This window comes from Miniopterus natalensis, chromosome 11, assembly GCF_054644295.1.
Source record: "Miniopterus natalensis isolate mMinNat1 chromosome 11, mMinNat1.hap1, whole genome shotgun sequence".
Lineage (NCBI taxonomy): Eukaryota > Metazoa > Chordata > Mammalia > Chiroptera > Miniopteridae > Miniopterus > Miniopterus natalensis.
In genome coordinates, this window is record NC_142091.1 from 52,915,119 (window position 1) to 53,059,297 (window position 144,179).

General features: G+C 37.9%; 3 protein-coding genes across 3 annotated transcripts; all 3 read left to right on the forward strand.

Moving 5' to 3' along the window:
- Nucleotides 1-7,548: 7,548 nt before the first annotated feature.
- LOC148092029 (protein HTATIP2-like) lies at nt 7,549-9,834 on the forward strand. Its single transcript, XM_087822336.1, has 2 exons — nt 7,549-7,740; nt 9,595-9,834. Exons 1-2 carry the CDS (start codon nt 7,555-7,557, stop codon nt 9,796-9,798), a joined length of 390 nt encoding a protein of 129 aa, XP_087678462.1. The 5' UTR covers nt 7,549-7,554; the 3' UTR covers nt 9,799-9,834.
- Nucleotides 9,835-16,750: 6,916 nt separating this feature from the next.
- Nucleotides 16,751-20,233, forward strand: LOC107528545 (protein HTATIP2). Its single transcript, XM_087822335.1, has 3 exons — nt 16,751-17,371; nt 19,018-19,079; nt 19,786-20,233. Exons 1-3 carry the CDS (start codon nt 17,351-17,353, stop codon nt 20,009-20,011), a joined length of 309 nt encoding a protein of 102 aa, XP_087678461.1. The 5' UTR covers nt 16,751-17,350; the 3' UTR covers nt 20,012-20,233.
- Nucleotides 20,234-25,554: 5,321 nt separating this feature from the next.
- Nucleotides 25,555-104,108, forward strand: PRMT3 (protein arginine methyltransferase 3). The gene is made up of 16 exons (XM_087821778.1): nt 25,555-25,632; nt 25,906-26,041; nt 27,621-27,703; nt 29,110-29,159; nt 29,715-29,817; nt 30,717-30,876; nt 32,201-32,345; nt 37,290-37,355; nt 42,944-43,065; nt 54,716-54,815; nt 63,384-63,462; nt 71,851-72,038; nt 73,999-74,085; nt 92,388-92,438; nt 92,636-92,723; nt 102,764-104,108. Exons 1-16 carry the CDS (start codon nt 25,605-25,607, stop codon nt 102,871-102,873), a joined length of 1,596 nt encoding a protein of 531 aa, XP_087677904.1. The 5' UTR covers nt 25,555-25,604; the 3' UTR covers nt 102,874-104,108.
- Nucleotides 104,109-144,179: the final 40,071 nt, after the last annotated feature.

The window sequence follows — 144,179 nt, forward strand, 5'->3', positions numbered from 1 at the left end:
TTCCCCCCTGCTTTCCTGTAGGACAGCGATTTTCAACCTTTTTCATCTCACGGCGCGCATAAATTACTTACTAAAATTCTGTGGCACACCAAAATATATCGTTTTTTGCCAATCTGACCCAAAAACAGGTATAATTTTGATTCACACTGGATGGCTACTGTTGTGTTGGCTGTTGCCACTTTTTTTATTTGACCATCTAAGGGAAAAGAGGCCAGTGCCCCTGGCTACATAGTCAGGTACCGCACGTTTTAAAACTCCTTGCGACACCCCAGTGTGCCACGGGCCACCGGTGGAACGTCGCTTTTCCAGGGTAGTTTTTTTCAGTATGGATAATTCTTTATCTGGTCTAGTTTTGTCCTTAACGTATGGAATGCTCATCTCATGAAAATCACAGACTGTGTCACCATTTTGAGCTCTTATTATGTGAAAGATACAGGAGTAAGATTAGACCCTAAGAGATTTTGATAATTCTTCCATTCGTCTTGGCCGCACTTCCGTCATATTTGTTCTAAAACGTTCCCGCTTTTCTCAGTTTTATGTTCACTTATCATAATGCAACAGATGAGTCAACATATATAGTGAGAGCTCAGAGCTATGTGAGGTGATGTCTGCTCTCATTCTCTGTTTTCCTAGCGGCCTCTCCCTGCTCTGGCCAAAAGGCACGTGCAGTGCAGCTAAAAGGCGATTTATGTTTGCACGTATAGCCCAGCCTGAGTCCTCCATACGTTGGTTCTCTTTCTCCTTTGTAACTTTTTTTTCTTGGTAGCTTTTCATTTCATCAAACTGATGAACAGTCAACACAGAGATAACCACTCCACCCTGCTGCTGCTATTTCATTCTCGAACTAAAATCCTCCTTTTACATGACTACTATCTACATGTGCTAATATCTCGTAATCGCTACCTTTCTCTCCTAACTCCTAATTCTTGCCTTAACCCCCCCTATCTTCCAAATTCCTTACACTCAACCAGCAGAAATATCAGGGATTCATAGGCCATAAAACTAATGGTTCCCAAGCCCACGTTTTCCTTGACTCCCTTGAAGCAGGTTGTTTCCTTCTCTTACTCATTAAACACCTGAGTCCTCTGTGTGTCGTTTCTCAGGTCTCACCTCTACTTCCTTCACTCATGAAAACATGCAGTGAGTCCAGTTTTCTCTGGCTACTTGCATATGGATGTCTTTTCTTACCGTAACACAATATATCTACATCTAAACTCATGATCACAAAATGAAGTCCTTATACTAGGTTTCCTATGCCAATCAATTATATAACTAAACCTGTTATATAACTAAACAACAGGATCGAATTCTTAATAATTTTTAATCATTCTCTTCTTTCCCTCCACGTCAGTTAAGACCTCTAAATAATAGTTTTTTTGCTTTTCCTTCTTCCCTCAAAAGGTAATGTAAATATTTACCAATTTTTAATTCACAGAACTGAAATATTCTTCACTTTATGGTGATAGGAATAAGCATAGTGGCAACATTTGGGGGGGGGATTTCATTTTGTTTTGTTTTTAAGATGTTTATTTATTTATGCTAACTAAGGACATTATTTCCAACAAAATTAGAAATAAGAAATTGAGAGCTGTTTCTCTGGGTGTGGGGAAGGGATCAGAGCATGGAATTCCTCATGGTTAGGCCAATACCCTCGTATGTCAGAGGAACTGAGATAATTCCTGTCCTAGCCCCTGTGAAGGGGAAGCTTAGCAAATGCAGGACCCTATGCCAGAGTCCACCTACCAAAGGTAACTCAGACGAGGGGCAGTCCCTGGAGAGTCAGCAGCTTGGGGCAAGGCCAATGACAGAATCAGGTCCTAAGTACCAAGAACCTATTCTCTGCTTCCTGGGACCCAGAACAGATTAAGACGAAGGCCTGTGGAAAGAATCTCTCAGTCCTGGTAAGGAGAAGAAAGGTCCTAGCTAGTGTCCCTCATATTCTCACCTCTGTTCTCTGCAGGGCAGGAAGTCCTGGAGTCTGTTAGGTGGTAGTACTCACACAGCCAGGGGTCAGGGAAGCCCCAGTGAAGCTGGACCCCCATGGCTGGTCCTGCCACCCCAGAAGCTTTACAGTAGATGTGGGTGACCTCCCTCAGGTCCTCCTTAGCCCTGGAAGTGCCCTTGTTGAAGGAGATGGTTCCTTACCATGCGGCCGCCCAAGGCCAGTCACATCTGCTCATCTGTGCCTTGGTAAAGAGGTGCTAGTCTCTTAGGAACCTTCGTAGAAAATCCCAATTCTGCTTTTGTCCCTGGAGTGTTGGAGACCTTCATCACACCCTTGGGATGCCCTAGCTACCAGCCAACAAAAGCACGCACGCTTGACTCAGGAAACACAGCCACCCTCTGCTCTTCCTCTGAGGGGATCTTGGTCTTTTGGGCAGTCTGGGCAATGACACGCTCCATGGCCACAGCAGACCACAAGCTCAGCGTGTGGATGGACATGCAGCCTTCCCACGCAGCCTGCAGCCTGACCATACTATAGACATTGGTGACGTCGCACCACTGAACCCTGGCATCAGAACCACCGCATGCTTTAGGCTTTTCTGGTGCTGCTAGAAGATCTCCCGTCTTTCCTGGAGTGTGGGAAGGTCAGTGGAGACATGTGGGTCCAGTCGGCCTGGTCTCTGCTGAGCATTATCCAAAATGTGGGGCTCGGTTGGTGGATACCAGGACAGCGTGGTGGGTAGTGCCCATTGCATTCATTTCCACCAGAAGCTGGTTGAGCGTCTGCTCCTCCTTGGTGTTGGGGGAGCCGGATGATGGTTGTGGAGAGCTTCTTGTCAGTGGCCTCTTATCTTTTTAATCATGTTTTATTCCAGGGGGTATTTGTGTCATTTCTGGGAATATCAGTTTTATAAGACTAGAAAAGGATTCAGATCTTGATTCTTCCATTTATTAGTTGTGTAATCTTAGATGAGTTACTTAATGGTTTTTACTCTTGGTTTCCTTGGCTGTAAAATGGGAATAATATTAGTCACCTATCTCATCTCCACCTCACAGAGTTATTGTGATGATTAAAATATAACAGTTAAAATACTGAAGGCACTTAGCACTGTAACTGACACAAATTCGGAAGTTAAGAAATATAGCTGCTGTGTCAGTCAGGATTCCTTCAGTTGCAAGTCATTGAAACAAACAACACTTTATTGGCCTGAAGAATTACATATATCAAACAATGGCTGAGGGCCCTCTCTCTCTCTCTCCCATGCCGCCCCTCTCCCCCGATCTCAGCTGGATCTCCAAGGATTAATAGTATCTGAATAACAATTAATAGACACTGAGCTTTTAAATATGACAGGGTTTCAAGCACTTTACATGGATTATCTCATTTACCCCTCACAACACCCAAGGATATAGGTATTATAATCACCCCAGTTTACAAATGAGGAAACTAGGGCACAGGGAGGTTAATAGCTAGAAAGTGGCTGAACTGGAAATTGAACCCAGCTGTCTTACTGTAAAGCCTTTGCGCTTAACTATTACACAGGCTTCCTCTGAAGATGTTAATGGGCAGAGAGATGAAGAGGATGAGAGTTTCAAATAAGGAAAAACAAAGTATTATGAAAAATTGTACCTCTGATATTACTAATGAGTTCAATGCAAAATTGTGGGTTCACTTATCTTTGCACCCACAGCATTTAACTTGTAGGCACACAGAAAGCAACTAATAAATGTGTGACAAATGAATGAACTCATCACTAGCAATCTCCTTTACTTATTTTATCTTTTTCATTTGTGAACTACTCATCTTGCCAGATAGTATTTAGCCAGTAAACTTATGCACATAGTCATTTCATTTTTAAAAAACCAAGAGGCCCAGCCGGGCATGGCTCAGTGGCTCAGCATCGACCTAGGATCCAGGAGACTGAGGTTCGATTCCCAGTCATGGCACAGGCCCGGGTTGCAGGCTCTGGCTCCATCCCCAGTAGGGGGACATGCAGGAGGCAGCAGATCAATGACTCTCTCATCATTCATGTTTCTGTCTATCTCCCTCTCTCTGAAATCAATAAATATATTTTTAAAAAGTTTAAAAAATCAAGAGAACTAATAGTAAGCATCCTTATATAAAAAGATCAGAGAATTTTCTGACACTAGTGGTTTGGGGGGGGACACAAATTTCCACCTCCTCTGGCGCCCTCTTGTGCTTCTTGGTGGAAAGTAATCAAGAGTGCTGACGTTTCCAGGAAACTGACCCTGGATTTATTTTCTACATATACACAGAAAGCACGTGCACACACGCACACACACAACCTTACAGATTAAACTAGTCAGTGCTTGTGTCAGGAATTTTAAAATGTTATGTCACCTGGGTTTCCGTGATACTGTACCACTAGGCTGCAATTAACCTCAGTTTGAATTTCTGTTAACTTCTATTCCTAGAGACTCACACAACTTACAACATGAGCTTATGTGTTTTGGGGAAGTATGTGTCATGTGTGTTATCTGGCAAGGCTGCTCTCATTGAGATCTCTCTCTCTGTCTCTCTCTCTCTCGTCAAGGCTCTGAATTCCTTGAGAAATTAAAGCTGCAGGTTCTCTTGGGAAGAAGAAAACATAAGCACTTACTTTTCTGTCACTTAAAGGGGCCCTTGAAGCAGAGCCACTTGTTCTTCAATGTCTTGCAGAGCTCTGTGCTTGCTCCCTGGGGAAATGGGCCTCTTAGTTTTCCAAGTCTCCCTGTGCACCACAGGGCTCTTTCATATGACCACTGGAAAGGAACAGAGGCTCAGAAGGTGTAATGCAAGTGACAGATCCCACGTTACCTTGAATCAGGTGTCCTACCCCAGCAAGTGGATAAACAGGCTGTTATTACAGATTCTTAGACTTAAGCTGGAAACTGCATTATATATCCATGCTAGATCTAAATGCTTTAATTTAGATCATCTCATTTAACCCTCCAACAAAAACTCCATGATTTAGGTAATTATTATCAGTCATACTTTACAGATGGGAAAACCAAGGAACAGAAAGTCTAAGGAACTTGCCCAAAGTCACTTAGCTAGCTGGTGGTAGAGTCAGGATTTTAAACCAGGCGGACTGATGCCACAGCCTGTATACTTAACTACCAACCTATCCTCCCTTTGCATGTGGTATCTAATTTGCACTGTGCCATAAATCTCTGCAGTATGCTGGTTTTGTCATTACAACCCTTTTATAGATGAGACTAAAACTAAGGTCTTGACCAAATGTACACAGCTAGTCAGTGCAGCAGCTGGGACTTATACCTGGGTCTTATCATTCGAAGTTCTATGCTCTTCCCATGTTGTTGCAGAGAACTTCAAGTAACCAAGTATGATAATTATTATAAGGTCTTTCATATGCATGACCTTCCCTGCTTTACTGCTTTGGCCAGTGGTTACTCTTGGCAAGAGCTTCAACCAAAAGCCCTCTTCTATCTTTATCCACTCTCTGCACATAACTTCTAGCTCCAGCTCCAGCCACCAAATGTAGAGTTCATCAAGCAACCCTTTTGTTTAGAATTTGACTAACATTTGTCCTGTTTGCCATCTGTAGTGGGTTGAATAGAGGCCCCCAAAATGATACATATATACACCTCCTAACCCCAAGAACTTGTGAATGTAACCTTGTTTGGAAAAGGATCTTTATAGATGTGTTTAAGGTAAATCCATGATCCAGATGAGATCATGCTGAATTATATAGGTGGGTCCTAAATTCAATGACAAGTATCCTTATATGAGATAGAAAAAAAGACACAGACACACAGAGGAGAAGACATTTGAAGGCAGAGGCAGAGATTGGAATTCTGCAGCCATGAGCCAAGGAACGCCTGGAGCCATCATAGCTGGAAGAAGTGAGAAAGAATTCTCTCCTAAAGCCTCTAGCTGGAGCCTAGCCCTGCCGACACCTTGATTTCAGACTTTTGGCCTCCAGAACTGTGAGAGAATGAGTTTCTGTTGTTGTAAGCCACCCAGTTTGTGGTGATTTGTTATGGAAGCCCTAGGACACTAACACACCATTTCTACACTTCTTGGTTTTCGAGGGTTCATGACATGTGTGGCTTCCCTGCTCATCCAGCCCTGTCTTAAATAAACCCTCTGCCCTATCCGGTGCTCCTTCACTGTCTTCTGCATGGGACCCTCAGGTCCTTTATGTGCCTTCCCTCCTGTTGGAAAGAAGACATGCTATCTTAACGGAGCTCCCCTCAGAAGGGAAATGTCTTTCGAGGTGGCATGATACAGGAAAGATGAGCTCTGAAGGACATGGGGTCAGCGTGGGCAGGGCACCTTTGCCCATGAGTTACTTGCCATGTTTTCTCCTTTGTTTTTTAACCCTTTGCTATATTGTCTCCATTAAAGAGCACGCCTGAGACTTAACAAGTCATGCCTCATCCTCAAGCACCGTTTGTGAAGTAAGAATGTTTGACAAGTTGACCTCTTACTCTCCTTCTAGGCCTCGTATGTAAGGTATAGAGAAATCTTTCCATACAAAAGTTTTCTTGAGCACCTACTAAGTGTTAAACACTGTCCCAAGAGCTGGGGTTACAGCAATGAGATAGATGTGGTGCCTTCCCTCCCAGATGTGGTGCCTTCCCTCTTCCTGGGTGGGTGGGTACTGTGCTCTGCATCACCAGGAGCCCCAGAGGGGAGGGGCGAGGAGGGTGCAAATGTATAGGGACAGTGACACCGAAGAGAGGCAGTAAGTTTGTTTTATTTCTCTTTGGGGCGGTTGGAGGGGAGAGGTTAAGTTTTTTACCTGGAGAATTTGAGATGAAAATGTCCAATAGACAATTGAAATTAGAGGTTTGACAAAGGGACTAGGGAAGGTCAAGTCTATTGGCTGAGACCTTGGACATGGGTGAGGTCAAGCCAGGCGGTGAGGAAGGCAGGGCAGAGGGTGCGGGGCGTCGGGGCACCACCCCTCGCCCTGCGCCGCGCCCACGCCGCTCTCGCCCCACGTGACCAGCACCCAGGCTGGGCGGGGCCTGTGCGGCCTCCCCAGGCCCCGCCCTCCCCAGGCCCCGCCCCCGTGGGCGGGGCGAGACAGCTCGGCGCAGTGGAGTCACCAGGAAAAAGGACCGGGTAGGCATGGGCGTGGCGCCCCCGACCCCCTGGCGGATCTGGGAGGGGCTTCCGCCTGCGGGAACCGGGAAGGAGGGATGCCCCATGCGCCCGCCCGGATGCCCAGCGCGGGGGCAGCGGTTGCGGTCGCGGTCGGGGCGCTGGTGACCGCCCTGCTCCTGCTGCGGGGGGAGGACGCTGGGCCGGGGGCTGGCGCCAGGTAACCCCCTCTCTGAGGAGACAGACTGCCCCCCCCCCGCACCCCCGCACCGTGTGCGGGGAGGAAGGAGGGATCGGAAGCTGGGATACAAGGCGGGCCGAGGCCTCTGGGTGCCAGCGGCTTGTGGCCCCTTCCGAGGTGAGGGTGGCACCGCGCCCTGCAGGTGACTCAGCGCTTTCCGCTGGGCCAGGCTGCGGAGAGTCGCAGTGTCTCCTCCAGAGCGAACGACCGTGCCGTGTTCCCCAGGGTAGGGCGGGCCGTCCCTAAACATCCCCAAGTCAGCCCCTGTTGACGCTGTTTCTGTAGCCCGGCTGAGATGGAGGCGCTGCCCAAGCTTCGGGAAGACTTCCAGATGCAGAATAAATCCGCCTTTATTTTGGGCGCCAGCGGGGAAACCGGCAGAGTGCTCTTAAAAAAAATGCTGGAACAGAGACTGTTTTCCAAAGTCACAGTCATTGGCCGGAGGAAGCTGACCTTTGATGACGAAGCTTATAAAAATGTGGTGGGTATTTGAAACTCAAAATGTACCGGCCGGCGGACAGAATTTCATGCTTAACAGGTTAACATTGCCCGCCAGGGTGGAAGGTGCGAGAGGTGACCAGAATGTGGCCCAGGTTGGCCTGTGAGAGCCCCTACTGGGGGCGGGAGCCCTGGACTCCCCCCACTATGCGGCCTTGGGCAAGGTCCTCTCAGTCTAGGCACCTGTAAGGCGGGCCTGGCTTGTGATGGGAGCCCCGGAGACAGAACAGCATTGTCCTCAGCATCACTCAAGCTGGGTTCTGGAGACAGTCCACTTCGCTCGTTCTTACTGTCCACTCCACACTAATGTTGTCAGTGAATCAGAAAATGCTTTGCAGAACAGAAAGTCTATGGCAGTGAAAGAGGATTCACATACAAGAATTTGTCCAGCCTGACTTCCCAGGGCTGGCTGCTGCCCTGTGTCTGTAAGGGGAATATTCCTTCCCTTGAGTATCACTCTTTCATGGTTAACCAAACAATACACCAGACTTCAGTCTGGTGCAAACTCCCTAAATATTTGAAGTCTGAGCTTCATGGAGAGTCCTGAGTTACTTGTGACCTTCAGTAAATTATAGTGTAATCCTGAGACCCCCTAATTATGGAACTTGGTCCCACAGTTTTCACAGGTGGAACATTCCACATAACAAATGGTGTCATAAATAAATATTCTTGACTCCTACAGGTCCGTGTTCAGGTCATTTTGCATATGTCTTTGGTCCATCAGGACTTTCCTGTTTGAAAACATCTTTGCTCAGACTTAGGCAGTAACATATAGTCTTCATAATCTGATTTCATGGGGTGTGTCAGATACTTATGGTAATTAGAAACTGAAATCAAACTCTGTGTGTTGATAGTGTAGTTTTGGTCCGGCACTTAATGTAAACACTTTTCTTTAGAGTTGTGTACAGTATCAGGAAAATTCTTTTGCAAGAGTTGATGGTAGGGAATGGAAAGCAACGTTTTATTAGAACCCCTGGATGAGAACTTCTCAAACTTTCTTTTCTAAGTTTCACAACAAACTTATCAGGTTAGGTGGAGGTTCTTAAATTTCAGTGAGTATGCCAATTTCCAAGGGTGCTTATTAAAAGTGCAGTTTCTGACTCAGAGACCTAAGAATATGCCCTTTTATCAAGCACCCACTGGCTGATTTTAAGATAAGTTTTTTTAAATTGATTATTAGAGAGAAAGGGAGGGAGAAAGAGAAACATTGATGAGAAAGAAACATCAACATCGATTGGCTGTCTCCTGCAAGGCCTCCCTGACTGGGAATCGAACCGGTGACCTCTAGGTGCATGGGTTGGCTTTCAACCACTGAGCCATACCAGCTGTGACCCACTGACTGATTTTAATGCAGATGGTACAGGGATTGTACTGAAGGGAAGATTATCATTTACATTTTACTGCTGAAAAATTGAGGCATATGATAAAAATAACTTGGCCAAAATTACTGTTTAGGAAGTATCAGGCCCAAGACTCCAACCTAGGTATTTGAGGTTCTAAACACCATTCCCTGACCCCACATTATACCTCATTGGTATCCCTTGTGGTAATGTGCAGACAGGTCTTTTATTTTTCCGGAGAGAGAAATTATAATTGAACCTGACTTTTTGAGATCTGGATCACCCCTAGTCCAATTAAATATACTGTGGCCACATTAGTACTTTGTTGATTTGGAATTCAGATTAATTGGGTTTTGGTGGGAGAAAATGAGCTTGCAAAATGTGATGTTAAGTGGGCAGACTCTTCAGTAATGTTCTGTAATTTATTCTTTAAATATAGAGGGCTACTTTTTAAAAAATAACATCAAGTTACATACAGCTGTGTCCTTGTCATCCAGATACAAGAAGTGGTGGACTTTGAAAAGCTGGATGATTACGCTTCTGCCTTCCAAGGTCATGATGTTGGATTCTGTTGCCTGGGTACCACCAGAAAAAAAGCTGGGGCGGTAAGGAAGAAATATACCCATATCCCTTTTCACTGGCCAATACTGTCAGAGATTCCTTTCTTGCTCACTTTTGTTCTTTACATTTGCAGTGCTTGAATGTAAATAAGCCCTTACCGTTGAAAATGGCATATGCTTCCCTAGCCTTTGCTTTATTTTGAATAGCAGTGATAAGTTCATCTATCCTTCAAAGTAATCCTTGAGTTCAGGCCTGTGTGCTGGGGACATCATACATATTTACATGGTCTTGCAAACATTGCTGTCACTACATCCCCCGGCTAAGGCAAACTGTCACATCACAGTAAAAGTAACATGCTGTTAGCAGTAAGCTTTTTTTTTCTTTTTCTTTATAAATGTTTTAAACTTAAAGCATTCTCTCTCACCTGAGTGATTTGCTTCAACCTATTTTCATGCCAGGCTTTAAACTTCTGGGACAGAACATCAGAACTGAGGCACGATTCAGCCAGCCTCCAGTGATGACTCAGCCGCCAGGGATAACTCAACCCCAGCGGTGATTCAGCCTTAACTGACTCAGAACTGTTCCAGCACACTTTTTACTTTCTTTTTAATGGTGCTCTAAATTGCATCGGCCCTTATCTAGAAGTCATCGTTTACTACACAGTTAGAAGTCAAAGCTTACTATGCAGATCTTGGGCAAGTGTTACTACATCTTATTTAACTTATACTTTGACTATACTTTGTCCCTCTAGCAGAATTGACTTGCTGGAGCTAAACGTGTCCATTAAACACACAGAACCACAGCGCTGCCATGGGGGCTTACCATAGGTTTATAAACAGGCCCAAGCATCAGAGTCATTAGAACACAAGCTTAAGAACTGTTGGTATATACCAACCAAGGAGTTAGGCTCACTTGTATTTCTCTGGGCCTCCTGGTGATCCAAAGAATAATTCTATTTATGCTTTCAGTAAGGATCTGTTTCCAAATCTTCTGCAGGTCTACCATGTCCACTTTGGAATACAGCTGAGTTCTGAGCTCTGTGCTGAGAAGTGTCCTAGGATTTGGCACCTTATCTCTCCTAGAAAGGGTCATGTTGCTGCTCAGTGGCTAGTGCAGTCTTCTTTGTCCCAGGGACAGTCACAAGCGGTGTGTCCTCTAAACGCATTGAAAGTTTTGTTCTGTCTGAAGTGCCAACTTGATTTTGGTGGTGACTCAGCAAAATTAAAAAAAACCACCGCATTAGGCATAGGGCAGTTGATTTCCATGACATAAGGCAAACTCGTAGGCGTTCTGGGGAAAGTATAAATTGCTTTGTCGCATCCACATTGTGTAATGCAATTTTAATCAGAGGCATTGGCTGTCTTCTGTTTAGAATGTTTTTGTAGCTGGATTTGCTTCCCCACCTCTCAGGGTTACTCAATACCTTTTCTTCTCCAAAATCAGTTTGAAAAGAAAAGATAAATGTAATTAATGAGCAAGCAGGAGAAAGACTGGTAAGCCAAAGATAGTCTCAGAAATGAGTTAGGATTTAAATGGTTTAAGACGATAGTGACAGAAAGTAAGCTGACATTTTCTAACGATATACTGTTCTAATCCAGAGGCTTGCAAACTACATACTGTGGGCCAAATACAGCCCACCTGTTTTTGTATAGCCTGTGAGCTGAGAATGTTTTTATATTTTTAAATGGTTAAAAACTTCAAAAGAAAAATAATATGTCATGACACATGAAAATATAAGAAATTCAAATTTTAGTATCCATAAAGTTTTATTGGAATGTAGCTATTCTCATTACTTTATTATGTCTGGCTGCTTTTGTACCATGATGTCAGAGCCCTGTAATTGCAACAGAAACCCGCAAATCTGAAAATATTTACCATCTCATCCTTTACAGGAAAAGGTTGCCAACCCCTGTTATAATTTCTGCTGTTTTATTTGATATCTAGGAGGGAACTTGTGAAGTGATAAGGTCCTAGATGGTTTGAGGGACCCAGATCATAGGCTCTGTTTGAATACCAGGTAGCTGTGGGACCTTGGGTGTGTGCTTAGCTCCTGTGGGGCACTGCCTCCTTGTCTGTACTGGGAGGCAGGTGACCATTGAAGTCCCTTTGGCCTGCAGAATTCTTTAACTTTTATAACACAGAGAAAAGAATGCCCCAGATGGAAAATTCCATGAGAGCATAGAGATTTACTCATGAATCCTCAGTACCTGTTTGATTTTAGTTTTCTATCCAGAGCTCTTCTTCTGAGCAAGCTCTTGGTTCCACCACTGTACATCAAATACAGAGATGCCCTCCAGGATACAAACAAATGGGGTGTCAGATTATAACATTCGTTGTGCGTCAGCATCTCTGTTTTCTAGTCTAATTTATAGGGTTGGAGTAAAGGGGAAGGAATCTGAGGCAGAAATATGGCTAAGTGGGACCCTTTACAGAATGATAGATCTGTCCTGTTTGGAGAAGAATCGCCATGCTTGCTGGTGATATCAGTCACTGCTGAAATACCTTGTTAGGATGAGTTGTTCTTAAGCCAGAATGTTCCCAGTTTTCAGGCGATGGTAAAGATGATTAGAAGAAATAAGTAGTAGTTTTGGATTTTAGGAAGATTTGAATAAAGAATAATTGGAAAGTGTGTCTCCCTAGGTGTTTGTGGAGCCTATGAAGATACCTCTGCTGAGTCGTATCACCTTGTGTTTATTCTTTCAAGTGGGTACTGGGAAAGGAAATTTATAGTGGGAACTTACTTAATTCCTTTCTCTAGAAGGAACTCTGATCCCTAGCTTAGAGTAGGATACACCAACTATGGAATCATAAAAACACAGTAACATAACAGACTTCATGTTCTCAGAAGAGACGTCTTTTTTCCTGCCATATGGTTAGGGAAACTAAATACAGTTTTTCCAGAAATTGTGTTTCTGGGATATGGAGTAGCTTGTTTTAGCTTTTCTTTCTTTCCTTTTCTTTCTTTCTTTCTTTCTTTCTTTCTTTCTTTCTTTCTTTCTTTCTTTCTTTCTTTCTTTCTTTCTTTCCTTCCTTCCTTCCTTCCTTCCTTCCTTCCTTCCTTCCTTCCTTCCTTCCTTCCTTCCTTCCTTCCTTCCTTCCTTCCTTCCTTCCTTCCTTCCTTCCTTCCTTCCTTCCTTCCTTCCTTCCTTCCTTCCTTCCTTCCTTCCTTCCTTCTCTCTCTCTCTCTCTCTCTCTCTCTCTCTCTCTCTCTCTCTCTCTCTCTCTCTCTTCTTTCTTTCTTTCTTTCTTTCTTTCTTTCTTTCTTTCTTTCTTTCTTTCTTTCTTTCTTTCTTTCTTTCTTTCTTTCTTTCTTTCTTTCGCTGTTAGAGAATAGGAAAAGGTGTTAATAATAAGATTTTAAAGATAGCTCCTTTCTATCTATAAATGGAATCTTCCTCACTGCAAAGAAGATGGATGCGTGTTGATCTCTCTGAGTCAGTCAGCAGGATCCACATTTACGTTTGGTTTCTAAGTCCTTGAAAGCCATTGACCCCTTTGCTTTTGAGTTTCATTCACAAGCTAAAAGGGCATGCATCAGGGTGGGGGAAGTGAAATTCAAAATTTGTGGGCTTGGAAAAATTTATAATCAGCTTGAGGGCTCAGAGGATTTGTGAAATCGGTTTGGATTAACAGCCATTGATTGCTAATAAAACAATATTTAGCTTTGTCTGGAGAACAGCGATGGAGAAAGGTATGGGCACCTTGTCAGCGGGGCCCATTGAGCAGGGCTGATGGGTTAAGCGTGGGGGTCTCCGCAGCAGCGTGGGCGCTCCTCCTCCAAGGAGCGGTTGTCAGTTGTTAGCGAGGCTGGTGAAAGGAAGGACGCCAGAGTCTGATGGCTGGGGTGGTATTGATGTGCCTTAGCTGAGTAATCAGATTGAAAAAGTCCCATGGTATTTATGTCACTTTAATTTTCATCAAACAATTGGAGCCGACAGCACTCTATTAAGGAGAAGTTGATCCAGAACTAAAGCCAAATAAATTAGGGTCTCAGTTTAATCAAATTATCCCTTTACTGGCCGTGGATTAAGTGAGAGAGACAGCGTCAGTCTAGAGGCTTGTGATTGGCTGAATCTTTCCCTTATTTTTAAGGAAGCTGATGAAAGAAAAGCATTTTAACAGAGACAACTCTAATGCGCCTTCCAAGAAATAGTGCTCACACCACAGCAGCGACAAAAAGGGATTTATTTCACTAGTCAACTATGTCATTTTATTATAAATAACAAGCCTGCTATTAAAATGAGAGTTCTGGTGAATTGGAATGAGGGGAAGAAATAGACATGGAAGAGAAATTGAGTGTTTTAGAATTTTTCTATGCAGTTTTGGGTTGTTTTTCTTGGCACACTTTCAGCATATGTAAAATCTCATTTTGGAGAATGGCTCTGAGGAGAATCACATCCCTCACATCCCTCTCTCAGGATGTGCTGAGAATTAAAATTGGTTTGCTTCACACTGATTTAAAAAAGCAACAACGTAAGTTTGCATCAGTGTGTAGGACAGGTCGGCGAGTCAGTCGGGATAGAGCCATTGTCAGAGTATTCAGCACGAAAGGAGATGGAGCCGGCTCATTCATTAAGAGTTAAGTTTATATTCCCTGCAGTGAGGCGGAAAATGCTGCTGCCCTGCAGGCCGTGGTTACGGCTGCACTGTGAGCGGCAAGGAAGGAGGACGGGAGAGGCTTTGGGGTAATAGTAACGTTCTCTTTCCCGATTTTCGGAGCTGGTTGCAGAGTAATGCTCAGTTTATGAAAATTCATCAAGTTGTATACTTACAATATGTTTACTTTTCTTTTATGATCTACTTCAATGCAAAGTTAAAAATGTTTGCCTGGGGCCATTGTTTTAAAATTGAATTCTGTATTAGTTTTCTATGGCTGCTGTGGCACATTGTTTCAAATGTAGTGGCTTAAAACAACATAAATGACTATCTTACAGTTCTGTAAGTTAGAAGTCTGACATGGCCTTTGCTGAGATAAAGTCAAGGTGTTGAGCCCTGGCCAGTGTGGTTCAGTGGTTGGAACGACGGCCTGTGGACCAAAGGGTCATGGGTTCAATTCCTGGGCAAAGACACGTGCCTGGGTTGCAGGTTCGATTCCCGGTTGGGGTGCTTTTGGGAGGCAACCAATCCATGTGTCTCTCTCACACTGATGTTTATTTAAGGCCAGAAGTGAGGGATTGAGTACTTCTCACATTGCATAACTCTAACCTCTTCTGCTCCCCTTTTCTACTTTTAAGGACCCTTGTTATTACATTGGGCCCAGTCGGATAATACAGAATAATCTTATTTTTAGGCCAGCTGATTTATTAGTAGCCTTTTAATTCCACCTATAATCTTAATTTCCCCTTTTGTCCTTTTAAAAGACTTTTTTTCAATTACAGTTGACATATAATATTATATTAGTTTGAGGTGTAAAACGTAGTGATTAGACATTACATAACTTACAAAGTGATCACCGTGGTAGTCTAGGACCCGACACCATACCTAGTTATAACAGTATTATTGACTGTATTCTCCATGCTGTACTTTACATCCCCATGGCTGTTTTTATACCTGGTAACTTGTACATGTTAATCCCTTCAACTTTATTAACCATCCCCCCACCCCACCCCTTCTCTCCATTTTCGCAACCATCTGTGGAACTTAACACATTCACAGGTGTGGGGACTAGGACTCGGACATCTCAGAGGGCCATTGTTCTGCCTACTGAAAGTATGAATTAGTCCTTTTTGTTAGCTAGAGATAATGTGAAATAAGGAACGTGGGAACAGTGGAGAGCACTGCTCAGAGTCCACAATTTGCACCCTGCTCTCGGTTGTCTCACTTCTTAGCCGGCAGTTTACTAGACCATGCGACCTTGTTTTCACATCTCCGTAATGAGGGGGTTGGATGCGATGTTTCCTCAGGTGATATTTCTAACATTTTATGAAGGGGACACATCTCCATAGGGAATAAAACATTTAGGATCAGTAACTACCATAGGGCAAAATTTTTATTATAAAAATCATTGGGGCAGCAGTCAACCTTCAGATTTAGAATCCTCATGATATAAAACCTCATTTACATAATCGTGGGTACCTATGAAGTTCAGCTTCCAGAGACTTCAGTTGTTTTGCGTTTGAGGATGCCAGATTTTTGGTGGTCCCAAGAAGTGTTACTACTTGGAGTTCCTTTGTCTGGAAACAGGCATGTGTCCTCCAGTGAGGCCCTGAAAATAAGCCTATATTCTGTTGTTTGCACCATCTCCCCTCCTCCTTTCATTGCCTCTTAGTTCTGTTCTTTTCTAATTGGATTTGCCTTTTCTCTGCTTTCAAAAAAGTATTTTTGGAGCACCTGCCATGTACTGGACATATACTGATGCTGAGATGTGAATTAAGAAGAAAGACCCAACCACTACCCTCACTGGACTGAGTCTAGACTGGAGTCTCCAACCATTCTTGATTATATACTTGTTAGTAAAAAAAATTTGAGGATGCACTTTTTATTAATATGTAAAGTATGTTGTAAAACATAGACAAAATTTGGAAATTAAACAGACTGTTCTCATAGTGCCTGGGTAGTGTTCTCTGCCCCCCTTTGAGAACAGAGGAAAAAGAGAAGGAGCTGTAACACTGTAAAATTAATAAAAGACAAAGAAATGTGTGACTTAAAGCAGTTTCGCAGCCATCTTATTGTGTCTTTTGTTCCTTGCCGATTTGTTTGGTTCTTTGTTTCAATGTCATTTGGTTTGTTTGTTAATTTTTTTAAACTAGAAAAAAAAGCAAAAAACAGTTCACCCACTGTCTTTGTTTTTTCATTGCGGTCTGGCCTTGTTGCTAAAGCTGGTAGTCGATCCTGAAGATCACACTTGGAGCCTTTCCCAGGGTCTAAGCCTGACATTCATGTGTAGTTTGGATGCATTTCATTTAGATCCCCCCACCCCCACCCAGGCTTCCTAGCCTGCCACCCAAGTTGAGTAGTAATCTCTAAGATGAACTCACAGCTTTTTGGAAATAACTCATCTTCTGTTCCCCCTTAGGAGGGATTTGTTCGTGTTGATCGAGATTATGTCCTGAAATCTGCAGAGCTGGCAAAAGCTGGAGGGTGCAAACATTTCAACTTGCTGTCCTCTAAAGGAGCTGATAAGTCGAGCAATTTTTTATATCTGCAAGTTAAGGTTTGTGCATGTTTCTCTCTCATATATACTTTGGAAGAACCCTGGATAATTGGCAGTACTAAATAATATAGAATGCTAAATAATACAAAAATGCCCTAAATGCATTATATTACACATTTTTATAGCTACAGGGACTATTTTTTTCAGGGATAATTTTCAGTGTCCTTCCCCCTGTTGATGATCTAGTAATCATGAAATGAGATATGGTAGCTCTGGTCTTAAATTCATCAGCATGGAATCTTAACAGTAGAAGAGGCTTCGAGGCAGTGATTCTTAAACTTTTCCAAAGTAGATGATATTTTATTATTGTGTATGGTTTCTGTCCTCAAGGAATTTATAATATGCTTGTTTTGGAGGATCCTTAGGTTTGATAATTCTCTAGAAGGTCTCACAGGATTCAGAACATGATCATACTCAGAGCTATGAGTTATTCCAATGAAAGGATACAAAGCAAAGTCAGTAAAGGGAAGAAGTACATGGAGTGAAGCCTGGAGGAGACTAGGTACAAGCTTCCAGGAGCTCTCTCCCAGTGGAGCTGCATGTGCTTGATTTCTCCATCAGTGAGTATTGTCTACCAGAGAAATTAGCCTGAGCTGGGGAGTCCAGGGTTTTTATGGGGGTTAGTCCCGTAGGCACCCTCAGCTTAGAAAAAAATTACAGACTTTCAGAAGGAAAGCAAGTGTTCTGCATAAGCCACATTTTTTGTACAAATAATAGGCACAGTAAACTACCCATATCAGTTAGGTAATGATGGGAACACTCCTGAAATCCAGGTTCCCAAGCCAAAGGCCAACCTTGCAAGCAAGCTTTTCTAAGATAGCAGTCTTGGCCTGTTGTGTTAACGCTTATCTTACTGCTAATAGAGACAAGACACATCTTTGTAAAAAGCTAACTGAGAAACCTGTCCACATAAAAACTTATATCTGAATGTTCATAGAAGCATTATTCATAAGAGCCAGAGTGGAAGCAACCTAAATATCCATCAGCTGATGAATGGATAGATAAAACATGCAACATACATACAAAATATATTATTCAACTATAAAAGGCAATGCTACATGCTACAACATGGGTGAATCTTGAAAAACACTATGCTAAATGAGAGAGGCCAGCCACAAAAGGCCACAACATGTATGAGTCCATTTATATGAAATGTCCAGAATAGGCAAACCTATAGAGACAGAAGGATTAGGGGTTGGGTAGGGCTCAGAGGGAAGGGATGGGAGTGCTTATTGGTACTGGGTTTCTTTTTGGGGTAATGAAGTATTCTAAGATTGTGGGAGAAGGTGGCACAACTTTGTGAATGTACTAAAAAACATTAATTAAAAAATTTTTTTAAAGCTACCTAAAATTATAGGATGTGACAGATTAAGTGCCAAATGAATGGTATAAACAGGTCAAGAAGGGGAGGAGAGCATGCTGCTTAATTCACCAGTCCTTTAGACGTACCTATACCCTGAGCTCCTCTGGCATTTCTATTCATGGAGTTGCCTGGCATGAAAATTCATGGTTTGTTTAACAAATTTAATCTAAGCATCATCTAGATGTAATCTCACGGTCTCTTAACATTTGGTGGGGTTTGTTAGGAAATGAATAATATAGAGGGAATTACCTGGAAATCAAAAAAGGTTAATGTCTGCCAGCCTATAACATGAATTCTGGACTGATGGGAGGTGGTTCTTTTATGGGTGAACTCCTAACAGGTCACTTATTCTCTCTGGATCGGCTTTAATATCGGTCCAATGAGAAGCTAGATGGCTATAGACATTTACTCATTCAGGTCATCTTTTTTAACTCTACTGCATATCAGGATTAAATGATCTCTTCCTTAGCTCCCCAGACTCTGGAATCTAAAAATCTAGATAAGGTTATTTACACATACAGTGGACGCTTGAACAACTTGGGGCTTAGGGGTGCTGACCTCCCACTCAGTCAGAAGTCCACATATAACTACAGTTGGCCCTCCATGCATGTGGATTTCTTTGAATCCTTGGAGTGACCCTTGAAAAATGTGAGTTTGACTGTATGAGTCTATTGAGAAAAACCACTTATAAGTGGACCCATGCAGTTTAAACCCATGTTCAAGGGTCAAGTCTATTGAGACTTGCAGAAACAGTTTATCTTCAAAACCCAAAGCTGTTCTCTCTCAAGCATTATAGTAAGTTGATCTTGATTAAGTACTAAAAATGCGGGTTTTTTTAAACAGGGAGAAGTGGAAGATAGGGTGGAAGAATTAAAATTTGATCGTTACTCCATATTTAGGCCTGGGTGAGTGTCCATCCTGCCTAAGGGCACACTGCTGTTGCTTATCCCCAGAAGGCAGTTTTTATTTGAAGAGACTGACAACTAAGACATCTAAGCTATGAAAGAAGTGGGCTGGAGGTGGATTATTCTCTGAAGAACCCACCTTTTGGCTTTGAAGGAAAGGAGATACTCTTGGTGGTGCCAGGTTCAGAATAGTTTTTGCTGCCGCCTTTTAAAAAATCCTCTTCATGTGCCAAATTAAACCTTTTACCCACTGTGTTAGTCTGTTCAGGCTGCCGTAACAGAATAACACCACAGACTGGGTGGCTTAGACAACAGAAATTCATTTTCTCTCAGTTCTGGAGACTAGAAGTCCAAGATCAAGGCTTCCATCAGGGTTAGTATCTGATGAGGCCTCTCTTCCTGGCTTGTGGATAGCTTCCTCTGTGGCTCACGTGATCTTTCCTCCGTGTGGGTATGGTGAGAGAGAGGAGAGATCTCTGATATCTCTTCCTCTTCTGTAAGGACTCCAGTCCTATCAGATTAGGGTCCCACCGTTATGACTGGAAGTAACCTTAATTATCTTCTGAAAGGCACTGTCTTCATATACAGTTACACTGGGAGTTGGGGCTTCAACACAGTTTTAGAGGAGACACAGCTTAGTTCAGCACACTCTCTGGTCTGAATGCAATTTACCATCTTTTCCTCTGCTTTTCTGTTTTCTCTTTAGAGTTCTGTTATGTGATAGACAAGAAGCTCGCCCAGGTGAATGGTTGATTAGGAAGTTCTTTGGCTCCTTACCAGAGTCTTGGGCCAGTGGGCATTCTGTACCAGTGGTGACCGTGGTTGCAGCGATGTTGAACAACGCAGTGAGACCCAGTGACAAGAAGAAGGAAGTGCTGGATAACAACGCCATCCATGAGCTGGGAAAAGCCAATGGCTCTCTTAAGCCATGATCACACCTGAGAAGTGCTTTTTTATAAAACTCGGCACCCACCACCTAATCGCTAATTTAAAGGTCTAAAAAAAGTGCGCTTTAATTATGGTTTCACTATTTTCAGCCAACCAGGTCCAATTAAAAATGACTGTGCTCGGCACCAGCAGTTTAGAACAACATGAGTTTGAACTTAGCAGTTTCATTTATACGTGGCTTTTTTCCAATAAATACTGTAAATGTATTTTCTATTCCTTTTTATTAATATTTTCAATAGCTCATTTTTTGGGGAGAAAAAAGTTCACATTCTAGCTCATTTTATATTAAGAATACAGTATATAATAAAATATAACATACAAAGTATGTATTAATGTACTGTTTATGCTATTAGTAAGACTTCTGCTCAACAGTAGGCTATTAGTACAGTTGCCCCTCTGCATCCACGGATTCCCAGCCTCAGATAAAAAATATTGTTTTCAATCTACAGTTGGTTGAATCTGTGAGTATCAAACCTGTGGCTATGAAGGGCAGAATGTAGTTAAGTTTTAGAGGAGTCAAAAGTTATATGCAGATTTTCAACTGCACCAGGGTGGCACCCCTAACCTACATGTAGCTCAAGGGTTAACTGTATATCACCCAGGGAGCTTTTCAAACATAGAGCTTCACAGGCCCTGCCTCTGCTTCAAACCTTCTGAATCCAAAGTTTGAGGGTATGGGTACAGGAACATGTGGCTTTGTTTAAGTGTCCCTTGGCGAATCTGATGCCACTGGTGAGGAGGCCAGCTCTGAAATGCTTGTCTGCAGAGTGACATGGCAGTGCAGATTTTCTGTATGGTGCAGATGAGTTCTCTTCTAAAATTGTTGACATTGGAGTCTCCAAGTTACCCAGTGCTGACTGCATGTAATTGTGTAAGTGAACACTGTGCCTTACTACTTCTTTAGATTATATAATAAAAGTTCTTATATAACTGAGCTTACGTAATTCATGGAGAATCAAACAGAGGAATAAAAATAAATGGACATGTCCTAGGTGCCTCTTAGATTTGTTAGAAAATACCCACGTATCAGTGGTAACATGCAGTATTTTGGCCAATGGGAATAAACAAGCTGATATTTATTGAGTACTTGCCAAGTGTCAGCCTTTACACGTGCTATCTGTCCTTGAATCCTCCAAAAATCCTTATAATCCAGATAGGTGGTACTGCTGTTATTGAACAAGGCTTCACTGCCTGCCGCGCAAAGATGCCAAACTATACCACTGGCTTTTGAGAAAAGGAGCTTTATTTGCGAGTGGACTAGCAAGAAGACAGGAAGCAAGGTTCAAATCTGTCTTCCTCATCCAGGATTCTGGGCGGGGTTTAAGGGGTAGCAGTCAAGGGTTCACAAGTGTTGCTTGTGAGTGGTGTTTCACAAATATTACTCATAAGTGGTGTATCCAAGGTTTAAACTTTGGTTCTGGGTCTTGTTACAAACAGGATAGGACCAGGCTCTGTGGTTATACTATCATCCTCATATCCTAAATGAGGGAAGCTGAAGCTCACTGCAGTTAAGTGCCTCGCCCAAGGGGCCCAAGCTAAAGACCTGATGCTAGGAAATGTCAGAGCCAGCATTCTAACCCAAGTCAGCCTCATCTCATAACTTGTATTTTTAACCACTCTGCAAGAGCATCCAGTATCTATATAATTCCTGGAAGTTCCAGTTAATTTTTGCTGGATCAGTACATGCTGTGGGTGAATTAAATTGAAATACTTGGGTATTTGGATCCATTGGTTTAGGATACCTATAATGATTAACCACAAAATGTTCATATAGCCTGTAAAAGTGCCTCAAAGTGCTACAATTTAAAAACCATGGAAATGGAAGAGAAGATGCAGAAGGGTCAAAGTCAAGAGGAATAAGTGATTAATTCCCATTGTGGAACAAAGGGTGGTCGTGAAACTTGTCTAATGTTTGTGGGGGGGAAGCAGTTAATTGAGTGAGTCGGTCAATTTTTACTGGGCCTACAGCATGCCAAGTACATTCCAAGCTTCAGTGGATACGCAGGATAAAGGCCAGCGGGCCTTAGGAGGGAGATGGGACATCTTCCTCCTACCAGCTGAGGTTCCTTTGGGGCTGGATTCAGAAGAGCCCGTGTCTTTGGGTGATAACAAGCATGAGCTCCAAGAAGTGAGGCCTGAAGTAATGGTAGTTAAGCCAGTGACCGGTTTTTGGTTTTTTTAAAATATATCTTTATTGATTTCAGAGAGAGGAAAGGAGAAGGGGAGAGAGAGATAGAAACATCAATGATGAGAGAGTCATTGATCGAGCCCACAACCTGGGCATGTGCCCTGACTGGGAATCGAACCCCGATCGCCTGGATCCTAGGTCAATGCTCAACCGCTGAGCCACGCCTGGCCGGGCCAGTGACCGGTTTTAAGTTATTCTCTGTATTATTTCCTTGCCCACAAATGTCCTATTGGGCCTTGTTCAACATTCTGTTCTGGTGTTAATAGTCACTGGGGTGATGGGGGAGGATCTGTGCTCATCTTTAGAGCAGAGAAAAAAGCTACTCCCTCCCAAGTCCAGCATTCTGATGAGACAGAAATTTGAAGGGACAAGATTCTGGCCCATTCACCCCTCTAAACTGGATATTACTTTTTTTACTGTTAACATTGAATGATCAGGTGTTACTAAGGGATATAGCAGGTTTCCCTTCATATGTTATACGGGCAGGGAGAAGATGGGCCTTGCTGGAGAGAGTTTATGTTGGTAGGATGAAGGAAACATATGCTTATGTTTCATTAAGCATATTTACTGATTACTTGTTATAAATTAGGCCATGTATTATGTGCCAGAGAAATGAAACTTTACCCTCATGGTGCAAACAGTATTGTAGGTAACACCAAAAAAAAACAGAAAAAAAAAACAAGCAAATGGCAGGTGCTACAAAAGAAACTAACAGGAGGCTGCTGGAATGACAGTGGAACCTACTTTAGAAATGGTGGTCTCTTCATCAGTTATTAGCCTATTCAGGTTTTCTGATTCTTCCTGATTCAGTTTTACATGATCTCATTCATATGTGGAATCTAATAATCAAAATAAACTGATGAACAAAATAGGTCCAGAGACATAGAAGCATGGAAGAGACTGAGGAATCTCAGAGGGAAGGCCGGGGTGGGGCAAGATTAATCAAAGAACTTACATGCATATATGAATAGCCCATGGACACAGACAATATTGTGGTGAAGGCCTGGGGGGGAGAGGGGACATCTGTAATATTTTCAACAATTTAGATAAATTTATAAAAAATTTTTAAAAAATGGTGGACTGAGGAACTTTCTGCTGAGACAAAAAGTACCTACCCATTTGTAGAGTACTTTTAGCAAAGCCTGGAGGTGGGAAAAGGCTGGAGGGTGGGGCCCATGGTGAAGGGCTGAGTTGCGATGGAACATTAGGCAGGATATATAGAGCAATGGTAGTCAATTTAATTTCATAAACGTTTGCCAAAAGCATACTAGCCTCTGGAATTCGAGTTTGGGACATTACCTACTGAAATTACTGCTGTGGACTCCCACCTAACAAAGCGGTCTATGGTTTGAATGAATAGATACAGGGAAGGGAAGAAAGACACAAGGCATGGAAATGTTTGTGTTCCTCCCACACAGCAGCCAAAATGTTACTTTCTAAACAAGCAATTTTCAACCGGTGTGCTGCAAGATTTTTAAAAACATGTCATATACCACACTAGTCAGGGGCACTGATCTCTTTTCCCTGAGACTGGCAAATTAAAAAATGACAATTACCAACACAACAATAGCCGTCTGGTGTGAACAAATCAAATTTATTTGCTCTGGCCGGGTTTCTCAGTTGGCTGGAGCATTGTCCCCTACACCAAAAGGTTTCAGGTTTGATTCCCAGTCAGGGCACATACCTAGGTTGCAGGTTCGGTCCCCAGCTGGGGCTTAAACCAATGGATGTTTCTCTTTCTCTGTCTCTCTTCCTCTCTCTCTCTAAAAAAGTCAATGAAAACATCTTCTGGTGAGGATTCAAGAAAAAGGAAAGAGAAAAAAATTATATCTTTTTGTCAGATCAGCAAAAATATTTTTGGGTGTGCTGCAAAATTTTAGTAATTAGTGTATGTGTGCCATGAGATGTGTTCTAAACACATCTGACAGCCTTGACCAGGTAGCTCAATCGGTTAAGAGTGTTGTCCTATACAGCCAAGGTTGCGAGTTTCATCTCCTGTCAGGGCACATACAAGAATCAACCAATGAATGCACAAGTGAAACAAATCAATGCCCCCCCAAATCAATCAATAAAAAATTTTAAATAAACACATCTGATAGTATCACTCCCTTGCTCAACCAAATAGGTTAATTGCTTACCAGTGTTGAGGATAAAGTTAACACTTCGTCTAAATGCTTTTCGTGTGTTAACTCCTTTTACCCTTACACTAACCCTGCGGTTAGTGCATTATCCCCGTTTTGTAGGAACGGAAATGGAGGCAGAGAGATGGTCGGGTAAGTTGCTCAAAATCATAGTTAGAAAGTGCTGATGTAAGAAACACCCAAAACTGAAGAGGGTGTCATATAAATTTATTTGAGCCAAACTGATGACATGCTGGGGAGCAAGATCTCAAGTGCTCTGGGGAATAAACAGTCTTGCAGCTTCTCTTATGCACTTAAAATTAAGGGGGGCCCGTAAGGAAGATTAGGTAGGAAAAAGCAAGGCCAGGATTGGGGTACAGGACAGTTAACGAGGTTATGTGCTTTCTTGAGGGTGGTTATGGTTTATTTCAAAGACATATTAACCCAGATGCTCAGAAACAATAGGGCTTGGTTAAGGCAAAGATAACTTTTACTAAAAGTTATAAGCCTGGGGCTACCCAACCTGACTTGCCTAATTAGGGATTTATGGTCAGATCACCCTGTGAGGTTACTTTCCATGGAAAAGTGACAGAAATTGGAATCAAACCAAGTAGGTTGGCTGCAGAGTCCGTGTTCTCACCTAACCAGTGTGCATTAAAGACCGCGCTGGTCCTGCAGCTCCCTCCCCCCAGCTTCACCGCGGGGTCCGGGAGCCCGGCAACCAGAGCACTCTGGCCTCCCGCCTGCGTTCTGCCTTCTCCGCCACCAGAGGGCGCCGCAGCCAGTCTCCCCTCCCCGAACCCAGAATGAGGGAAGCTCCGAGGACACGGCGCGACCGCAAAACCGCTGAGGCGTCTCTCCACCCCTGGGCGCAGGGCCGCCGGCGAAGGCCGAGCCAGAGCCCGGAGGAAACAAGAGTCGAGTCCGGGCCTGAGACGCTCAGCCCTCCTTCCAACGCTTACTCGGGGCGCACTGCGTCAGCGCTGCGGCAGGAGGCGGCAGAGCCCCGGCTCTCGCCCCGCCCACCAGGCTCACGTGACCAACACCGCGGCCTCTGGGCCGGAAGCGCTCCGCAGCCGGCGCGCGCGTTCTCGCGTTTCTAGGCGCCCGTGAAGTTTCTAGGCGCCCGCGAAGTTCCCCAAACCCCGGCCCTGCTGCGCGCTCGCGCACGTTCCCGGGGCCCGGCCCCGAGATTCCGCGGCGTCTGCGCGCGCGCTGCTCAGCCAGGTCCCCGCCCCCAGCACGCCGGGCTCCCGGGGCACCACAGCCATGTGCTCGTTAGCGTCGGGCGCTACCGGTGGGTATCTCCGGCCCCTCAGCCCCCGGCTCGCCCAGCCCCCAGGCCGCGCCGCCGAGGGGCCGGGGAAAGACCCTTTCCTCCCGCTGCGTCCCCTCGGACGCGGAGCCGGGGCGCTGGGGCCTTGCAGGGAGGGTGGGGAAGGTGGCCGTGAGGGCCGCCCGGGAGCGGGGCGCGGGCAGCGCCCACCTGCGGAGGAGCCTCCTCCCCACGCTCCTCGCGCGCGGGGCTCGCTCTGGCGGCCGGAGCGGTCTGACCCTTTGCGTGTGCTAGGCGGCCGGGGCGCTGTGGAGGCGGAGGAGGACCTGCCGGACCTGTCAGACAGCGGCGACGAGGCCGCCTGGGAGGAGGAGGACGACGCCGAGCTCCCCCACGACAGGCTGCACACCCCCTGCCTGTTCTGTGACAGGTTCGTCCGCCTGGCGCCGGGCCCCAGCCCTAGGCGTGGGTCTGCGTGGTCCGCCCTCGGATTCTCCAGCCGGGGCTTTGGCGTGAGGGCTTGTTGAGAAGGAAGACGCGAAGTGGTGTAGAGAGAAGCCGTGAGCTGGAGCCAGGGTGCCTTCCGCAGGCCTCAGTTTCCCCATGTGTAAAATAATCGGGCTTTCGACTAAATCTGTGGTTCCCAAATCTGGTTGTGCACTTTTGTCACCTGAGACACTTAGAAAAAGTCGAGATGCTGAACTCTGCACCACAGCCCTTCTAAGTCAGGACTGGAGTCTAGGAATCTTCTGTTTTGGTAAAGGCACTATCAGGTGATTCTGATGAATAAGTTTCAGAGTCACTAAACTGATCCCTCAGGAGGACCCTTCCAGCTGTACCATTCTGTAATTCTCTGACAAGCAGAGAGCTTCTCGGGCTTAATACTTCATTTGAGCCATTTAAAGAATATCCTTTCTTAGGTAGGGCTCCCCCACCCATTGAAGAGGAAGGAATCGATGCCTTTTCACTTAGGTTAAAAGTGACTCCAATATCAATAATTTGTTCAAGGTCACAGAGCTGTGGTTTGTCATATCCAAATCCATATACTTTCCGCTTAAAATTCTGCCTCTTCGTCTCAGCAAGCATTGACTTTGGCTGCTGTCCTGGCAAGTGGGCATGAAAGAGGACTGGTTGGCATTGGCCAGTGTTACTTTAATAAACATTTTCCAGTTTCCCTTAAATCTGGGCATGGTGCTGGCTGGCTGTATATTAGCTCCTATTGATTCATCATTGTGCTCACATGTAGCCTCATTTGAGTAGCTATAGGATGTCTACATATACTCCAGATGTCGTAAAATGTATTGAGCATCAGCATGTACTTCTTTGTAATAGGCTGCGTAAATACTGCAGAGATGACCTATCTTGGTAAACATTTGTTGAAAGCTGACTGCTGCGTGTGTGCTAGGCATATAAAAGAGGTATGCTGCTTCTCTGCTGTGTGTTCCTACTTTGTGTCCTTCAGTTTTGCAGGTCACGTAATAAAGAGACTTGGTCCTCAGTGTCTGCAATGCAAGTCCTTTGGGAACACTACAAGATACTTTTGAAATAAGGCACTTTGGGAATATGCCAGCTGTAAAATTACATTTTATGTTTTATTTCTGGAAGCAGTTTGAGCTTCGCCAGTTCAAAGCCTCCAAAAGCAGAGTTGACACTTAGAGGAGAAAAGAATCTTATATAGGGAATTTTCGTATCTTGAGGGAAACCAAACCTATCAAAAGGATTTCTCTTTCTTAAAAGCCTTGTGACAAATCCAGTGCTAATAATTGGCAAATAAATTAACTTTGACATTTAATTGATAGTTGGTTTGTTTTAGGTGTAAAATGGAACTCAGAAATACGAATTCCCTTTAGAAGTTCTGGGTTCCTGACATCTATAGATATGTTTGTTTTTTAAATGGAAATAAAACTAGAAACCAGCAGATTGGAGATGGTGGTGTATATTTAACAGGAAATCAATATTTAGACTTCTTGGAGACTTTTTCATGAAGCTGTTTATTGCTTGATTTTCAGGTTATTTACATCTGCTGAAGAAACATTTTCACACTGTAAGTCTGAGCATCAATTTAATATTGATACCATGGTCCATAAACATGGTGAGTATTTTTTAAAATGAGAATTTTAGTTGTGAAATTTAAGTTCAAACTTTGTTTTTCTAGACCTTTCCTTTTCTGAACAAGTCAAGTATAATGAAATATATAGCAACAACCTATCTTTTTTTGACAGTGGCCTTTGAGGAAAGTTTAAATATAAGTCATTCTTCTAGATAAGATTCACTGTATTTAAGCTTATATTGACTTAACAACTGTAAAGAAAAAACCTTGGCATGGGATTGCATTTTTATCATTAGAATTAGGGAGAGCAAGAGAATATATTAGAATTAGGGAGAATAAGCATAAAGGTGGACTTTGGAAAGGGAGGTGGGACATTATGAAAAAAGACAACTTACCAGGTCAAAGTATAACATGAACTTCAAGGCTTACAAGGTCAGGTTTTATAAGGAGTTTGGGAGAAGTATAGAAAAAGGATTGATGAAATTAAGGTGGTAAGCAAAAGAATCATTTAGATAATGATTCTTTTGAAACTCGCTTTTAATCATACCTATTTTGCAATTAAAGCCTTCCACTTCTTTAAATAGATATAGAAGACCTGCACTATTCCACTAAAATTAAGTACAGAACTGGTTTTATGGCATCTGTTACAACTGGAAAGGACATTAGATAAACCTTGATATGATGTTTATAAATTCAAGTGGAACTTTTTTTGTAAGGCATGGATGACTTAGTCTCATTGGTTTTCTTTTCATGTTTTTAACATGTATTTTTAAATGGAATTGGAACCATACTTTAACTTGGTATCTTTTTTTTCACTTATCAAATAGGGGTTTTTGTATGCTATTATGCATATAAAACATTTTGTATGCCATTATGTTCCTCATAACATTTCTCAGGAGAAACAATAATCTGTTGGATATGCTATTGTTTTCCCTTGTTTTAAATGCTGCTTCATTTCTGGAAAGATATGAGAACCAGATAAAGCCTTACCATTTTTCAATATGCATCATTTAACTTTATGTTAAAGCTAGTGTACTTTGTATACTCCATATCCTGGTGGAATTAAAATTTGGGAGGCACCATAAAAATTGGGGATGTAGAAACTTTAAGCTCTAGTATCAACTGCCCAATACTTGGCAAAGTCTGTGACCTAATTTTCCTGATTTGTATTGTTCTTAGAAATGAGGAAAATTCTAAAAATTAATATTCCATATTTTAGAAATGCAAGAAAAACATTAAAAATTGTCATCTATGCTGGCTGTTTCTCAGTTAAAATGTTCAGATGTATCAAAGTCACTTTCTAGTTCTTAATAAGAAATTAAAAATATTATAAGTTATTGTTGAGAGGACAAATATTTTATTGTCTAACCAGAGAAACTTCTGTAGAACAGGTCAGTTAAACAAAACTCATGTTAAAACAGATGAATTATCTTTTTCCCCCCTTTTAGGTCTTGACTTCTATGGATACATTAAACTAATAAATTTTATTAGACTTAAGGTAAGTTGGTAGCTTAATTTACAATTTTGCTTTGAAACGAAAGAATACAAAGAACTGTTTTAAATTTGTTAGTCATCATACTGGAATCATGGACAGTAGGAAGTACCACAATATATAGTATATACACCGTGCTTAGTGTTCTTTTTAACTGCATCTAGGTTATGAATCAGTGTTGTCTGAAAAAGTAATTCAGAATCAGATAAAGGGAAATACTGATAGTATTTCTGTAAAATCAAATAATTTCTAGTGTGATTTCAAGTACTGTGGTTGCTCTCTTTGTTCTATTTTTCAAATACTTTGTTCTTTTTTTCTGTTCTGTTCAAATGAGTGTTTATATTGCCTCTTCCTCCAGATCCAGACAATATAAAATTGTGCATTGAAACCATAATTAAGCAATCATCTAATCAAGTTAACAAAATGACAGTTGAACATAGACTCCTTAAATAGAGATTTTGTGTAATGTAGACATGATTTCCTTTTTTAATTTTCCTAGTTTTTGCTAGGGGGATTTTGTGATTATGCAATGAAAAATCATACAATTAATTTTACATCCAGAATCCTACAGTTGAGTATATGAATTCCATATACAGTCCAGTGCCTTGGGAAAAAGAAGAGTATTTGAAGCCAGTATTAGAAGATGACCTTTTACTTCAGTTTGGTAAGATGAACATACCCTTTGTGGAATATGTTTCAAATATTATACTATACTTTAAAAAAACCTAGAAAACACAACTCCATTTTATTCACCCAGATTTCATTAGTTTTCCCCCGTTGTCCCCTTTCTGTTCCAAGATCCCACCTAAGATACCACAGTACATTTAGTTGTCATGTCTCCTCAAGTCCCCCTTAGCTGTGACAGTTCCTCAGGCTTTCCTTGTTTTTGATGGCCTTGACAGTTTCGAGGGTTACTAGTGGACAGAAATTTAAGGTGAAACATGATTTACATAGTTCAGAGTATCTTCCCAAGAAATATATTAACTACAAAGGAGGTGTTAACTTTTCAGTGGAGAAATCCAGCAGACACCGCCACAACCAAGTGATTGAGGCAGGCATGAGTTTGAATCTTAGTTCTTTCATTAAACAGCTCACAACCAAGTGATTGAGGCAGGCATGAGTTTGAATCTTAGTTCTTTCATTAAACAGCTGTATAACTTTGGGTTAGTCACTTAATATTTTGAAGTTTATTTTTACCATGACTTATAGGGATATTTACATTTTAGGTTTCCTTTGAGGATGAACTTAGATGTAATGCATGTACATGAAAGATAGCTGGTGATCAATAAATATTAGCGCTTTTTCCTTCGACTTTTTTTTTCTTCCTGGCTTTGGTTCAGTATAATTTTAGCCAACGAACAAAACACTTAGGCTAACAGCATGCTCTTGAAATTCATATTGAAGCAGTTAGAGAATTATACATTTACTTAATTTAAAGTACTTTTACTAATTTTTTTCAGTTGGCTGCATAATAGGCACTTAGTATTTATGTATTTATTCCTAACATATTTATATGTGCATCATGTTATAAGATGGCCTGATAATGTCCATTTATTTCTTTAGATGTAGAAGATCTTTATGAACCAGTGTCAGTACCACTCTCATTCCCCAATGGATTCAGTGAAAATACCTCTGTTGTTGAAAAATTGAAACATATGGAAGCCAGGGCACTGTCTGCTGAAGCTGCATTAGCTAGAGCGCGTGAAGATCTGCAAAGAATGAGGTAATTTATCAGTCTTATAAAAAACTGTTTAGACCCCAAAATAATATAAATAATAATAAGGTAGAATATGATAAGACATTTCATATACTGGAAAGTACAATGTAGATACTTAATTTTAGTATTTAAATATTTGCAATAATTTATACCTTGTGGACTTCATTGATTAACATAAAATCCTATAGTTTTGCCTATTCTCATATACTTCATAATTTTATACTAATGATAGTTGTTCTGGAGAGTGTTGTCCTCTTAAGTGTCTTTGTTCTTTGATACTGCCTTACGTTGAATTATCCTATTTCTAACAGATTTCTCCATTTTACTTTTCTTCTCCTAGGCTTTCAAAGTGGTGGGATTAATATTTTTAGGTTTGGGGGAAATATGGGATTAAAATTTTTGTTTTTAAAGAATCAAAATATAATTATAGTGTAGTATTTAATAAGAAAATCAGGTACATATGATAGTTTTCTCCAGTGAGTAAATTAGCATTCTACTGGCTTAGTACTTCTCAGGATTTAATGTGCATTTAAATTATCTGGGGATCTTGTTAAACTGTAGGTTCTAATTCAGGAGATCTGGAGTAGGGCCTGAGATTCTGCATTTCTACCAAGTATACCTCTAGCTTTAGCTATTGGATTTGTAATTTGGTTGCTGTTGCCTGACTAACCACTTGATGGTTTGCCAGAATGTTCAGCAGGAAGGATAGTGTAGCTGATTGTAGTTCCCCTTTCTGGTTTCTGAGATTTTATGCTGGGTAACCACCTAGTAATTACCAACAACTTAACTGTCCTTGGCTTTGCACTTCTCCCCCATATATACCTTATAGATTCTTTACATGTTGGGACCCAAGAGGGAACTAAGTTTCAGAGCTGGAGTGGATGGTGTTGGTGTATGTAAATCTCCATTTGGGTCCACTTTCTGCCCCTATCACCCTTAGATGAAAATAATAGGTTTTAAAGAGTATTAATAGCGTTGAAATATAGTACTACATTGATTCAGCTACTAAAAAAAGATTTTGGAATATTAAGAATAATAAAGTTGAATAAAGGTAATGGGCTTCTTTTATTCAGTGAAAGATATAAACAGCTATAATCTGCAGTTGGCAGTGCTTTTGTGGTTTGCAGAAGGAATACTTACAACTGGGTTTGAATATGCCATTGCTTAAGATCCAGCAGGGGGAGCTTTCAGTTGCTTAAGATAGAATGTGATTTAAAAGGCTCATCACGCTCCTCTCACTCCCACCCCCTTCCTCTTCCTCAACCTCTAGCCTTTCCTTTTTCATGGTCCAATAAACCTGTCTCAAGGGTGTATTTCAAATTGATTACAGACAATTTGCTCAGGATTTTGTGATGAACGCAGATGTCAGAACCTGGTCGGCATCTACTACTGCCATTGCAGACCTCCAGGAGGATGAGGATGGTGTTTATTTCAGCTCATACGGGCATTATGGGATACATGAAGAAATGCTGAAGGTTAGAAAAGAGTACAAATGCACCAAATCCATAATAAAGGAAACATTTAATAAGACAGGTTCTTAATACATATGCTCTAGGAAACGTTTTTTTGTTTTTTGGGCTATTTTTGTTTTTTGATAAGTGCTTTTTAAATCTCTTTGGTGCTTGATAGCTCATTTTGGGTTGAAAAGGTTGCAGAAGCATCAAAGTCATTTAAATTCTGTTGAAGATCATTATTAATCTTTGTTATGGAATTACTTTTCCTTTAAATAGAACATTGGTAAAAAAACAACTGCTGACTATTTTAGTCTTCTCAAGAGCAGCTATTAAATAGGAACAAATAAGTTATACATTTGTCTTTAAATGTACAAAGAAATTATTAATTTTATTGTCTTAAGTAGCTATACTGACTTGAGTTTGGGCAAATAATTCCTTGGTACAAAGTTTAATTATTAATAATTCTCAGTTGTTATGGGAAACTTTTTTACATTTGAAATCATTGATATATAGAAGAATTTTATAAATTGGTTAAATTAGGTATTTGACTGGTTTTAATTTTTATAATGGTAATGTCCATATAAAATACAAGTAGATTTCTAGTTAAACCTGGTAGGTAAGCATTTTATCATGTATTATATTATAGATTATAAACTAGCAAGATGTAATTTTTTAATTTAATAGAACTGAAAATATTTAGAGTAAAACAAATGTTGGAATATAAAAATTATTGAAAATTATACATGTTTATCTCTGAATTTTAGAATCCACTACCTTTCCTTGAAACCAACAAACAAAACATTCCTTCCTAAATGCTTCCTCAAAAGATTGTTTCATTGTATGGAAGCTCCAAGACTATGTTCCCCTGAAACATATGCATTTAAAAATAACCAGGGGGTTTAGTAACATGTATAATAACATGTATATATTTTGTTCAGTTTTGTAGAATCAAAGAGTGAAGGTTGCTGATTAATAGTAATTGTAATTACTTAAGGTTTTTTAAAGCAATGCCATGTCGTTTTTTTTTCTAATGACATGTCTATACTTCTTGCTGTCACTTGGGTAATGGCATAACATTACAAATAACAGTTATCTTATTATAACTAGTACATTATTTTAAGTCCAGAGTAAAATTGTTTAAAAGAATTTGACTTCATTGTTTAAAAGAAATTGACTTCATTTTTCATTTATGAATGCCATGAACCTTTAATGCCTTGGTATAGAAATTGTGTTTCATTTTTCAGACAGATAAAGTTGAGACTCCCAGTAGATAGTATATGCAACTGTCTTCAGCACAATCATCAGGGAAATCCACTTTGAGCACTTATTTCTAATACTCTGTCCTGGATACTTGTAGCTGTATATCAATAACTAAAAGATCTTTAAAAATTTTTTTTTTAATTTATTGATTTTGAGAGAGAGAGGAAAGGAGACAGAGAGAGACAGAGAAACATTGATTTGTTGTTCCACTTATTTATGCATTCATTGGCTTATTCTTGTATGTGTCCTGATCAGGGATTGAGCCCATAATCTTGACATTTTGGGATGATGCTCTAACCAACTGAACTATCCAGCCAGGGTAATAACCAAAAGATCTTCACATCTGATTGTATATGTTTAAGTCCTTTTGATGTACATTATAAATTAAAGTTCCAGCCTGAAGTTTTCAGTGCTATCTTTTCCCTTTTAGAGAATCACTTTAAGAATACTTACTAATATAATTCTCCATGCCTTAGTTCCCCTTAGGTGTTATATAATATGATTATCTCTCCTTGGAGATGACTAAGTGTTCATAGGAAATATGGATATATTCCATTCAAAAAGAGCTCTTTTCCACTTTATATTTTGCTAAGTTATGTATTGTAGCTGAATATGAAATGTTCCTTATATCAACCAATATTTCTTCTGTTTCTTATGAAAAACAATTATGAGCACACATAATTTGTTCAAGATTTTGCTACTACCAGAATCTCACCTGATCTTTAGAAATAACTTAAATTGAGAAACCATATATACAGGACTTATTTTTATGTTTAGAATTGGCCTTGCTTTTATAGGAATATTATTTGGATTTTTGTTGCTTAGTCTCAGATATTTTACTGACATTATTTTGACATATGTTGAGATTATAATTATAAATAAAGGTAGCTTATGATCTTACTATCTGGAGTTCAGATGAAGATAATTTTTTTGAATGCCAGAGGTGTAGTTGATAGAGGGATAGACTAGACAACCTTTTGAAATCCTTTGCCACTTTGTCTTTCTGAAAAAGAGTCATTGTTGATTAATGTTGTAAATCTGAGACACATCAATTTCTCTCTTTCATTTTTCTAAGAAAAACATTGTTCATCCTAGTGAACATTTATCACAAGTTGTACTATTAAATAATTTTTCTTTTCTACATTCTCCTCATTGTATCTCTAGCTGACTCATGCATTCTGTCCACTGTCATGAGCCTGTACATTTTTAAATATACAGTATTGTTATTTATACATGTAAATTTTATAGTATGTAACTTTTCTGTTGTCTTTGGTCTTACTCCTTTTTTTCTCTAATCTCTGTATCATTCCAATTTTAGTATATGTGCTTCCGAAGCAAGCACTCTTTGGTCTTATTATTATTTTTTAAATATATCTTTATTGATTTCAGAGAGAGGAAAGGAGAGGGAGAGAGAGAGAAACATCAATGATGAGAGAGTCCTTGATTGGCTGCCTCCTGCACGCCCCCTACTGGAGATCGAGCCTGCAACCCAGGCATGTGTCCTGACTGGGAATCGAACCGCGATCGCCTGGATCCTAGGTCGACACTCAACTGCTGAGCCATGCCCGGCCGGGCTGTCTTATTCTTAAAAAGTTTTTTTTATCCTCACCCATATGTTCATTGATTTTAGAGAGAGAGAAACATTAATGTGAGAAACATTGATCGGTTGCCTCCTGTACACACCCCGACCGGGGTTCGAACCTGCAACCTTTTGGGTGTATGGGATGAAGCTCCAACCAGCTATGCCATCCTGCTGAGCTAAAATTTAAAAAAAATATATTTATAGAGCCTGGCTCAGTGGTTGAGCATCGACCCTATAAACCAGGAAGTCACGGTTTGATTCCCGGTCAGGGCACATGCCAGGGTTTCGGGCTATATCCCCAGTGGGGGGTGTGCAGGAGGCAGCCGATCAATGACTCTCATCATTGATGTTTCTATCTCTCTGTCCTTCTCCCTTCCGCTCTCTGAAATCAATAAAAACATATCAAAAAGTATATATATTTATAGGAATAATTCCATGACGCTTTAGGAGTCTTAAAGGAATCTTGCTTTTTAGTATTGGAGCTCTAATTTTACTCTTTTTTGTGTTTCTCAGTTTTAATAAGTTGTGAAAAAGATAATTTTTAAATTTCTGTTCATTATTTTGCATTGAACTGTTTGTCTTTTGTTGGAATAAATTTTTAGAAATGATTATGAGGGCTAGTCTTATATGCTTGCATTTTCATGTTCAGTGGACTTTTCTTTAAAAATTCAGTTATTAAATTGAAACTGCTCTGTCTGAGGCACTCTGTTAGGTACACTTTGGATTTTATTGCCCCAGGGTGAGCATATGAATAAAAACAGATGGATATAGAGAGAGCCTGGATGAAGGATTATAGCTGAGCGGAGCAGCAGTGCATGAACTTAGTACAGGAGTTGGGATGTGCTAATGATTAAGTTGGGGCGGTGGTGAAGCAGTGTGATTGGTGAGAGCTTTCCAACTGACTGGCCTCTCGACTGATGTTCACCCCTTGTAGATTTTATTGTGTCAGCAAAAATCACTGGTTATGGTGTAAGAAGAGTGTAAAAATGTTTGAAACGCTATGTTTTTTTAAGTTTGAAAATTAATATATGTAAACTTGTTTAAACATTAGATTTTTATTTTTTAGTAATTCTTAAAATCAGGGAAAGATTTAATAAACTTGATTTAAAATTTTGTTTGTAAAGCCATTAGTAATAATTCCATCAGAAAACATGGAATTAATTATGGAATTTCCTCTTTTAATTTAAGGCTTCCTTTAAATTTTTTTTAATCCCAATATTGGCATAAAAATGTTTTTTAGGGAGAGGATGTATGGATTGTATAGATTTTACATTGTAGTACTTGATGTAACTACTTTTTTTTATCCTACTGTGAAACCCAAAACTAGAATTTCCAGTCTGTTATTTCTATCATACTCATTTTACTCAGTTGGCCACAGAGCCCTTTGCTGCTTAATTTGCTGTTTGTATGTATCTCAACTGAGGTAATTTAAAAGGGAATCGGCTCTATTCATGAACCAACATAAATGTTAGCATTCAGTGCCTACCTTGTCACACAGGTCATGTGAGACTCCAGAGTGCAGAAATCTCATAATGTCAGCTGCAGGGCTCAGATGATTTACTTTTAAGCTTATAGGCTTTTAAGCATCATTTCCTACTACAGACATTTGTAGAAAGAAGACAGGATTATAAATCAGATAGGTGCTGACAAATGACTTTGTTAGAAAAACCATAGTCAGTTTAAGCTTCATTTTTCATACATAACTGTAACTTTACATTTACCTATTTTTTTTCCCTCTGATATTTTAACATAACTCTAATACAGGGAGCTAGACTCTAGATTCCAGACCCTATTAAAAGGAGCAAAATATCCTGTTCATTTTCTATTAGCTTTAACTATCAGTTGAAATCTTATAATGGTAATGCATGTCAAGACGAAAATATGTACATTTTTAAGAACTTAGATTTTATTTGACTTTCAGTAATATTCTTAAACTTTTGTGTGTGTGTTGTTGCTATTTCTGTTCTTCTTTTCTTTTAGGAAAATAAAATTAGGCTTGATTTTCCAGGCAAAAAGTAGCTATGGGAACTAGCAATGTGTAATAAAATAGCAAATAACTTTCTAAAAAACCCTTATCTGTTTAGACTATTCTGTAAATACAACATTTTCTCTCTCTACCATAGGACAAAATACGGACAGAAAGTTACCGAGATTTTATATACAAAAATCCACATATCTTCAAAGACAAGGTGAGTAGCATAGGCTACAGAACTGTACATTTCATGTGGATTTTGGACAGTAGAAATCCTCTCTTGGGTCATCATTGTGATAGCAGTTGATTTAATGTACTCTGGCTTTATTTCATGGGAGACTTTTATGATGCTGCTCTGTGGTACACAATACTGATAACAGAAATGCTGATTGGTACTGTCTGTCACTTCAATATATTCTTTTTTTAAACTGAAATCATTAATTACAGAGACACAGCTTGGTTAAACTTTGGTTATTCAGATAATATTGCTTAAACCATATTTTTTATTTACTGTAATTCTTGTGAATTTCAAATGTATCAGCTAATCCCCATACCAAAGCACACTTTTCATTAGTATTCCAGTTTGTTAATTAGTTAAGAATTAATAATTTTAAGAAGTTCCTGGTACATAGGAGCAAATAATGTAAGGTAGGATTTATATTACATGCTTTCCTTTAAGACCTCATTTATTTACCCCTTTATGAGGCACTTTAAATTTTACAATTAGTCTTCACACTGCTTCGGATTATTTCAAAGATGATCTTTCACACTGTGTATGTGTGTGTTTGAAATTTGTATAATTTGTTTTTCCTCCCATGTGAATTTTTTTTTTTCTTTCCTTCCTCTCTTCCTCTCAAGGTTACCTCTAAAAGTACAAGTTTTCTGTTTGTTCTTCTTTATTGGGAATTAGTTCACTAATTTAGTAAAAAATATTGTCATTCTGCCACTTACATAGCTCTGCTTGGGACTTTCCCTGAACTTTTCACTTCAATGTATATGATAACATACCAGGTTTCTATAATTCTCCTTTCACTTCCATTTGTAATTGATTGATTTTAGAGAGAGAGATGAAAGGGGGAGGGGGGGAGACAGACATCAATTTTGTTGTTTTGCTTATGTATGCATTCATTGGTTGATTCTTATATGTGCTCTGACCAGGGATGAAACCCACAACCTTGGCGTATCGGGATGCTGCTCTAACCAACTGACCCGTTCGGCCAGGGCCTCACCTCCTTTTTTTTTTTTTTTTTTTTTTAACTTTTAGAAGTGATGAACATATATTTTATGGCATAGGTTGTGGTGATGGTTTCATAGGTACATACTTATCTCCAAACTTATGAAGTTGTATAACTTTTTATATCACCTCCTCTTTAAAAAAAAAACTACCTGTCTAAGGTTAATTCATGGGCTATACATCATATTGCAGCAGTGACTGACAATCTTTATATTTTGATTTTTAAATTGTTTGGAATATAATATAGATTGACTTTTCATTTCCCATACCTATTTCCTAACAGTGTTTCACTTATGACTTAGCTGAGTTGCACAGTGAATGAAATTTATATGGCACTCTGATATCTTTTGGCCAAAGCAGTAGCTATCATGAAAGGTTTATGATGTTGTGTCTCTGTTTTTGCTAATGTCCATTGTAGACAAATAGTGATTTCATTTTCTAAATCTTAGTTTTATCAGTTCTTTGTGCTTAGCTTTCTTTGCTTTTTATATGTATTATAGCAGAGATTAAGAATTTAGTGAAGCAGATATGTTACTATTAGAAATTTTTCTTTATATTTAGATTATGCTCAGATTTTAATTTCATTTTTCCTTACTATGTGAATATAGAAATTAAGCATGTACTGGTCTAGGAATCACTAGTCTTGCATGGCTTCTCAGGAACCAGCTATAGAATAATTTTAGACAAGTGGTGAATCTGAGCCTCATCTGTAAAATGATATTTTAAACCCTTTTGGTTGTAAAATTTTATGATTTTTGTTATAATAAAAGCACCATCTTTGTCTTTCTTTGAATTATCTTTTCTTAATACTTTTTAATATACATGCATAACATAAGAACGTAAGTGAAAGTAAGTTAGAGGTTTCTTTTCCAATATGTTTCTGAATAGATTTTGTTTTCTAATGTGTAAGAAAATACTAAAAAAGATACAAGTATTAATAATCATAGAAATTAAGTAACTGAATATTTCTATGTATATGGAGCACATCTTACTGGGTTCATAGACTTTATACTTTCTGCTTCTCATTTTTTATTTGTAATAGTATTATAGAAATGTTGTATACGTTATATTTTACATTTTCAGACAAAAGTACATGACCGAGGAAAATATAGAATGTTTATAATTATTTTGTGTTCTGTTTACTGCTCTTACTGAAGATATTAAATCTGCTAAAGTCAGAAAAAGGCTTATTAATAAGTTGGGAGTATATTTCTTTAGTTCTTTGCCTAAGATGCTTTTATTTAACTTATCGATGTGCAATTACTTTTGCTTGGCATTTATGGTTTCTCAAAAATATACTGTAATGTAAAGTATTACATGTATCAATTTCTAACTCCTTAAAGCACATTCAGGGTATGATTTCCTGTAATTAAAAATATTAAAAAATCTAGAGCTTTCATATTTTTAAATGATTTAGGATACTTTTTTATTATACTATGGGTCCAGATTTAGAAAATATACTACCATGTATTTAAATAACATTTGATAATTTATAGACTTCTTTCAAATACATTGTCTCATTGTTACTATACAATATTCTGGTAACTAGATAGAACATGTGTTTATCTCCATTTTACACATGAGGAAACGTAAAACCAATAGGGTAATTGACTTGCCCTAAAACAGGCCATTAAAAATAAACAAACCTGAGGGGTTGTAGTCCTAGTCTAGTGCCCTTTACCCTGTGTCACTACACTTTACACACCATTATGTTGAAATAGAATGAGTAATTAGGGTGGCATCCATTAGTTACATTTTAAGTTACACTATTTTTTATATATAGGTCATATAATTTCTGTTCATGAAATTATTTAAATATAATTCTTTTAAAATGTATGAAATAATGTTTTCCTAAGTTTTATTATCATTGTTTTTGTTTGCTTTTATGTCCATTAGGTAGGCAAACTTTATTATCACAACACTAGCTTCTATATCATATTATATAGCAAGAAGAGATTTATTTTTCACAAAAGTGCTTGTACTTAAAAATGTGTTTCTACCTCCTCTCCTTCCCTTCTCTGTCCATCCCTCCCTTCCTCCCCACTTTCTTTCATTCCTTAATATTGTTTCAATTCACAGCTCCTGTGGAGACCATATGGTTTCTCAGATTTAATTTAACTTTGAGTGGCATTTAATTGTGTTTTTACTCTCATAATTAATTTCCATTTGTGGTCCAATGAAGAAATTCACAGTAAGGTGCCTTCTTTATGCTTTTGATTATTATCTACAGTTAAAATTCACTTTTTCCCTTTTTTTTTTTTTAGAAAAAGTGAATCAAATTCCTTCATGACTTTATAAATGTTATTCTGTTGTCATTTTTACCTCTTTTATTCTATCAAGTTTTAGTTTATTTCCTCACTTATCTAATTCTGAGCTAGATATAATAAATAATTAAGATACAATTAAAAATATAATTTAAAATAGGCTTTAGAAGCAGATTGACCTATGTTTGAATGCTAGCTTTACAAATTAGCAGTGTGGTTCTGGACTTCTTTCCCTCTCTGGAGCTCACTTTCCTCATTTGTAAAGTGAAGATTAAATAAAAATTATATATATGTTTGTGTAAGATAGTCTTGCAAAAGAATACAGACTCTAATTGGAGTGTATGATACATATCCTTTTGTAGCTTTCATCACTCAGCACTTTTTCTTAGAGATAATTCTTTTTTAAAAAAAAATCCTCACCTGAGGATGTTTTTATTGATTTTTAGAGAGAGGGGAAGAGGAAGAGAGAGCCTCTTTTATAAGTTTACTAATCTCATTTGTGAGGGCTCTGTTCTCATGACCTAATCACTTCCTAAAGGCCCCAGCTTCTAATACCATCACCCTGGGGTTTAGGATTTCAACATATCAAATTTGGGGAAGGGACACACACACAAACATTCAGACCATAGCAGCCCTATATCAAATCAGTGGGGGAAGCACAGGTTTTTTAGTAATACGTTGGGACAGTTGGCTAGCCATCTTAACAGAAGTAAGTTTGGAACCATACCTCTTAGTGTATACCATGATAAGAAAACAAACTGCATTTTAATGAAACCATAAATATACTAGGAGGAAATGTATGAGGATGTAATATGCGAGAACATGGGGAACGTTATTCTAATTATGATAAAAATCCAGAAGTCATAAAAGAAAAGATTAATGAATTTGACTGTTAGTAAAAAATTTCTGCATAGCAAAAATCACTGTAAGTAGAATCAAAGGCAAATATATGCTGAGAAAAAACATTGCAAGTCATATTATAGAGGTATAATCTCCTTGATTTACAAAGAACTTCTATTTGATAAGATTTGGTAAGAAAATTTTGATTAGAAAACTGATAAGAAAAGGACTGGTAACTCACTGGAAAAATGGAGTGAGGATATAAATAGTTCATATAAAAAAGAACTACAAATAGCTCTACAGCATATAGGAATGATGCTAAACCCTGTGATAATGGAAATGTATGTTAAAACTAGACTAGTATGTCATTATTTTGCATTTGACAGATTGGCAGAAATATGAAAGTTTTTTATCTGTTCCATGGGCTTAGTCTACCTGTGAGGAAATGGGCACTTACACATTGCTGGTTGGAGTCTTCATGAGTAGAATTGCCCTATAAGGGGTAATTTGGTTATGTCTAGCAGGGTTATAAATACATATATACTCTCTGACACAGTATTTTCACAGTGTTTTCACTTCTAGGAATATAGTCTATAGATTTACTCGTGTGAGTGGGGTTATTTACAGCATTGTCATAGTAAAATTTCAAAAACTATCTAAATGCCCCATCAAGAGAACTGGACCCGTAGATTATGTTATAGCCGTAATATGGAATCCTATTCAGCTATGTAAGAAATGTTCTATAAGAGGATATGCAAAGAGCTCTGTATTGTTAAATTAGAGAAAGCAATGTATAGCACAGTGGGTATAATATGCTTCCATTTGTAAAAAGGGGAAGTAAAAGCATATTGCATTTTCTATGCATAAAAATTCTGTATTTCACAAATGAGTATCATTTTCAAAACTTAAATTCTCAAGTTACTAAATTCTAGACGCCAACTTGTTTTTATTGTACTTGTATTGTTAAAATGAGTTGAATATTTAATTTTGGGAATGGAGGAGATGTGATGGTATTTTATATCCATGATTCCTTTATAACGATTTTTTAATTCTATGGAATCTAGGCTATCCTGCTTAAGTTAATTCCTGCCATTCAAACTTGAGATAGTTTATTTCTGTCTAAATTTAGAATTATTAAATCCAAAATAGGATATGCATATGATAAAGAAAATAAAAACAAAATACTTTTCTATTAAGTCTATGGAAGTTGCTTATTCCATATAAAACATCTCTTAAATTTACATTGTTGTGTCTGATTGCCACAGATTATGGCAAGATACACTGTTATGAATTTAAAACAACCCATTGTAATGATATCCTCAGTTTCCCCAAATAGAAATTACCATATTTGATAAAATTTTAAAATTTAATGATATATTACTAGTCAGAAACAACAAAAAATATGAATAGAATTTAAAATATTAGACCTTTTCAATAACATCTGGTTTTTTATCTTTATTACACCAGGTAGTTTTGGATGTTGGTTGTGGAACTGGAATTCTCTCTCTGTTTGCTGCTAAAGCTGGGGCAAAGAAGGTTCTTGGAGTTGATCAATCTGAAATCCTTTATCAGGCAATGGATATCATAAGGTAGATGTATTTTAAGGCTTGATTTAAGGTTATTTTTAAGTTTGATGATCAACAGGTTTTCTTATCTAATGCAGACTCAAGACATGTGTGTCTTTGAGTAAAAATTTTTCCAGAGTACGATTTTAAGTTGAGCTAGATATGTTTGATCTGTGAATGATCTTTTCACAGTTTTTGTTGATGAAAATTATTTTTATATAATTTATTGTCTTTCCAGTTATGGCTATAAGTATGCTAATTGTAATATAAAATTAGAAATCATTGATATACAGGGTGATATTGTTAGAGGGCTCTCTACAGAACTAAATATTTATATCAGTAATATTTTCTTTAGCAAACAGCAGTTCGATTAAAGCCTAAGGGTTATCTTTTTCTTTTTGACAATATTCTCCTCCTTCAGATTAAAATAAGTAAATTCAAAAATGAATACAAACAAGGGAGAGCGGATTTAGTTTATCCCCTAAAACTTAATTTTATTCTCTAAAACTATCTCCTCTCTTTGAGGAGATAAGTTAGGTGATTGATTTTACGATTGGCTTATGTCCTAGTAAAAAGGCCTCTATTTTAACTACAGCTTATAGAACTAGATTTTTTTAACTGTATACTTAATAAAAGCACCTTGCATTTGAAACGTAGGATAATTTTCAGAATAAAGAATTAATAGGAGGCCCCTCAGCTACTCTGTTTTTTCCAGCTTTATTGAGAATTTACACATTGCACTGTGTAAGTTTGAGGTGTACAGTGCGTTGCTTTGATACATTTATACGTGTACTGCAAAATGATTACCACCATAGCATTACCTAATACCTCCATTGTGTCACATAAGTACTATTTTTTACATGGTGATAACATCAAAGTATATAATACTGTATTAGCTGTAACTACCATGCTGTACCTTAGATCCCCAACAATGATTCTTAAATGATCCTCACTGATACTTATGTTCTATTTTTAAAATTGGTTAATATTTATCTTTTCTGAGTAGTATAAAATTTAAATATGATTATGTAAAATGTTTAAATTTTTAGATTTTATAGCATAATATAAAAGTATAGATTTGTGGTTAAGAGCACAAGGTTTGAGTCAGGCTTAGAGTCAAGTTCTTTACTACTTACCAGTTATTTGAACTTTGATTAAATTATATCTAACCTTTTTGAAATCTTAGCTGTTTCACTCTCAAAATGAAAATAATAATAATGACTACCTCATCTGGTTATGAGTAAGGTAAATAAATTATGAGTAAAATATACATACAAATTTTTGGCATACTCCCTAGCACATAGTAGGTAAAGTTAGCTACTGTTACTGTTAATTAAGAAGTACCAAATTAATGTAAATGAAAAATATTACATTGATCTTGCTTAGATTTTCATAGATACAAGTTTGTGGTTATAACTTTCATATTGGAGAATATGCATATATGCTGCATATGGAGTCCTGTATTCTAGTAAAACTTTTTTAGTTCTTACACCATTAAGTACACCATCATCATTTTTGGGGGTCTATAAAGAGCATCCTCACTTGCTTGTACATTGCCATCCAAACAAATATGTGTATCATATCACAAAGAAGAGACTGTTTTAGAAGATTATAAAAAATTTATTGTTGATAGTAAGATTATGGTAAGAATTTCTATTAGAAGTTCTCATCTTATGAAAGACCATGTCCATTTATGTATTAGTCATTTTTCATTTCTACAAGGCAAGACTAGATGTGCTTTCATTTTAATTCCTTTATGGAAGAAAAGGAAAAGAATAGTGATAACACTTATTATGTGTTGTTTTGTTTCATTTTATTTCACAGAAGTAATTCTCCTTATTTGTAGTAGAGCCTGGATTAGACCCCAGGCAGCCTTGACTCCACAGTCCATCCTTACCGTCAGTTGGCTGCTTTCAATAGTTTGCTTTTACTTAGGACCTATAAACTTTGAAAATCAATCCTTTTTGTTTTGGATAAGTCAATACTGTACCATTTCTTCAGCAATGTTCTCCTTTGCTTTTTATGTTGTGAAAAGATAGCTATAACCATCTCTTCGTCTTCCATTCAAAATTTTGAAATTTACACTGTAGAGTGAACTCACTTCTGTTATTCTGTTTGTGAATGTATCTATAGAAGAATATGCAGGAAAGTTTATTGTTAATATCCCCATGATATACTGGCCCATTATTCTACCATTTTAGGAGGCAGCATAGCATACTTCCCTTAGCATCTGGAATCACATGACTTGATTTCTAATTTTGGCTTTTTGACTTATTAGCTTTATAATAATGGGTTTCTTTAATCCTCAGTTTCTTCATTTATAAAATAAGGTTCATGGTAGTGTCTGTCTCATAAGATTGTTATAAGGATTGAATTCATTAATGTTGCTTTGCATGTAACTGCTTACTAAATGTTAGCAGTAATCATATTAATTGGTAGTACTAGTGATATGTTTATCTTGGCAGCAATGCCTCAAAATAATATTTTATATTTGGTTGGTTATGTTTCTAAAATGATTATCTATTACAGCTATCCTATCAAAATACGATAACTCTCTTTTCTGTATTCTTTCTATTTCACAGTCTCTTTTCTCTTACACTATAAAACTTCAAACTTTAACCAGTTGTATTCTGTACTCTCTCCTCCCTTGAAATCTACTCTCAGTTTTTCTGATTGTCTTTGATTGCATATTGGAGCCTTCTAGAACTGTCATCAGTCAGTGAAAACAGCTCCTTCCTTAGCAAGCAAGCTGTGAGTTGTCTTTAGCTCTTCTGAAGAGTCTTTCTCTGTCAGAAATCTGTACACGGCTGAATTTCTATTAAACTCCATAAACTTAAATCTAAAAACACTTTAAATTCTAAAAGGTGGATACTTTTTAAATGCATATTTCATTATTCTTTTAAATGTATTCCATTTACAATCCTTGAATTGTGTTCAAAATAATAAAATAATTTTTATCTCTTTTCTCTATTTAAAAAAGAGGTCTAACATCTTTAAAGAAATGAGTTTAAAATGGAGTAAGTTTTCATTTTACTATAAACTGATATATATTAGGGCTTATATGTATAATATATATTACATATAAATAAAAATAGAAAAAGGTCAGACTTGCAGTTCTGAGGTTGCAGACAGCTATAAAGTAGAATATAGATTTTCAAAGGTGTTATATTAGCAGGGTCAAATAGAACTCAGTGTGATACATAGAAGGAATAAGAAATTGTTTCTTATTCTTGCTGTCATACTTGGAACTCTGCAGTGAATGATCATTTCAGAAACATAAACTTACCTAAGGATAGCAAAGCTATTCAGTTGTCAGACAATTGTACACTTTCACGCTCAGGAAGCAGAAGTAGCTTCTGGTAATATTTTTATTATTACTCTGATTGTTTCTCATTGGCTCTGTCATGGAATTGCTCGTTATTCAGACTTTTGAATGTTATTGCAGAGGAGTTTTCATAAGAAGGTTGATCCATCATATAGCCACAGTACAGTACTTTCAATCTCAGTATGACATTAGAGATGCAATCTTTTATATTGCCTGTGTCTAGAATGCTGTTAGAAATGAAACATTAAGAAAAGCCTAGAGAATATTTTGATCTGTTGTTATGTTTATGTAAGTGTCCTCTAGTTTCTAGGATAGGAGCTTTATCTTCTTAATCTTTTTATCCCTAACACCTAGCAAATTGATACTTGCTAGATGGTGAGTAAAGGTTTCTGAGAATACAGTAATTTAACATAATGATTTAAAAAGTAGTGATAATATATATATATAAGATTTAGAACAAGATCACAAAATACATCAGCATAAATTCTTGAAGTAAGGGAAGTTCCTTTATATTTTGTTTCTAAGTCTAATAGAAGTAACATAAGCCCTAGCCAGTGTGACTAAGTTGGTTGGGCATTGTCCCAGGCACCGAGAGGTTGCAGGTTCCATTCTGGTCAGGGCACATGCCCGGGTTGCAGGCTCAGTCCCCCATCAGGGGCGTGTAGGAGGCGGCTGATTAATGTTTCTCTCTCACTGATGTTTGTCTCTCCCTTTCCCTTTCTCTAAAATCAATAAAAACATTGAAGCTGAAGAGAATTTCGAACCACTGATGAGGCTGAAATGATTACTATTTTGCTACTCAAAAGCTACAGAATTCTAATGAAGGTGATCAAGAAACCTTACAAGGAAACTAAATTCATTTCTTCTCCCACCCTACCAACCCCTTACTTTTCCTGTCCACTCAGTGGTCCTGTCTTGGGGGATCCCATGAGTACCCAACTAGTTCAGTGGTTCACTAGAAGAACTCACATGACTCAATGTAAAGTTACATTCAGAGCAAAGATTTATTAGAGCAAAGGATATAGTCCAGGGGCAGCAAGAAAAAGATACCCATCGATAAGGAGGTCATGTACAGGTTCCCAAGTAATCCCTCTTTATCTGTGAGTCACACCAAAATGTACTTTTCTCTCTACCTGTGAACTTCAGGGATACATGAGAGATGTACTGGCTTGAACCCAAGGAAATTGGCTTGAGTCTTAGAGTTCATAGTTCTCAAAGAGCTGGTCACATCGGCAGCACATACCTGCTTTGTGACCAGCCGTGGTGTAGACCCATGACAGATACGAGGTGCACATCAGGTGTAGATCTTCATGTTTACTTTAAATATGCTATCATCCTGGTTTATCTTGGTCCACGGCTTCGGGTATATAAAATGGCATCATTACCCAATAAGTATGTGAATGCCTTAATTCACATTCTTATATGTCTCACCTGAATCAGTGCATCTGCATGTAACTGCCTCAGTTCTTTGTTCTTTGTCTTTGCCTCCTATAGCTGTCATTCATTGTTTCTAGTGTAGCCAAATTGACTTCCCTACCCAATTCTCCTCCCTTTTAAGTTAAAAAAAAGAAAGGGGGGATGTTTTTGTGTTAGGAAGAAATAAGAAAGGTTAAAGAAAAACTAAAGATTACCTATGATCTTGGTATGAGAAAGGAAAGTGTTGGTTTTTCTAACAAAATTTCCACTCAGAAAAATTGATAATTTTCTTGCCTATTGGATTACTTAAGAGATTTACTTAAATTACATTTTTTATTACAATGTCATATTTCTATAGGTTAAAGTTATGGTAGTTTTTGAGCAGGTGTTTCCAGAGATAGAATTCATATAGAATGCTTTTATGCTAAAGTAAGGTTTAATGAGTAGCTACTTGAGAATAGTAAGTAAAATCTATAGTTTTTCTCATGAGTAAGATATCAGATGTTGATTAAGGTGAACAGTCTCATGAAAGTGGTTATCTACGTGAATGATGTCTGTGTTGAGCTATTTTAATTCAGAATTACTGGGAATTATGGCCTTTTTGTGTGTGTGTATGTGTATTCCCTGAAATCTTAATCTTTCCTGCTATATTTATATTTGAACAAGTGATTACTGATGCAAATAGGATTATGACTTGTAGGAGACAATAAACAGCCTGAGCAGATGGCCTCTTACAGAACACATCTTGTTTCAGCATAAGCATTCTGAAGATATTTTTAGGCAATGGAAATATTTTGTTTTTTTAAGAAGCTTGCTTTTGTTTTCTTTGAAGTGTTTGTAACTGTTAAAGACTTAATACTTCAGTCAATAGTAAGCAATTGTAGCAATTTCATCAGAAAGAATTGTATTAAATATATCCTTGAAAAAACTCAAATATGATATAAGCATCCTTTTTTTAAAAATTTTGTGTGAAATAAAACATACTTATTAAAAAGTGAATGAAACATAAAGATGTTATAATATGCATAACTCACAAGAACAAGAATGTGGCCAGCACTTTATACTCCTGCCCACCTCCATGTCCCCTTTCTCAGTGAGATGTCCCTGCCTGTAACTACTATCCTGGCTTTCATGGTGACCATGTACTTGTTTTGCTTTATATTTTAACCACTTAGATGGGCATCCATTTAAGATAGTTTAGTTTACTCAGTTTTGATCTTTAAATAAATTATCTATTATTGCATCCCTTTTGTCTAGCTTGTTTGCTCAACATTATTTTTTGTGTTCATGTTGCGTGTAGCTCGTTTATTCATGTTTGTTTTTGTATACAGTGCCATTGATGAATATATCACAATGTTTCTTTTCTATTCTTGATGGACATTTTGTGTTGTGCATTTTAAAGCTGTTACTCTGAATTTTGTTAGGCATTTTTTGTATGTTTGCCCTGGTGTATACACATGTGGAGTATATAGTTGCACAAAGAGTTGCAGGCCTTACGGTATGCATACTGTCAAATTTCCTAGATATTGCCAGATTGTTTTCCAAAGGGTTAGACCAATTTATTCTTTTACCAATATGTGGCAGTTCTGGTTGGTATTGTCTACCTTTAAAAATAATTTTCCTATTGGTTGTATAGCAGTATCTTTCTGCAATTTAAATTTGGACTTCTGTGATTGTTAATGTGCCTGAGCATCTTTTCATGTAATTATTGCCATTTGTATTTCCTTTGAGTTGGTTCTTTTTCTTATTTATTTGTAAACAGTCTTTATATTTTTAAGATTTTAGTTGTTTATAGCTTTTATGTAGTATAAAAGTCTTCTCTCGCCCGGCCGGGCATGGCTCAGCGGTTGAGCATCAACCTATGATCCAGGAGATTGCGGTTCGATTCCTGGTCAGGGCACATGCCTGGGTTGCGGGCTTGATCTGGGGGGGAGGAGGCGTGCAGGAGGCAGACGATCAGTGACTCTCTCATCATTGATGTTTCCAGCTTTCTCCCTCCCCCCCTCCCTTCCTCTCTCTGAAATCAATAAAGACATATTTAAAAAAAAAAAAAAGTCTTCTCTCATTCCTGCTTGCCATTTCATTGCCTTTGTAGCGTTCTTTGATGTAACGACATTCTTGTTTATGGTTGCTGTTACTTGTAAGTTGAGTAAGAAACCTTATGGGGATACTCTATATTCTCTTATAAATGCTTTATAGTTGTGTGTTTTACATTTAGGTCTGTAATCTACTGGGCATTGTTATTTGTCTATGGTAAGAAGTAGTGGTCTGGCTGTATTCTTTTTTTTTTTTTTTTTTAATCTGTTTAAAAATCTAGCCTTTCCTTTCTACTTTGCATTATCATCTTTGTTAAGAATCGAGCATCCATGTATGAAGCAAGTATAGCCTTTACACCAAAACTCTACTGAGGCAGTAGAACAGAAAATTACTGGTCATTCACTTAAGAACATATATGCAAAAATCATAGTCAAAGTATTAGAAAACTAATTGAGCAATATATTGAAAGGTAAGGTTTATTCCAGGAGTACAAGGTTGTTTAAATATGTGAAAATCAACCAGAAAAATCTCTTGAGGTCATCTCAATAGATTCAAAAAAAATGTTTGATAAAATTTTATATCCATTCAATATATCTATGTGTTAAAACTCTTAGCAAACTAGAGCTAGAAAGGTATGTCTCAACATGATATAGAATATCTACAAAAACAAAACCTACCGCCTACAACTTAACGAAGCATTGAAAGCATTCACTTCAAGTTGAGAAACAGGACAGGGATTCTTGCCATCACCTCTTCTACTCAGCACTGTTAAGGATATCCTAGAAGGCATAACAAGGCAATGAAAAGAAAGGTGTAAGAATTGGAAATGAAGAAACTATTCTTGTTTACTACTAATAGGTTTATGAATATAGACCTCAGAAATAAACTATAAATAACTTGTTATAATAAAGGTATCAAGCTGCTGAATACATAATATACAAAAATCAGTTTCTATAAAGAACATGAAACATTTTGACATTGAAAAATTAAAATATATCCAAGTGTATTGTTAATATTTCTAACCTCCTCCCAGACAATGCAAGGACATTATGTCACTTCTAATGAAAAATTCACCCAGGCAATGAATGTCCCTTAGTAAAGGTTGTGCATGAATCGTGGGTCTGCTGTTTTAACTTCTTCCCCATCTACCTTCTCATTTTCTGCAATAATTTCTACAAAGAATAAGCCTGTGAAGACCCTAATGGCTACCCAGATTTGAACCATCCTCTACAAAGCTCGATAATAATTCCTTAGTAAACTTCATCTATTCCTCTTTTTCATACTGTTGTTTTTTTTTCCCCACAAGCCATCTAAACTACCCCTCTCAACGAACTGGTTTTGTTTCCTCCCTCTATGTTTTCTCTTGTTGGTGCTCCCTTTCTTTTATATGTCAAAAACATCATGCAGTACCATTCTTGGTAATTGAATAAGACAGTCAGATACTGCCTTCTGAATATTCTAATGGCTTCCCAATAACAAGGTTATACAAAATGCTCAAGAATGAAAAGTCCTGATTTCCACATCTATCATCATCTCTATCAATACCATTAAATTACTTTGTTATAAAGTCAAAGGTTACTTGCACTCGTTGCATGCCTACTGCTTCAGAGGACTATTCTACTTCCTGTGTTGGGGAGAGGGCAAGACAGTAATCCATCTTAGGATAGGTATAAGAAGGATATTTTATAATGTTAAAAAGATCAAATCAAGAATATATAATAATGCTATACCTATAATCAACAAATAAAATCTTCAGAATATGTGAAGCAAAAACTGACAGGAATTACCAGGAAAGTAGACAAATTTTTAATCATGTTAGGAGATATCAATGCCCCCCTGTCAATAATTGATAGAATACGTAGATATAAAATGAATAGGAGTATTTAAAACTCACTTATGAGGAAAACCCATCAACTGGGAAAGATGGAAATTTTCTCACCTGATAAAGTACATCTATAAAAATCTACAGGGAGTGTCATATTCAGTAATAGTTCATGCTTTCTTCCTATAACTGGGAGGGTTGCCCACTCTTACCAGTTCTATTCAGCATTGTCTTGGGGATCTAATAAGTACAATAAACCAAGAAAAGGAAATAAAAGATTGAAAGAAGTAGTAAAACTGTCATTACTCCCAGATGATATGGTCATGTACATGTAAAATCCTAAGAAATCTACAAAATAGCCACTAAAACTGCTAAAAAACAAAACTTTATTATAATCGTGGGAGTCAAGGTCAAAATGTGAGAATCTATTATGCTACTAGTAGCCACAAACAACTAGAAATTGAAACTTTAAAAAAATTACCATTTATAATACAACCAAAATCATCAAACATTTAGTGATAAATTTAACAAAATATGTCTAAGATGTGAACTGTGTGGAACATTACTGAGAGCTGATCGTAAAATTCATATGGAAACAAATGACTTAGAATAGTAAGAAGAATAAAGTTGAAGAGTGTATACTATCAGACTTCGTGACTTAATCTAAAGCTGTAGCAATCAAGAATGTGTTGTATTGGCATAGGATAGACATCTAAATCTTGGGACAGAATTGAAAGTCCAGAAATTAACCCACAGGTATATGTTTAATTGATTTTTTACAGAGATGCCGAAAAGTAATTCTATGAATTAGTGATAATTTTTCAACAAAGTTGAAGCTATTACTTGTGATAGTTTTTTCAAACAAGGTTTTTAATACCATATCAATAGGTATTGATAAGGAAAAAAATGAACACAATACTATATGGAAAAATTAACTCAAAATGGAAACTAAAAAGATTATAGAAGAAAATATAGGTGAAAATATTTGACGAAGGAAAAGATTTCATATATATGTCACCAAGAGCACGAACACAAAAGAAAAAATGTTGTTTTTATCAAAATTTAAAATGTTAGCTCTTCAAAATATACCATTAAAAAAATGAAAAAGCCACAGTATGGTAGACAATATTCACTGTACATAAATTTGACAAGGTTTTTATCCAGAACACGTAAAGAACTCTTAAAATTCAGTAGTAATGTTATAATTGACTGGGTTTTTTAAATGGGCAAAAAATTTGGACAGAAGACAATAAGGGAAAATGGATACTTAGCATATTAAAAAAATGCTTGGTCATTAGGAAAATGCAGTTTATAACCATAGTAAAAATCTCATCGTGCATTTACATTTCAAATATCAAAATTGCTAAGTGTTGACAAGGATTTGAATCAACAGGAATGCACATATAGTGTTAATGGGAATGTAAAATTATATATGCACTTTGTAAAACAAATTGGCAGTTCCTTAAAATATTATATATACACTTCCATTTGACAGAGCAATTCTACTTGTACACAGATATTTATAGCAGCTTTATTCAGTATAGCTCAGAGCTGGAGACAGCCCAGAATTTCATCCACAGATGTGTGGATAAACAAAATAGTGTTTAATCTGTTCATGAAATACTACTCACCAATAACAAAGAATGAACTACTTATATATACAAAAACATGTATGAATCTAAAAGGTATGCCTATTGAAAGAAACAACATACAAAAGGATACATTCATTATGATTCCATTTATATGAAACTTCTCAAAATACAAGTCTAAGATGCAATTGAAAGAAAGAAAATCAGTGTTTGCCTGTGGATGGGTGGATTTTCTGGGAAGGAAGGAGCACCTATGAATCTTTTCGAGGAGATAGAAATGTTTTATATATTGATGATGATGGTGGTCACCCAGGTATCTCTGTTTTTTTAAAATTGGTCAACAAAATTTACCCTTAACGTATTTTATTATGTAAATAATACCTTGATGAAGTTGAGGGGGGGAAATCCCTTTTTGTTAGCAGAAAAAAATCCTTCATAATTCACATGTACATCCTGTGAGGATTGAGAATTTATTTAACTAGATGCAAACTTAGCAGCTTGGTTTTAAGCATTTGGAAATTCTCTCTTTAACTTTGTAATTTATTTAAGATTGCAAAAGGAGGGGTGAAAAATATGTGCTCATCTTATAACCAAACATGTAGAAATATCTAATGAATGTTGTTGGACAAAGTTAATTTATGATTGGAGTACAGTTTCAAGTTTTGTACAACATTTTGTTATTCACAATATCATTACTATTATGCAGTGCTTGAAGATATATAGCACTTTCACAAATATTTTATCCTCATAATAGGCTGTGTGACATGGATAGGGCTGGTATCGTTCGTCTCTTTTATACATGAACACATAGGCTCAAGTGAGATTATTATAATTTGCTGAAGATCACTTAACTGACAAATGCTAGAGAATCAGATTCAAAGTAAGAGCTTCTGGCTTCTAATTCTCTCTTCAATATAATACACTTCCTTCTAAAACATACTTTTGTTGGCTAGTCTGTCTGTCTCCACCCCCCCTTAAAAAAAATTAAAAAAGACCTAGTAACTATATTGACATGTATTCCTGATAAAGTTCCAATTTCTTTTCAGAATGAGGTTTTTAAAAAAATCTTCACCCAAGGATATGTTTTTATTAATTTTTAGAAACAGAAGAAAGAGAGAGAGAGAGAGAGAGAGAGAGAAACATTGATTGGTTCCCTCCCTTGCAACCCGAAATCTTGATATGTGACCTTACCAGAAATCAAACCCTCAACCTTTTGGTATACCGGATGATGCTGCAACCAATCGAGCCACCCGGCCAGGGCTCAGGATGAAGTTTTAAATATGTTCATTGTATTGCAGTATTAACTATAAATAATCCTGGGCATTCATGAAGTGACCAAAAAGTAATTATATGCCCAGGAAATAAACTTTGAATATGCTTTCAGTTCCACAAAATAATCTGAACAGTTGTCAAGAAATTATGTAATTTGACTAGTTTTCAGAATCTGTTAAACATACTAATTTAATTCATTATGATAATTTTCAGACTAAATAAACTTGAAGATACTATCATACTAATTAAAGGAAAGATTGAAGAAGTTCATCTTCCTGTAGAAAAAGTGGATGTTATTATATCTGAGTGGATGGTAAGTATTTGCAGAAAAAAGTACTTTTATTGGTTTAAAAAAAATAACCACAATGAATAAGGTAGCAGTTTTTCTGCATTTAATTATATTTGATAAATGGCAGAATTGTGGCATTATTTTAAAAACAGCTATAATTTTTCTGTGGTACTTGATTCTGAAATAGCACTTATTTACTGGACATTCATAATCCTTTTAAAAAGAATATATTTTTTACTTTTAAAAGTCATAATAAAGAATTACTGTATTATTTTTCTACTTTCTAAATTTTAGAGACCTAAATATGTGTGCCTAAAAGCCTCCAAAGACTAATAAGGACTTACTAGGACTGTCTTAAAATTAATATGTTGTTGCTTTTATTGCTATCATACTGAATGTCCTGTTTTTCTGATCTGTTAGGCCATGTTATCAGTGTCTTTTATCACACTGGCATTAATAAATCTCTCTCATTGATGGTTCTCTCTCTCTCTCCCTCTCCTTTCCTCTCTTTCTCTAAAAATCAATAAACATATATATATATATTTAAAAACCTGTATTTGATACATACATATATTTTCATTAAATGAATTTATCAAAAAATTTGAATATAATCAGTTTTGCTTTATAATTACAAATTTTGAGTAACATAGTAATAATTCTAGTAAAATAACTGGGATTTCAGGGAGCTTTTGAAATGTTCACATTTAATGTAGTCTTAAGTTCCAGTCTGGAGCCTGTGACAGTCATCATTGTTACTCTTGTACATGAAACAGTATGTTGATTTTTTTAATGCCTCTTGACCTCCTTTATAGTTTCTAATGCTTTGGCTGTCTGGGCTGCACTCTGGATAATTTTTTTCAATTCAATTCACCAGTTTACTAATTCTGAAGTTATTTCTAATTATTTGTTAAACTCATCCATTGAGTTTTTTATTTCAAAAATGTTTTATTTTTATTTTTTTACTTTCAGGAATTCTCTTTGATTCTTTTAAAACTTTGCTCACTTGTTTGTTATTATCATTAAACTTCATTTTATGAATCATAACATTTATTTTATATTTCGTGGTTTTGATTGCAGTATCTGACATTTTTGCAGGGCTGCTTTTGCTAACTATGTTTCTATTGCCCCTCACTCATGGTGCTTTGTTCTTGTGTATTTGAGTGTTTAGTACTGTTTGATGTTATGCTGTATATTTTCCAAGGAAATTATTTGTGGGAAATTCTTTGATGCCTGAGTTTTACCTCAAATGATTGGCACTTGTTGTTGCCATATTGCCATGTACCTGGGATAATTTATACAGTAAATGAAGAACCACTGCATTTTTATTTATTTACTTACTTATTTGTTTATTATTTAAAATATTACAAAAACACTTGACTAAGGAACATTTTTAATGTAAAAAAATAGAGAATGAATGTTTCACTGAACCTCATGCACCTATCATCTAACTTAAGTTATCACCATTTTGCCATTTTTGTTTTATTTGTCTCCATACTATTACACCTTTTTTTGGCTATCTCAAACTGGTAAAGACTTTAAAAATATATGTATTTAGCCCAACCAGCGAGGCTTAGTGGTTGAGCATCGACCTATGATGCAGGAGATCAGGGTTCAATTCCTGGTCAGGATACATGCCCGGGTTGCAGGCTCCATCTCCAATGAGGGACATGCAGGAGGCAGCAGATCAGTGACTCTCTTATCATTGATGTTTCTGTCTATCTCTCTCCCTTCCCTTCTCTCTGAAATCAATAAAGATGTACTTAAGAAAAAAAAAAGAATTATTGGAGAAGAGGTGGGTAAAGAGGAAGCCTATGTTTGGCCACTTGGTACCAAAGTTCTAAACTGAGTTGGCTGGGAAGAGGAGAGTTGACAGCATATAAGATTTTAAATTCACATTTACTCTAGATACATTTGGTTGTCTCTGCTTTGTTATTTGGGACAATTTTCTCTTATATTCCTCAGCTTGACTGGACCATGGGTTTTGTCTCCTGTTTTCCTATGTTCATTTACTAAGTTTAGCACATGCTCTCAAAGTGAAAGCCAGCTTACTGATGCATCTAACATGATGTTCTTTTTTCTTCTTCTAGTATGTTTGCTGTACTTAGAGGATCATTAGCTCCTAAAATGCAGTGTTGCTGGAAATGGAATGAAATCTTGTTCTTTAAATTCTGAATCATACTATTAATAGTGTTCATCTTTTCTGTAGCCTCAAAAATCTATAATTTATAAGCGCATTATAGAATCACTCTTGTTATATGGGTACTTTAACATAATTTTCTTTAATAAAAGTGCTAGCTAATAATTTGATTTGATTTTTAGAGTAGAATATCCAGTTATAATTGATGATTTTTTTCAACCACTGTGGGGGTTGGGAATATTGTTTTACAAAAACACATTTATCCTTTACTCTCTTCCTTGGAAACTGAATTCTGTGAGTCTGGAGGAAGGCCCACATGTGCATTTGGAAAGATCTTAAGATGATTTACTTTTTTTTTTTTGATAGACTTGTTGATTGGACAGTTTTCTGCATTTTGGGGAAAAGGGCCAATTTGTTAGTCTTTTGTTGATTAAGTGAGAGTGCCATCTAGTGGAGTAACAGACTTTTAATCTACTGAAAGTTTTTCAAACCCTTAGAAGAGTATGCAGAGGAAATTAGCTCTTGTTCTGAGTTATGTTCTCCACAAGTCCACACCTCTGAAAAGTGAGAACTGTATGTTGTAAGGTATGAGAAGAGGAAAAGGAAGTAGTCATGCAGGACAGTAGCCAGCGCATAATAGGTGCCTAATAAGTGGTAGTTATTACCATTATTCTCATTCCTCTGTCATTGAAGGTAGTGATCAAGTGAAATAATAAATGAAATAGCTGCTCTGACAAATATTTGTGATATACGTATAAAATTTATTATTGTTTTTTGACTATGTAGTAATACATTGAAGTTACAAATTTTATCCCTCCCTTGTCTTTACCCTACTACTCAGGACCTGTCCTGAATCTGCCAACAAAATCTGTTACCAGTTTCTAGTGTATCCTTCCTCAAATATTTTAATCTATTATAAACATGTATGTCTTTTCCCATCCTTTGGCACACTCATTCATTTAACAAATATTGTGTGGCTGCTATGTGCTAGCCACTGTTATGGGTAGGATAAAGCAGTGAACAAAATAGATTACAAACCCCACCCGTATATTTAGTATAGGTAAGCATATTCTACATGTTTTTCTATACCTTGCTTTCTCCACTACTTTTAAGCCTACAAATTTCCCTTTATGACTACTGTAGCTGTATCCCACAATTTTTTTATTCAGTTCAAAATATTACCTTAGTGATTTCTGCTTTGATCCACGAATTATTTAGAAGCATGTTAATTTCAAGTGTTTGGAAATATTTTAACTGTCTTTCTGTTATTGACTTCTCATTTGATTTGGTTGATATCAGAGGCCATACTGTGTATATTATCATTCCATTACATTTGTTCAGACTTGTTTTATGGCTCAGCATGTCGTGTCTTGTCGAATGTTCCACATTCATTTAGAATGAATGTGTATTCTGCTATTCTTGGGCGAAGTGTTATGTAATTATCAGTTGGGTCAAGTTGGTTGGTAGTATTATTTAGTCTTTTAAATCTTTGTTAAGTCTGCTTGTTTTATTAAGTACCAAAAGAATAATAATGCATTTTCTGCCTATAGTTCAATAATTGTTTGTTTCCCATTTCAGTTCTGTTAGTTTTTGCTTCAGATATTATATGGTTTTTAGGTGTATACACATTAGGATTGTTATGTATTCTTGATAAAGTTTGGCCTCTTTATTATTCTGAAGTACTTTTCCCCCCAGATAATATTTTTGGTCCTTTAGTCTACTTTATCGTTTTTCTAATTAATTGTGTACTGGAATTGTGTACTGTTCTAAGCATTTATAAACAGATATGAATGTGTGTTCTGTTTACATATTATTGCATATTGTATAACTACTCTAGTCATAAATCTTCCTTTTAATAACTTTTTTTTACATAATTACTTTTAAAGCTCATGTTACTTCATTATCATATTTGTGATAAAGTGTTTAGCATCAGCACATTTTAAGATGAAAGCATCATCTTAAAGACTAGGGAAATCACTGAAAAAACTTTGCAATTCAGGGGTTAGTATCTAAGATTTTTATAACAGTGAAATAAATAGAGGTTACTTCACATCCTGTAAAATCTCATGAGATCAGATACATCCTGTAAAATCTTAATTAAGTTTTGTACATTTTTAGTAAATAACACTGTAGATGGGAGAAAATGCTAATTTAATTACTTTTTGGATCTCTCTAGAGCAGTGGTTCTCCATAGAGGGAGGGTGTCCAATTTGCCTCCCCCCACCCAGGTTATTTGGGCAGTAGGAAATGTCTAGAAACATTTTAGGTTACAATGGGAGGAGGAGGAGGTAGTGACAGGAGGAGAGTACTGCTGGCCTCTAGTAATAAAGCCAGGGATGCTGCTAAACATCTTACGATGGACAGAACAGCCCCACAGTAAAGTATTATACGGCTCCAAATGTAGTTCCAGGGTTAAGAAACCCTACTCTAGAGATCTCATTTCTATGCATTGTTAATAACTCAGCCTCCAATTTAGATGATACTGTAAAGGCCACCTGACCTAATCTTGGACATCAAGGAAGATTTTCCTTAAAAGGTGAAATTATGACAGTATATTTTGTTACATGGATATGCAATCGAAGCTTCCTTAACCAACCAGCATTTAATTCACCAAGTTGAAGTTCTGCATTCATTTTGTGTAACACCTGTTAGGTTTCTATGGGTACCTGAACATTTAAAACTAATAAGTTACCTTCAGTGTGCTGCTCCTGTTCTGCTCCTGTCAGTTGGGTTATGTGTTTACCAAGAGCTAATTGCATTGTTTATCTGCTTATTTATGTAAAATCAGTTAATATTAACATAAATATTGAACAAGATTGTAAAAAAGATGTTGAATAAAGTAGTCAGTAAAACAAATTGTGAAAGACTAGGAGTGGGAGGGCGAGAATTACAGAATTTGGGGACTCTCCACTTGGCAAATGTCCTTAGATTATTTTTCTATTATTTAATTTTTTTACTTTTTTATTGAATTTTTTGGGGTGACATTGGTTAATAAGTCTTTTTCTATTTTAAAAAAACCAAACTGGAAATTATTTCTAGTTCTTATAAGTTGGATTTATGCAAGGAGGGTGGTGAAGATGCCAATAAATGGATCCATCCTCAAAGAGTATTGGTAAACAAATTTATATTTATGTTTTTTACTTAAAGTATATTTTCCACTAATAAATGACTAGTAGTCCTAATCACATTGGATAAAATTCTGTCTATGGAACTTAGAGTAGTATTGGAAAAAATGTTGTCAAGAAACATACTGAGAATTAGGGATTAGATTTTGTAGGCCTGTTTATTTGTTGGAATTAATCTTTTATTTTTATCTTTAAATAAATCCACATTATTGAGTATTTGTTACTAGACTTTGTACAGATTAACTCTTCATTTTACCTGTGCTTCTTCTCCCTTGCCTTCTCCCTCTTTTAAATAGTTAATTCTACCTAAGGGTGTTGATACACCCTGAATTACTGATTAATTCAGTTATTTGAACTGGAAAAAAAATAGACAACAGAAGAACATTATTCTGAAGGTATCACAAATTTTATCATTAATTTACTTCAAGAAGATATGAACTGCAAATAAGGTTCTCATTTTAATGAATAATGTTAATAAAGTATAAATGCAAATTTTAATTTTAAAAAGTAAATAGCAGTTTGGAAAAAAGTGCCCCATGAGCATCATGGGTGAAAATACCGAGTATAATTCTCTTCCAGATGGCACCCCTACAGGTGAAGCAGCAGCCTGTGAAATTACAGTCTTGAGCAGGGCATTTGGAGCAAAGCCTTCTGATATCAGTAATGAATGACTTGATTCAGAACCAAGGCCAATTCCCAGGAAATTAAAGGCTATACTATCACAGAGGGAGCCTGTAGTAAAATGAAGTTTAGCAAAGTGGAAATTTGAGAGAAAGGACAATAACTATTAGCAATACAGATAAGAATCTTTTCATTTGCTAATATTTTTAACAAGGCATATTCTCACAAATATCATATATTGGTTCTACATATATCCTGGTATGTCAGTTGATTTTACTAAACTGATACCTTTCACAATAGACGGTGCCTAATAGTTGCCAATTAAGCTATCAGTCTGAAATGCTATGAATCATATACCTATTGTAAATTCTTGTTTAATATGCTCTATGGGAAATTTTTTATTTCAGAACATTTGAGTACTTAATTATAAATGTAGTAAAATATAATATACATACTAAATTTTATTTTCAATCAAGTAAATCAATTTAAGAAGCCTCATAGAATAATGATTCAGAACTTGACCTGTGTTATTAGACCAAGGTTTACATCTTGGCTCATTCAAATGATTCCATGATGATGAGCTGGGTTTTTTTAAGGCTTCTTATTTTAAGGTATTGTTTAACATATCTAAGCCTTTTTTTCTTATCAGTTAAGTGGAAATAATAATGTGCTGTAGGGAAGAATTAAATAAGATAATCCTTACAAAGATACTTAACACAATGAACTCTTAACAATTACCACCACTATTATTATTTGAAAAATTTTAATTTTAGAAAGCAAAACTGCTTTCTAAAGAAAAGTATTGTTTTTAATTATATACCAGGAAAGAGCAAAAAAGATAAAAAATGGGAAAAGACAAAAGAAGAAAGACCTGTTGTAGCCTTCTGCTTCTATCCATTTTAGTCTAGTTCTGCCCCTAGTAGCTGACCCCCATCTAATTCAGTTTAATCAATGGATGAATGCTTATTTACTAGCATTGTGTGCATAGATCTGCATGAGTTATGTCAAATTGATAAAGATTTCTTATTTGAATTCCAAAAGTCTCTTGCGCTTTGAATATGCAAATGATATTAAAGGGCAACTAACTTGTAAGAGTTAGACATATTACTGAAGAACTCTATCTAGAAAAAGACTTCCCACCAAATCTTTAATTTTTCTAATGTAAACACGTTGATAAAAGAGCTTTGTTGCAAATCTTTCTTTTGTAGACAGTTATTTTCTTGCAATTATTTTCTTATCAGTGAATTAGTGTGTTGGGGGGTAAATGCTAAAGTAGAGTTGCTAGTGGCAATTTAATTAGCTTCCTTCATAAGTGATTCAAGCATGAGAGCTGTATTTTGTGTAATTTAAATTTGCTATTAATTTCTTGGGAAGATATCCATTCAGGTTTGCAGGTTTTTCTTGGTCTAGAGAAATCTTTAAAAATTTTTTTGTTTGTTGTGGTTAAAGACAATTGTATTTATCCTGTCAAATAGTTATTTGTGCACAAAACAAATGAGTGAGAACAGTTTTGATTTAGAATGCTAACATTAGGGTAAAATTCTTATTGGTTCACCCTAAGCAATAGGTATATTATGTGCTAAGCGCTGCGCTGAGCACTTTCCCTGCTGCTCAGGGCTGTTGGCAGATGGGCCCCTAGAAGGAGAAAGACTGACTGAAACTGGCATTAATCTCTCACTCAGAATTACTTTGTCACTTATTTAATAAAAGGTGTAGCATACTGTTAGAATGCACTGTTTGTGACACCAGTAGTGACAAATTATCTTTTCATTTGTGCTATGATTATTTTTTCTTGGTAGAGAGTTCATTACTGTTCTCTAAAATCTGGAGTATACTGGGGCAGTGTTTCATGAATTGTGTTTCAAATAACATTAGTTGTGCGAAGTATTGATAGGTGTTAAATAGAAAAACAAAAGGTCTCTAGTCAAAGAGTGGGTAATACTTGGTTAAAATATGTTCGAGTCCTCTTTACCATAACACTTCTCAGAACTATTAATGTGCTAACATGCATTAGGAATCTCTAAGAGGAGGGTGTACTATCTGGTCTTACTCAAACCACTTGGATTAAAGCCACCCCCCACATCCTGTTCTTTAAGGAGAAAGTTGCTGGGCAGGAAACAGTTTGGGAAATGGTATTCTAGACCAGGATATATCAACTTTAGCCCTATAGCCATCTGGGCCCAGACAATTCTTTGTGGTGAGGGCAGTTCTGTGCATTACAGGATGTTTATCAGCATCCTTGGCTCTCTCTACTAGATTCTAGTAGCATCCCTCCACCCCCTGTTGTAACAATCAAAATGTGTCCAGACATTGCCAGATGTCCCCCAGGGGGCAAAATCTACTTGAAAAACATTCCTCTAGATTAAAATTTTGCAATATTCCAGAGAGTTATGGGTTTTGTTAACATTTTCCATCTGAAATTTTTCTTTTAATGAGGAAGAAACAATAGAAAGTATAAGCGCAGGTAAATAATGTTTAGCACATTCTACTGTAATGAATTTTCTGGATTAACTTTATACCCTGGCCTGATTTTCCAATAATTATGATGTGGAGAACTTACTGCAAAAAATAATTTCAAACTTTGCAGAATATTTTATGGCGTAGACAAAAAAATTATTTTTTATTATAAGAGTAGCCAGATATTTAAATTGATCTGCATGTAAAGATATTGCACATTTCCAAACTCTTTTTTTTCTCTGCTTTCTGCAGGGCTATTTTCTTCTTTTCGAATCTATGTTAGATTCTGTTCTTTATGCAAAGAACAAATACTTGGCAAAAGGAGGATCGGGTGAGTATAAAATTCTAGTTTTAATAACCTATTTTAGTCTGGCAGAACCAAATGAACCTTTGGATTTCAAATAAACCATGCATGACTGAGAAAGTTCCCAATAGAAATGAAAGATGTTTCTATTAGATGAAGCTTTAAGACATTCGTTTAGTATACTGTTGATAGTAGAACATTATATAAGATATTTAGGACTCAAAGTTAATGGTATCCTCAAGAACACTTTTTGTAAAGACATTTTAAGGACTAGATTTGGAAGCTCTCTGATATTCAAATCAAAATGTAACAAAGTTTTTTGATTTTTAATCCTTATGACATTAGTTTTCTTTTTTACAAAAGAGTATTTCGTGCTAGGTTGGAGATTATTCACTTTAGTGGCAAATTTTCCGTGACTTCGCTAAGTATATAAATCTGATTTTTGTGTGATTTCATGAGAACGTTTAAATAGTGATTGGTTTCTACTATGTTGTTAAAAAACACAACATACCAAATCAGTATTTTTATGGATCCCAATAAATTTGGAAGACTTTCTTTTTATGTCCCTTGTGAACTTTTAATCATATTAACTCTGCATACTTGGTAACATTGTGTTTTTACAGGCCTTCTGCTGTGAACAGTTGTATACAAACACAGTGTTCTCTTTCAGGGCAGGGACTATGTTTTACTCATCTTTGACCCTTCAACGAGTTCCATAGCTCCTGCAACATAGAGTATCATACATGTTTATTGAATTGAGTCATTAAAACTGAATTGAGTAGCATTGATCTCCCTTCATTCACCTCTCCCTGCGACCTTCCCTTTCTCAAAGCTTTAGGATCAACAAATGGTATCCATGGTCAGAGTACAATTGACAAAAGTGTTGTATAAAAATGGATGAAAAGGAGATATTTGGAACTAGTGACATAAAGCACTGGACCATACTTATGCCTCCTATAACTATGGCCTATGAAATTACTTTGGTAGTTATGGTATAATAGAAATCAATAAGGCCAAAACACAGAGAAAATTCTCCAGTATAGTAGAGTTCTTTTTATAATAGCATTTAAATGGATTGCCTTTCTTTTTCAAAATATTCTCATTTTATCACTGTATTTTCTACAACCATTTTAAGATATGTTCCTGATCTCTGACATGAACCTGACTAGAATTTTTAGATATATTTTACCCTGCAACTATTGGCTGTATCTTTCTGTAAATGTGGTGGCTTTTTTAAAAATGAGAACTATGCTTAATGACTAAAAATTAATATTATCTGCCATTTGTTGATTGTCTATACAAGCTGCCAAATAATGTACTCTACCTTTACTTGTGTTATTGCATGTAGTTCTCACAAGAGATTTTAGAAACAAAGGTGCCCTATATGACATATATTAAGTGGTCAGGCCTTGATTTTTTTTTTTTTTTTTTAAATCTCAGATCTGCTGGATCTTTCTTTTCACTGCTCATTATTATTTCCCTACTAAAAGTATATTTTATTGAATCTGATTTTTGCCTTGAGTAGTTCTAGGGAAGATTCAAAAAACTGTTTCCATACCTCCTTCGGTGATATTCATTGATCTTACTGAAGGAGTGACAGCAACTTAATACATTTAAATTGAATTCTTGATGAAATTCATTAAGAACTTAGAGCATGTGAATAATGAGGTTATAGTTGAAGTAGTGGCAGAGCTATTTCCCAACATCAGAGGGATAAAGAGGAGGGTCATAAGTCTAGCTCTTTCCATATTTTTATATAGCTAATATTAGCACTAAGATAATCTGGAGGTACATTGAAGAGAAGTCAGCATTTAACTGCCTAAGCAGTGCTGTTGAATGATATTTGTTAACACAATCAAGAGAAAGGAAAAGTTAGAAATGAGTAACATGACAGTGGTTTAGCCTATTTTTTGTGTTTGAATATGCCTTGATGAGTATCACCAGTTCTCTAGATGCTCATTTTGCTATCGCAAAGTAAAGTTTTCTTTTATGTTTTGCTGAAGGAAAGATTTACTAAGCAGTTATCAGTGCCAGGATTTTAGAAACTGATTGAGTTATGAGAGAGGAAGAATACTGAAGACCCATATAAGCATGAAGGAACCATGATTTACTTTTACATTAGGGTTCAACTTATGTTTCATATATATATAATGGCATGGAGTAAAACCTTTATAAAACACAGTCAGCCGATAACTTGAGTATTCATTCTTCTTGTTACCACGAAGAAATTCCACAGTATTTTAGAGGTACTCATTTATTACTGTTACTACTAACAGAAATAATTTTGTAGTTAATTAAATTAGGCTTACTAAAGATTGTTTGTACTAATATTAGCTAAAATTTACTAATGCTAATTGTGTGTTAGGAATTGTAGTGTTTTACATTCAACCACGGAAATGATGAGGAAAACTAAGAAAATGTTTGGTTTTAACCAGTGTGTAATTTTACAACTAGAATTAAGACAGAAACATAGGATGACAACATAGAATACAAATATTTTATACCCTAACATTGTCAAATATTACATCTCAGAAAAATTGGAAAGGGAATGCTGAGGACCAGTGGGAGGAAGTGTGTATACTTCAGTTGCTTTATCTTTAACAGCAGGAACTTATGGAGTATCATTTAAAGCTGGCAAATGAAGTTGTAGAATTATAAGCACTTTTAGCACTACAGAGGTAATATTAAAATTAAACTGTTGATTAAAATTGAGTGGTGAGGCTTGTCGTAATACATTTTATATATATGTTGATTATAGTGGTGATTATATGACTTTATAATTTATCAAATCATGTAGAATTATACACCAAAAAGGGCAAAAAGAGTGAGTTTTACTGTATGTAAATTATACCTCAATAAAAGTGACCAAAAAGGGGGAAGTGACATTTCCCACTCTTTCAGATCAAATACACTATGACATGATTTGATTTCTCACTTTCCTGAATAATATATTAAAGCTGTGTACTAACTCTATGCCCACTTCTTTATTTGTTGGAAGAAATAGAAAGCTACCCTTACTCTTCAACAGAGAAGGAATTTATTAAAAGAATAAGGTAGATTAAAGTGTGAGAACTAGAAAACCAGGCTGTAAGGCTATACAGTTAGAAACAATGCTTAAAATTACCTCATAGGACTGGTTTAGAAGTGATACCACTTCTAATGCTGAGCACTAGCTGACCCAGTGCTTTGCTGATCACACCAACAGTAGGCATTGCTGCCTAGGTAGACAGAGCTTTAGGTTCATGTCATTAGTAGGGTCTAGCTTATATGTGCATGCCTAACCTGCAAGGGAGGGAGGGAAGGAAAGCAGTTTCTGTCATTTTTCAGCTTCTATAGAGGAAAGCAGGCCCTGCTTCATAACAGGGAATTTCAGAAACAATTCAGAAGGGGGCAGCAAAATAGAGTGCAGATATATACTATTCTCTGATAGATCTGTGTCTCTTAAAGGCTTTACACTGGAATTTGATTAGAAGCCTAATCTACACTAATGAGAAGTGGTCTCTGTTATAAATTCCAGATTTGCAGATGTGCTTTCCTTGCTGTTTCTCTCTGTACAAAACTGCGCAGTACAGTTTACTCATTCCTCCCTCATTTCTGCTTAGTTGCTTTCCTTTTTAGTGTTTCTTTTTGTCCATCACCTCATTTTTTTACTTAGAATAAAGCAGAGCATTTTTATTTCTTCACTTTGCCCTGAAATTTTACTAATCTTCAATTCTACTCAGCCCTTTTCTCCTCTTTCTCTTTTTTTCCCAACAAGTGTCCATTTTCCTTAGGAAAATGGGGTTCCTCTTTCTCTGTCTTCCAGTTGAAAAACATAAAATGTGGCATAATGGAAAGCATGTAGATTTTGCAGTTAGACCTTAAGTTGAATCCCTGCTCTGTCAGTTATCTAGTTAGCTCATCAAGACCAGTAATTTGGGCGAGTTACTTTATCTCTGTGAACTTCAGTTTCCTAATCTGTAATCTAGCTTTATAGAATCAGTCAAAAGTCTAAGTGGCTTGACGTAACATAGTTACTCAATATGTTCGTATCCCTCCTGAGTTACAGCTGGTAGACATGAGATTAGTGTTAGGTTTTTACCTTATAAGAGTGGGAAATGAATTTAAGCATCATGGTATTAACACCTGCCTTTTCTTTAGCACTTGACTTTTGCATAGCTTATTTTGGTGCCATCAGCCAGTGGAGTGGTTCATAGTGCTTAGAAATTCCTTTAGTGTTTCCATAATTCACTGTGTACTTCCTCATTGTCAGATCTGCTCTGCTCAAATTTATTATTTTGGTTTCTTTTAGTGAAATTGCAGTAGTATCAACTCTTACTTTTTTTTTAGTACCTAGTATTTCAGTACATACAGCAGTTACATTTTAGCTTAGCTAAGCTTTGGTGTGCCTAGTCACTATTATGAATTAATGATGGGAAAATGTTTCCAATCTCTAAATAAGTATTCATTTTTTAAGATACCCTTATTATGTAAATTGGAAATTAATTTTTTAAGCTTATTTAACTCAAAATATTTGCTGATTTAGTGAGTTAGTACTACATTTTTTCTTGTGCATATCGATCATTTTATCATTGACTTATTTCACTCAAATCTTTCTCCATATTGCTCACATTTATTATGAAAAGGACAATTTATTTTTACTTTTATCTCCTTTTGTTCTAAACCTTTTACTCTCTTGTTCTATACAAGCAATGATGCTAATGTTTACTAGGAATTGTTTCTTCACGCAGCTCAGTCTTATCCTTTAGTGTCCAAAAGTTTGTGAGGCATTTCTAAGGGATAAAGGATTTCCCATCTTTATCTATTCACAATGTGAGCTGTTCTAGTGACAAATGAATTCTGGGCAGTGAATCGAGAAGGACACAGATGTCAACGCTGTGAATTTATAAATGGTCTGTTAAGAGGGTGCTTTTGTCCAATCAGCGCTTTGTTAATTTCACCTACAAGAAGGAATAATTATTCAATTATGCTTCTATCTGACAAAAATCAAATGACAAATGTGTCAGAATGTGAAGGTAAAGGGTTAGTCAGGATTCTGGCAGGTGGCCCAGCATTTAAGCCAGCTGTGAGGAGGTGGATATAGAACCAAATTGACCTATAACACTGATTGCAAGTCCTTTATAAATATTCATAGAACTTGCTAACTGAAAGATAAAATAATTTCATTTCTCAGTTCTAACATACAGAAACTATGATATTTCTGTACTTTTGCAGAATATGATTAGCTTGAAAATATATCTCAACACTAGAAAAAGTAAAATCATATTCCTCTTTAGACTGTCTTATTACCAACATATTTTGAAAACTTTCTAAATTACCTTAGTGAGATGTCATTTTTCCTTATGAAAACCTTATCCTTAATTCATAATAGTATTAATTACTAGTACATCATATTGCTTGATAGATACAAAGCCAGAGGTTAGCATACTTTTTCTACCAAAGGGCAGATAGTAAATATTTTCAGTTTTATAGGCCATGCAATTTCTGTCCCAACTACTCAACTTTACCACAGTAACAGCCATAGACCATAGGTAAATAAATGAGTGTGGCAGTGTTTCAATTAAACTTTATTTTTCAAAACAGGCAGTGGGCTGAATTTGACCCATGGCCCATAGTTTGCCAACTCCTGATACAGACATATTTTTAAATTTCACTAAGATTTAAAATAGAAGGACTCTGGACAATGTTAAGTAAGTTGAATGTCTGCACTCCAGAGGATATTCCATTCCCATAGACTGCAATGTGAATGGCACTCTCTGAAGTAGTACAGTATGGTGGCCCTGATAATACCTCCCTCATCAATTTCTTTCTCCTCTATATCAGGGGTATCTATATCTGTTTTGCTGCCTGTTTTTTGTAGATAATGTTTTATTGGAGCATAGCCATGCTCATTTATTTATGTATTGTCTGTGGCTGCTTTCACACTACAGCAGCAGAGATGAATAGTTTGAACAAATACCATATGGCCTGCAAAACCTGAAATAATTACTTTACAGAAAATGTTTGCTGACCCCTCATCTATACCCTTATTATAATCCTCTTTAAAGACGAAATTACAGCGCATAATGTGGGAAAGCTTCTACAATTGTCATACTAAGCCCCACGAAGGATGAAGTTTCCAAATATCTAAAGTTGCTTCAGAATTCTGTTTCTTCAGTGTTTCTCATCTTAAGGATCTGGTTTAAGAAAGTAAACATAACTTTTCCTGTAGCTGATACTCCTGCTGGGTTAGCATTTTCAAGAACAAATCAATTACTTTGAAGAACTTTTATCAATCAGGAATTTAAGCATAGGTAAGAGATTTACCATGTCTGTGGAGAAGAGGAGAGTAGAAGCATCTGAATTTACATGGCAGTAGACTCTAGCCCAGCTCTCACATCTGCCTCACTTGAGAAACTTCTTATCAGTAGCAGAGCACCAAGTATTTTTTCTGGGTGTCTCACATGTCAGGTGTGGGAAAAGCAGTTGCTTTGATGCCAGCAGATATTATCATGGGCTTTATTTGGAAGATAATTTAGTGCTGCTGTCATTGAATAATAAAATTCCTAAGCCTGTGGATAGATACAAAGTCTGGGGGAAGGAGAGAGTTATTTCTGTACTGTTTAAGTCAGCAGGCTCAGTAATAGTCATGAAATTACTTCTTTTGTGCATTTCTTTGGTACATATGGACTTGCTTTAAATTTGTTGGTGTAGGAAAATGTGATTTATATTTTAATTCATGATAAATGTTGATGTATTTCAAGGACAAAGTTAATTTTGTTATTAGTCAAAAAAATCAGTATTATTTAAAATTTTTTGTTATAAAGTCTTACACTTGTTATCAGAGGAGACTTTCTTCCTGAGGCACTCTCTTCTCTTACCACTCTCAGCACTCTTGCTTTTCTTCTTACTCCTGTGGCTCCAGCTTCTCAGCCATTTCTTCTCAACATCCTTTTCTTCTACACATCTCTTAAATTCTGGTACTCATCATGTACTCTCCCTAGGTAATCTCATGAGCTCCCATAACTCACAGTTCCGTTTATATACTCATGGTTCCAGATTTATATCTTTTGAATTTCAGACCTTAATATTCGGCTGCTTAGTGGATACTTTTGCCTGTTTGCCTCATGAGCATTAAACTCTCAAATTCCTCTTGAATCTGCCCTTATTTATTCCCTGTTATAATGGTAGTACCACACTCTGCCCAATTGCTGAAGCTAAAAACTGCCATCCTTGACTCTTCCCTCTTCCTCACCCCCACAGTCAGCCAGTCTTACAGTCCTATGAATTCTACCTCCTAAATAGCCCTTGAATATATCTCCTGCCTTCCACTGCCACAGCCATTGTTAATCCACTTCATGTCACCTGGATTATTACACCAATCTCTTATTTTGTCCCTGTCTTAGTCTTGCACACTCCCTTTCATTCTCCACACTGCACTCCAGATGACATTTCTAAAACCAAAATCTGATTAAGAAACTACCCTAATGTAAAATTATTCACTAGCTTATCATTATTCTTAGAATAAAGTCCAATTTACTAATGTCATTTGCCTAGCCATGTTTCTTTGATTCCTACTTACCTTTGTAGCCTTATCTCTCATTGTTTCTCTCAAATTGGAGTGTATATTAATTGTGGCCCTGTATGCACACTGCTCGCTCTACCAAAAGCACTCTTTCCCTCCCACTCCTCACTTACTTGGTCTTTAGTTCTTACCTTATGTAATCACCCTGTTCTCTTTTAATAGCCAAATCTGAATTAGCTATTTCTGTGAGCTCCTTTAATACCTTATACTTCCCCTTTCTTAGTATTTATTATCTCACATATAATTGCCCACTTATTTGTCACAAATGGCTAAATGTAAGTTTCTTGAGAACAGGGACATGTGTCCATAAATTAGAATAACTTATCTGGCACTTAGTTCGTGCACATTATTACTTCTCTTTATAATAAATGAGAGAAAGTGATATGAACTGGTCTTCTACACAAGTATAAAATATCATCACGTGATTTTTTTATATCACAGTCTTTTAAAATGATTTTTCTTTCTGTGTGTTTCCAAGGAATTTATAAAGTAAAGTTATCTTATGCCTTTTTAAAGTCAGCATATTGAAAGTGTAGGATTAATAAATATGTTCATTTCAGGATTATCTAATTATGCCATCCTCTTATAATTATTTTAATAGCAACCCATGAGTGAAATCCTTACTTTAATCTTATCATCACAATAATAGAAGTCTTTCTTTTTAAAAAGAGGGCTGCAAGATGGAACTTGGTTATTTTCCATGATCTACACTTTCATAAATCCCCCACTGCAAGTGATCAACTGCTAGTAATCCATACTGATGGATTTGGTATTTATATTTAGCCTTTTAAGATTATATTTTGTAATAAAGGGAGATAATGCTAAATTGTTGGGTGTTTTATTTTTTACAGTCTACCCTGATATTTGCACTATCAGCCTTGTGGCAGTAAGTGATGTGAATAAACATGCTGATAGAATTGCTTTTTGGGATGATGTCTATGGCTTCAACATGTCCTGCATGAAGAAAGTAGTTATTCCAGAAGCTGTTGTGGAAGTTTTAGATCCAAAGACTCTTATTTCAGACCCTTGTATTATTAAGGTAGGTGTTTTACCAAATTTTATTTTCTTTAACAGTATTGCCACTTTTCTTAGTTTTCATTTATGAGTTCAGTATTTGAAATTAATGTCAATTTTATCTGTGGGATTTCAAACAGTAATTCTATTTTAATCAGTCTAAAACAACTTAAAGTCATAATATTTACCAGTTGATTATATGATCCCTTTGAAATCACTTCTCTCGATATATTGAAGTTCCTTATACTCCGGGCTTGAATCATTTACTTTGACTTAGTGAAGGTGAAAAGTCCTGCTATATTGTCATTTCTGCTTCATCACCACCTCCTGGCTTTATTCTAACTTCTCTTTTATAGCCAGATAATTCATTCATATCATATATTCCACACAATTTAGCTTTTCTTACTTAGACTTCTTTCAGCCCTTTCAGGATAATTACAGTGAATTTGTCCATTGAACTAAAGCCCTACTATGTTCAGATTTTTCAGTTAATTTCTTTAGTGTTTTACTGTCTTATTCTTCATCTTGTAAATATCTAGTTTTATTATGAATTTTGCTATGTTAAATTTACGTGAGTTGAATAACAACATATTGCTTTTCTTAAAACTCCTTAATTTGTCTGTTTCAATTGGGTAAATAAATATAGCTTGTTTAGTGTTTGGTTCAGACATTGTCTCTTCTTTTTACTCACAGTTACTTTCATAGCATCAGAAGATATTCAGTAAATGTTTATCAATTTTTTTAAATGGATAAAGTTTTGAAAATTAAAATAGAATAATAAACATGTGAAGTTTTTCAACAAGAGCAAGCTCATTAAAATTGCATTCCTTTTAAGGAAAAAATACAGCCTGGTTAATAATTATAGGACTGCTTAGTGCTTTGGTACTGATAGTAAGGGATTTATTTGGATTTTTTGGCTCAGGATAGGAGTGTACAGTTATAGCCAACTCAGCCCTAAGGCTGAGCAGAAGGAGGAGGGTTGTGGTGGAGGAGGGGAGGGCTGATTTCTCTGTCTTGTGATCTCTTTGCTTAAATGCCAAAAACTGCTTTGAGTAAACAGTTGTAATAGAAAATTTAGGACTGAAAAGTGAAGATGTTTAAAAAGCATGCCTTTCTCTTTTTTTAAACATTAATAAGTTATTTATTTGTTTGTTTAGATAAATACAGTTTATTCTGTGTTCTAATCCTCCTACAAATAAAAGGCAACCACTTTGTAACTTTTACATTTTCTAAAACTATTTAAAGTAGAGTAATGCTTCAGTATATAGTGATATGAATTGTGTTCACTGTGTTATAATCTACTCATGGCAAGTCAACTGTTGACAGCCTTTACAGCATACTCTGGTCACACTGCTATAGCTAATTTCATCTACTTTCTCCATAGTAAAATGGAAAAGGACTTGATCCAGGTCAGATTGGGAAAATAAGGATATTTTTTCTCAAAGGATCCTTTTTTTTTTTTTAGTTGAATCTTCATAGTTGGTTCTTCTAATATCTAACAAACGTATCTGCAGTTACAAAGTGAATTCTAAAACACCTGTCCTTTTCATTAGTATATTTTTTAAGTTGGCATTTCCTATAAGAATTTTGACTGTTATCACACAATTTATAGCAAATGTATACCACTAGTGATATACAAAATTTTAATTGGAACACAGGAAAACATTTTTTATTTGAAAGTACTTTAGCATGTCTTAGAAGAAAACTTGAGCACATCAGAGTCATGATTTGATATATACTTTCTTACAAGAAGTCCAGGTAAAAAATACTAATTTGGTTTAAAGAAAGATTAACTAAATGACGATGCTTATAACCCTTAAATTTGGGGTTATAATCCCAAAGTGGGGTGTAGATGATTAAAGTTTGCAAAACATTTGTTTACAGTAATCCGTTTAGCATAAAAGGAAGTACTTATCTGTGTGTTTTTTTGTTTTGTTTTTACTATTTTTACTAAATTATTTCCTCTGCTCTTTTTTAATGGGTAGCATATAGATTGTCATAAGACATCTGTCTCAGATTTGGAGTTTTCTTCAGATATTACCCTGAAAATCACAAAGACATCCTTGTGCACGGTAAGCTATTTCATTCTACTTTTGCAAATTTCACTAGCAGTGCAGTTGATTGTCAGGCTAATGAATTAATTGCCACTCTTGTGATAAATGAAAAAGATTATTGCCTTTGACAGTCTGTTTTTGCCTTGTTAGGTTGTTGAACAGATCTGTTTTAATAGGTCAATAGACTTCAAAAAAGTTAGTTTAGTTCAGGAGAGAAAGTATTAGGAAACCATGTTTACATAATGATTTTTCTTTATAAATTAGTCATTATTACCTATCATATAATTAATTGAGAGCACTCACCTTTATCTTGATAGACCAAACTTCATGTCCTGCTCCTCCCAGTAACTCTTAACACTCAATTGAGATGTAAGTAAGAGATTAGGTACAATATTTTATATTTATGTGTGAAAAATAATAAAGAAAGTAATGATTTCTATTTCTTTACAAAATCAACCTGGTATAATAGGAAAAGTACAGGCTTAAGAAAATTTAGATCTGGATTCATGTTTGGTTCTGCCACTCTCTAGTTTGTTACTTTGTTCAAATTACCTAGGTAATCTGTACCACAGACAAATTAACTGCTTTAAGAAAAATGGTAATAATTCTTTCTATCTTGAAGACTGGTTACAGAGATTAATGAGAAAATATATGTATATGTGAAAGCACCTGCAGTGTAACTAGAAATGTTAGGTTATTAAAATATATTCATTTTTTTCTTAAATAATTTCTAAATGTATATTAATGCTAATATAATATTGGCCTTTACCAGAAGACCCAGAATGTTAATAAAATGTGGACCTTTACTTAAGAAACTATGGATTTACATAGGTGGTATTGATACAAATTTATATTATTTTTAAAATTAATTATATAGTTTTTAGAATACTAAATATGCCTTCAGTAGTTAAAATTTTTATTGAAAACTATATTGTCAGAAACTGTGTGAAACAGATTATAGTCATGTTAATTTTGACGCTCTAACCTTATCTTTTAAAAATTTTGTTCAGATTGGCATGCAAAAGATTTTATGACTTCTTTAAAATTGTTTCAGTTCACTTTGATCCAGTAATTACTTTATATCCAAATAAGTTTAACAATGTGCTTTGATGTTTTGAGAAGTTCTTTTTGTTGCAGTTGGTTTTACAGTTTTAAAAGTTAAATATCTAGATCCCAGATTTATAATTTTGGGTCACACATTATATTTATTTAATTGATGAAAAGCAAAATTTCATCCTTTCCCTCAGTTTTCCCCAGATTTTCTACTTCTTCTTTCGGTAACTGAAATGATATGGTCAATTGAAATTACAGAATAAAGGCTTTAACTCCTAAACATACTCTGTTTTGATATTAGTAATCCTTAAGAGTTAAAAAAAAAAGACCTCTAGATTAATGGCACTTGACCAGTCTGTAAGGGAATTCTTATGTAGAAATGAATTGTCATATCACCAGTATTATTAAATAATATTATTTCAAATCTACTTTCAGCAACCTTTGCAAATGTAAAACTGTAGTGAAGAGTTTTAAAACTATGTTTGTTTTTAATTGTGCATGTTTTTGAAATTTGTATAGACAGATGAGTTTATTGAGTTTTGTTGAAATGTTCTTTATTTTCTGGGTATTGGTCAGGGTTCTTAGTTTCAGACAACAGAGTCCAAATCAGCTTGTTTAAGCAGAAAGGGATTTACTAAAGAGAATAAGATAATTTCCAGGCATTAGGAGAGCTAAAGGAAAGGACTATATTTTGAATTTTAAGAAACAGCTCCTAGGACCACACCTAAGCTACCAAGCTACCAAGTCTAATGCCCCTTACCCACTCAGCAAGTGGTAGCCACCACTGACAACCCCAGATGAATAAAACTCTTTACCGCCATCCTGTTCTTACACCTCTGCCCTTCTCAGGCTGTCTAGCTCCTCCTTACAGATCTTCATTTAGCACATCTGCTTGACTGAACCTAGGTCGTGTTGTACCCTAGTTACCAATAAGTCTTGGAAAGTAGTTTTAGCTTCAATAGTGTTATGCTATAAAGTACAAGAAACTTTATGTTAAAAAATTGCATTTATCCTTCAGTGATCTTAGTTTTATTCTGTATATTTAAAATAGTAAGAAACAAAACAAGAAAAAAATGGTGTGTTTAGTCCAGAGATTATCAGAATTTTGTACTGAAGAATAGCATGTCAAATGGGTACTTGCTGCGTTTGTCTCTGTTACAACCAGTTCCATCAGAAAAAGAGGTCAGAAACAGAGTTATCTTGTACCTGTTAAGAACCCTTTAGATTTAATTTTTATTTCCAACTTGCCTGAATGGTTTTAGTATAAAACTCTGGAAATGAGGCAGGCCTAGAGTTTGGGAGGAGGTGGCAAGAAGTGAGAGTGGATTTGTATACGTCTGATTACTGCTAAATAACTCACCTTGAGAGGAATGTATAGTTTCAAACCATATTTATTGGGTGCATGCCAGGCACTGAAGGTATAAATTTTAGTAATTAACATTCCATGCTAACTTTTCTGAGATGATTCTGTCAAATAATTAGTCAATATGAGCTGTTTTCCCACAATGATAACATCTCACAGTCATTGAACACTTGCATATCAGGCAATGTGCTCGTCACTTTAAAAGCATTGTTTCATTTAGTCCTCATAATAACTATTTGAAGTGGGTACTAATAATACTCCCCATTTTATGGGTGAAGAAAAAAATAAATCACTGTAAAGTTTTACTAGTGAAATATTCTTATTCTTTTTCTGACCAAAATAAACCTTGATGGGATATACAAACTTATAAAGGAGCATAGAGAAATGTTATGAATGAGATAGTCTAGGTATGGAAGAAACGAGGTTGCATGTTACGTTTGAAACAGATTTGAAAAATTTTATTGTGTTCAACCAATAACCTAGCATTTATTTGTTGGGAGGGAGAAGGAAGGAGAACGTATATGATCAAAATGTGCTCTTCTTCAGCTATAGGACTGACAGATTTGTACGATAAAATAAGTCACATATGTTCTTTGTAGCAGAGAAAAGTAGATCTTGAATTTTTTTTCTCTTTACACTTTTAGAATAATCTTGTAGTTGTTTGGTTAAGCATCTACATTTTTTAGAAATTTCCTTTCCTTCCCAGCATGCTTATTCTAATGTGAGCCTGACGTGAGTGAGATTTTGTTGCCTAATGTTTTTAGTATGTTTTCATTATTTGTGAGTCACACTCCAACTACTTTGTTCTTTGAGGTGGTGCCAATTCCTTACACTCTTCCCCTACCACTGTCTGCAGCTAATTGTTATGCAAGCCTGGTCTCTAAGCCTACTTTTGATTAGAAGAATATTCGCCTGGTTACTTGGGAGTAATTCATAACAAAGGTATTAAGAAAATGAGTGCCTAATTGGAACTTTGTTTCTCCTTTATGTAGTTAGAAGAATTAGTGAAAATACTAAAAATAAAAAACAATGCCTGGTAAGAGGTGGAAGGAGTTACTTTGGGGAGGGAGAAGTATGGCCTTTTTAGATGGAGTGAACAAAGAAGTATTCAGGTTTGTATTGCTAAGTACAAACCTTCAAATATATGAAATGTTTTTTTCTTGTGCTTGAAACTTGAATGCATAGCTTAAAAATAAGATGGACAATTTCTCTGAGTCGTTAAGCCCATTTTAAGTATATGCATAATTTATTTCTTAATGAGATTGTAAATTTGTGGCTTAATTAAAATTTTAGAGAAAATTGGATTTTTCAAAGTAACAAGATGCTAAGAACACCTACTTTGCATTTAATTTCAATAGAATGTGTGCTATGGGCTGATAGTGTTTTTAGGTGGCTTTCTCCTTCTCCAACACAAATAGATGGACACACACACATATGCCGCCAAAGAAGAATTAATTTAATGTTGTACATTAACAAACTTTTTTTTAACATGATATTTATATGTAAATGTCTTGAATTTGGTTGTCTATAACGGTTAAAAGGCAATCTCCCAGTGAATACTAGTAATACATACATAGCAATTTTCTGAGCATTTTTTACTGTATTATGTGATATTATTAACAGTTTAGGTCAAATCACCTTTGCTTTTATGATGAGATATAAAGGTTTGGTTAGCAACTGACTTCTGTCATATCAGCCTGCCTAACCTTGCAGTAAATGAACAATAACGTCCACTATTTTAATGAAAAGTTTATGCGTTTTCAAAAGCAAATGGCTATACAGTTTGGAACTAATATGTTTTATCTTGTGAATTCTAGTTTATTTTTAATGTCATTTATGTAATTGTGTAATGTTCTCTTTATGTTCTAGCAACATTTATATTAGCATATGTTTATTTAAGCTCCTTAAAGCTATAGATAAGTACCCTTTTTGTAATCCTAAGTATATATTAAATGGCTTTTCATACTGCCTTTTATAGAACAAATGAGTTGTCCACCTTAAAAATGAAAATATTTAAGATAGTTTTATCAGGTTACAGGATCATGTGCATAAATAATATCTTTGACATGTAAAGATTTTTATTTGATACATCATCTCTTAAAGCAGTCATTTTATATCTTAATTCTGGCATTATGTTTTCTTTTATTCTACCTTTTAGCATGCATTGGAATAATGATTGATACAGCAATGTTCAGTTTGTATAAACTTTCATTAATATGTTTTTAAATCTTACTTAACAAAGAATGTTATTTTTCCTAGGCATTTTTCTCTTACTGCAGTTGTTAATTTAAAGATGAACCAATGGATTAAATAAAAAACAGCAGACTTAAAAAATTTTTTCCCTAAAACTTTTTTAAATTTATTTTTTAATTATAGCTGGCATACAACATATTAGTTTCAGGTGTACAACATAGTGATTAGACATTTACATACCTTAGAAATAGCAGACTTTTTTATATTTGTATTTAAAAACCTCTTACAATAAAGTCTTTTATTTTAGATTCTATCCATAAATATAAGTACAGTGGTATTTGAGTTAATTTTTTATCATAACTTTAACATTTTGTATATTAATATAAAATTTATATTAACAGATATTTCGGTTTGTTAAATATTAAATGCTGACTATGTGCACAGTCTGAAATCTGTGGACACACACACACAAAATCCATAAAACCTGTTCCTGTCGTGAGAAGGCACTTAATTGAGAGGAGGTAGGTGCTAAGAACATTCCAGTATGAATATAAAGATATGAATAGAGATATAGACAGGGTGGTCTGGGTCAGGGAGCACAGAAAAGAGGTATTTTGTGGAGGAAAAATTATAGTTGGTCATTAAATTTTACAGCCAGTATTCCATGAAGAAGAAAAACTTTATTTCTTTCCACCCCTTCAAAAACAGATTTTATTTCAAACAAAGAAGCCTATTCTGTTTCCAAAGATAAAAAGATTTAAGGAAAGGGCTGAAGTTTGGTAGCCATTTAATAAGTTCACTTTTACATAATTTCAATTCACCTGTTTTTAATTCACTGTTGTTTTATCTGTATTCTTTCTGCTGTTAAGATAGCCAATACATATTTTTATTTTAAACCTATGTTTTTTAGTTTAGAATTTCTACGTTAGTTTTTTGAGTTACCATTTTTCATTTTTTTAACCAATTTGATCATTTTTTTAAATCTAAATACCCTAGCATATTTATAATCATTTTTAGGGTCTTTTTGCCAGTTCCCAGAGCCATTGTGAATCTATTTGTATTGCTTTTTTCTTTTACTTACGGGTAATATTTTTTGTTTTTGTAATTTTATATTTTATGCCGGACATTGTATGAAGAAATAGTACTATAGTAGGTAATATTTTCCCCTAGAAGAGCCTCCACTTACCTGCCAGGTAGCTAAGATGAGGCGCTGATTCTTGGATCTAATCTGGAGTTGGGTTTGGTCAGAGCTTTGTACCACTGTTAGCTTCCAGTCTCTTGAGCTCAGGATCAGGCCCCTTTCTCTTGCCAGTTTCCTGGGAAGACCCTAAAAATAAAGCTGATTTTAGGGAAGAAGACAAAGTCAGGATTTTATGTGGTTTGGGAAATCTCATTTTTGGTAGGTCTGTCCATATGGACCAAGAGGTTAGAGGGGAGGAAAGGTCCTGGTCTGGATTTGGCATGATTCATTATCTAGTTGAAAACTGGTGGACACTGAGGGTTGGCTCTCAGAGTGAATCTTGAAGAATAAGCAGTCTGAGTCATCTGTTCTTGAGGAAATGTATTTACTCTCAGGATTAGTTGAAAAATCTCTTGTTCATATAAATAGGTTTTCTTGAGGTGCCTGAAATGAATCTCATCTTCTTGGGCAAGAGTTTCTGGAGTAGCAGAGAATAATAATATGTTAATGGTGATGGTGAACTGTGTAGTTGCAGGTGATTTTGGCTTTGGTATCTAAGCACTGAAAGAAAACCTCTCTCTTCCTGCTTTTGGAGCACAACCACTAGCTTCATCCATATTCTTGGTTTGCAGAAAGGACTAGCTCTACCTTTCAGGCTTCTCTAAATTCCTGTGTACTATACTAGCCCAGAGCTGGCCTAAAAAAATTGCCTGGGTTTTCTTTGTTCCAGCCAAGTTCCTGTGCTATGGCTTTTGTTTGGCCAGGGGGGATGGGGATGGCATCCACCCATGGACCCAACATTGCATAAATGCCCTCAAGTATGAAAGCCACTATTTCTGTCTGCTCGGCTAGAAAGGGCTCATCCCTCTCTGGAAATAGTTTAGATTTCTTTGCTCCCAAGGCTCTTTTTTGTTGTTTTGTTTTTGTTTTTTGTTATCCTCACCTGAAGATATTTTTTCCATTGCTTTTCAGGGAGAGTGGAAGGGAGGGGGAGAGAGAGAGAAAGAAACATTGACAGGCGAGGCACTAACCACTTAGAAACACAGCCAGGGCACTTACAAGGCTCTTTGATGGTTTTAATGAAAAATATGATTTAGTTTATCCAGTGTTTTCTTTCTATTACATCCTAACTAGAAACGGGAGCCTTTTTTAAAGTTAGGAAAAGTAAATAAAAATAAGCCAAAGTTATCAGTGAACCAGTAATAAATTGTATGTTACCTACCAATTCTCATTTTGGTTTTTTCCTTTTTTTTTTTTTTTTTTAATGATATACTTGATAAATGAGCGAAAGATAAATTTATCTTGAGATGGAGTAAAAACAAGTCTTTGAGTTACTGATTTCTAAGGCTAATGCAGATGTTACTAAAAGAAACTTTCAAGTGTTTACAATTCAAAGTTTTAGTGAGTCCTTACTCATAGTATTCTGTTTTCATATTACTTTTTAATTAAGCTTTAAATTTTTCTAATGGCTTAAGAAAAACTCAAGATGAGCCTATTTCTTTGCAATAGTGTCCTTTAAATTTTTCTTTCAAGGCTTTTGGGAAATCTCTGTCAGTAGAAACCTACTAATTCCAAACTCATTCTTGGGTATTAAATCAGTTCTTAGTACTTTGGGGTGTAAACTGACCTAATTTTGACCTTGCAAAGCTAATCAGCTAAAGAAACTAATTATTAAAACACATCTGTGCTACTTAGAAATAGTAAGACTTGTCTGAACTTGCATCATAGATTTTAGTGGGACATCTGGTATATATTTTAATAGGCTTCATTAAGTAAATTTTATGTCTTGAGTGGAGAGAGCATTTCTGACTTTGTGATTCTACCTCTATAACCAGCTTTAGGTTTCTCCTTGTATGAATGACCATATGATCTAGAGCATGGCCCTGAACTTGGTTTTTTGTCTGAAACCCGAACCTTTGTAGTTAGGCTTAGATGGTGGTGGAATATTTAAATATCTTCATTTATTCCCAGGAACGGTTTTTTGAGTTGTATTATGTGCTAAGAGCTGCAAGGCATTGGGAATATAGTAACAAGCCAAACAGACAATTCTTCTATTCATGAGGCATTAATTGGGAGACATATTAAAAATTGCCTTATTGATATTGGATAAACCAAAGAGCGATTGAGAATTTGATTCCATGTGATAAAGCATTGTAGTTATATAAGAAAATGTCCATACTTTTTACACATGTAAACTGAAGTATATAGGCGAGAAATGACAAGATGTCAGGCATTGCTTCAGAATAGCTCAGCAAAGGGCAGAGGTGGCAGAGGGAGAATAGATGAAGTAAATGTGCCAAATTCTGGCAACTGTTGAATATAGGTGGTAGGTTGCTCCACTGTCCTCTTGGCAGCCTACAGGAGGAAAAGCCAGGCTTACAGAGGATGCTCCTTCAGAAGGAAGCAGCACTAAAGGCACCCTGAATCAGGGCGAGTGGGAACCATGCCAATAAACACATTTTGAATTTAAAAAAAAAGAAGTACAGATTGGCAGTTACAGAACAGTCATGGGGATGTAAAGTACAGCATAGGGAAAATATAGTCAATAATATTCTAATTATGTATGGTGTCATATGGGTGTGAGATTTATCGGGATGATCACTTAGTAAATTATGTAATGTCTAATCACTGAGGTGTACACCTGAAACTAATATAATAATGTTTGTCATTGAAAAGTAAAAATGATTTTTAAAAATAAAAAGTAAATCCAATAGAATAGCATCGTGCAAATATAACTTAATCTAAATTAACTATTCACATAATAAAATAAGAAAAGAGTCTGTGAGAGAAATAATGGTCTAAATAGTGCAAATGATTCTACCTTTTATTTAGTGAGCACGTGCCTATTTGGGGGCACATTAGGTAGACATTTGCCATTTTTTTAGTTATTATCAGTTTCCAAGTATTTCTCTAGTATGAGTATCTTGCTGGCCTACATGTGATTCTTGTCTCTAAAAGTGTATATTTTTAATACAACATGGCACTCTATTACAAGGCCTTCTACTTCATCTGGAGTCCAGCCAAAGAAATGGTGATTTGTGTAATTGCCAGAAGAACTGGTTGTATTGAACTTATTGAGGAATGTTGTATTCAACTCAAAACTTTATTAAAGGGGTTTTCCTGAGTAATTTTGATTGTCTGAGATTTATGTGACTTATCTTCTGCATAATATAGGACTGTATGATAAAAGGATGCTTTGTCTTATGTTTAAAGGGATTCTCTCTAGTTCTGATATTTTAGATTTGATTTAGATGCATTGCCTATAAAACTTTGGCCACTTCCACTAGAACCCCTCTTATCTTTCATTTTTTCCTACCAGAGAGTCTGGCCTTCCGTACTGGATTCCAGAGGATTTTAACCTTTGAAATCTGAATTCTTAAACCCATTTTCTCTGTTAGTTGCCTTCCTATCTACTTTTGTACTCTCTCCTTAGAAACATAGCATTAAGAAAATCTTAATTTTTCAAAAATGTATGTTTCCTACCTCATATTAACTTTGAGGTACATGTTCATTGAGTAGAATAATGAAAAGAGTCTCACCTGTAGTATTAGACTGTTATTTAAACCTACTCAGAGAGAATGCAAGAGTCCACAAAACAAGGAACCTTGAAGCTGAGTAAAATAACTTGTCCTCAGAGTGGATAGAGATTCCTTTGCTTGATCATCTTTTGGAAGCCATGCTTATAGCCCCTTTGAATCTGCGTTTTAAAAAATTCATTAACATTGATTCTGAAACCTCCGATTGAGTTATATTATAAAAGGACTTGAATATCAAATTGTTCTAAAGTATAATCTGAGTGGAATGTTAAAATTCTTAAGCTACATTATAGTCATTTAACTGTAGATAAGTATAGGGTTATTCTTGAAGTCAGCAATGCCAAGGGTCAGAATATTTAGGAGAGAAATAATCACACTCAAGCAGGACTGAAATACCTATCTGAAGCATAGCAATGAGCATAAAAATGGTTATATTTATCAAATAATCAATAAGAGTGGACTCTTGATTAGAGATGTCAGGAGAGTTCTCCCTAGACTTATCTCAGAGGCTGCCAATTAGAATTAATTAGGTTGTGATAATAAATGAGTTTGACCACGTATTTTCTCTTTGATTTAGGCACTTTTCGCTGGTGTAATGACCTATGAGGAAGTAATCTTCCCAGTTCACATTCCCTTTGACTTATGCTGTGACAGAAACCATTGTAAATGTTGGCATTCAGATCTTCTAAAAATCCCAAAGTACTTAATGTTTCCAGGTGTCTGATAGATGTATTTCGATGTATTCACAGAAAGGATTAGTCCTCGTGGGAAGATGAGTCAAGAATTGGAAAAATAAATTGTTATATATAGCAGATGGCTTATAACTTAATATTTACCAAAACCAGTCCATTTTTCTCTTTTCTAGAAGACTGAATGAGAAAAGGATCAATTTTGAAATAGAAGTTTTCTGAAACTGACTAAAATCAAAAAGGAAAGTTTAAGCAGTGATAATGTCGCACTGTGATTAAAAGCTTTAGATCTAGCCCTAGCCAGTTTGGGTCAGTGGTTAGAGCATTGACCCATGGACTGAAGGGTCTAGGATTTGATTCCCTGTCAAGCGCACGTACCTCCATTGCAGGCTCAGTCCCTGGCCCTGGGCGAGGCACTGTGTGGGAGGCAGCCAATCGATGTCTGTCTCTCACATCCATGTTTCTCTTTCTCTCCCCCTCCCTTCCACTTTCTCTAAAAAATCAATGGAAAACATATGCTCAGGTGAGGATTAGCAACAACAGCAAAAGTTTTAGATCTAATGGGCCGAGTTTACCAGTATGACTTTAGAGGAGGTGTTTGATTTCTGTGAACTTCAAATTTTTTATGTGAAAAGTAGAGATAATGACACCAGTATCTATTTCCTGGGTATCATTTTGAATTCTAAGTAAGACAGTACATAAATGCATTTACCACTATACCTGACACAGAGAAAATGCTCATAAAATGATCCAATTAATATTACCATTCACTGTCCTGTCTTGTCTTAAAGAGTTGTTTGTTTGTTTGTTAGTTCAGGTTTATTTTTAACTTACCCATTTGCTTTGGGGATTTAGGATTGTGTGATTTCATAGATGATTTACTTATTCCATCAGGATTGAACTAACCAGTTTTTTTAATAGGCAAAGGTATGCAATGAAAACTCTGACCTATTGGTAAACTTGAATATCTAATGTAGTAGAAAAATGAGACCTTTCAAAATGCTGCATTTATGCAAATAAGCTGTTTCTCAAAGCCAAGTCACTTTCTGCCTACAGTTTTGCAGAGTCACATTTTTAATTTCTAGATCACTAAGACGGTGAGATAACTATTGCAGAATGTCCCCTTTTCTTTGACAACTGATATGTCCTGACTATCCCTAAAGGCTGGCCATAGTGTTCAGTCTGATATTTCTTTTCTCTTCTCATCCTTATTCTTTAATTCAGCACCCAACCCGATGGATACTGGATGGGCCAGACTGAGACTATAAGGGCCCCACGTTTGTGCTCCTACCCATGCAATTCTATCAAAAGGGCTGCACAGAAGTCTTTTAGCTGCTTCCTCTGACCTAGTAAATGCTTATGGGGTGGAAACATTCCCAAATGTCGGTCTCATTCTTTGGATTTCTTTCTCTTCTGAGTCTTGCCTTGGTAATGCTTAATTTATCTATCTGATACCTTCAAACAGGTAGTATTTTATATTTTTTCAGTTCTTAAAGTTGCTCTCAGCAGAAGGGTCACTATATTTTATGGAGTCTACCACTACAGGAGCCAGATTTTTCACTGTGCTGTTTTTTTCTCCCAGAGATGCCCTGCCTATAACACCCTTCCTCATTCTCCAGACTATCTTCTTCTTAGGTCCCCTGCCTGTAACACTTTTCCCCATTCTCTGAACTATCTCCTTACCTGTTTTGTGTCAGTTTAAATGTTACTTCCTCTAGACATTTCTAATCCCACAGAGTAGATTCTAACACATCCATTAAATGTTCCTGCAGTCCCCATAACACTCACCAAAAAGTGCTTTTTGTTCAATATCTTTTGTTCAGTTGTAGATTCCTGTAGACCCTTAAGAGCATTCTCACCATGTCTATGTTCACCTCCATATCTTCACTGCTTAAGCAAAATGCCTGGGCATTCTACCTAAACAGTGAAAACAACTGTCCAGTTGAAGTGTATAATAGCGAAAATTAATCTGTGCTTTTAGAAATCAGATAGTAGTGAGACAAGTGTTGGTGAGAATGTGGAGTAAAGGGAACCCTTGTGCAGTGTTTATGGGAATGCAAACTGGTGCAGTCACTATGGAAAAGAGTATGGCAGTTCCTCAAAAATTTAAAAGATAGAACTACCATATGATTTAGGAGTCCTACTCTGGGTATATATCCAGAGGAACTTAAAACAAGATCTTGGAATGATACCTGCACTCCCATGTTCATTGTAACATTATAGCCAAGATATGGAGACAACCTCAATATCCATCAACAGATGAGTGGATAAAGATGTGGCATATATATGCAATGGAATGTTATTCATCCATAAAAAGAAGGAAACCCTGCCGTTTGTGACAACAAGGATGGACCTTTGAAGGCATTATGCTGAATGAAATGTCAGACAAAGAAAGACAAATACCGTGTGATATCATTTATATGTGGAATCTAAAAAGAAGCCAAACTTACAGAAACTGAGAGTAGAAAGGTGGTTACCGGTAGCTGGGGAAAATGGAGAGACATTAATCAACGGGTAAAGTTTTAAGTTGAATAAGCTCTTGGGATTTAATGTATGTCATGGTGATTATAGTTAATAATATTGTATTATATACTTAAACGTTGCTAAGAGAATAGATCATAAATGTTCTCATTACAAAAAAAGAACTGAGAATTGTGTGATTCTGATGGTGGTGTCAGCTAACACTGGTGATAATCATTTTGCAATATATAAGTGTATCAAATCAACACACAATACACCTTAAATTTACACAATGTTATATGTCAATTGTATCTCAATAAAGCTGGGGGGAAAAAACAGTATAGTAGTATATGCCGTGTGGGGGTGAAGGTGCCTAGGATTAGGTAAGTGCATAAGCGGGATTACTAGGGTGCTGGAGATTCTATTTCTTGATCTGAGTGTTGGTTTCACAGCTGTATTCTGTTTGAAAATTCATCGGGATACACACTTATGTGTAAAATTTTTGCATGTACATTATACTTTAAAAGGCTTTTTAAAGTGGAAATTTTGGTAAATCTCAACATATAAAACAATCTCTTGTGCTTATAGCTAGGAAGAAATGTACAGCAGTTAGGGCACATAAGGTATCAATTTATGAAATGTCAGAATTAAAGTACTTATGTTTTAGGCTCTTGGAGAAGTGCTTCCTTCTGCCCCCTAAAATCACTATAATAAGCAATTTTTAAATTACAAGGGAGCAATCCAAGTATATTTAAAAAGAGCTTTATGTATAATCTGGGAACATTTCAAGTAGGTAAAAAGTTAATTACATTGAATTTTTCAGTAAAAGTACCTTTAAAAAATTTTAGACCTCTTGTCTGTTTTGCTGCTTCCCATATCGCTAGATCTGCTTCTAACTACTTAGTTTGGCAATATCCCTCGAGAAGTATATGGCACTTAATGTGTATTGTTCCCTAGAGGAATGATGAAAGAAAGAGAAGATGCAGATTTTCTCTTGGGATAAAATAGAAAATTAATTGAAGAAGGAAGAGTCCATAATTTAAGGTATAGTTAATATTGGGAGGAAATCATAATACATCATTTTCATATTTGTTGATTATGTTTTCTTAGTTTTATAGCAGTTATCACTAGCAGAGTTCATTTTTTGCAGCAGCAGCAGCTTGTATGGCTTTTGTTTGTATTTTCATATGGTTGGTTTATATACAGTGATATAGGCTATAATAATCAATTTTATGCATTATCTTCTTACTCTTTCTTTACTTGCTTTAGACTCAGTAGTTGACTTTTGAATTCCATATTAAGATTCTGAAAGAAATACTTCAACAAAAAGAGAATTGTATTTTTGTTATAGTGATTCTGCTGCATGGATTACAAGCACTCTGTCTCCATGCTTGGATAAACTCCATCAAAAGCACATTATCCTCCTCCTCCTGTGGACAGCTGCCTAATTGTATCTGCTGTAACCACACGCTGTCGGAACATGATACCAATGGAGAACAGAAATGATAAATTACTCCCTGCAGGTGATAGTGATAATGATAATTTTTAATTTCCTTCTTCCTCATAAGGTCTAGTGTGATCTTATTTCATTGGCTGCCATCCTGTTACATACACACACGAAACGTTCTCTTTAAAGAAATACTCATCACACCAAAATACATGAGAAAGTAATTCATTTTTATTTCAAGTCATTGTTCTTCAAATGAGCATGTATAAAACGAACTGCATCTACCTTTATATGTATGGGATAAACAAGCAAACTGCGGCTTAAAACAGATTTTTAAATGATTCAGTTTTCAAATGCTGTAAATTATTTTCTTTCTTTTTGTGAAATACACAGAGACAAACAGCTCATTCTGAAACTGTATGATAATGCTTGGAATATTAAGATGCAAAATTATTTTTTATGTATATTTTCCTATGTACTTCAAAATAATTATCGAGGATTCTCACCAAATTACAAGTATGACCAAACTATTCCAGAAATTTACTGTACCCACGTGTTTTCCTTTTATTCTGTTTTTGTTTTGTTTTTTAATCATCATTGGTGGTGTTTTTAATTACTACTCATTTTCCTTTCTCTCCATTTTAGTAAAAATTTTCTGACTGTGGTATATAATTCAGTGAAATTTTATTTATTTAATTGTGACCTTGCCTTTGCAGATTCACTCAGTTCTTACAGATACTTGATTTTAACGCTTATTTTTTCCCCTCAGCGGTTTCTTTTGCCCCTGACAAGATATATATGTGGAACAAAAGAGGAATTTAGTCTGTGGTCAGGTCTTCTAACATATCTGATCTTTTTCAAGCACCTGTCAAGCTGTGCTGCAGTTATTTATTACCATTGTCTATTTAGTCTTCATTTTCAATTTCCTATGCTTGTTGTTTTTTCTTACATTTGAATAACTTCCACAAAGAAAGGGTAAATTCATTGAAATTAACATTTAAAAGATCTAGAGATACCCTGTTAAAGTGATGGCATGATGGTAACAAGGTAGTGAAACTATAATTGGGGGGAAAATGGCATATTTATATTCTGCAACAAAATAGTTTTGTCCACAAATCAGCTGACATGTTTGGTTATAATGGCTATGCAGAAATAGTAACACTAGTCCCCTGGCTGGCATGGCTCAGAGGTTGATCCAAGAGATCAAGGTTTGATTCCCAGTCAGGGCACATGCCCGGGTTACGGGCTTGATCCTCAGTAGGGGGCATGCAGGAGTGCAAGAGGCAGCTGATCAATGACTGTCTCATCATTGATGTTTCTATCTCTCTCTCTCCCTCTCTCTGAAATCAATAAAAACATTAAAAAAAAACACTAGTCATAGTTCATTTGGTTTATATGACTATGTTTCAAGTTAAAGTGTTTTTATTTTTTCTAATCTCTGTTTTAATTATTAAGGATCACTTATATAGCAAAAGATATATAAAATTTTAAAACCCTTTTTCTTTGAGTGGCATTCTAGACCTTGCTTGTGTTTGAGGGTAATTACCCATTTTTAAACCAGAAGTTCTCTTTGGTTTTTCAGAATAAGAGTCTTCTACTTTCTTAATTATGTGAATGCTAACTGATGAGTAGATTGTCTGCACATAATAATAATAATAATTTTAATTGATTCCAGAGAGGAAAGAAGGGGGGGTAGAGAGAGATGTGAAAGAGACACATTGATTGGTTGCCTCCTTTATGCTCCCAACAGGGATGGAATGCGCACCCCCTAGGTTTGTGCCCTGACCTGGAATTGAACCTGTGACCTTCTGGTGCACAGGCCAACGCTCCAATGAACTGAGCCACACCGGCCAGGGCTGCACATAATTTTTAATCTCTGGCAAATTTCTTCCTACTGAGAATTCTCTACTGAGAATTCCTATGTTCCGATTCATTTCAGTGTGTTTTCTATTATCTCATAATAGCATAGTTATAATTTCTGCTTTAAAGTCTTTGGCTGATAGGACCAGCATCTGGGTCATCTCAGTTGTCTTTTCTCTTTGAAGGTTGGTTACATTTCCTTGATTCTTTGTATGTTGAATAATTTTGGATTGTATCCTAGATGTGCATGCTGTGTTGTGTGGATTCTCAGTAATGTTATACTTGTCTGGAGAATGTTCGTGTTTGGTGTTAGCAGGCAGTCAACCCAGTTAAAGTCAAAACGTAAAGTTCTGTCAATAGTGTTTGGGCTGACAGTGGTTCAAATCTGAGCCATTCTCTAAGCATTTGTTATACTGTTTTGGGTCTCTCCTGCACATATACACTTAAGGAATTAGTCTGAGACTTATACAGCCTTTACTTGTTGGTTTGGGTTTTTTCCACACATGGTTTTTCAGGGGTTATTCCTGGGACTTGTGCCAGTGATTCAGGTTTTAGTTCAATTCTCTCAGCCTCTTACTATATTGGTTTGGATCTCATCTGAGCTGTGTAGCTCAGGGGTTAGGCTGAGACTTGTGTAGCTTTATACATAGAATTGGGTGGTCCTCTGCTCTAGCTCTTTCTTCCCCATATTTGTTCTACACTCTCCGTTTTTTTCAGAGTTGAAAATTATTAATTCCATCCAAGTTTAGTTATTCGGCTGTTTCGTAAAGTGCACTATGTAATGAAACTAGCTATATTTAAGAAACTGAAGATTAAAAAAGTTAACTAAAATTTATCGAGAACCTGCTGTAAAATGGACTTGTGCTGGGTAAAGGGCATAAAAATATAAATTACTCAGGCTTTGTTTATAAGTAAATTACAGTCTGATAGGGCAAACTAACTAAAATGCAGTATGATAAGTACTGTAATAAAATTATATATCCTAGCACATTCACTCGGCAAATATTAAAAGTATACTGTGGGCCAGACACTGCTCTGGGCACTAAGGATATAGTGATGAACAAGATAGACATAGAGGAATAAATTTAAGAAAACGGTTAAAGTAGTCAGTGGACCGGTATCAGGAAATCAACTGGAAAAAAAGGTTGTATTTTAGAAATGTTCTCATTAGCTACATGGTTTTCTGTAATAATCTGTAGCTGAGTACTACATTGCTTTATAAATCTATTTGACAGAATTATAAATAGTATTGTGATTTTTCTCTTGGTATCTAAAGTATAATGAACCTGAAGGTTAAATATTGAATTTGGTTTGGATGCAACCCATATTAACCCTACAAATCAATAAAACTTCGCATTCTCAACAAAAGCAGCAGTGCCCTGTTTTTAACACTTTATCAGCTTTATTTAACACCAGTTTTAAAAACAGATTAAGTCGACTTGCCAGTGTGGCTCAGTTGGTTGAGTGGTGTCCCATGCACCAAGAGGTCACCAGTTTGATTCCTGGTCAGGGCACTTGCCCGGGTTGCGGGCTCCATTCCCAGAAGGGGGCGTGCAAGGGACAGCTGATCAATCTCTCATGGATGTTTCTATTTTTCTATCCCTCTCCCTTCCTCTCTCTAAAAATCAATAAAAATTAAAATTAAAAAACAGATTAAGTCAAGCTAGTCCCATTGAGGAAAGAAAAAGGCATGGTATCATTTAAAGTTTAAACAAAAAGAAATGAAAACAGTATATTCATCTGAATATGTTAATTTCTTTTAGAGGCGTTTTGTACTATCATAGTAACCCTTAGAGTTACTTCAGAGTTCCCTTTTTGGATATTTGCTTAAACATAAGTTTTATTTGAGTACTATTACTGATTTTTTTCCAGGAAAAAAACTAACATTTAAATATTCCATTGATCTCATTGCAAAAATATTCATAGTAGTTTGCTTTTAAATTGAATGCACTATATCAGAAGAAATTCAGTGAGCTGTCTTTATATGAAAGAGTGTGTGTTAGTTATTTATTGCTGTGTAACAAACTATCCCAAAACTTAATGCCTTGAAGTCACAATCATTTAGATTTATTGGTTTATGATTCTGCAGTCTGGCTGGACTTGTCTACTGGTTTTTCTGCTGGTCTCTCCTGGGGTCTCTTGTGCTGCTGCAGTTGTCTGGAGGCTTGACTAGAGCTGGAGGGTCCACGATGACTTACCTCAAATGGCAGCATCTCAGTGGGAGAGTCTGGATCGGCTAGGGGCCAGCTGAGCCTCTCTCCTTATAGTCTCTCAGCTTTCAGTAGTCTACCATGATGACCATTTCTCTAATAAAACATATTATTTGATTAGCCTTGTTGCCCTTATTATTGTTTCTGTGGGGAAAAGCCAAATTGTATTACTTTATTTTCACTTATAACATCTTTTCCAGGAAAAATGATGACCTACCATAAGTTTAAGAGGCATCTTGTCTTTGAAATGGTTTATTTCACATGTTTTAAAAGACTGAATAATGTCATGTAATTAGTTCAATTATTTATTTTCTTTTTTAAAAAAACAGGCAATTGCTGGCTACTTTGATATACATTTTGAGAAGAATTGCCACAACAGGGTAAGTATTATGAGTTGTCTCATAAGAATTAATTATGTGAAATACATTGCATTTTATTTTTGTGCCCTAAGGTGTTTGATCATAAGCATTTTGTTGTTGTAAGCAACTGGAGCTTGTATTTGATATAGTAGATTAATGTACCATGTTATTAAATGTTCTTGTATTTCATCAGATACTTTTGAACTCTACCATTGCAGGTCGTGTTCTCTACGGGCCCCCAGAGTACCGAAACACACTGGAAACAAACAATATTTCTATTGGAAAAGCCATTTTCAGTTAAAGCAGGTGAGGGAGAAAAGTAAATGGGTAAAATGTCTTATTTATTCTGAAATATACAATATTCCTTTATTCTACAGCCACTTTTTATGTGCCCACTCTATTTGGATGCCGAAAAGTCTTTTGGTAAAATTCAGTATCCATAGAAATAAAGAGAACTTTAAAGGCCTCCACATAAAGTCTACGTTAGCAAGCATCATCCTGAATGGAGAAAGACTGAACTTTCCCCCTGTTTTGGGGGCAAGGCAAGGAGGTCCATTCTCACCACTCCTAGTCTCATATTGGAAGTTTTAGCCAGTACAATAAGGAACAAAAATAATTATGTCATTATTTACAGATAACATGATTATGTATATAGAAACTCTAAGGAATCTACCAAAAAATCTGCAGAACTTAGTAAGCAAATTTAGCAAGGTTGAAATAGATAGGCTGACTAAAATTTATATGCAAATGCAAAAGACCTACAGTAGCCAAATAATTTTGAGAAAGAACTATATTGGAATCCTTTATGTAATTTCTAAATTTACTAAAACATTACATTACCAAACAGTATAGTATTGATATGTACTATAGATAGACGTGTAGATTAATATAACAGAGAATAATCCAGAAATAGACCTTTAGTGTCCAGAAAGTAATCTGACAAGATTTTTTAATAAGTAAAATATTATAAACATTTATATAGTTATTCTGCCCAGGTGTGTGTGTGTGTATTGTCAGTAATGGTAAAAAAAAAAAATTTCCTTAATGTTAAATCTACCCCCTAGAGTAGACTTGGACTGTGTGAGAATGATGAAGGGATTAAGCAAAGGGAAAAAAAGAAAAACTAGTGGACGCAGACAACAGTGTGGTTATTGCCAGAGGGAAGGAGGAGGGGGGAAGTAGAAGGGAAAGGAGGGATGAATGGTGAAGGAAGGAGCCTGGACTTGGGGTGGTAAACACAACACAGTATACAGATGATGTATCATAGAATTGTATACCTGAAACCTGTATCATTTTTAAACCAATGTCTCCCCAATAAATTCAATTTGAAAAAAGAAACATTCTAAACAATAAAAATGTCTTCTTGCTTTAAAACAGAAAAAAGAAAGAAAAGACAACGTGAATAGGGAATTTCTCAGACTAAGAATTCTACATTTGGCAAAAGCAAAATGGAACTATACAATAATGAGCCTAGTTTTGTTTTGTTTTGTTTGTTATTTTATTCACAATGCAGTTTAAAAATTAGTCCCAAAAGACTATTTTGGGCACTTACAGCATTTTGGAGTAAGATTGAGTTCTCTTAAAAGAGATAGAGAATACTGACTTTAATGTTAAATTCAGGGTGTATGTCTTTCCTTTTCCTTTAAAAGTAAGGTACAGTTTTATTGTACAAACTTGTATGGTAGTGTTTACTTTAAAAACCCCAGATCATTTTCATGTTACTTGGCTTTGGAAATATGATTAAAATCACTCTATACCTAGTAAGCTTTTTTAGATGGAAAATCCACTATTTTTCCTTTTATTTTTTAACTCTAAGCTTTAATAGTGATAATAATGAATTTTTATTTTTCTTCCTTCTGGGGAAATGAAACTTCATTGCTCTGGAAGAAAATAACTTAAAAACCACTGAATTTAAACCACATGAAATGAAATTAATTTTGTTCTTGATTGAACTGTAACACTGCTTTGTGGTATCCTAATAGCCTTCTGCCAATGATTAAAACAAGGTGGTACAGCTCAGCTCCATAGAGAATGTCCTTTGCAGCTCTCACCACAGTATACACAGTTAACGACATCAGTCATTTTATATCTATTTGACACTGATTAATTACTTCGATCTATTCTGGTACTACAGCTCCTGCCTTCAACAACTGAAGGAAGTTCAGCAGTATGAATTATGTATTTATTACTGTGACCCTTCGTGCTATTTAATTAACTTAAATAAGTGCTATTTGCATCCTCATTTTGAAATTAAGGTTATTATAGAACTAGCTATTTTACTTGTATTTCATTTTAGGACATGAAAGTAATACTGAGCTTATGTATAAGGCAATGTTATGGCTTTTAAATTTAGATATTTTAATATTGATGCTTAAAAAATTTTTGTGTGAAAATTTAACAAAAGTATCCATTACTAGTTCATTTTGACTTGGGTTCTATGTCTAAAATGAAGGATGCACAGAGCTCTTGTAGGCAAATCCTTAAACCTGAAAAGAAAACTGGATAACCTGCTTCATAAGCACCATGGAACATTCCTATTTTGATCCTTATACTAAGGATTGAATAGGACATTTACAAACAAGCCAACTTACATTTTTTTTAACACTTCTAAGGCTACTTAAATCAAAGAGGAGCAATCATTAGGGTACACATACCAAGAGGAAATATTTATAAAAATATCTGATATACATCAACAGAAAATCATTAAGGTAGGTGCACAAAGGATTTTTAGGATAGTGGTTAAACATTCGAAATAATACCCATCACTACTGATAATCACTGAAATGCAAATCAGAGCAATCAGATTCTGATGGTGGTTTATCTCAATAACAAAGACTTCCTCCCTCCCTCCCTCCCTCCCTCCTTCCCTCCCTCCCTCCCTTTCATTTATATATAGATATTTACTTATTTATTTATTTTGGAATAAAAGAAAGTTTTTTATTAAAGTAGGAGACAGACTACAGGTAGTATTTTTGGATGGGATCTCCCTGTTGAGGGAGGCCAGCAAGGCTGGTGGGCCACATGGACTTGAGGAAGACTTTGGTTTCTAATAACACCCAAAGTTAATGAAGATGGCAGAAATGTAAAACTGGAATAAATTTTGTGCCTTTTATTAAGGTGTCCCACTTCTGATAATACATCATAAGGCATTGATTCAAAATTCAGACTTTTCTTTCATTCTTTGCTATTCTAAGAAGTGAAAGTAACATTGTTTTCATTTACTTGTTTTTCTTTAAAGTATCTTTATGGAATTTTTGTAGAGTTGAATCTTCAACCTTTTCCTTGTGGTTTCTGGCTTTGGTTTCATATTTTAAAATATTGTATTACTATATTTACACAGTTTTATTGAATCCTTTCCTTGGTGGTTTAAAAGGCCCCACTTTAACATATACTGAATCTCCATAATGGATTTTTTTATTTCTCTACTATGTTATATTTATCTGTGTTTAGTTCTAAGGTACCCTATTTTAAAAACAATTTTATTCTATAATTTACATGCAATAAAAATTCACATTTTAATGATATAGTTCAGTGAGTTTTGACAAATGTATACACCACCCTTATGAAGATATAAAATATTTCTATTACTCTAAAACATTTTTTTATTGATTCCCTTGTGTGAACATCCCCAACCCCAGTACCCAGAGCAAGACAACCATTGATCTGCTTTCTATTACTGTATAGTAATACTACTAATTAGTATTACCAATATTAAAGTTTTAGTATTCTTTTAGAATTTTATTTCAATGGAATTACACAAGATATACTCCAGCTTTTTTTTGCTCAGCATATTTTCATCTGTGTATCAGTAGTTGGTTCCTTTTTATTGACAAGTAGTATTCCTTTGTATGGACATACTTCAGTTTACTTGTGCACTCATCTGCTGCTAGACTTTTGGATTATTTTCAATTAGGGATCATTATAAATAAAGTTGCTGCAAACATTCATGTAAAAGTCTTTGTGCAGACATATGTTTTTATTTCTCTTGGGAAAATACCTAGGAGCAGAATTATTGGGTCTTAAGGTAAGTAAGTGTGTGTTTAACGTTAAAAGAAACTGCAAATTTTTTCAAAATGACTGTACTGTTTAACATTTCTACCACCACTGTGGGTTCAGTTGCTCCACATCCTTGCTAACACTTAAAAAAATATTCAGTCATTTAATTTAAACCATTCTTTTGTATATGTAGGACATTGTGCTTTTAATTTTCATTTGCCTGATGACTAAAAATGCTGAGCCTCTTTTCATATGTTCATTGGTCACTTGTATATCTTTTTTGTGAGGGTTGTTAAAATATTTAGCTCAGTTTTTAATTGGGTTGTTTGTCATCTTATTATTGAGTTGTAAGAATATTTATATATATATGGATACTAATTCTTTGTCAAATATACATGTTGCTAACACTATATTTATCTCAATCCCCAGCTTGTCTTTTCATGGTCTCAATGTTTTTTGAAGTTTTGTGCTTTTGTGTCTTAATTAAGAAATCTTTGCTACCCTAACATCACAAAGATTTTCTTGTATGTTTCATCTAAAAATCTATATAGTTTGATCTTTCACATTTAGGTCTATAGTCTATTTTATGTTAATTTTAAGAGTAGTAGTTTATTTTCCTCCAAATATATATTAAATTGTCCTACTGTCATTTCTTGGACTGTCCTTTTTCTGTTTAATTACCTTGTCTCCTTTGCCAAAAATTAATTGACCATATGTATATAGATAGGTCTATTTCTGCGCTCTCTATTTTGTCCAGTTGATGTATATATGTCTGTTCTTTTTCAAAATTGTTTTTGTTACTCTAGATTCTCTAAATTGTCATATAAATTTTAAAATCAACTCCTTAATTTCTACCAAAAAAAAAAAAAAAGCCTGTTAGGATTTTGATTAGGATTGTATTGAATCTATGGATTACTTTGGGGAGAATTGGCATTTTAACCATATCAAGTCTTTAATCCACAAGCAAAATGTATCTTTCCATTTACTTTAGATCATCTTTAGCACTATTGCATAATTTTATGTGTCTGAATCTTGCACATATGTTGTGACATTTATCTCAAATGTATGCTTTTTGATGCTATTGTAAATGCTATTGTGGTTTTCTATTTCAATTTCTAATTCTTTATTGTTAATGTATAGAAATAAAATTAAATTTTTTATATTGACCTTACATCTTAAGACATTGCTAAACTATCTTACAGTTCTAGTAGCTTTTTTTGGGCATATTGCTTTAGGATTTTCTATATGTAAGAAATGTGGTTTACATGTGGTCTACAAATAAAGTTTGTTGTTTTTTTCTCTCTCTCTAATTTTTATCCCTTTTTTTCTTCTCTTGCACCTAGCCGTGACTAGGGCATCCAATAGAATACTATTAAAAGTTGTCAGAATGGACGTCTTTGCCTCAGTCCCAGTCTTAGGAAGAAGGCATTCAGTCTTTCACCATTAAGAATGATGTTATCTATAATTTCTCAGGTTGAGGACCATTCCTCATTTTCCTAGCTTACCGAAAGTTGTTATAAATTACTTTTGTCAGATGTATTTTATACATTTCATGAGACAATCATGACTTTTTTTCCTTTTGTTCAAAGGGTTTTTGAATCTGTGTTCATGGGGGATATTCATCTATAGTTTTCTTCTAATGACTTTATCTTGTTTTGATACCAGGATAATACTGCCCTCAAAAGATGAGTTGGGAAGTATTCTTTTTATTTTTTGTAAGAAAAATTTGATATTATTTTTCCTTAAACATTTGATAGAATTCACCATTAAAGATCTCTGACCTATTTTCTTTGTTTTCTGATGTAAACATTTAAAGTTATAATTTTTGTCTCTGGGCACTGTTTTAGCTATAGGCCACATAGTTTTATGTGTTGTGCTTTATAATCATTCAGATCAAAATGTTGTCTAGTTCTTGTGATTTTTATTTTCATTTATGGAATATTTAGAAGTCTATTGTTAATTCCTAAGTATTTGGGATTTTCAAGAATCTTTCTACTACTGATACTTAATTTTATTTAGTTTTGTTCAGAGAACATATTCTATATCCATTCTGTACAGTTTAAGATTTGTTTTGTGACCCAGCTATGGTCTCTCTTGGTTCTGTAGATGTCAGTCAAGCTTGTTGGTAATAGTGTAGTTCAAGGCTTCCACATTCTCTCTGATTTTCTGTCTAGTTATTGCAGTTATCAACAAAGGAGAGGTGAAATTTCCAACAATAATTGTAGATGTGTCTGTTTTTGATGGTCTGTCAGGTTTGTCATGCATTTTGAAGCTCTGTGCATACAAACATTTATGTCTCATTTATGAATTGAACACGTTAATATATATAAATGCCACTCTTCTTTTATATTTTATTTTTTAAATTTTTAAATTTTATTTTTGTTTAAAATATTACAGATGTCCATTTTTCTCCCCTATGACCCGTTCCACCCTGTCCCATCCCCCTCCCCAGTCCCTCTCCCCACCATTGTCCATGTCCTTGGGTTGTGCATATATGCATATAACTTCTTTGGTTACTCCCTCCCCCTCCACCCTCCCGCCCTCCTCCATCCCTCTGACATTTGTCAGTCTCATCTATGCTTCCATGTCATTGACTCTATTCTGTTCGTCAGTTTATTAAGTTCTTTAGATTCCATGTATAAGCGACATCATGTGATGTTTGTCTTTCTCTGCCTGGCTTATTTCACTTAGCATAATTTTCTCCAGGTCTATCCATACTGTCCCAAAGAGTACGAGATTCTTCTTCTTTACAGTTGCTTAGTATTCAGTGGTGTATATGTCCCACTCATCTACTGATGGGCACTTGGGCTGTTTCCAGATCTTAGCTATTGTAAACTATGCTGCTGTGAACATTGGGGTGCACATATTCTTTCTGATTAATGTTTCAGCATTCTTAGGATACATTCCTAGGAGTGGAATCACTGGGATAAAAGGCAGCTCCATTTTTAATTTTTTGAGGAACCTCCATACTGTTTTCCCTAGTGGTTGGACCAGTCTGCATTCCCACCAGCAGTGTACTAGGGTTCCCCTTTCTCCACACTCTCACCAGCACATGTCGTTTGTTGATGGCAGCCATTCTGACAGGTGTAAAATGATACCTCATTGTGGTTTTAATTTGCATCTCTCTGATGATTAGCGAAGTTGAGCATTTTTGCATGTGTCTCTTGGCCATCTGTATGTCCTCTTTGGAGAAGTGTCCATTCAGGTCCTTTGCCCATTTCTTAATTGGGTTGTCTTCCTCTTGCTGAGTAATACGAGTTCTCTGTACACTTTGGAAATTAGCTCCTTATCAGGTACATCCTTGGCAAATATTTTTCCAAGACCGTGGGGTTCCTTTGTATTTTGAGGCTGTTTTCTTTTGCTGTGCAGAAGCTTTTTTGTTTGATGTAATCCCATGTTTATTTTTTCTTTTGTTTCTCTTGCCCTAGGAGATGTATCAGTCAAAATTCCAATAGGTGGGATGTCTGTGACTTTACTGCCTATGTTCCAGGATTTTTATGGTTTTGTGACTTACATTTAAGTCTTTTATCCATTTTGAGTTTATTTTTGTGTATGGTGAAAGTTGGTGTTCTAGTTTCATTTTTTTGCATGTATCTGTCCAATTTTCCCAGCACCACTTATTGAAGAGACTATCTTTATTCTATTGGATACTCTTGCCTCCTTTGTCAAATATTAACTGACCATAATGGCGTGGATCTATTTCTGGGGTCTCTGTTCTGTTCCATTGATCTATATGCCTATTATTGTAGCATTACCAGGCCATTTTGATTACAATGGCTTTGTAATACAGTTTGAAATCCGGTAATGTGATCCCTCCCACTCTGTTCTTTTTTCTCAAGATGGCTGCAGCTATTCGGGGTCTTTTTTGGTTCCATATAAATTTTTGAAATGTTTGTTCTAGGTCTGTGAAATATGCTGTTGGTATTTTAATAGGAGTTGCATTGAATTTATAAATTGCTTTGGGTAGTATGGACATTTTAATGATATTAATTCTTCCAATCCATGACCATGGTATATTCTTCCACTTGTTTAAATCTTCCTCTATATCTTTTTTCAGTGTCACGTAGTTTTCCGAGTACAGGTCTTTTACATCCTTGGTTAAGTTTATTCCTAGGTGCAGTGGTAAATGATACTGCTTTTTTTAGTTGCAGTGGTAAATGATACTGCTTTTTTAGTTTCTCTCTCTGAAAGTTCATTGTTGGTGTATAAAAATGCCATTGATTTCCGGATGTTGATTTTGTGTCCAGCTACCTTGCCAAATTTGTTTATCAAATGTAGTAGTACTTTGATGGAGTCTTTAGGGTTTTCTATGTACAATATCATGTCATCTGCAATTAATAACAGTTTTACTTCCTCCTTTCCAGTTTGGATACCTTTTATGTTTTCTTCCTGTCTGATGGCTATGGCAAGGACTTCCAGTACTGTGTTGAATAAGAGTGGTGACAGTGGACATCCCTGTCTTGTTCCGGTTTTTAATGGAAATGGTTTTAGTTTTTGCCCATTGAGTATGATGTTGGCTGTAGGTCTGTCGTATATGGCCTTTATTATGTTGAGGTATGATCCCTCTATTCCCACTTTGCTGAGAGTTTTTATCAGAAATGGGTGCTGGATTTTGTCGAATGCTTTTTCTGCATCTATTGATATGATCATATGATTTTTGTCCTTCATTTTGTTTATGTGATGTATCACATTTATTGATTCGCGGATGTTGTACCAGCCTTGCATCCCTGAAATAAATCCCACTTGGTCATGAAGTATGATCTTTTTAATGTATTGCTGGATCCCGTTTGGTAGTATTTTAGTGAGGATTTTAGTATCTATGTTCATCAGGGATATTGGCTTGTAATTTTCTTTCTCTGTAGTATTTTTATCTGGTTTTGGGATTAGGATGATGCTGGCCTCATAAAAAGAGTTTGGGAGTTTTCCCTCCTCTTGAATTTTCTGGAATAGAATAGGTGTTAATTCTTCTTTGAATGTTTGGTAAAACTCGCTTGTAAATCCACCTGGTCCAGGACTTTTGTTTGCTGGGAGTTTTTTTATTACTGCTTCAATTTCATTAGTTGTTATCGGCCTATTCAGGTTTTCTGCCTCTTCTTGATTCAGCTTTGGAAGGTTGTATGCTTCTAGGAATTTGTCCATTTCCCCCATGTTGTCCAATTTGTTGGCATATAGTTGCTCATAATATTTTCTTACAATCCTTTGTATTTCTGTTGGGTCAGTTGTTATACCGCCTCTTTCATTTCTGATTTTATTTATTTGGGTCCTCTCTGTTTCTTAGTGAGTTTGGCTAAAGGTGCATCAATCTTATTTACCTTTTCAAAGAACCAGCTCTTGGTTTCTTTGATTTTTTTGTGTTTTTTTTAGTCTCTATGTCATTAATTTCTGCTCTGATTTTTATCATTTCCTTCCTTCTACTTCCTCGGGGCTTTTCTTGCTGTTCTCATTCTAGTTCTTTTAGTTGTTGTGTTAGATGATTCATTAGATTTTTTTCTTGTTTCTTGAGATAGGCCTGTAATGCTGTGAATTTTCCTAATGCCTCTCTTTATCTCTGGTTAAGTTTTTTCCTAAAGTCAACTTTGTCTGAAATTAATATAGCCATTTCAGCCCCTTATGGTTAATGTTCATATAGAATTTCTTTCTCCTTTTTCTTTTAGCCTATATCTTTATAAAGTATGTTGGCCATGTTTACATTTAATATTATTACCTATGTTATTAAAGTTAATTCTGTCACTTGCCATTTGTTTTTTATTTATATCCTCTGTCTTTTATCCCTCTTTTCTTTTTCTTTTTAATTGAATATTCTTTACTATTTCATTTTATCTCTACCCTTGACTAATTAGCCATACCTCTTGGGTTTATTTTTATAATACTCTAGAGTTTCCAACATGCATCTTTAGTTTATCACAGACCATCATCAAATGATGTTATACCACTTCATTTGTAGTTTAAGACTTACAACAATATACTTCAATTTACTCTCTTCCACCTTTTGTGCTATTGTTATAAAACATTTTCCTAAGTGGTTTTTTTTGTAATCTTTACCCAAGAATATTTTTTCCATTGCTTTTTAGAAAGAGTGAAAAGGAGCGGGGAGGGGACGGAAACATCGATGTGAGAGAGACACCCTGATTGGTTGCTTCCGGCAGGCACCCCGAACGGAGCAAGCCTGCAACCGGGATACATGCCCTTGGCTGGAATCAAACCCGGGACCCTGCAGTCTGTGGGCTGACACACTAACCACTGAGTCAAACTGGGCTTGCCTAGTGGTTTAACCCCACAATATGTTGTTACTTTTCTGTTAGACTGTTTTCCTTGAATTATTAAGTACAGTTTTTGCCTTTCTTCTATAGGTGAATCGTTGAAAGGACAAATCACAGTGCACAAGAATAAGAAGGACCCACGTTCTCTCACTGTGACCCTCACATTGAATAATTCAACCCAGACTTACGGCCTTCAGTGAAAAAGCCACAAAGCACAGCTGCTCACTTGAGTTTCTGCTGTGGGGTGGGTGCGTAGTGGGAAGAAGGGGAGCGGTCTTACATGAGCACGTGGATTGATAGATCTTTTCCTAATGAGTCTCCTCAGTGGAATCCTGGTAGGAATCCAGTGTAATTCAGCTAACGGGACTCCACTGGTCCTAGTGGTTCACCTATATAATGACATTCTTGGAAGTCTGGTCAGTGAGATTTAACTGAATATAACCCCTATGTTGAGTTTAACTATATTGAAAATCACTTAAATTGGCCTAAATATGGAACAGACATAGTGTTAAAGTTTCCTACTATAAATTTTAAGCACCAGTATTAATTAGTTACTTGGACAGTGTTTTATTGTTATACTAGTAACTACATACAAGGCATTACACAGTTTATTACAGATTTCCTCTCTGAGGAGAAGTAGTTTTTAATTGTATTACTTGTTAGAATATCAGGATATAATAGATTAAAGACCAAGTGTAAGGGACTAAAATATGGAAAAGTGCATCACACAAATCATATTTGGAGACAGCTTAGTTGATTACTCTGTAATTCTCATTTTGTAGTTTCTCTCTTTGCAGATATTTTTTAGCCATTTAATTTTCTAGTATTGCCCAGGAAATCTAATTGCAATATGTTTGTTCTAGGTTTCACAAAATTTTTTAAAGATTGGGATAAATATGTACTTATTTACTAATATAATACCTTCTTCAAACTAGATTTTTGTGCAAATATAAATGTGTAACTGTTAATATACTTCTATCACTCTTTACAATTGTGTCACTTATCATTGACTCAGTTTGAAAGGCAGAATAAAAAACATTTAATAAAATATATACAACAAACATTAGCATTATAAAATGACATTTCAAAATGTCTTAAAAATTTTATTGAAGTATAGTTGACATACAACATTATATTAGTTTCAGGTGTTCAATATAGTGATTCAGCATTTATTATATACCTTACAATATGATCACTATGATAAGTCTAGTAACCATCTGTCACCACAAAATGTTATGATGTGATTGACTATATTCCCTGTGCTGTACTCTACGTTCCTGTGGCTTACTTTATGACTGGAAGTTTGTACCTCATTCCCCTCACCATTTTCACCTGTTCCCCCTCCTCTTCCCCTCTGGCAACTATCAGTTCTCTGTATCTGTGAGTCTGTTTCTGTCTTGTGTTTTTAGGTTCCATATATATAAGTGAAATCACATGGTGTTTGCCTTTCTCTGTCTGACTTATTTCATTTACCATAATATCCTCCAGGTCCAGCCATATTGTCAAAAATGATAAGATTTTATTCTTTTTTTATTGCTAAGTAATATTTTATTGTGTATATATACCACATCTTCTTCATCCATTCATTTATTGATGGGCACCTAGGTTGCTCCCTTGTCTTGACTATTGTAACTAATACTGCAGTGAACATAGGGGCGCATTCATCTTTTCAAATTAGTGTTTTACTTTTTTTCGTATAAATACCCAGAAGTGGAATTTCTGGGTCATATAGTGATTCTGTTTTTAATTTTTTGAGGGATCTCCATATTGTTTTCTGTAGTGGCTGCACCAGTGTAGTATTCCACCAATAGTGCAAGAAGGTCCCCTTTTCTCCACATCCTTACCATCACTTGTTGTTTGTTGCCTTTTTTATAATAGCCATTCTGACAGGTAGGAGTGGTATCTTCATTATGGTTTTGACTTCCATTTTCCTGATGATTAGTGGTGTTGAGCATCTTTTCATATGTCTGTTGGCCATCTGTGTCTTCTGTGGAGAAATGTTCATTCAGGTCCTCTGCCCATTTTTAAATTGGATTGTTTGGGGTTTTTTCGATGTTGACAAGTCTTAAAGGAATTGTTTATAAGAAAACAGGGATTTTTAAAGAGAGGTGGGTCACATGCTTCGTTTCAGTTCAATCACTGGTTTTCTTGTTTTTGTTTTTTCAAAACAAAACATACACAACATAGCAGAGTGGTGAGAAGCATAAGCTCTGGAGCCAGTGCCTAGGTTGAAGCCTTGGCTCCAGCTCTTACTTGCTATGTGATCTTAGTCACATTCCTAACCTCTCTCTCCCTCCATGAATGTGCCAATTCATGAATTAGTACATTTCAGCTACTTAGATCAGTAGTCAACACGTAGAAAACAGTCCATGAAGGTGATAGTATCATCATCATAGTCAAGGACCTCTCTAAAGAATATATGACATTTACATTAGCTCAGTTGGAAAATTGTCAACCTCATTAAAAACTACCCTAATACATGAATAAAATGGGAAGATTACAACAAATTAATAATAGCAAAAATTGAATCAAAAAGAAATTGTCTTTTGGTCTTTGTTAGAGAACTGGACCAATGAGAAAGTTAACCCCTTCAAGTGATAGTATTTCAAACCACAGTCTCTAAGTTACTCTTCATGAGCATGATTTCTCTTTTCACTGAGTTAAACCAGCCAACTTGTTTTCACTGTGGATTTGGATTCAGACCATTATTGGAAAAGTGTGGTGCAGATAGTACAGCTCAAAGTCCTTGAAGTTTGTCTGGAATGGCTTCATGTACAGGTTTGAGAGGGTGGGGTGATAAAACAAAAATGAGGAAGCCCGTAAGAAAATTTTTTGTAAGTGCATAACCAATATTTTCTGCTACTTAAAAAAGTTTTTATCAAAATGGTTACTCTTTAAAACTCTCGTTTGATTTTCATGGGATATTTACCCAGTGGCTCTTGATTGTTTTCTCCAAATTCTGACTAGCTCAATCATAATTAGTGGTCTCTGTTCTTTTCAGTTAGCCATCCCCGGCTGGATCATTCTAATTTGTATACCTAAACATTTTATGAAAATATGAGAGTCCAAATGTTAGCTTTTTGGAATTTCTGCCATTAAACTGCTGTGAAAAATAAGTGTATTACATGTGCAACAATGATAAATATAATGTCCTTTCATGCTGTGACAGATGGGCATTTATAGATATTAAATTACTCTCTTCCAGGGATTTTATTTTTTTTCCATTAAGGAAACAGATTTTTTCTTATGTGCAAACTAGCATTATTTGTTGTAATATGTGGAGTTCATCCAAGTATAACAGTCACCTCTTGAGTATCTTCTGAACAGAGCATTTTGGGAGGTGTGTTCCAAGAAAACAGAGCTCTTGAAGGTGTACAGCATTACACAGAGTAGTTCAATAAGTAGACCCAACTGCTAGGAACACAAATAAGTCAGGGAGCTGTCATTTAACTCCTAAAGAATTTATGTTTGAAGGGTAGGCAAATAATTCTGATCCTAGAGTTATTTATTCTTATCACTTAATCTAGATTAGCCAATATGGTCCACCTGTGCCTCAGCATTATACCTCTCTTGTGTGTTGAAGTGGAATATCTAAAATATGTTGTGTGAAGTTACAGATTTGAGATCAGTTCATACTAATCTCACCAATCTTGCTATCAGGTGGAGGAAATACAGTAACATTGCTAAGAGCATTCAACCAGTGAAATTAAAAAGGATGCTATGCCACTTAGCACCTGCTGGCCATGCCAGAAATGATCATTTAAGCTGCTGGACTGTAGCATATACCCAACCATCCAAGTATTGAGCTTTTTCTCTGTAGCAGAGTATCTTCACAAAATATATATAAAGTATGCAGTACTGTCATGGAGTCTCAATCTTTGATGAAAGTGAAGGTCAGTGAGATAGCTGAAGTCAAACATTATCTACTGCAGGGTTGGCAAACTACAGCCTGGGGCCATATCTAACTTAATGCTCATTTTGGTAAGTAAAATTTTACTAGAGCAGAGACAGCAAATACTATAGGTAGAAGATTTCCTCGTGTGACTCATTAATGGCCATGGCAGAGAAGCACACAATAGAACACAGATTGCAAGGACATAGTTTTTTTAAAAATGCGAAACTGAGCAACTGGAGGTACTCTATTTATGAAGACTTAGAGGATTGACCGAGACTTACCCTAATTTTTTTTAAATATAGTATTTACATACTTGAGAAAGACCAGAGAAATGTGCAAACAACTTTTCAAAATTAGAGATGGTTGAACCCCACCCACAAGATACAAAGTAACATCTACTGGACTTCGGAGCCTAAAAAAGGATCTGTATGAACCTCATTAATCTCTCGGTTTTTAAGAGGCCTCTGGACCCAAAGCTAACTGCCAACATTAGGAGAGACAATGGGGAAATTGCTTTATATCAGCACTTTTCAACATGCCTTGAGGCTCTATTAGTATACGTCTTATTATTTTGCTTTCATTAATGTTATACTAATAAAATATATTTGCTGCATGCTGAAATACAGTATTTGACTCCAGGAACAGCACTTGTGTGATTGATTTGTGGGTTGAACTAGCCACTTTTCTCATGAAACAGATTTTTACTTGAAAGAATGACTGACAAACTGTGGCAGACATTGTTCTACAAAAGAAAAGTGAGCATATTCAAATAAAACAACTGATAGCATTTTTTGCTGATGATAAGATTCAAGTTTTCAAATTAGAATTTTGGAAAACGTATCTACCACCATGAGCTTATGGATTCTTAAAAAGACTGAGATTAGCCTGGAAGACTGAGATGCAAGGAAGAAAAAATATTTTTTTCTCTCTACCCTTTTAAGTTCTCTCAACTGGAACCTCAGTAACAAAAGACAGATTAACCAGAAAAAAGCATACAAATTTATTTAATATAAATTTTACATGACACCAGAGCCTTCATAAGGAAATAAAGACCTGAAGAAACCGCTGCACCTGTTTTTATGCCAAGTTTGCTAGTGTCAAGTCCTGGGAAGATGTGACAGGACAAAGGTGAGTTCAGGGTAGTAAACGGGGGCAAACTTAGCGAGGCCCATTCATTCAGATTCCGCTCTGTCCCTTCATTTTCAGAGATACTCCTTTCCTCCCAGTCCAGGGAGGGCACCTCTCACATAAGGGTTTTATGACCTGCTTCAGGGAAGGTCAGAAAGTCCTTTCTGAAGGTGAAAGAAATCATAAAAACAGATGAAGTATATATTCTGATGGCCGCTGTTGAACACTGGGTTCATGTTTACTGAAAAGCAACAGGTCACAGGAAGAGCTAACAAAATAGAGGGGAAAAGTTGATCAGGTTTTACTTTTCAGATTCCTTCAGATTGAAATACTATGCCAAGTTGCCGTATTTCAGGGTAGTGTGCCCTGAACCTGATTTTTTAATCCTGGATGACAAAATGAATCAACATTTTGAAGATCTGCATGACTCAGTGAACTAGTATCCACCCCCTCCCACCAAAAAATGCATAATGTTACAAATATCCATTCAAAGGACAAGCTAAACCACTGGATTCTAATGAAGCAATAGAAGTTTATTGATTCACATTGCCACTGGCCTTTAAGAAACTAGTACTGGTCAAGTTTGGGTCTAGTATTGAAGATTATATGAGGCCATATTTTCTTCACATATCTCAACCAAAACAATGTATCATAACAGACTGAATGCAGCAGCAGTTGTGAGACCCCATCTGTATTCTTTCTACTAAACCAGGTAATGAGATCTGTAAAAATGCTGAGCAACACTACTCTTCTTACTAAATTTTTTATTTTGTTTTATTTTCGTTAAAAATGTTATTGATTATTGTGGGTTTTTTCAGTGAATTAATAAATTGTGTTTCTCAGTTTTAATTTCCAATATGGTAAATATCAGTATCATATAAACCCTTTGGGGTCTTTAATACTTTTTAAGAATCTAAAGGCATTCTGAAACCAAAAAAGTTTGAGAATCACTGGCCTAGATTATATGAGACCCTTCTAACTGGTCTTTCTTCTTATGACCCACTCTACCCTATCCCCATCTATTCTCAATACATCAGCCAAAATAATCCTCACAAGTATAAATAAATTGTTATTCCATTACTCAAACACTCCCAGAAGCTTCTTGTGTCAGAATAAAAGCTGAAGTTCTTACATTTGCCTGCAAAGCCATACTCGATCGCATGCCCCATTAGCATTTCCTGCTGCTCTCCCACTGACTCGCTCCAGCCGCACTGGCCTTCCTCTCCCTCCTCACAGGACAGGCGCACTTCCATCTGAAGCTGTTGCTTCCGCTCTATCCCCCAGATGGCCACCTGGCTGAGTCCCTCATCTCCTTCAGGCCTGGGCTCAAAGGGCAGTTTCTCAACGAAGTTTCTCTGGCCAGTTTAAAGTTGCAAAACACACACACCTTCCACCCCAATCCCCTTCCTCCTTTATTTTTCTCATAGCACTTATTGCTGTCCAGTACTACCTGTATTTTACCAGTTTATCTTTACTTCTCCCTCCACTAGAATGTGAGCTCCAGGAGGACGGGGATTTTTGTTCACTTTGTTGATTGCTGTACTGTGCGCTCGCACATGGTAGGAGTTCAGTCAGTATCTGTTGAAAGAAAGATATTGGCCAGGAATCTAGACTCGTGGTTTGCTGTAATTAACCAGTGATACTATGGCAGTTTCTCCTCCATTGTTTTGTTGTCTGTGGATTACTTTATTTTGCATTTCTGAATTAGGAAACTTCGAATATGTCATTAGTACATGTTTAAATGTTTCTTTTTTTTCCTAACCACTGTGATGTTTTAAAATTCACAGCCTTAGACCATCAAATGGTTCTGACCACCACAGAAAAATCCTGGGTTTACATACGGATGGGTCATTTAGTCAACCTGTGCACACTTAAAGACTTTTTAATTGACTTACATTTGATCCCTTTCAAAAAGTGGAGATTTTAGTATATATTAGGGTTGGCAAAGGGTGATAATTCTGCTGTATTGGTAAGTGTGTGAAAATTGCTCGCACAGATATACTAGTTTAAACTTCCTTAAAAATATCAAATTATTTGTAGGGCATTTTAATATTTTCTTTATTTATGAATTAATCAGTAAGGAAACAAGGACAAAATTATGAGTGACTCCAGAAATCTTCAGCATATAACTTCATAAACTAATAATGTCAGTAATTAGGAGTATTCTAGCTGATGAGAAACCTTGGTCAGGTAACTTTTTAAAAAGCCTTACAGGTAATAGTTTACAGCAATAGAAATAGCAAGGATAATTTAAGTGGTATTTTTATCCTCACCTCCATTCTTAATGTTTTTGAAAGAACAAAACCTTTGTGTGGTTTGAGTGCCTTTGGAGTGTTTTTTGAAAGCAAGCAGTACATTTTCCCCTCTGAAACTGGAGCTGAGACCACAGGAACATGAATGGAGCCCCAGGTCTTTGTTTCATTAGTGTGTGTGTCTCCAGTGACCCTCCTGCTGGGAACCCTAATAGGATTTCTTCCCCTCACACCTTCCTCTTCCCCATCCTCATGCTGTTCTATGGTGTTTGGTTTAATGAGACAACTCCTGTGATCCAGAAAAAAAAAGAAAAAAAAAGCCTATCGTTTCCTTAAATAGACAAAAAGATAGCTGAGGGAATTCAAAATTATGTTCTGTTTCCTGCCATTTTATGTGACCAGCATTTGATGACAGTCCTGAATGTGCTGAGCCAGGAAGATCACAGTAGCCACTTAATCTCAAAATCTCAGGCATGGTTAGGCAGACTGCATCTCACAGAAGTCCATTTAGCCTTAATAATGTGGAAAGAGAAGACATTAGCTGGGATGGGAGATGGGTTGTTGCAGAAAAGCAGATAAAGTAGGAAGTCTAAAATTTTTCTTATGAAGTGAGAACTTGAAACATTCTAGTGTCGATAGAATAATTGATAAAAGTATATGTAAAATGTTTAAAGTAACCAATTATGGAAATAAGAGTAATAGATACTGGGAAGTTTAGGGTGGTATAAGTGAGCAAAATTCTATCAGAGAAAGGTAGCAGTGTCTAAAATGGGTGCATCAAAAAATAGATCTATAAACATTATTTAGGGATGTAAATGTAACCATGAGAAAATTTAAAACAAATTGTTTAACAAATTAAAAGAGGTTGAGGAGAAGTTAAGTTAAAGAGGACTGGGGCAAGAGTCTCTTGTTTTATTTATTATTATGATCTTGTACTCTTTCATTTTATAACTATACATATACATATTTATATATACTAATATATATATATGTGTATATATATGTATATATATGTGTATATATATAGCGCTTAGGTAATAGAGATAAAACATTTTAAATGAATCAAAACTAGTGCCTGTCTGACCCCTCTGACAGTTGATTTGTGGCTGGGTAAAGGTGGAGCATAGTCTGGAATGTCTGACTCGGGGGTCTGATGCAGTCAGTCAGCTTTTGCCATGGGCCTTGTGCAGGTATGGATGGTGAGCAAGGGGATCAGCCCGGCATGCAGTGGGCCTGGTGCCTTGGCCTTGCTGTCAAGATTGGATGCAAGGCAGCTCGTAATAGTAAAGAGCATCACAAAGTGTGATTTCATAAGTTATTTCCACATCCTTTGCATGGCCTAGAAAAATCATCCCCTCCTGGTTGAGTTACCTATAGAGCAGCAATTTTCAACCGGTGTGTCGCAAGAATTTTTAAAACATGCAATACCGGACTATTTAGTCAGGAGCACTGACCTTGTCCCTTAGATTGTCAAATAAAAAGTGACAACAGCCAACACAACAATAGCTGTCTGGTGTGAATGAATAAAAATTATTCCTATATTTTTTTGTCAGGCAAAAAAATACATTTTTTGGTATGCTGCAGAATTTAGTAGTTAATTTATGTGTGCCATGAGATGAAAAAGGTTGAAAATCGTTGCTATAGAGGATATAGACACAAAATAGCTCTGGTTGGGGAGGGGGGCCCTTTTTCTGCCTCAACCATGCAACAAGTCACACTTTGGAAAGAAAGCTTGATTTTTGTGCTTGCTGCTTATGCTGGATCTGGAAGAGAAATATAACTTCATAGCTTATTAGCCCAGAAATCTACTTATTTTCTACTGGTGACTTTAACCACTTGTTCCCAAATGCAGATCTGCATATTCCTAGGGAGCTTTATTTAAAATGCAGGTCCCTGGGCACCTTCCATGGAGATTCGCATGCTATAGGTCTTGAGTAGCATTCAGGAATCTATAGTGATTCTGATGTGCAGCCAGGTATGGAGACCACTGCTTTAATCCAATCTAGTTTATGTAACCCTCACAGCAATCTTAAGAAATAGAAGACCAAAGTTGAAAAACATTGAGTCATTTTTCCAAAATTGCACTTACAGTGACATCAGTATTTTAAGCATATGTGTCTGCAGTGGTATGCTGCTAAGTGTTTAACATCCAGTTCTCCAAAAACAGAACTCTTCCCCTCTAAGGATCCTTGATCCAGAGCCACTGCCAATTTCAGTGGTGTAAATACTCAACATGGCTGATTTCAAGCTACAACAATGATGTCATTGAACATAGAATTCGAAAGAAATGCTCAAGAGCACACAAATATTTCCACGGTGTAAACACTGACATAAGTAGACACATAGATATAATAACCTTAAAAGCATAGATGATAGTAAAGTGTAGTAAAATATAAAATAGTTAAATGGTAAGTTTTGAGTATTCATTACCTTTGTAACATTATTTAATTGTAAGTTTATATAATTTAATTTTTAATAATGACTGAGTTTAACTGACTTTCATAATCCCTGAAAATTTAGCAATTAGCTCAATATGATGCAAGCCCTGATTCAAAAGCTCTCTATACTAGTGTTTAATAGCATGTGGTTGTGGAATATAAGTTGTTTAAAATTTTTTCTGAAACAAAATTTTAAAGACTCAGATATATTTGGGAAATGCTGCATGGTTAATTTCTTTAAAATCTGCCATTTAGGTTGGCATAATATAGGTCCTAAAAGGTGCTGAGGTAGAGACCTTATTAACCTCAATCCAAAGTTTCTTTTGTCATGTAATAGCATTCAGCATTTTGCAGGAAAGCACTTTGGGACATTCTCTGCATTTGAGGAAATCCTTGCAAAGTAATTAAAGCACTGACTCTAGAGCCAGACTACCTGAGTTTTAATCCTGGCTCTACCATTTACTAGTTGTGGGTCTTAGGGCAAATATAACCTTCCTGTCTCAACTTCCTCAGCTATATGATAGGAATAATAATATACTTATTTCATGTGGTGGTGCAAGGCTTAAATGAATTAACATATAGGTAAAGTGTTTAGAGCAATGCCAGGCACCTGAAAATTGCTGAGATAAGCTGTGTATTATCATCGTTGTTATCCTTATACCACTTGCCCTCCAGTCCAATCATTCCAGTATCCTTGCCTCTCAGGTTTCCTGTCAAGAGATATGGAAGAAGGCAAAGAGATGGGAAGGCAGGGTCTCTTGACATTCTTTCCTGAGTTCAAAGCATTTCTAGCCACACTAGAAGGATTTAGGATTTGCCATTCTGCCGAGATTCTATGAACTGGGACCATGATTTTAGATATGCATAAATGTAAATAAGAACATCCTTAACCAGAAACCATTTGGATGATACCCATGGCATTGGTTAGGTATCTTCTGTTGCCATCAAAAAAAACCCACAGTGGTTTTTCCGTAGGCCTTTTCCATCTGAGTGAGCATCCTCAGGAGCAGGAATTTTCACCCTTCACAGAGACTGGCTCCAGGTTCTGACCTTCCCTAACTATGTCATATCCATGGCTTTCCCCAGTCAAGTGAAGAGCATGAGCCCCTTTAATGCTTTGCCTTCTTGCCAACTTAGCTAATTGCATTCTGCTTCAGGAAAGGGGGTGCTGGTAGGTTAACAGCACACAGAATCCCACAAGAGTCAGGTTAAGGAAGCTAGCTGTGACTTCATACTAGTTGTGTGACAATCTGGTTTTATTTTTAAAAGAGTGAGTTTAGGTAAAGGGCATGAAAAAGTCATTCAAAAAACTATATAAAAAGCGAACACATAAAAATATTTTAACCCCATTAATGATTTTAAAAATAATAAAATTAAGATATGTTCTATCAGAGCAAAGATTTTATTTTTAATTGACAAAATCTAGTAGTGGCAAAAGTGGATGGAAACCATCACTCTCTTACTGTCATTAGGAGTATATGGTCTTTTTGGAATACTATTAGACAATATATATAAGTGTTTGAAATGCATTGCCCTTTGACACATCAATTTGACTTTAGAAGTTTATCACAAGAAGATAAAATTGGGCAAGTAAACAAAAGTTATGTTTAAAGAGGTTCAAAATGGCTCATAATAATAAATTGGAAACCAACTATCTTTGTGGTAGTTTGAATTGCTGGTCTCAGTTCTTCATCCCAGTCTTCACTCACATGTCTTCATCATAAGCAAAGTCTTATTTCCCCATCCCTTGACTTTGGACTTGGCCATGGGGTGTGGTTTGGCCAATGGTCTGTGGGTACAAGTGACATTAAGCCTAATCTTTAAGAGGCATCAAGTGTTAGAGCAGCTATGAACTTAAGTACTTCCCAGCTGAGGCCAGCCCAGGTCAGTCACTCTGGCCAAACTGCAAACAGGTGATATATATACTCATCTATAGCTCTAAAAAGAATATATAATATGTATAATTTACATAGAACATATATACAACCTTTATAAAACTATTTTAAGCCACTGAGCTTGGGGTTGATTTGTTATGGAGCAGTAATAACCAATACAGTCCATCAAGAAAACATAAGTGATGCCATACTGTATGGCTATTATAAATAATGACAGGACCTGTATTCACTGGAATGGAAAGATGTCTATTCAATACTCTTAGGTGAAAGAAATTAGATTTCAGAACATTACCTACACACAGATATAAGAAAGTGTTTATTTCTGGGGGGTGGCATAGGAAACTTCCTTTCTTTGCTCTATAGTTTTGTGCATTGTTTGATTTCATTTTTCAAAGAGCATCCATCTTTTTTATAAATGGAAATATGGCAATGATTATGATATGTACTGAGAGGGCAGAAAAACTGTCTTTGTAGAATAAACAGAAAGGCAGTTAGGAAAAGAGGAGCCTAGATTCCATGCAGCCTGACAGATGGATAGAGAGCTCAGACTTGATACATAAAGAGCTAGATGTACAAATAATGATAGTTGACACTGATTAACGCTTACTCCGGGTATGCTCTTAGGTGAACTATCTCATTTAATCCTCTTAGCATGAGGTCATAATTTTATCTTTCCTTATTCTACAGAGAAAGGAACTGAGGTTCACAGAGGGTAACTAGTTGGCTGTGGGTCACACAGCTTGGATTTGAACCCAGGTCTGTCTCCAGAGCCCATCTTCTTTCCAGTACACAGGCTTATTCTCACTGCATGACTTTCAGCAGAAGGAGGGATTCGGATGAGTGACCAGGTATGGATCCAAATACCAGAGCTTCTTATAGCTGGAGAGACCGAGAATAAATAAATAGGTGGAGGACATTATAGCACAGAGCACAGGTCACAGAATCTGAAGTCAGATTCTGCATCTGCATTTGGATGCTGAGTGATTATGTACCTGTTACTCAGGCTCCTCTAACCCTGGATTTATATTATAAAATAAGTAATAAATATTTCCTTTATAGTCATGGGAATCATTTCAGTGCCTGGCATGTAAGCTACCATCAAATGCTTGCTACTCTTTCAATATAAGTAAAAGTACCTTGAAAACTGAACTGCCAATCAGACACTAATAGTTAAATGTACAAATTTAACTATTTTGTAACCTACAATTTTGGTGAGCACTGCATTTAAATGAATTGATTGGGTGGCCTGAGGAGAGATTGGAATTGACTGAGAGATTGCTGGTCTTCGCTCAGAGGGCCCTGGTGAGAGCTGGGCTAAGGGCTGGCAGTGGGAATGCCGGTCAGGCAGGGGAGACATTATAGTGGAAGAATACACAGGCCTTGGCAACTGGCTGCTACCTGGAGGTGAATGAATGTGTCAGATTTAAAAGGCCACGGAGGTTTCAAATCTGGAAAAACAGTGATGATTCTGATGAAGAAAGCTTTATTTTTATTGAATTCTGGGAAATGTGTTGAAAAATCAGGGAAAAATTCCCTACGAAGGATTTGTTCATTCACTAATAATTATTGAGTGCCTGCTATGTGTCTGGCACTGGAGTATACTTGAGCAGATTATGGTGTGTGTCAGTGGGGTGGGGGAGGGGAACAGTTCTTAAATCACAAAATAGGTGTAAAACACACCTGTGATAAATGCAAAAGGAGGAGGTACATGGGGTTATAGAAACATGGAACCAGAAAATGTTTCCTGAGAAAGTACTGATTCAGCTGAGATCTGAAGGATGAATAGAAATTTAAATGGAGTTTAGTTCAGGTTGTTACTTTGTAGATGCCCAGATCAGCTCTCCCAGAGGCAGTTTATATTTAGCCATTTCAATCAAAGATTCTTAAACTTGAGCGTGTACCTGAGTCATTTGGAGGGCTTGTTAGTGCATCGACTGCTGCGACTCACCTGCAGTTTCTGATTCGGCAGGTCTGGGGTGGGGCCTAAGAATGTGCGTTCTAACAAGTCCTCAGGTGCTGCTGCTGCTGCTGCTGCTTACCTCGGGGCCACACTTTGAGAACCACTGCTCTAAATTAACCCCATGCTACCTCTTGGCAACTAACAGAGCTAAACATGAACAACTTCTAACAAATGTTTTCCAGGTTGCTCACCACAAAAATCAATTTCCAAAGTTTTTGAAATGTTTTTACACCAGGTTGACTGTTAACATTACATGTTCAACCTTTCTCTTTATTGAAAAGAATGAAAAAAAAAAATACCACTGTAATCATAGAATCGCCCTGCAGTTAGCTCTGGGTGAACAAATGTCAAAGCACTATAAACAGCTCTAATGGGATCTTTGAAAGGGGAAGAGGAGTGCCTGGCCTCTGAGACCACAGTGAGATGCAGAGGACTGTTTCAGGGCAGAACCAGGCAAGGCACATGCTGGGGGAACGGTGGGGGCAGGGGCTGGTTTGGGATGATCCTATAATCTATGGCATAGGAATTCTGTTTCTTGGAAGTCGGGGAAAGGGAAACCTGCTAACCATCAACCACTAATATATTTTAATACTTAAAAAAAAAAAGTCTTCTAGATTACACAGTAATGCATGAAAAATTGTCCTTTTACAGATACCTAACCAGTATAGATAGGGCCTCCCCAACACGATTCTTCTCTTTTTCCCCCAGAACTAATTCATACTGTCAATTTGGCATTTGTTTCAGACCCTCTTTTATGCAGTTTCTATGGGAACAATTGATTGTTTCCTCTAATGGCATCATGCTCTCTATTGTTCCACAACTTACTTTTTTTTCACTCGGTATATTTTATGGATTTTTCCATGTCAGTACCTAACTCCACCAAACTCTTCTTAACTTTTTGCATATTACATAACATAGAACTAATGAGGTTCATGTAGACAGGCATTTAAGCCCCTTCCTCTCCTCCCAGTTTTGTAGTTTTGCTGTGTTTCCTAGTGATGACAAACAGTGCTGGAGGAAACATTCTCGTAGGTGCCTTCCCTGAGGCAGGGAGGCAGGTCTGGGTGCTTCTCTAAGGGGCATACTGAGGAAAAGCACTGCTGAGTCCCACTATTTGAATGTTTCACATTTTAACAGATATTGCCAAACTGACCCCCTCTTCCTACCATCAGGGCCACTGCTTCCTTATATGTGTGCCAGTAATTGGTAATACCAAATATTTACATGTTACAATCTAGTGGGTGAAAAAAAAGTAGCTCATTTGTGTTTTCATATTTCTGTGCTCCACTGAATTTTCTTTGCTGTGAATTGCTTAGTCACGACTTGCTCACCTTTCTTCTGGGTTAACTTTTTCATATTGATGGGAGGAATTCCTTGTCTCTTTGTGTTTACAAATACTTTCCCCCAGGTGTTTTTATTTTAACTTTGTTTTGATGTCTTTTGGGATGGAGTTTTTAATTTGGAAATAGTCAATTTATCACCCTCTTTTTTTTTATTTTTTTAGGGTTTTGCTTTCTGTAGCTTCTGGAAGAGGGCCTTTATCTTCAACTATTTTGGACCCACTAATATGAATTATCTTTAATATCAATAAGTCACAGACCCAAAAGTTATCTTCCAGATGCTGTAGTCTGATCATTTTGTTTTACAGAGGAGGAAACTGAGGCACAGCAGGGAATCTGATGTGTAACACTAATCCAACTTCCCCACCCTGTAGCTGAGTGACAGAGTCAGGTGGTAAGCCCAAGTTTTCAGATTCCAAGGAAGATGATCTTAAATCTTTCCCCAATGTATCCACCATGACTTTAAAAAAGCTGATACAGGGAGGCGGCTGATTGAGAGAAAGGTCAATTACAGTTGGCACTGGTCAAAAGATCAAAGGTCAGAAGGTCAAAAGGCTTGGGGGACACGCTTGTCTCTCCCTTCAGCCAGGCTGCCTGTCACTCTCTCATGGGGAGGCAGCATGTCTCCACTATGTACAAGCTGTATGACCTGAGGAAGAGCTGTGCTGCCTCAGTTTCCTTATCTGCATGGTAGAGATCAATAATAACACATACTGCAAAGGGGTATTGTGAGGTTAAGTGAAATGATTTATCTAGAAGTACTTAGCACATAATTCAGATCCAAAAAATACTAGCTGTTATTTACTAATAACAATAACAACAATTTCGTTGTTCTTAGTGCTGACACCCATTAGTCTGGCTAAATCTTGAAAACCGACTGTCTTACTTGCCTTGAAATTCCCAGTTTACAGCCTGGCACTTCTAGGCACTCGGAACATGTTTGTCAGGTGAAGGAATGGGGTATTCTGGGAAGTAGAACTATCAGTAACAGCTGGATTCAGGAGCAGAGCAGCTAACACAGAGGCCCCTAAATGCATACTTATTGGTCATTTGTCCCTTCCTCAAGGCTGTATGCTTCATGGCAACAAACGCTCCTTGTTTACAGCTATATCCCCACACCTAGAAGACAGCTTGGAACATATGGGCCCTCCATCAATAGTTATTGAAGAAATGACTGGCCTGCATGTGTATTTCTATCTGTCTTCTCTCCAGAGACCCTAACTGGCTTGATTTTCTGATTTTTTTCCCCTCCTTCCTGGGGCGGAGGAGGGCATGGAGATAATCTTGCTTCCCCCTCCCAACAGGACAGTGTGCTGCAGATGCATTTTTGCAGAAATAAGCTTGAGCCACAATGTCAGGCAAGCCAAAGTGTACCCCGCAGAGCCAGGTGAACAGTGATCCAGAGTCACAGTGCTGTGTATGGGCTGAGGACAGGTGAGAATTGGGCCACTGAACTGAAACTGTAGGGCAGAAGGTAGAGGGTGTTACAGTATATTTTTTCTTTTGGTTCATTGCTTTTGTAAGAAGTGGCACATATACCCAGAGAATTATGACAATAATGTAAAAAAGCCATTACAAATCCTGCAGTCCTGAGGCAACCACTGCTAACATCATGATGAGTGTCCTTGCAGGAATTTTTCTATGCATGTATACACCCACGTGTGTTCATGTGTTAGGTTACGTTCAGCTACAGATGACATACAAGCAAAATACAGATAAGTAAACAGGACAGCAGTTCATTTGTCTCTCACATGGAAGTCTGGGTCAGTGGTTCAGGTTGGTAAGGTTCTCCAGGGTGTCAGTCACCCAGGCTCATTCAGTCTTGATACTATATTTTATATGGCCTCCACCTCATGGTCTAAAGAACAGCATTTGCAATCTAGAAAACAGAGAGGAAGGAACAACAACAACAAAAAGACAGATTAAGAGAGAGGCCAAAGGAATGCATAATATTTCTGCTCATATCCCATTGGTTTGAACTAAATTACATAGCCATACCCAGCTGCTAGGGACATTGGGAAATGTAGTCCTTGGCTGAGCAGCCATGTGCCTATCTAAAAATCCTGTTACCGTGAAAAAAGGGAGAAGTAGATCTTCAGGGGTGTGCAGTATCTGGCCGTCTTTGTCATAGTGTTGATGCAACATTACACAGCAGGATTACAAAAACAGCGTAACATAGATTTTAAGATCTGGAGATTAAGCATGGGTTGAAATCTGGTTTAGCTACTTACTCTTTCGTTTACTTGTCTGTAAATTGGGGATATAACAGAACAAACCTCCTCCATAGGACTGAGTAAGCTAATGAATGTGAAAGGGTTTCGCATGGTGCTTTACAGTAAAGTGAGCCCTTAATCTGCATTTTCTTTACACTCACCATAAATATAGTGTGAATAAGGTTCTAGGTCACCATCTGTAAATCTAATGTGATCCCTTGTAAAGGCTGCATAGGATTCTGTTACATCAAGAGAGCATAATTTATTTAACTGGCCACCCATTGGTCACCATCTTAGGTTGTCTTTAAATTTTTTCTCATTATCAGCAATCTTTGCATCAACATTATTATGTACTTGCATGATTATCTCTGCAGGGTAAATTCCTAGATGTGGGATAGCTGGGTCAGACATGCATATTTGTAATGACACATCACCCAGTGTGGGTACTGCTGACAGCTAGCTTCTGAGGACACTCGGGTAGCCCATCATCACCAAGTTTTGAGCATCTGCTTTATGCTGGACCCTGCGCTAGTGCTACACGGGGTCCAGAGATAAAGACATGAACTGCAGCTGGGGAGGAAATAACCAATCAAGATTTGTGAATACAAAATTCAGGAAGCTGTGTGTGTGGATGACTCGAGCTAGGGTAGGAGTCTGAGCAGGTCTCCCTAAGGAAGTGCTATTTCACCTGAACCTGAGACCCAAGACCTGTGTGGACATGGTAGGAAGGGGAAGATTGGAGGAAGGCATGTTTTAGGGGGGAAGGAATGTGTTTGAAAAGTGTAATGCTGTGGCTAAGAGCTCTCATTCTGGAGCCACTGTCTAGCTCCAAGTGATGGCTCTGCCACTTACTACCTGGGATTGACTTCTTTATGCCTCAGTTTCCTTATCTTTCCAATGGGGATGATAATAATGGTGTTATTGTGAAGACTGAATAAGTTGATGCACAGAAGTACTTAGAAGAGCCCCTGGCAGATAGAAAGCATACTGTGTCAGCTAATATTAGCACTGTCATCTTCCTGCCTTTGTTTAAAAGTCTTAACTCAAGACTGAGAGTTCAGCAGTTATCATCAAAGCCCCCTATTCACTTTTTCCAAGGATTCCTCCAACAAATACTACTGAATACCTCCCAGGGAGATGGTTGTAAACCAAGTAATCCCAGACCCAGGCTTCAAAAACTGCCTGGTGGTGGGAGATATTTTAGATTAAAATCCCACATAAGCAGAAGCCCATTTAGCTACAAATCAATCTATATTGTGTAGAGAAGCACAGGGTGATCCATCAGAGCCTATCAGGGACATGTCCAGCAAGGACATGACAAAGAAAATGACAAAGCAGCCAAGACCCAGGAGATTAGGAGGTTTCCACCAAGTAGAGGGGATTAGGGGAGAGGGTAGACGAGGCAGAGGCAGGAGCCTATGGGAAACCCGAGGAGGGGAGCCCGGCACAGCAGGAATGAAAGGAGTCTGTGAGAGTGATGGGATAAGCGAATGAGGGGAGAAACACAGGGTGAAGTGCAGAGGCGGCAGGGGCTAGGTCACGTGGGGCCTCTAGCTTTCAAACCAAGACTTGGAACCTCAAGGTGAGCATGGAGACTGAGTCCCATCATGAACACCTTTGTAGCCTCTCCAAGGTCATCCTTCTTGCCAACCAAAAGGTACCTCCCGTCCAGTCACTAGTTCCTCAGAACTTTCCTTGTACTTGGCTCCCAAATACTCCTGAGACTCAGAAGAAAGGTCCTCCACGCCAGCACTTTTTCAGGAAAGAAACAGCCTTTATTGAACTCTTATTATGGGCCATGGAATGCCCTGAGCCTTTTACCCACCTTACCTCATTTACTGCCCAACAACCTATGAGATAAGTAGTATTACCTTCTTTTGAATAAATAAGAAAATAGAGACTCAGCATAAGTAGATTGCCCAAAGTCACACAGCTATCAAATAGTAGAGTCAGGTCTCTGAGTGCAGAGTCCTGGTCGTGTACTCTATTGTTCAGACCATGGGGCAGGTGTGGTCTGTTTCACTTGGGCTTGTTAGAATCTCAGGAAGCCACTTCGTGTGCAGTGGGTTACAGTTTCAGGCAGCGGGGAGCTGAAAATTACAGAAAGCTCCCTTCAACCCAGTGTAGAGTTCATTAAGCTCCAGGGGGCTCTTAATATCTTCAGCATTTTAAAGCAGCTCTATGCTCCATGAATAAAAGGAAGAACTTACACCCACCCCCTAAAAGGTGAATGAAAGCCTTTGCTAACTAAATACTACAGATAAGCATCTTCCCCATTTGGCTGCAATTACCTTGGTCCCAAGTTACACCATTGCTAGTGAAATGATTAACAAAATAATGATAATGATACTGATGGTAAATTAAATGGAAATAAAAGGAGCTCAGTGTACTGTTCAATTTCCCACTTGGGGACCACTCCTAAGTTGTGTTCTTCAGCTTCCCACTGGGAATTTCCACATGTAAATAAATATGCCTGGTTGAACCGGCAAACCTAGGCCTCTGTCCGGGGCTAACACTGAAATCTAAGCTTGGGATTACTTCTCCCCCATCCAGGGAGAGTTCCCAAGGCTAACGTCAGTGAAGATGGATTTCCCCCCTCGAAATGTTCCAATGCATTATGTAAATAGAGACAAACACCTTATAGGACTGACCTCTGCCATGGAATTTGACATCCTCCTGCCCCCGCCAAACCAAGTGGAAAATTGGATTTAAAGAAAAAGAATCAGGACTTCATTGCAACCCAGATGCTTTGTGGTAGCTGGGTTCTCGCTCCCACAAATCAACCCTACCCCACCAAGAGAAATTGCCAGCAGATGTGACAAGGAATGGGCTTGACAGTTGGGGTCCAGTTCATGTCATCAGCAGGTGCCTGTCTTGTCAGAAGCCCTTTATTAGGGTTTTAGTCGTAATCATTAGATTTTCTAATAGGGATGCATTACAAAAAGAGTGAGAACCTTGGGTTTAAAATTCAACTCTGCCTCTTATTATTAACTGTGTGATTTTGGACGCATTACTTAAAAAGCTTTCTGAGCACCATTTTCCTCATCTTTAAAATAAGTGTAATAATGGTGCCTCTTTATGATGGGGCTTTGAGAATTAGAAAGAGAATGCACGTTGTACAGTGCCTGACCCAGACTAATAGCTCAAGAAATTCATCCCAATTCCATTTCAGGATGAATATGAATTAGGTATTGGACTCTGATTTTTTAATGTGACTTGAGGTGCTCTGGTCTTGATGTTATATTGATTTCAGGTTATACAAAATTAAGCTTTTTTTAAAAAAAAATTATGTATCTGACACTTGTTAGCAATTAACTTAGAGCAAATCCTATCATCACTGGATCTTATTTTGTTGGTTTAGATGAAATAGAGCTAAAACTATAAGATTCTTAGTGTTATCAGCAATTGCACTGGTGGAATTTCTCCGTTGCTAGTGGGAGTGGGGTTCTTAGAGCACTGCTGGAATAAGTATTTCCAAAGGCCCCCACAGGATAATAAGATGTGGTAGAAAGCTTTATTTGCATGAAATTATATCCCTTGGCTTCCAAAGTCCCATTTCCCTTAAACTAGTCCTGGTAAATGTACAGCTGGGAATTCAGTAGAGCAAGAAGCAAATCCAGTGTCAGAGTTTCCTTTCCATGGTGAAGCTGGGTCCACCATGATGTAGCATCAGGCTAGTCACAGTCCATTAGTCCATTGTGTGTGGGGTCCACACAGCTGTGGGCCATGTGGGCGAATGCAGGGCGTGAGAGTGCCGCAAGCTAGGAGTCAGGTGTGAGCAGCAAGAGAGAAGTGGGGTGGGCTCCTTTGTTCAGGAGCTTAAATATCAGATCTTCCTGTGCTTGCAGTGGCCACACCTACACACCTACTCTGGCCAATGCCCTGACCCCAGGTATGACTGACAGGAGGTCACCCTTTCTATGTCATTTAGACTTTACTGGGCATGCATCTATTCTTTCTTTGCCCAGTCCCTTCCCTCAGGAATAGACCTGGAGAATGTTGAACTGCAGCTTTCTTACACAAATGGCATGCCCATATTATCTGGCCTTTGATTCGCTTCTTTCCTGTTAATCAATAACAGTGTTAATTACAGGGATATCAGTAGAAGAAAACAGGAGTAAATTTTCATGACCCTGGATTAGGCAGTGATTTCTTAGAAATGATAAAAATGCATAAGTGGTAAAAGAGATGATTTATAAGTTGGACTATATCAGAATTTAAGACTTTTATGCTTGAAAGGGCAAAAAAGTGAAAAGACAACCCACAGAATGGTAGAAACTATTTGCCAATCATATGTATCGAATACAAGACTTGAATACAGAATATATAAGGAATATTTACAACTCAACAACAGAAAGACAACCCAATTTTAGAATGGGCAAAAGATTTGAATAGACATTTCTCCAAAGAAGATACACAAATGGCCAATACGTACATGAAAAGATCCTCAACATCATTAGCCATCAGGGAAATACAAATGAAAAGCATAATGAGATAGCACTTCATAGCCGCCAGAATGACTGTCATAAAAAAGACAGACAGTAACGAGTGTTGGTAAAGATGTGGAGAAATTAGAATATTCATTCACTGCTCATGTAAATGTAAAATGGTGCATTCACTTTTGGAAAACACTCTGATAGTTCCTCAAAGGATAAACATAGAGTTGCCGTATGACCCAGCAGTTTCACTCCTGGTACCCAAGAGAAATGAAAACATATGTCCACACAAAAACGTGAATATTCATGGGAGCATTCTTCATAGTAGCCAAAAAGTAGAAACAACCCAAATGCCCACTAAGTGATGATGAACCTTGAAAACATTAGGCTAAATGGAAGAAGCTAGTCACAAAAGACCACATATATTGTTCCATTTTTATAAAATGTTCAGAGAGACACAAAGTATAGTAGTAGTTCTCTAAGGCTTGGAGAGGGCGGGTTGGGGGAAAATGGGAAATGACTGCTCAAGAGTACAGGTTTTTTTTGCAGGAGGGAGTGATGAAAATTATTTAAAATTAGATTGTGGTGATGATTGGTCAACTCTGTAAATATATGAAAAACAATTGGGTTTTACACTTAAAAAGTTAAGTCATCTGGACAAGATGATAATTTGGATCTTGCCCAATTTTACATTTTATGGAATAGAAGCACATTTTGAAATGGAGTGTGGTCCTACAGAAACATGACCGTGTTCACGTTAGTGCACAACAAAGGGAGAGGAGCTGGGTAACCTAGTCTGTAGACAGTGACAAAATCCCTCTACCCTGCTATAAAAATTAGCTAATTCACAAGTCACTGCCATATATGAACATTGGTGGTCAAGCGCTTCACTACAGACGTTTGATGGGATACTAAATATGCCTGGTCCTGTTCTAAGCATTTTCCATGGATTTCGTTTAATCCTCATAACAACTTCATGAGGCTTCAGATGAGAAACTGAGGATCAGAGGGTTACAGAGACAGGAAGTTGAGGGGTCAAGTGCAAATGCAGATGAAGCTTGACTCCAAGGCCTGTGGTCCTAACCTCTTTCTGTCCTGCCTCGCTTTCTCTGTCCTCTATTGCTTTCTCTATAATCTACCTGCCTACAAGGAAAGTGTGTGCTTAATCAGCAGTGAGCACATAACTGAGTTAAAAATAACCCTTATATCGTTTCTTGCTCTAGTTCTTAAAAGCAGGGGGTATGATCATTTCTTTTTTTTTTTTTTTTTGAGCCCTGAATTCAGCTTTCCTGGATGCTCAGACAGGTACCATGATTCGCTAGCAAGGCATATGCTCCGGGCTTCCCAGAGCTAGCTATGCACCTCTTACCTAAACCAGGATGGCTGTTCTTTTTCCTTTGCAAATGTCTGTAATCCAGCAGTTACCCAGCAGGCTCCCGGAGCTCTGACTGCTCTCACCTGGGAAGTTTACTCCAGAAGCCCTAAGGAAGCCAGATTTCAAAGTGCCTGCTGCTTGTTTTCCTCTCATAATGCTTTGTTTGCAACACAGTAATTTTTCCACAGCCAGTGACTCCTCCGCCATAAACATGAGAAAAGGACTCTGGCAACGCAGTGAGCAGTGGGAGAGGTCAAATTGTGTAGGCCCAGCCCTTACAGCAGACTGCCCCGATGCCAGGGCCTGCGCTGCGCGGGCGCTCCCTGCACAGCCCTCCCCCTCTGGCCACACTGGAGGCCCAGCCCAATACCTTTATTAAGTGGCAGCTCAGGCGAATCCCAAGCCCCACGGAGGCTGCACAGAAAGACCCGAATGTCTGCTTCTGGTGTGCTTACAACTGAGAAACCTCAGACCAGATTTGGAGCTTACTGTGGATGTAAGATATAAGGAAGGTTGGTGCCCAGCGCTGGGCAGGAACTGCCAAGCTCCATAGGGCAGCCATGTGGGTGGCCCAACAGGCAAGGCCAGGCCTCCGTCCTGCCCTGGTCCCAGCCTGTGTCCAGTGTCCCTGGGGAGTCCACAGTGCTGCTGTGTCCTAGGAGCGCTCCCCAGCCTCCATAGCTCAGGGGACACGCATGGGGCACCAGAGGCTCCTTTGGAATGATGCTTCCTTTACAGATAACTAGTGCTTGCATGAATGAATTGCCAAGGTCTGGATTTGTGTCTAAAAAAAATTTGAAAGCTAAAAACCAGAGTTATATGATGACCTCACCTGGGGTGACAAAAGAATACTGATCTCTGCCCCTTCCACATGCCCCCTTCCAGTGGGGAACCCCTGGGTGCTGAGCTCAACCGTGGGATTCCCTATCTACACCCAATTTACCAGTGACCAAGAGAGGGTTCCAGGGCCAGGCCAGCATGGCTCAGTGGTTGAGCACTGACCAAAGATGCAGGAGATGGAGGTCATGGCACATGCCCAGGTTGCCAGGTCAATCCCCAGTAGGGAGCATGCAGGAGGCAGCCAATCAATGACTCTCTCATCATTGAGGTTTCTATGGTCCCCCTTCCTGCATGGCCTGATCTCCCAGGGTCAGATTTACTGCTCTAATGAATGTTCTTCTCTTTAAATGGTGTGGGAGCCCAGAGAGGGAGAAGAGCCTGACCAGATGCAGAGCCAGATCAAGGGGTAAATCAACTATTTCCAGTCCCTGCAAGGAGGAGGCAAAAAAGCAGAGTGGGATGGAGGCTACTTTATTTCCCAGGACTCCATGGAGGTAAAGTCACACAAGCATGCTTTGATAAACCATTTGAAGTGGGTGGTGGTGGTGAGACCTCCCAAATACTTTTGCCTGAGTAACAAGAGGCAAGTGCTGTCTTCTTACCTGGGAAAGTCGTTCAGATTAATTAGGGGTTGGGGGACGGGAGAGAAAAGTCTGGGCTGGAGTTGCTTGGGCAAGAAAGGGGAGAAACTGAGCTCTGTCCTCTGGTTCTCTCCTCAGCTTTTCCCTTCACAGGGCTCAATCTCTTCCGTAAATTACTAAAAATGCCTGACTGAAGAGACATTTAATTGTCAGGCTCCTAAGATCAATTCCCCAGAGCTGGCTGGCTGTGTTGTGGCTTGTCAACCCCTCCCTCCCACCCAGTTTTCCAGACCTCCCTCTCTGCGTCTGTAGAATGTGAAGCTGGACTGCTTGGGTCTCTTGGGGACCAGCCTGCTGGGCTAGCCTATGAGTCTGTGATTCACTCTGAAACCCAGGCTGAGTAATAGATCCCAAAGGTCTTCCTGTACCTTTTCATGATGGTTCTCTTGGGTTTTCTTATCCTCTCAGTCTCTGCTTCTGGCCTGAAAGAACTGGGCCACAGCCTGATGATCAAAGCAACTGGTGCAAGACAACTGTTTTCACCTGCTGTTTGCTTCAAATCGGGATGACCAGTCGCCTTTCTATTAAGCCTCTTTGAGCACAGGATTAAAAACTCACAGGTATCAGGGCCCTTAAAATCACCAGTCCTTCCCAATCTGTCTCAAGACTCCCCTTCTATAAAAAAATTTTTTTAATACCCTCTTTACTATCCTGAAATGAAACTCATAAATAATATAAGCTACCTGTATATGTGATTTTTAAAAAATATAATATCAATATTATATTAATTATGTTATAGTTAAAAGAAAGTAATTTATTAGAAATAATATATACTGCGATATGGAAATGTCTGGGTACAACCCAACTAGAGACATCATGAAGAAGTCAGAAGCCTACACCTACGCACAGAACTGTGTATATGATTTCACATACGTGACTGCGACAGCTCCAAATGCACGTGGATGCAAGAATGTTGTATTGGTAACTCAGATACCACAAGCAGAGCTGATTTTCCAAAATGACCTCCAAAAGAATTTAAACAACTCTTGATTAAATAATAATAAAGCAAACCCAGCAAATTCCACTCCTAAGTACATGCCCAGGACAAATAGAAACATATGTCCACATAGAGACTTGTACAGGAATGTTCATAGTAGCATTATTCATAATAGCCTGACATGGAAACAATCAAAATATCCATCTACTGGTGATGGATTTTAAATGTGGAATACTGCGATGGAATACTGTTCAGCAATTAAAAGAAACAAAGTAATGATCCGTGGCACAATGTCAGTGGACCTCAAAGAAGATTATACTAAGTAAAAAAAGGAAAACACAAAAGACTATATATTGTATGGTTCTATTTATGTGAAATTTCTAGAAAAGACAAATCTATGGAGACAGTGAGGAGATCGGTGATTGCCTGAGGCTTAAGGTGGGAATGGGAATTCACTGCAGACAGACACAAGGGAACTAACTTCCAAGGGAAATGTTGTGAAACTACATAGTGATGGGTGGGGATGGTTGCCCAACTTACCAGATTTACTAAAACCAGTGAAGTGATTAAACACTTATTGGTAATGCTTTAAAAATGAGTCAGTTTTATAGTATGTCAGTCACAACTGAGTACAGCTATTTTTAAAAGATGTGCTTTACCCTTGATTTACCCTTTTATTATATACCCATGTGGTTTATAGAGTCACTGACCAGTTACTCCATACTCATGGTTTAATACTGAGAAGTGGTATTTGAAGTGGGGGCCATTTGTAAAATCCTGAATGTATGGTTTGGGTTTTATTTGGAATCCAGCAACACTGTTCACTGAAGCTTCCAGGTATGCCATGCTAGCTAGCAGGTACAATAAATGACCATTGTCTAGCCAGGGTCACTTCTTCATTCTTCTAGACGTAATGTTCTCAAACCAGACACCCTTTCTTTCCTCCCAACCTCTATGTCCTGGGTAGCCAGCACCCTGGATGATGAGCTCTGTTCTGAACTTAAAACACTACCAGTTATAATTAGAGCTGTTTTTCTCTCTGCTCTTCCAAATACTGGGCCAGAAACACCCTCACTGCCTGGCAGGTTAAAACGATCACAAAGTATCTTTGAATAGCCCTCTTTCCTTGAGAATAAGAAGGGAAAGAAGCAACCCAGACCAGATGGATCTAAATTGAACACACTTTCCTCGGCTCTTAATTTCCCTTACACAGAGTGCAAAAGGCATTGGCAGACTCCTGGGAATACTTCTCAACCGATGCCTGGAGTTGTAACCATTCGACAGCCATTAACCATATTGAGCCTCACAGGGCTCAGCTCCCCACCCACCACCGAGGAATACGATCAGAAACTACCATTTACCCTGGGAAAATGTCCTGTAAGTAGCACCAACCAATCTTCCCCAATAAAGCAGACCGTAAGCAATGCTGACAACCATGCTCAGCAGAGCCTCCATCTGAAGATGTGGAGAAGAAATCCCCAAGATAGCCTCTAGAAGCAAACCTTTCCATCTTTGGTTAATGGTGCCCAACAGCAGCCATGGGTCAGAGGCCCGTCAACGGAGATGACGTTCTCAGACATTGTTTCTTCCCCTCTCACATCCCATCACCCATCAGGTCAACAAAGTGTATTGGAACTGTTGGGGCTTTGTTGACAGTCAGCTGAGGGCACAAATTCTAACAATGCTCCTTACTAACTGTGACCTCCAGCAAGCCACTTAACCTCCGTAAGTCTTGGTTGTTTATCTGTTAAAGAGGGGAACCAGTGCCTAATGCTGAGTGTTATTATAAAGCTTAAATGAGAGCTGCACTACAAATACCTGGGGCTGCTGCTACCTGCCAGATGCTCAATACGATCTGTTGGACTGAGGAAAGAGAAGTGGATAGAGGCTTTCAGTGAAATGTGATGGAATTGGCATGTATGTTTACTTTTACTCCTTCCCAAAACCACACTAAAGTGGTATTGAAGGGATAAGAATAGGTGTAAACTTACAAGAACATATAGAACAAAACCAGCATCATTTTGCTCTGTGTGATCTGTAAATGCAAAGGAAACAAAAAAAAGGCTTCAATCTACCACCTCTGTGTCAGTTACCGTGTGCATAATAGGCAACCCCAAAACTTACTTGCTTTAAAAAAAATCACTTTATTTGCTCACAGTTGTGTGGGTCGGTGATTTGGGCTGGGCTCAGGTGGGTGGATCGTCCACTGGGGTTAACTGACCTCAGTCATTTTCAGTCAGTGGGTAGCTGGTGGGACCAAGGGCTGGGCTCTGCTGGGATGGTTTGCTTCTCCCTCCATGTGGCCTCTCACCATCCAGGAGGCTTCTCTTTGCTTCTTCACCAGGTGGTCTCAGGATTCCCAGAAGACAGAGAACAAGCCACCGTGTATGAGCCTCTGCTTGCCTCACATTGCAAGTCACAGATTCAGTGGCCAAGCCCAGGTTCCATGTGGGAAGGAGCTACACAAGGTCACAGATACATTGATTCCTTGGGGAACATTACTGCCACCATCTACCACAACCTCTGAAGCACATTTACCATCTTTCCCAGTTAATATGATCATGTTGCCTCTTGTTGATAGAGGTGCTATGCAGTGGTGCTGACCAGGTCAATGGTAGATTAAAAGATAAAAGAAGGTGGGCAAGTGAGACTGACTGAGTGGACCAGAGAAGATGGAAGCCAAAGCCTGAAGTGGGGGAAACCGAAAAGAGAACTGGTTCGTGCTCTAGTTCCCTCACGATTCAGAAACGGAAGGCACCAAGCACATCTGAAATTCAGAGCACAGGGAAGGCTAAAAAGAGAAGAATGGGATGAAAGTCTGTGGAAGAGGCACTGTCTTGACCATCTGCATCACTGCTTCTGCCTGACACAGTCAAGTAGATACCTTTCCAAATCCTAGAGTTGAGGTGTACTCTGTGGAGAGGCAAAACCAGAAGGATTCTTATCTTGGGGTACCAGGCACTGCTGAAGGTGGGGGAACCATACTGAAAACCAAGATTACCCAATTGACAGTGAAAGAACAATATTGAGAAAATTAGACTATTTCACAATTAATAGGAATCCCAGAGAGAGAGAGAAAGAGAGGAAGAGAGAGAGAGTACAGAGAAAGGAAGTGAAGATGTTATCAAAGACTTCAGTAAATTTGGTGAGGGGCTATGGCGAAGAAAAGTTTATTTAGTGGGAACAGCTCTACAGTAATACAGCATGTCTGTGAAAACAGCATGGCCCTGAGGCCAGGCTCCTCTTCAGCTGGGCAGCTCTGTTCCCTGATGGTCCCGCTCAGCAATGGTTCCAATCTGTCATGCTCTGATTTTCTGCCAAGTCTTTGCACATGCGATTCCCTCTGCCTAGAATACTATTTTCTGCTCTGGCAGACTCCACTGGTTACCTACTGAAAATTCACTCTTTTTATTTTGCCTACAGAATCCTGGAACTCCTTGGTCTCAGGGAAGGTGGGCCCAAGCCCCGGTCTAGAGATGGGCACATTACCCAATTCTGACTAATTATTTGTACGAGGAAGTCACTAGGAAACATCCGGAAGGATTTTCTCTACCTGATAATAGGAAAGCATGCAAGCAAAACTCTCAACCCCACGCTCCCCTAGCTTTCTTCCCCAGAAGTTGGTTGTGTGACCTGGACCTGCTATAGACCAGTGGGAGAAAGGAAAGAGATACCGACTGGAACCCAGACTTCCTCTGCACCAATGCTAGAAACTCTTACCACCAGACATTTTGTTGTGTAGACAAATAACGCCCTCTTGCTTATGCCACAGTTGGCTGCTTGTCCTTCAGGACTCAGCAAAGTCACACCTATAACACCTGTACCAGGTTAAAGAACCCTCCTCCCCGACCCTGTGCATCTATAACTTCTTTAATTATAGCATAAGGATAAAAAGCACCAGCTCTGAAGCCAGGCTGCCTAGATTCATTGCCAGCTAGTTAGTTACCTATCAGTTAGGGACTTTGAGCAAGTTATTGATCCTCTTTATGATTTAGTTTCTTCATCTATTAAATGGGGACAAGAATATTACTAACCTTATCTAATCGTCACAGGGATTAAACGAGTTAATACATGTAATGTACTTTGTAATGGGCTCCTGATAACCATTCAATTAATGTTTGCTGTAATTAATTAAAATAAGCTTCATCATACCCTAGATCATAAAGAGAATCGACGAAGGCGAAGGCTGCATCTGCCTAGTTTATGGCTAGATTCTTATGGATACCTGGCCTAGAGACACTGCCCTTTAGATGTTTACTGAATACATAAGCATATATCACACATTGTGAAGAGAATATGAAAAGTAAACCAAGTCAAACAACCCAATTGGAAAGACTTTTTTCACATGAAGCCAGTGAAGGAAGTTCAAAATAAGTGGCTTAGTGAGTTCTAAATGGACACTGCAGGAGAAATTCCCATTGTTGGCTCAAAGGGCAAAGTACCCTGTGCTCACGAAGCCCGGCTGGTGAGCTTCACTCAATCAAGGAAAAAAATCACCAAATCAGCCGAAAGATATCCAAAGGTCCGTTGTGGGGCCAGTTGTCCATAAGCCTTTTCCTTCATCTAAAGATGGAGTCTGTAATCAAAGACGGAATGTGGGAAATAGCGATGAAAGCCAACCAATTCCACATAACCATTCCCCCAGTATCTTTTCCGTTTCATGCTGATTTACTATGCCTTTTCTTGCTGCTACGCTGTCAGCAAGTCAGCTCCCTCTCTGTGGGCCTTCAGCTCACCCTCCACTTGAGCTGGAACCTCCTGACAAAGCTGTTCTTTGTAGAGTGTGTGTGTGTGCGCGCACACGTAAAGTGGGGAAGGAAAATCTAGTGCAAGAGTGATTGCCCGCAAATCTCTTCTGGTGAGTGCAATTTTATTCCTTCATGTCTGCTGACGGGTAAAACGGGAAAATACTCCCTGGTCTTCAGAATCTTCTAGCATCGATCCTTGTGGTAATTTACTTTCTTATCTCTTTCCTTTCCCTTCACCTTAAGCACTTATGGCATCTTTCTTTGCAGAGCTCAGTAATTGGAAAACTGGTTTACAAATCTGGCAACTCCTTATTCTCTAAAGATTAAAAAAAAAAAAATCACATGTAGAGTTGAGGGAAAGAGAAAAGGAGAAAAGTACATTTTAGTGAAATCCAGAAGGATGAAAATTGAATTTATTTAATATTCCCACTTATTACTTTTCAGGAAGAATTTGAAGAAATTTAATCCTTTGGATAAGGCTGGAACCACATGAGGAATTTTCCTTTAAAAATATTTTTAAAAAATACTTCTAGCCTCTGGATCAGACTTTCAACCACTTTAGTTGGAGGATGTAAGTTCCAGAGACCACTCCATAAAAGAGAAATAAACAGCAGCGACAACAATGTCAGCAACAGCTCGCATTTATCAAGGAGCATGCTTAGCACTATATATATCATTAGGTCATTCCTAACAAATCCTTGAGGTGGGTTTCTATTATTACCTCATTTTTGAAAAGGGAAAGTAAAGCCTAGAAATGTTAGAAATAATCTGCTTGAGGTGACGAAGCTAGTAGTGGAGGAGCTAAGACCCTCACCACGTTTGACTCCAAAGCCCACGCTCTCAGCCGTAGGAACCTAGGAACTCACGCAACGTGCATGACCAGAATGGGGAAGCTATCTGGACCCATTTGCACAGCTGCCTCCAGTTTTCTCAGGGGTTGTCCATCTACGTGCTCACAATTTGAGAAGCCCGGTTTTAATCAAAGGTAACCACAAAGAAAGAGTGCTGGCAGGAGGCGCAAAGTACAGCTGGCACAGGTGCTGGGCTTGCTCCAGAAGTGTTTTTAGAGATGATACAGTCAGGCAGGTATTTTTAATTTGCAACAACAACAAAAGTCCCCATACCCTTCTGGGGCCCTCGATGAACCCAGAGCACCTCCGTGGAGCTAGGCCCTGCAGTCAGCCTCCCCGGAGCACCCTTGCCCACCTCTCCCTGGCTGTATGATCTTGCAACTTTGCTTCATTTCTTTGTGCTGCTTTCTTATCTGTAAAGTGAACATAATAAGAGCACCTGCCTCAAACCATGGGCCCAGAGGGCAAAGCCTGGAGCCACGGAAGACCCCCAGGCCTAGAAATCTAGTGGAACTTGCCATGCTGGGTTTGGGAATTCTGAATTTCTTCTCTTCATTTTCTCCCTTTTGGAATGGGAATGCCCATAACTGCCTGTTCCACGATGGTGTTTTGAAGTAGATAATTTGTTTTCTCATTTCACAGGTTCTCAGCTAGAGAGGAATTCTGCCCTAGTGTAGATCATACAGAATCTCACCCATACTTGACTTAGAAGATTTAAATGATGAAACTTGGGACTTTTGAGCTGGTGCTGTTTGGATGAGATTTTGGGGCCTGAGTTGATGCTTTAATGGGTTAAATTTGGGGGAATATTGGGGTGGGGTGAATGTATTTTGCATGTGAGACAGATATGAATCTTTGGGGGCCAGAGGCAGACAACAGTAGGCTGAAAAATGCTCCCTCCAAACCATGGATTAAAACTACATTGATTTAAGATTATGCAAGTAATATAGAGCCCCAAACTAAATGGTTAAGTGTATGAACTACTTGTACTGATATCTATTATTTTATTATCTCCGAACTATTAGGTTGTTTCTTAACAAATAAACCCTTTAAAGGCAAAACTAATAAACAGTGTCTCCAAGTCACTATTCTCAAGGTTAAGGGTGATGCATGTTCCATTTTTGCATTCTGGAATTTTACACGTTCGGTTCATGGTTTTAAATCTCCAGGTTTCCATTCCTTCGTACTGTTTGAAGACACACTGTGCCACAGACTCAAGACTTCTGTTTCTCCCTCTGTTTCTTCAAACAGAAACGTTTCTTGAGTGTCTATGAGTTCCAGAAGGTGAATTTTTCAGAGGTGGCCTCTTCTTCGAAATAGTCCAACACCATTGGGCCTCTGAAGCAAAGAGAGTGGGGAGAGAAAAAAGCTGAAACACAAGGTTCATCTGGTAAGTTTTACATTAACCATTTCAAGCTGGATAGTATAAGAATATGGGTTTTTTGGCTCAAAAAGTCTGAGTCTTGGCATGGAAACGAGTTCTTGGCTGTCTCACCCCAGCTTTCTCGCAGTGGGACTGTCGGGGAAGTCCTGCCTGGGGAGTAGGATTTGTCTACCTATCAGGTGTAAACTTCCAGGCACCCGGTTCATTTTGAACTTGTCCAGTCTGTCTGTAGTCTGCTCCAGTTCACAGTTCATTTTTAGGAAAGACAGATTAATAGCTGGGTCTGCTGTTGTTGATCTCAGCTGAGCAACACTAGGTGGCTGGACTTGCTGGAGTTCTGGATTTCAGGGTGCACACTCTGGCATCTCTCCATCCTTGGTGGCTAGTCGCATTACAAGGACATTTTCTCTGTGTGTAGACTCTCGCTCTCGTTGCTTTAGTTTTCCTCTGACTCCCTTAAGCCAGTTAAGTGACCTCCTTGATTATGCTTCTCTTCAACAAATACCCTTCTCCTGCAACAAACACACACCTGCATGATCAAACCAATGTGTGGCCTCCCTTCCGTGGGCGCTGGAACAGTGCTTTACAATGTACCCAGCTCTCTCCACTCCGGTATCTTATTTGATCTTTACCTCAGCTTTTGGTGGGAGAATTCTGACATGTGCTCCACGTGTTGCCTCAGAGGGGCCCCAGCGGGCCTGGACTCAGTTGCCCACAGTGGAACTCACTCATTAACAGTCTCTTTATTGACTCTTCCCCTGTCCCAGTCTCACTTTCCTCACTCCCTCAGTTGAGACCCCTTCCCAAATAATCTGTCTGAATTAAAGGCCTTGTCTCAGGGTCTGGCCTAGTAGAGTCCTTTCCCAAAACTTCCCAAACTGAAGTAGAGATGCAGCTATGTCTTTCCTTAGGATGATCATGGTGACATGGAAACCCAGAACTCTGGGTGGCATGACTTCTACAGCATGAGAATCTGAAAACATGGACAAATGGAAAATCAGCGTCCAAGACTCAGAGATAGGATCTTGATGCTGAGGGGGCTTCAACCCCTCCTGGAGGCTAGCTCCATTTTGACCTTGACTTAGCCATTACTTGATCCCTTGTGTTTCAGCTACTTCTGAGTTGGGTTTCTGTCCATTATAGTCAAAAGAGTCCTGGCGTGATGATGTTTATTTTCTTCTTTTTGCTTGTATTTTTCTATGATGAAGTACAAAACACATTTTAATGCCAAATATGACAGAATAGTGTTCTAAAGCAAAAAATAAACCATTGGAAATGTCTTTGATAGTGTCACCTTGAATAGCCCATGTGGGGACAGTTTACCTTTTCCTCTTAATATCAGTGAAACCAGGCCTTCATGAAACAATGGGATCATTGAACCATGAGTTGTCACAGACAATCACACTCCCCAAATGCTCCCACAGTGGTGAATGACAGAGGGTCTTGCCTTTGTCAGCTCCACCAATCACCCAGATTCTCAGAGTGGTTTGAATGTAGCTTCTCATTTGGCCTCAAAGCTGTGCCCAAGTTAATGACTTGGAAAAACATGTCATCATCCACATAATCTGCAGAGACCAGAGAGCGCCCTGAATCAGGTACCGCCACTGCAGAAGAGTTGTTTGCAAATCCTGCACATGTTTTGACAGTGTTTGCATTATTTCTCACAACTGTTTAATTAAATTCTGTGTAAACAGATGGGCTTATTTGTTTGGTCCTAATGGTTGTAAAATTTGAATATTGTGCATAGTGATACTTACAAATATTTGTATTTACCAAGTAATATTATTTTCATTTTAAAAAATTCCTTTATGTTAAAAAGAAAGCTGGTTTAATCTTTATAGAAACATATTTGTTCTCTTTTTAATAGCCAGAAGTATTCACAGATTGCTGGGCATCACTGGAAGAAGGGATGGAAACAAAGCACAGAGCATGTCAGCCTCTGCTTAGAGCTCAGGTGCATCTTCACACACAGCTCCATGCCTGTGTTGTGAGGCAGACATCAAAAAAAGGGTCCAGATAAGATGGACCCAATTCTCAAAAATGGGCAATTCCTTTAAACACTAATTCTGTATTTAGGAACCTATGCTAAGAATCCAAGTTAGAGATGTGAGCAAAGATAAATATAGGTAGATATAGGTCTATAATGCAGTACTATTTGTAATAAATACTTGAAACAATCCAAATGTAAAATAATTGTTTATTCTCTAAATTGTGGAGTATTCATACTATGAAAATCTGTGCAGCAATTTAAAATGATTGTGCAGATTTCAGAGCAACGGGGCAGAGCTGTATCAACAATATAAGTGAAAAATGCAGATTAGATAAGACTGTGAACAGCATGATCTCAGCTTTGTAAAAACAAAAACTATATCTCTATGCAATGAATGTCTAGAAGGCCTCATACCAAAAAGTTAGTAGGATATATTTTGGATTGGTGGTAATATATATCTTTACGTTCTTTTTTGGGCTTTTCCAAATTTTCTATAATGAATATGTACTATCTTTATAATCAGAAACAAAGAAGACTAATAAAAATATAAAATAATATGGTTTAGAGAAGGCAATAGGTGACATATAAGAAATCAAGAGGCTATTCTATGATTTTTAAGTTATTCAATAATACTAAGTGCCTGGGTTTTGGGCTCCATCCCCAGTAGGGGGTGTGCAGAAGGCAGCTGATCAATGACTCATCATTGATGTTTCTCTCTCCCTCCCTCTCCCTCTCCCTCTTCTTCTCTCTGAAATCAATCAATATTTTAGAAAGAAAGAAAGAGAGAGAGAGAGAGAGAAAAGAAAGAAAGATAGAAAGAGAAAGAAAAAGAAAAAAAGAAAGAATGAATGAAAAAAGGAAGGACGGACGGACGGACGGAAGGAAGGAAGGAAGGAAGGAAGGAAGGAAGGAAGGAAGGAAGGAAGGAAGGAAGGAAAAAGGAGAGAAGAGGAGACTAGAACTTGGCCAACAAATCCCATAATATTTGTAATATTAACAGCTACAGAAAGGAGTCCTTTTGTTACATCTCTGGGAATAGTGTCACACTTTTGAAGGTAGTAATGCTGTTGCTATTCTAGGGGAAGAGTGTCTTTCAAACCCACTAAAATCCACTATCTCAAGGTAGGAGGAGCTCTTATCTGTGCCCAACACCAAGCTAGAAGCTTTCAGACACTTTATCTCATTTATTCACAACAGAAACCCCACTTTCCTGAAAAGGAAAGCAAGGCTCAGAGGATAGTAAGTGCCCAAAACATACAGCTAGTAAGTAGCAGAGCTTGGATTCAAACTCTTGACTCATGTCTAATTTTAAAGCCCTATTTTTACCATTTCATGTTACCCCCACCCAGGAAGATGTTCACACTGAAACTAGAAACACTACTCCGAAATAGAATGCAGACCCTAACAGAATGTTAAAATATTTCTAAGCTCTAATGGTGATTCTCAGGCAACAACTACCATCATGATTAACTAACTCTGGGTTGTCTGTCAAAGATGGTAGAGAGGGCTGGCCATTGTTTGACATGGTCTCATCCTGTATTGAATGCTGCAGATACTAGAACCAACAGTACCAAATTTGGTGCCAATGTGCACAGGCCCTTAGGCCCAATTTATAAGGGTGCCACCCTGTGACATCATAAGGTCCTGGAATCTACCTATGCTGCCGGGCAGTTCCTACTGGCATAAAGGGTCTTGAATTTTCAAGATCCTCCTTCCTGGACCATTGTCCTCTTCACTGTGTCTTTCTGAACCTTGTTCAGATTCCACTCAATAGCATTGGTTAACTCCATCAGCTGCTTACACAGTGAAGCTGCCCAACATCTGTTCTGCTCTACTTGTGGGAATTCCTGCTGACATCGAACTCAGTATTATTTGCAACTAAATTGGACAGCAATAAAAAGCCAGGAGAAAATGAACATTCAAGAAAAAGGAGAGCATTTTCTTTATGAACACTGTAGTCATAAAATGTCAACTTTCTTATACCCCAGGTTGGAATTCTCTTATTTCCAATAAGGAATATTCTTGAGGCCTGATCTGTCTTTCAAAGCTGGTATCTTCCATTTTGGGATTTGGGAAATTTGAGCAGATGGATAAACACAGAAGACTGAAATGTAGAAGGAGGTTACTAAGTAGTTATACCTAACATTTGCAACTAGTAAAGCAGAGCTATATAAAGAATGGTAAGAAAAGAAAGCCGAGGAAAGAAGTGAATGTGTTGTTTACCAGAAAAGCAATCAGCGTTGTCATTATGGAAAAATTAGAAATCAGAAATGTTCAGCTTAGCATAATTTTAGTTTAATTTATAGTTTAATGTAGGTAACAAGGATAGTGTGGGGGAAGCAAAGCATGGTCATGTTTTCAAGACTGTCTTTTAAAGGTCTTGATTAGACCCTGGTTCCACCCCAGCAGAGCTAGGAGACAGAAACACCAGGACTTTAAAAAGGAAGACTAGCCAAATATTGGAAGCTTGGATCCTTAATTAACTGACTTTTTTTTCTTCTGAGCTCTGCTGTTCAGAGAAAGACTTTCTAATTAAACTACTCTGTTTGGTGACTATCCTCATTAATTAAAGTAGTAGGTTCTAGTGCTGAATTTTTTTCTTTTAATTTATATTTTACATCAATTTATAAATATGACAGTTATAACCGACCATTTTAAAAGTATAGCCTTTCCCTCTCTTTTTCTTTTTTCTTACCTGTTCCCCTCCATCTCTTCTCCTCTCCACCCTCATCAGTGCCCAGACTGCCCACCAGTAACCCTAGGTGCTAGGTGCTAATGTGTGTACTTCCACTCTTTACTGGAGCGCGCGCGCTCTCTCTCTCACAATATACACACAACCAGTGGAATCATACATACTTTAATGCATCTGGCTTTTCTTAATATCTCATGAAAACCTGTCCAAGCCAACTGTGTGGCTCTAAATTATTCTTTTTAACAGCTGCAGATCATCTCATGATTTAGCTATACTATTGATCTAATGTGGATATTCTTTCCCTAGGCTTTCATTTATCATCTGTGCCATAATAAACATTCTTGCGCTATGCCAGTGTTTCTTTGGGATAGATTCATAGAGGTGGGATTGCTGGATCAAAGGACAGCATAGTTCTTTTCTCTCTTTCCTTTTTAATGAAGAGATGCTGCTAGACTGTTTCTAACTTGCAAGTGACCTTGCAGACTCATTTTTCCTCTCTGGACCTCTTGTTTTCTCCTAAAGCAGGCATGTGGGACTGTAGATGACCTTGACTGTCCTTCGCAGCTTATTCTAAACTTCTCTGCTTCTGTGCCTGCACCCACTGCCCCGTGTTCTGCGGCAGTGAAGTGAGGACCATCACTCCTGCTGACTCAGGGATGAGCATCCTGCCTGTCTGAGTCTCCGGGTTTTTAGACCTACGTTTTTTGCACACAGATTAGTTCCTGAGATGAACCACTGATTTCCAAGTATGAGCTCTTCTGAAGTGCTATGGTGAGTTTGCCTTGATGAGTTCGAGTCTCCCTGACACCGGGGTCCATAGGAGAACAGGACAGTGCAGCTGATTACAAAGCTCTAAGCTCTATTGTTTGTGTTGTGATTTGCCCGAGAACACACTCCTAGCAGCCTTTGTGTTTGAACACTTTTTCAGAACGCTCCCAATTTTCTTTTAATGAGGATACATACTTGATTATTGCCTGACTAAACCACTGAATGGGGAGGGGAAATGTTGCACCATGATTATCTACCTGGTGAAGCTTTCTATTCTGTGCATGTCTCCCCATATTCAACCTTCTGGGCCAAGGAGAAAGAACTGTTTTATTTGCCAAATCTGAGGACCTTCAAAGAGATGATTCTCCCAGATCGAATAATAACGATCGGTTACGGGAGGCATACCAGGCAGCCGGCCCCGGTCTAGGCACTTCACGCACATCCTCTCATTCAATCCTGGAGGTAGGTTAATCTTATTTTTATCCCCATTTTATAGATGAAGGATTTCCCCTCAGAGCTAGGAGGTCGTGTAGTCTGTGTGCAGAACCCACATTCTCAGTAGAGAGCTACGCTGCAGTAGAGCTGGGCAGTGGTGGGCAGTGGGGCACAACTACTGCATGGCTGCTTGGCACTGTCACCCCAAACCCACACTGAGGCCTGGCGTCCACCAGCGGGAGAGGTTCTGGGGGCTTATGGCTCCCACGTCAAAATCACCTGAGCACCGACACAGGTGCTCGCAGCAGACCCGGTGTGGGGGGTGGAGTGGCGAGCGGGGCTCAAGGCCTGGCTCTGTGGGCCGACCGCAGGCAGGTGTCCTCGCCTTTCTGTCAAACTGGCCCGGCGGCTCCTCCTGGCCGCTGCTGCCCCAGGACGGGAGGGACGAGGGGCTGAGCCCAGCGGGGGAGCGGGTAAAACACCCCTTTCTCTGCCTCCTCCCCCCTCCCCTGGGGCCCAGGAGCGCAGCATCTTGAATGCGAACGTCTGCCCGCCAGGCCCTCTCCCGTCTGGGGACGGGCGCGCGTCGGGCCGCCACGGACGGCCTGTTTTTCAGTGGACTGCCCACCCCCATACTGGCAGGGTTTTCAAAAATAGCTATTTATTTGCTTATCTACAACGGGGGGGGGGGGGCACGGAATGATCGAGGGCAAAATCAATTACTATTTTTCATGTTTGACAAAGTAATTAAGGTCATAGTGACTGGCTAATTCCAGCCGAATGGCTGCGCCGTGATGGATGCGAATTTACTGCCGCCCGGGCCGCGCGCCGCCCGATTATCACTCCGCACAGGCGGCGGGGCGGGCGGGGCGCGGGCCGGCAGCCGGGGACGCGCGCCTTTCATTCCGATTCTTTTCTTTCCTACCGAGGCTCCCTCCTCGGCCCTTCAGAGCCGGGACACAAAGTCCCGAGCGCGCGGAGCTGCCCCAGGCCTCCCGCCCCCGGCACGCTCCCTCCCGCCGTCCTGCCCAGCGGTGCAGCCGGCGGTGCCCGTCACTCCGCCCCCGCGTCGGATTCCCAAGGACCTCTCGGCGCCCGCGGGCTCTAGACCCTCCCTCCCTGCCCTCCGGACGCCCCCCCTCCTTTCTAGACGTTGCGGCTGGAAGGGGGGAGGTGGGGAGCCAAAGCTGAGCCTCCTCCAAAGCCCGGCCCCTCCCCACCCCGGGCGGCAGCCTTCCTTCTGCGTCAGTCGCCTCTGACGGGCCTGACGCGTGGCGGGTCCCACGCGGAACCCAAGTGCGCGCTTGGCTGGGGAGGGCCCGCGGGCTGAACGTCAGGCCTGGGGGCGGAGGGGGGCTGGCGTCACTCGTACCCAGAGCGCAGCTGGGGGCGCCCTCCCGCTCCCGCGCCAGCCCGGGACGTCTGCGCGCCCTGCGCGTCGATGCGCTGCCCGGGCGTACGCACGACTCTCACGCGGCACTTTCGCGGGAGTGGCTCTAACGCAAATTGGGGAAACTGGGCAGAGCCTTTCGTAGTCGTGACTGTCCCTGGTGAAAGCTGGCCCAGGGCCCGCGGGGAGGCCCCTTAAAGTTCTCGCAGCCTGGTTTTGCCCCGTGGAAACGGGTGTGTTTCGAATGTAGCTCCAGACAGGCCCCCCCTCCCCCCACTCGGTTTCCCCTTGGCTCCCAGCGCCCACCGAGTTCACGCAGAGCCCTCCGGGCTTCTTGGCTCCGCCTGCTCTCCTGACCCTCCCGCAGCCAGAGCGCACCACAGACCCACCCCAAGCTCCCGTACTCGCCTGGTGTCCTTAGGGGCGGCCTCCGGGGGGCATTAGATGCCTCCCTCCCGGCCCGCCCCGTCCTGTGAGAGGGGTCGGGTGATTTCCCAAGGTCCAAGGAGATTTTATGAGCCTCAGTTTCTCCAGCTTTAAAACTGGGAGTTTTTGAAAGGTGGTTGTCAATGCTAAATGAGATAACTCGTGGAAAGCTCTTGCACAGTCGTTCAATACTGAGAGCTTAGTGTTAACTCAAAACTACCGTAGAGCGCGGCCCGAAACGCGCGAGGCAGCTCTGAAGGAGGTCTCTTCAGGGAACCCACCCTCCTTCGCTAACGGTGCGGACCTTGGGTCCCCAGCCGTCTCCCCCCAGAGGGGCCGGGCTGGCGAGCCTGGGGACGGAGGCTGGGGGGCAACTGGGCGGTGCAGGGAGGGGCCTTCCCGGTGCCCCGGCGCTCGCCGCAATCTGCCGCCGCAGCTTCGCCCGCGGGCGGCGCGGCATTGTCCTCGCGCCGCGTGGGGACCGCTCAGCCACGTGCCACGGCGCCCACCCCGAGGCTGAGGGTCGGGCTGCTGGCGGCGGGGAAGGGACCAAGTGCTTTCCTAGCTCCCCAGCCCCAGGCCAGGGGTTACCCTAATTAGACCCCCAGGAGGGAGGGAGGGGAAGCGGTTTGCCTACGAATCCCCTTCTAATTTCCAGGCTGCACCTTTGTAAAGGCGTTTTCCCTCTCTCTGGATTATAGCCATTGCTTTGTACCAAAAGCAAAGTCCATCTTTTTATCACCACAGCCGCCCCCGCCCCTTCCAAGTTCGGCACACGTCCTGGGGTGGCCTCGGGGATGGCCAGCCCACCACCCGGCTGCTGCGGATCGGGATGTGGAGGGCCTCTAAGACCTCGGGCTTCCGAAGCAGGCCTGGCTGGGGTGGATTTTTATGGACAGGCAAAGAAGAAAGAATGAGTCTCCTTTGACTTTGAAAGTGACCTAAGAACCAGGCCAGTGTTGGAGATAATTTTCTTTTTATTTCTCAAAAACATTTTTCAGAGGCGCTTCACAAATACAATGAGGATAGTCATAATTTTACCCAGAAATTTCTCTTGTGTTAATAGAGATAAAACAGGAATGCACATGCTAGACCTCAGTTTTTGAGAGAGAATCCAGGATCCCTCTAGACTGGTTGTCTGGAGGGGTAGGGCTGTGAGAATCCGAAGTCCGAGTGCGCGCAGGTGTGCGAGGCCCTTACCAAAGCAGCGCCCACCCGCGTGCAGCAGCCACCGCGGGGCTGTGGCGCTGCGTGCAGACCCTCGATCGTTTTAGGGGTAATATTGCGGAATCCGCCGCCTGCAGATTTGGAGAGGCAGCTGCGGGATCTAGTGGAAGAGAAAGACCGAAAGCTGGCGGCGATTTAACTCCTTCCCCGGCGCCCACCCGGCAGCAGAATCCGCTCTGCGCCTTGCCTGGGGTGCAGTGGGACGTGTCCTTCCCATGTTTCCCTTAATTAGCGAAAGGCAAACT

Excerpts from the sequence above, each read along its gene's own strand:
- LOC148092029 (XM_087822336.1), top strand. The coding sequence starts at position 7,555 with ATGGAGGCGCTGCCCAAGCTTCGGGAAGACTTCCAGATGCAGAATAAA. Across the intron at positions 7,741-9,594 it reads ACGAAGCTTATAAAAATGTG|ATACAAGAAGTGGTGGACTT; the intron begins GTGGGTATTTGA and ends CTTGTCATCCAG.
- LOC107528545 (XM_087822335.1), top strand. The coding sequence starts at position 17,351 with ATGTGCTTGATTTCTCCATCA. Across the intron at positions 17,372-19,017 it reads TGTGCTTGATTTCTCCATCA|GGAGAAGTGGAAGATAGGGT; the intron begins GTGAGTATTGTC and ends TTTTTTAAACAG. Across the intron at positions 19,080-19,785 it reads TACTCCATATTTAGGCCTGG|AGTTCTGTTATGTGATAGAC; the intron begins GTGAGTGTCCAT and ends TTTTCTCTTTAG.
- PRMT3 (XM_087821778.1), top strand. The coding sequence starts at position 25,605 with ATGTGCTCGTTAGCGTCGGGCGCTACCG. Across the intron at positions 29,818-30,716 it reads TGACCTTTTACTTCAGTTTG|ATGTAGAAGATCTTTATGAA; the intron begins GTAAGATGAACA and ends TTATTTCTTTAG. Across the intron at positions 30,877-32,200 it reads GAAGATCTGCAAAGAATGAG|ACAATTTGCTCAGGATTTTG; the intron begins GTAATTTATCAG and ends AATTGATTACAG.